The 134,540-nt window shown below is 44.3% G+C and overlaps 21 protein-coding genes across 40 annotated transcripts; 13 read left to right on the top strand and 8 right to left on the bottom strand.

The window, feature by feature from the left end:
- The first annotated feature begins 1,464 nt into the window (after positions 1–1,464).
- Positions 1,465–6,710, top strand: LOC6545407. 2 transcript variants are annotated; one of them, XM_015157485.2, is made up of 6 exons: positions 1,465–1,575; positions 1,711–1,780; positions 3,644–3,755; positions 4,367–4,479; positions 4,829–4,978; positions 5,072–6,710. In XM_015157485.2, the coding sequence occupies exons 2-6, from the start codon at positions 1,729–1,731 to the stop codon at positions 6,220–6,222; spliced, it is 1,578 nt and encodes a 525-aa protein (XP_015012971.1). In that variant the 5' UTR covers positions 1,465–1,575; positions 1,711–1,728; the 3' UTR covers positions 6,223–6,710. The 2 variants fall into 2 exon arrangements, with proteins under 2 accessions (XP_015012971.1, XP_001973376.2); XM_001973340.3 differs by lacking the exon at positions 4,367–4,479 and adding an exon at positions 3,886–4,016 and having other exon boundaries at positions 1,490–1,575.
- A 39-nt stretch (positions 6,711–6,749) lies between these two features.
- Positions 6,750–9,177, bottom strand: LOC6545406 (guanine nucleotide-binding protein subunit beta-2). Its single transcript, XM_001973339.3, has 6 exons — positions 9,004–9,177; positions 7,970–8,415; positions 7,707–7,908; positions 7,518–7,647; positions 7,342–7,428; positions 6,750–7,189 (listed from the first exon to the last, which is right to left on the bottom strand). Exons 1-6 carry the CDS (start codon positions 9,070–9,072, stop codon positions 7,083–7,085), a joined length of 1,041 nt encoding a protein of 346 aa, XP_001973375.1. The 5' UTR covers positions 9,073–9,177; the 3' UTR covers positions 6,750–7,082.
- Positions 9,178–9,401: 224 nt separating this feature from the next.
- LOC6545405 (epidermal growth factor receptor substrate 15 homolog) lies at positions 9,402–12,359 on the top strand. Its single transcript, XM_001973338.3, has 5 exons — positions 9,402–9,802; positions 9,861–10,002; positions 10,155–10,831; positions 10,892–11,045; positions 11,132–12,359. Exons 1-5 carry the CDS (start codon positions 9,562–9,564, stop codon positions 11,952–11,954), a joined length of 2,037 nt encoding a protein of 678 aa, XP_001973374.1. The 5' UTR covers positions 9,402–9,561; the 3' UTR covers positions 11,955–12,359.
- Positions 12,360–31,750: 19,391 nt separating this feature from the next.
- LOC6545528 (protein Teyrha-meyrha) lies at positions 31,751–44,986 on the top strand. Of its 3 annotated transcripts, none has more exons than XM_001973334.3 (9): positions 31,751–32,150; positions 37,881–38,126; positions 38,246–38,399; positions 41,183–41,808; positions 41,885–42,043; positions 42,169–42,478; positions 42,746–43,019; positions 44,062–44,293; positions 44,533–44,986. In XM_001973334.3, exons 1-9 carry the CDS (start codon positions 32,034–32,036, stop codon positions 44,806–44,808), a joined length of 2,394 nt encoding a protein of 797 aa, XP_001973370.1. In that variant the 5' UTR covers positions 31,751–32,033; the 3' UTR covers positions 44,809–44,986. The 3 variants fall into 3 exon arrangements, with proteins under 3 accessions (XP_001973370.1, XP_026833497.1, XP_015012975.1); XM_026977696.1 differs by having other exon boundaries at positions 37,851–38,126; positions 44,537–44,986; XM_015157489.2 differs by having other exon boundaries at positions 37,851–38,126; positions 44,062–44,350.
- Positions 44,987–45,882: 896 nt separating this feature from the next.
- LOC6545527 (ornithine aminotransferase, mitochondrial) lies at positions 45,883–48,929 on the top strand. Its single transcript, XM_026976863.1, has 3 exons — positions 45,883–46,317; positions 47,770–48,584; positions 48,652–48,929. Exons 1-3 carry the CDS (start codon positions 46,001–46,003, stop codon positions 48,810–48,812), a joined length of 1,293 nt encoding a protein of 430 aa, XP_026832664.1. The 5' UTR covers positions 45,883–46,000; the 3' UTR covers positions 48,813–48,929.
- A 3,891-nt stretch (positions 48,930–52,820) lies between these two features.
- Positions 52,821–59,043, top strand: LOC6545526 (E3 ubiquitin-protein ligase rnf146). Of its 5 annotated transcripts, none has more exons than XM_026977376.1 (5): positions 52,821–53,324; positions 53,786–53,916; positions 54,913–55,066; positions 55,805–56,239; positions 58,752–59,043. In XM_026977376.1, exons 1-5 carry the CDS (start codon positions 52,994–52,996, stop codon positions 58,997–58,999), a joined length of 1,299 nt encoding a protein of 432 aa, XP_026833177.1. In that variant the 5' UTR covers positions 52,821–52,993; the 3' UTR covers positions 59,000–59,043. The 5 variants fall into 5 exon arrangements, with proteins under 5 accessions (XP_026833177.1, XP_026833178.1, XP_015012977.1 ...); XM_026977377.1 differs by lacking the exons at positions 55,805–56,239; positions 58,752–59,043 and adding exons at positions 55,148–55,287; positions 55,366–55,762 and having other exon boundaries at positions 52,822–53,324; XM_001973332.3 differs by lacking the exon at positions 58,752–59,043 and adding an exon at positions 57,579–58,315 and having other exon boundaries at positions 52,823–53,324.
- Positions 59,044–60,511: 1,468 nt separating this feature from the next.
- LOC6545525 (mitogen-activated protein kinase kinase kinase 13-A) lies at positions 60,512–70,870 on the top strand. Of its 4 annotated transcripts, none has more exons than XM_026976792.1 (8): positions 60,512–60,696; positions 61,693–61,933; positions 66,081–66,569; positions 66,833–67,024; positions 67,079–67,732; positions 67,790–67,943; positions 68,382–69,280; positions 69,348–70,869. In XM_026976792.1, exons 2-8 carry the CDS (start codon positions 61,776–61,778, stop codon positions 69,742–69,744), a joined length of 2,943 nt encoding a protein of 980 aa, XP_026832593.1. In that variant the 5' UTR covers positions 60,512–60,696; positions 61,693–61,775; the 3' UTR covers positions 69,745–70,869. The 4 variants fall into 4 exon arrangements, with proteins under 4 accessions (XP_026832593.1, XP_026832594.1, XP_015012978.1 ...); XM_026976793.1 differs by having other exon boundaries at positions 60,512–60,708; XM_015157492.2 differs by having other exon boundaries at positions 60,512–60,755.
- Positions 70,871–70,963: 93 nt separating this feature from the next.
- Positions 70,964–74,662, bottom strand: LOC6545524. Its single transcript, XM_001973329.3, has 2 exons — positions 74,577–74,662; positions 70,964–74,514 (listed from the first exon to the last, which is right to left on the bottom strand). Exons 1-2 carry the CDS (start codon positions 74,660–74,662, stop codon positions 71,070–71,072), a joined length of 3,531 nt encoding a protein of 1,176 aa, XP_001973365.1. The 3' UTR covers positions 70,964–71,069.
- Positions 74,663–74,904: 242 nt separating this feature from the next.
- LOC6545523 (histone chaperone asf1) lies at positions 74,905–76,485 on the bottom strand. Its single transcript, XM_001973328.3, has one exon. The coding sequence runs from the start codon at positions 76,141–76,143 to the stop codon at positions 75,487–75,489; it is 657 nt and encodes a 218-aa protein (XP_001973364.1). The 5' UTR covers positions 76,144–76,485; the 3' UTR covers positions 74,905–75,486.
- A 222-nt stretch (positions 76,486–76,707) lies between these two features.
- LOC6545522 (trafficking protein particle complex subunit 8) lies at positions 76,708–82,105 on the top strand. The gene is made up of 8 exons (XM_001973327.3): positions 76,708–77,041; positions 77,479–77,640; positions 77,700–78,624; positions 78,689–78,937; positions 78,991–79,453; positions 79,558–80,470; positions 80,528–80,953; positions 81,103–82,105. The coding sequence occupies exons 1-8, from the start codon at positions 76,876–76,878 to the stop codon at positions 81,756–81,758; spliced, it is 3,960 nt and encodes a 1,319-aa protein (XP_001973363.1). The 5' UTR covers positions 76,708–76,875; the 3' UTR covers positions 81,759–82,105.
- Positions 82,106–82,254: 149 nt separating this feature from the next.
- On the bottom strand, positions 82,255–83,104 carry LOC6545347 (uncharacterized protein C1450.15). Its single transcript, XM_001973326.3, has one exon. The coding sequence runs from the start codon at positions 82,999–83,001 to the stop codon at positions 82,291–82,293; it is 711 nt and encodes a 236-aa protein (XP_001973362.1). The 5' UTR covers positions 83,002–83,104; the 3' UTR covers positions 82,255–82,290.
- Positions 83,105–83,607: 503 nt separating this feature from the next.
- On the top strand, positions 83,608–87,530 carry LOC6545346 (lon protease homolog, mitochondrial). 2 transcript variants are annotated; one of them, XM_001973325.3, is made up of 9 exons: positions 83,608–84,099; positions 84,255–84,510; positions 84,628–85,033; positions 85,091–85,220; positions 85,277–85,581; positions 85,638–86,060; positions 86,117–86,845; positions 86,905–87,094; positions 87,155–87,530. In XM_001973325.3, the coding sequence occupies exons 1-9, from the start codon at positions 83,752–83,754 to the stop codon at positions 87,389–87,391; spliced, it is 3,024 nt and encodes a 1,007-aa protein (XP_001973361.1). In that variant the 5' UTR covers positions 83,608–83,751; the 3' UTR covers positions 87,392–87,530. The 2 variants fall into 2 exon arrangements, with proteins under 2 accessions (XP_001973361.1, XP_015012980.1); XM_015157494.2 differs by having other exon boundaries at positions 84,574–85,033.
- Positions 87,450–89,601, bottom strand: LOC6545345 (trypsin-1). The gene is made up of 5 exons (XM_001973324.3): positions 89,136–89,601; positions 88,870–89,018; positions 88,674–88,810; positions 87,997–88,576; positions 87,450–87,821 (listed from the first exon to the last, which is right to left on the bottom strand). Exons 1-5 carry the CDS (start codon positions 89,221–89,223, stop codon positions 87,549–87,551), a joined length of 1,227 nt encoding a protein of 408 aa, XP_001973360.1. The 5' UTR covers positions 89,224–89,601; the 3' UTR covers positions 87,450–87,548.
- Positions 89,602–90,282: 681 nt separating this feature from the next.
- On the top strand, positions 90,283–91,283 carry LOC6545344 (general odorant-binding protein lush). The gene is made up of 3 exons (XM_001973323.3): positions 90,283–90,701; positions 90,769–90,919; positions 90,978–91,283. The coding sequence occupies exons 1-3, from the start codon at positions 90,444–90,446 to the stop codon at positions 91,064–91,066; spliced, it is 498 nt and encodes a 165-aa protein (XP_001973359.2). The 5' UTR covers positions 90,283–90,443; the 3' UTR covers positions 91,067–91,283.
- On the bottom strand, positions 91,280–94,121 carry LOC6545343 (twist-related protein 1). 2 transcript variants are annotated; one of them, XM_015158599.2, is made up of 3 exons: positions 93,560–94,121; positions 93,477–93,495; positions 91,280–92,763 (listed from the first exon to the last, which is right to left on the bottom strand). In XM_015158599.2, exons 1-3 carry the CDS (start codon positions 93,761–93,763, stop codon positions 92,426–92,428), a joined length of 561 nt encoding a protein of 186 aa, XP_015014085.1. In that variant the 5' UTR covers positions 93,764–94,121; the 3' UTR covers positions 91,280–92,425. The 2 variants fall into 2 exon arrangements, with proteins under 2 accessions (XP_015014085.1, XP_001973358.1); XM_001973322.3 differs by having other exon boundaries at positions 91,280–92,748.
- A 48-nt stretch (positions 94,122–94,169) lies between these two features.
- On the bottom strand, positions 94,170–96,476 carry LOC6545342 (transcription initiation factor TFIID subunit 6). 4 transcript variants are annotated; one of them, XM_015158596.2, is made up of 5 exons: positions 95,501–96,476; positions 95,267–95,436; positions 94,753–95,208; positions 94,392–94,635; positions 94,180–94,335 (listed from the first exon to the last, which is right to left on the bottom strand). In XM_015158596.2, exons 1-5 carry the CDS (start codon positions 96,383–96,385, stop codon positions 94,249–94,251), a joined length of 1,842 nt encoding a protein of 613 aa, XP_015014082.1. In that variant the 5' UTR covers positions 96,386–96,476; the 3' UTR covers positions 94,180–94,248. The 4 variants fall into 4 exon arrangements, with proteins under 4 accessions (XP_015014084.1, XP_015014082.1, XP_001973357.1 ...); XM_001973321.3 differs by having other exon boundaries at positions 94,398–94,635; XM_015158597.2 differs by having other exon boundaries at positions 94,225–94,348; positions 94,398–94,635.
- A 222-nt stretch (positions 96,477–96,698) lies between these two features.
- LOC6545341 (histone-lysine N-methyltransferase ash1) lies at positions 96,699–104,482 on the top strand. The gene is made up of 6 exons (XM_001973320.3): positions 96,699–97,139; positions 97,264–97,364; positions 97,422–102,158; positions 102,233–103,702; positions 103,763–103,969; positions 104,036–104,482. The coding sequence occupies exons 2-6, from the start codon at positions 97,284–97,286 to the stop codon at positions 104,213–104,215; spliced, it is 6,675 nt and encodes a 2,224-aa protein (XP_001973356.2). The 5' UTR covers positions 96,699–97,139; positions 97,264–97,283; the 3' UTR covers positions 104,216–104,482.
- Positions 104,483–106,816: 2,334 nt separating this feature from the next.
- On the top strand, positions 106,817–108,205 carry LOC6545340 (rRNA methyltransferase 3, mitochondrial). Its single transcript, XM_001973319.3, has 2 exons — positions 106,817–107,972; positions 108,029–108,205. The coding sequence occupies exons 1-2, from the start codon at positions 106,897–106,899 to the stop codon at positions 108,168–108,170; spliced, it is 1,218 nt and encodes a 405-aa protein (XP_001973355.3). The 5' UTR covers positions 106,817–106,896; the 3' UTR covers positions 108,171–108,205.
- Positions 108,206–108,334: 129 nt separating this feature from the next.
- LOC6545576 (ATP-binding cassette sub-family F member 3) lies at positions 108,335–111,132 on the bottom strand. Its single transcript, XM_001973318.3, has 8 exons — positions 110,898–111,132; positions 110,571–110,827; positions 110,269–110,492; positions 109,564–110,211; positions 109,337–109,510; positions 108,782–109,272; positions 108,620–108,711; positions 108,335–108,563 (listed from the first exon to the last, which is right to left on the bottom strand). Exons 1-8 carry the CDS (start codon positions 110,983–110,985, stop codon positions 108,411–108,413), a joined length of 2,127 nt encoding a protein of 708 aa, XP_001973354.1. The 5' UTR covers positions 110,986–111,132; the 3' UTR covers positions 108,335–108,410.
- A 187-nt stretch (positions 111,133–111,319) lies between these two features.
- On the top strand, positions 111,320–112,171 carry LOC6545575 (UPF0389 protein CG9231). Its single transcript, XM_001973317.3, has 2 exons — positions 111,320–111,606; positions 111,671–112,171. The coding sequence occupies exons 1-2, from the start codon at positions 111,440–111,442 to the stop codon at positions 111,879–111,881; spliced, it is 378 nt and encodes a 125-aa protein (XP_001973353.1). The 5' UTR covers positions 111,320–111,439; the 3' UTR covers positions 111,882–112,171.
- Positions 112,172–112,840: 669 nt separating this feature from the next.
- LOC6545574 (potassium voltage-gated channel protein Shal) lies at positions 112,841–130,104 on the top strand. 5 transcript variants are annotated; one of them, XM_015157498.2, is made up of 7 exons: positions 112,841–113,194; positions 122,112–122,678; positions 123,100–124,012; positions 124,119–124,281; positions 124,513–124,701; positions 127,184–127,336; positions 128,302–130,104. In XM_015157498.2, the coding sequence occupies exons 2-7, from the start codon at positions 122,477–122,479 to the stop codon at positions 128,395–128,397; spliced, it is 1,716 nt and encodes a 571-aa protein (XP_015012984.1). In that variant the 5' UTR covers positions 112,841–113,194; positions 122,112–122,476; the 3' UTR covers positions 128,398–130,104. The 5 variants fall into 5 exon arrangements, with proteins under 5 accessions (XP_015012984.1, XP_015012983.1, XP_015012985.1 ...); XM_015157499.2 differs by having other exon boundaries at positions 112,843–113,205; positions 128,302–129,248; XM_015157497.2 differs by lacking the exon at positions 127,184–127,336 and having other exon boundaries at positions 112,842–113,194; positions 128,302–129,248.
- The last annotated feature ends 4,436 nt before the right edge of the window (positions 130,105–134,540 follow it).

Genomic DNA, 134,540 nt, shown 5'->3' with positions numbered 1-134,540 from the left:
TGCAAGTTGTTGAAACTTATTTTGAGCTCTTTGTTAGTTGTTAGAATAATATATATCCCCTTTTCCAGCCAAGCGCATTTGGTTCTAGCATGGAACTTAACACATTTCAAGCAAAATCTTTGGAGTGTTGGGGATTCAAGGAGTTGAGCATCTCAAAAGAAGATTAATAGTTTACTGCATACTTCGAGTTCAGATGCTTTAAACTGTTGTAAAAAGCAACATTCCATTTTGTAAGCCCACATTTGCCTTTCCGTTTGTTCGATTCCGTTACAAAGTGATCGCAGATTTGTGCATACCCAACGTCCGCCGCAGAGTCCGCAACTTGTCCCCAACAATTTCATATCCGCAAACATGCTCCGTTTTGTTGCTGCTTTGGTTTTCGTATTTTTGCCGCTCTTACGGGTTTTGGCAGCCACTGTGGATGGCTTATTGAATAACAGGCAGCAGTGGTTCAGCTGCTAGGTTGGCTGGTATGTGGCCCTTAAGCGCCTGCAGCTCCTCCATCTGCTTTACATAACAGCGACTGGGGAGTGCAGAAAACAAAAGCAAACACGAAAATGAAAATAAATAAAGAAGGGATAACAAAACAGTTAACAACGGCATCCACTCGGCCTGGCATAATTAGGCAACTCAAGATCTTCGGCAGGGCGTGCATTCAGCTTAATCCCTGTGACTCAGCGACACTCGCAATAAGCCCTCTTCTCTGGAACCGTCGAGCACTCGACCGCTCGAGTCGGCGGAGGTTTAATAACCTTTGGCGTCTTAGCCACGTTAACAAGAATTTCATGCGGCAGCTGCGATTGGCATACCAATAATCGCTGCACAGGCACTGGGAAGCTTCCAGAGGCAACCGCACCCCCTGTTTGGTATGCACCAGGTGACCCGAAGCTCGAAGCTCCGGCCCATTGGGATTCTCGGCTCGTTTGGGTGAAAATAACAATCAACCGGGCAGTAAACGTGCTGTAGAAAACGGTTTAGAAAGAAAAGAAAGAAATAAGAAACAGTTACGAAATCGAGATTTTCGAGAATAGTTTATGCTTTTGATAGAATCCAAAGATTGCAGATGCTCGAACAGAAGACTGGCAAATTCAGGGTCAGTGGCAGAAAAGATTGATGGGCCCGCTGGTTTGATTTATGTCTAAGCGGATGACTAACTGGCGGAGTAAACAAGCCCATGGGGCGCAGTCGTCTGATCGAAAAAAATCAAATCCCCCGCACAATCGCTCGTAAAATACGGACCGATTCCGCTCCCACCTGCGCCTATAAATGCTAATTAACCTTTCTTCACAGAAGAAACCGAAGAACCGGAGAGACGCCCGCGTACCTTGGCATTTCGGAATGGGATCCACAAGTCTCCCCTCGAAAGCTCTTGCGCCGGCGCAGCGGCCGTGGTGAGTTGGCCCGAGGGTGAGTTGCCCGCTTTCCACCATGGACGCCAAGACACCTCGGCTTGATAAATAGAACTCGTTGCTGGTGGCCAACACCTAGTGTAAGCGTGGCTGTGTATTGGAAGAGTGCCTCCGTTCACTCCACTTCCATTCGATCCAAGCATTCCCACTCAGAGTCTGGGCAAAAGTCAGTTGAGTTTTCCAAAGTTTCACTATTCACTATGCACTATATGATACCTCGTACTTGTGCCCATCGCTATTTGTAATCGCTAATTGTGTTGCTAACTAGTGTTGCTAACCCTTCTACGAATTTCGCCCGCAGAGAGCTCTGGAACCTATCATGGCGCGTTGGTGGCCAATTTTGAGCGTTGTGTGCCTCTGCCTGGCTGTTGGTGAGTACTCCAATCGATTACCCTAGTACGTACCCATTAGTAGTGCCTAGACTTAAGCTGTTGACCTCTGGCGGTGGAAACTTTGCCACTTTTCGCAAGGTTGCCGAAGAAAACATACTCGTACAATGCTGGCAGAAAGAAACCTCGATCGTTGACCAAGGCGAATAAACTTGAAAAAGTGCGGTGATGTGGGCTCAAAAGACATCACAATTGATCGAAGTCATTAGCGGCATGCAATCGATCAAACTTATCCTTCACTCGGTGATGTAAGAGTGGTCGGAAAAAGAGGAAAAGACGAACCACAGTAAAAAAATAAAAAAAACTGTGGCAAGAGGACGAAACTCCGGTTGGCCATAAAACCGAAATTAGCATTGGAAAACGAACAAAACCAGACGACTGCCATCGGTTCCGTTTCAATATACTTGTATACTGGTATATGTATGTATTTTTGGACTCGCCAGCGTTGTTTATGCAATATCATTTTAATGTTAAACCGAAAACGGGTTTCCAATAACCACAAAATCAACAACAACAGCATTGGCCAACACTCAACCCGTTTGAAAAGACACCTTACATGACCAAGCGGTACCATAAGATACCGCATTCGTATGCGATCCGTGATACAATCCGCCAGCATTCCCCAGATCATCCCAGAAATGTGGACCTGTGCCCATAAATGGGATATGCCGCTTTCGTTTACCCTTTCGATTTCAGCCGAAACGAGATGGAGACGGAGACAAGCTGTAATGAACAAAACTGAGAGTTGTTTTGGTCGGCTAGAAGTGGTACTCGTATTTCCACACACTAATGGCCAAAAACCGGTTGAAAGTCGTTCGTGTTGGGAGTAAGCTAACCGTTAACCCATGAGGTGCGGCCAATTATACTGGTTAAAGACGCCGATTAACTGATAGAACGGCTGTGATTAATGGCACCCGTCAAGATAAAGTTGCCAATGAGAAGTGTACCAATGCAACAATTAGAATGTCGGCAAATTATTATCAAGCGGACTTGGGAAAGAACTAGATTGATTTGCAACACTGTTACGTACTATTTTATATACTTATTCAACACTATTTTTATTAAGCTTAAATAGGTTAACGAGTACTTATATTAAATGAAGTGTCTCTAGTGCTTTCTCTTCTGCTTCAAACACCAAACCTTTTCTTAATTCTTATAAAACTCATAGCAATTCCTCTAGAAAATATTTCGCCTTCTTCTTGACTTTCCTAGGACTATATGTCCCCTATTCTATTCCTTTCTAATTCAAAACAAAAATAAAATAGATTGTCTTAAGCAGTGCTCGCCGTAATTAACCAATATATTTCTTGGCACGATAATATGTAAACATTTTTATTCAACCAGATGGCTTGTATGTAAAAAATTCATTTGAACCCGCCATAGATCAGGACCCTTCCAGGAGATACCAAAGAAAACGTAACTATGAGAATGGAGGCACCGAGTGTTATAAATTGAATACTGCATTATTTACTTTTTCGCAAACTTTGGTATTGACTTCCGGAGACCAAGTACACTGGTCTACCAAGTTGATGGTTCAAAATGTGGGGAATGTTCTAGAAAAATCCAAATGAAGTTCTATCAGAAAGCGCCAACTTGAACATTGCTCCGATCAAACATCCAATTCCTGTTTATTCCCATCGAAGTAGATACATTTTGCCTTAAAACACCTTGCCCCCTAAGGCACTAAGATATTTCAGAAGCACTAAAGTCCAGACACTAGCAACACGTTGGTGTGGCTAGAAACTAAAGAAATGCACTTAATCAATGTAGTCAAGTAACCCAAGTGGCCGCCAACGATCTCTGTACTCACATGCCGACCTTTCCCGATCTTTCCCATCCCAACAGCACATGGCCAGGACAAGCTGGAGGGCGTTGATGTGGAGGAGGTGTGCGCCGACCGTCCAGCGGATGAGTACTTCCGCCTGGAGACCGACGGCGACTGCCGCGAGGTGTACAGGTAAGTCCAATTGCGGCCTCATGTGGCCTTGGTTTGTCCGATCGCTCAGCTGAGCAGGCTGATGGCCGATGCCCTGACCAAGCACTACTCCTACAACCAATTCTTGCCACTTCTTGTATCGCCACCGAAGGTGCGACAGTGCCGGCGAAGATGGCACTTGGCGTTTGGCGCCGATTCGCTGTGCCGGCGGCCTGGCATTCGATGTTCTGCGCCAACTTTGCGATTGGAAGTCGAATGTGAAGTCCTGCGATGTGCTCGAGAGTAAGTGACGCCACCCAGATCAAACCGATCAACCAGATCAACCAGATCACCCAGACCACCCAGATCACCCAATCCGCTGCGGATGTCTAAAGCTCAAGATACTTCCCGAGAGCCCAGATCCCCCGCCCACTATCAACCACCCTCCTCTATCGCTGTGTCTCGCTGTCTATCTGTCTCTCACCCCTGTGTGTGTCTGTCTCTATCTCTCTGTGTGTGTCACTAAAACCGGGAATCGATCCCCGAATCGATCGAGTCATTGCATAAACACCTGAATCCACCTCCGAATCGGTGCCAAAGTTCTCTAGCTAGCAACGCCAATACGAAATCAGAACATGAACTTTATTTTGTAGATGTACCAAGTCGGGTTTGAAAGAAATTCAGTGTCCTTCGGGTCTGGCCTTCGATGTGATCAAGCAGACCTGCGACTGGAAGGCCAAGGTGACCAATTGCGACGAGAAAGAGAGTAAGTGTGACGACCAACTAGCCAGACCAACCAGTCCAGCCAAACTTCCAACTTCAAACTTCAAACAAACAACCAAGCCAGCAAATAAACAAACCAACATAAGCCAATTTACATGTAGCCAGCAATGTTAGACTTCCGGAACTTTGGTAGATCCACGAACGAAACAAGCCCTAACCCAGCTCGAAACTAACCGCCACCGTACTAAACCCCATCACACTCACGTAAATACTTCTCATTTCAAAATTTAGACCTTTGTTGTCACTAACACGCCTCCACCAACCGCCCAAAAGTTCAAAAAGTGCCAAAGTGCCAAAAGTAGCGCCCCAGTAACTGAGTGTCCATTCCACAGAGCCCCGCAAGGCCAAGCCCATCCTGAAGACGGACGAGCCCATCTGCCCGGAGGGCAAGCTGTCCTGCGGCGACGGCGAGTGCCTGGACAAGGAGCTCTTCTGCAACGGCAAGTCCGACTGCAAGGACGAGTCCGATGAGAACGCCTGCTGTAAGTGGATCCCAGCACCCGTGGTGCAGTAATTCCCCAGTGCGATTCAGGCTTTAATGCCCAATACCCCCATCTCCCATCTCCCATTTCCAGCTGTCGATGAGGATCCCAACCGCGCGCCCGAATGCGATCCGACGCAGTGCGCCCTGCCCGACTGCTTCTGCTCGGCGGACGGAACCCGCATCCCCGGCGGCATTGAGCCGCAGCAGGTGCCCCAGATGATTACGATCACCTTCAACGGCGCCGTCAACGTGGACAACATCGACCTGTACGAGGACATCTTCAACGGACAGCGCCAGAACCCCAACGGCTGCTCCATCAAGGGCACCTTCTTCGTGTCCCACAAGTACACCAACTACTCGGCGGTGCAGGACCTCCACCGTCGCGGCCACGAGATCTCCGTGTTCTCGCTGACGCACAAGGATGACCCCAACTACTGGACGGGCGGCAGCTACGACGACTGGCTGGCCGAGATGGCCGGCTCCCGACTGATCGTGGAGCGCTTCGCCAACATCACCGACGGCTCCATCATCGGCATGCGGGCGCCCTACCTCCGCGTGGGCGGCAACAAGCAGTTCGAGATGATGGCCGACCAGTTCTTCGTGTACGACGCCTCCATCACCGCCTCCCTGGGCCGCGTGCCCATCTGGCCATACACCCTGTACTTCCGCATGCCGCACAAGTGCAACGGCAACGCCCACAACTGCCCATCGAGGAGCCACCCCGTGTGGGAGATGGTGATGAACGAGCTGGATCGTCGTGACGACCCCACCTTCGACGAGTCCCTGCCCGGTTGCCACATGGTGGACTCGTGCTCCAACGTGGCCAGCGGCGACCAGTTCGCCCGCCTGCTGCGCCACAACTTCAACCGCCACTACAACAGCAACCGTGCTCCACTTGGACTCCACTTCCACGCCTCGTGGCTCAAGTCGAAGAAGGAGTACCGCGACGAGCTCATCAAGTTCATCGAGGAGATGCTCGGCCGCAACGACGTGTTCTTTGTGACCAACCTGCAGGTGATCCAGTGGATGCAGAACCCCACCGAGCTGAACTCGCTGCGCGACTTCCAGGAGTGGAAGGAGAAGTGCGACGTCAAGGGCCAGCCCTACTGCTCCCTGCCGAACGCGTGTCCCCTGACCACCAGGGAGCTGCCCGGCGAGACGCTGCGCCTCTTCACCTGCATGGAGTGCCCCAACAACTACCCCTGGATCCTGGATCCCACCGGCGATGGCTTCTCCGTCTAAGACCGTCGTCGCTGTCTCTGTGCTTCCACCTTCCCAAACAGGAGAACAACTCACAGTAGTTCCACCGAGAGTCTGATAAACTAAACAAGCTGTACCAGCTCATCTATGCTGATCCATCTACAGAATACTCAAATCGTTGCATCCTGCTTCTTGTGTGATCCTAGCCCACTTCCTCTCCGTTATTTATGTGAATTTCACTTTCCCTCTGACAGCTCTGCTCTCCTATCTTCTATCTTATCTGTATCTTCTATCTCATCTGTATCTTCTATCTTATTCTGTATCTGTATCTTTCACCTCTGTGCTTTATCTCTCTGTTGATTTCAAAAGTGATTTGTTTTAATTTACCTAGCTGCCTCTTTGACCAGCTCAAAGACAATTTCCACAAACAAACAAAACCAAGCGCCAAAAATCGCAGCAGCAAAAATATCTTCGTAATTGTATAAGTATTTTTTATAAGAAAAATATAAAAAATATATAAAAAAAATGAACTTCGAATGCAGTTTCAATGATAATGATAAATCATGGTGCTTGGTTGTACTACGTCACACATTTTATTATCGCGCATCCAATTGGCACTTGCTCATTTTTGTAGGCTACTTTCTCTAGGTAATCAAGTATTTAATTGTTATAAATATATTCATACGCACGTCTTGCTTGCGAATAGGCATTTTAAGGGCAAGCTATAGATTAAACCAAAAAAATCGAACTAAATTCTGTAATAATATTGAAGTCCGCTCTGAGAAACTTCCTTGCAACAAGCAGGCGAACCATGCATATTGCGTATACGTTATTCGCAAACAAATCGCGCGCATAAACGTTGCCTTCGCTTTTGGACGAGTCTGCAGCCAGATCAGATCCGATTAGAGCCACAGACGCACCTGCTGATCCCAACTGGTGGACGCCAGGCACATGCCATTGGGGCACAGGCTGATGCAAGTGATGCGGTTCTCGTGACCAGAGAGTGTACCTGTGGAGGAGTGCAAAGTGGAAGGTGGAGAAGAAGGTCAGCAAATCGATGTAAGTCAAGTGCCAGCCTGAGCATTAGCTGCTCCCCCAGCCCCTCCCGTTCACCACCCGTATCAACGAATCCCCCAAGTGCAATGGACACCCAATACCCACCCGTGTGCCGCTGCTTCATCGTGTCCCACGAGTGCACGTTGCCCTCAATGCCGCCGCACATGAGGTAGCGCCCGCTGGTCGATAGAGCTGTAGAGATGGAGGGGACACAAAATCAGATTAAAGCCCGTCAAAAGTCAAGGCGACCGTGTTCCACTAAGATGGAGAACGGAACCCACCGCACGACGTGAAGCCAGTGTTCTTCTGGGGCGGCTCATACTGGGCGATTTGCTGGTCCGCCCGCAGGTCGTACATGCGCGCCGTCTGGTCCTCCGAGCAGGAGGCGAATCCGAAGCCACTGGGATGGTACTGGAATCGAGCACATACAAAATGGGAATTGATTATGCTATATCATACTATATACTCACGCAGACGGATGACACGTCCATGTCGTGGCCGAAGAACATCTGCTTGTGGCCCTCCTCGCGCACATCCCACAACTTGGCAGTCTTGTCCACTGAGCCAGTGATGTAGGTCTTCATGTCGGGCGAAAGCGAGAGGCCAGCAATGTCGCCAGCGTGTCCATTGAAGTCCATTGTCTTGACGCCCTTCTCCAGATCCCAATGGCAGCTGTTGGTCATAAGAAACATTGAGTTTACTGCGAAGAGGTTAGCAATTGCAAATAGCCCACATTTTCATATCTCCCGAGCCGGTGATCAGGTGGCCGTCGTCTAGGAAGCGGCAGGAGCTGAGGAATCCCTCGTAGCCCATCAGCTCCTTGACCATCTTGGCCACACCGGAGGCGTCCCGGTTGTTCACATCGTACACGGTGCACTGGTTGTCCATTCCTCCGCAGGCCACGAAGTTGCCCGACGGCGAGAAGGCCACCGTCATCACCCAGGCGGATCTCAGGGGGATGATCTGCACCTTATTGGCGGTCCAGGTGTCCCAGATGATCAGCTTGCCATCCAGAGATCCCGTGACGCAGTGCCGCGAGTCCCCGGCAAAGTGCACCGAGTTCACCTTGTTGATGTGGCCCTTGAGAATCTTCTTGGATGAGAATCGAATCTTGGTCACGTCGCCCATGTCGCCGCATTTGTCGGCCAACGTGCAGTCAGCCTTGCTTTTTTGGTCATCCTGAAAGCAGAGCACTCCATTTTAATTTATGAATCACACGTTTTTTTCATGATTGACTCCAGACTTTGGTGGACAATCAGTTCCAACTTTAAACGAAGGGAAGACAGGCAATAAGTAAAATTGCTTCTGTTCATCAAAGTATTCTTCTGTTCATTAGTATTTAATGACATAATTTAATGAATTTAATTCAAAAATTTCCAGAATTTAAGTTTGAGATGTACCAAGTGGGTCGCCAAAGTTGGAAAATAGTTGCTTAATACAATTTCGGGCTTAAATATCTGGCAAGATTAGCATTTTTCGAGATAATTTCTAAAATATATATACACTTATATTTTGTAATCTGCATAAATGAGTATGGTAAAATAAGCTTAGAGACAACATTTTTGTATGAGGATTCCTATTTTTCGAATTTAATATTTAAGAATTTTTACATTTTTGTTATTTTATTTCGGTGACAATAATTAATTCATTCATACGTCCTTATTTGTGTAAAATTGGAAGCAGGTTTTGAAGGTTATTGCCGTAATAATTGTGCGACATTTTCAAATGTGATTACGCCACTAGTCGCTGAGTATACATTTTATTCACCTTAAACTTCTGTATCATGCCATTGATTTCGTCGTACAGTTTTTGTGTTTCTGGATCAATTTTCGGCATTATTGAGCATTAATTATATAAGGACGGCTGCAATATTTGCAAGAAGAAAGCTTCTAGTTTTAAACCGCACCGCGTCGCACAATAAACTGAGTGTTAAACAATTTGTTTCGCCTGAATGTTATGATGTTTTCTGTTTTCCGTAGTGGTAATGCAATTAGCTAATTGGATTAGCCGTTAAATACAAATATATACGAAGACATTTTTGGCGCCAAATTTCAAAATTAAACATATGTGCGGGCTGCCAACCTATTAAAATAGACTGCGTCTTTTGCAACACTACTCTGCTCAGGGTGACCAGCTCGCTGACCATCAGGTGCTGCCTTCAATGTAAAAAAGGTGTTTGTATGGCCGAGGCGCATCTGGTCCCTCTAATTACACAACTCTCCAGGATCAGCTGTTTGGTCACCTCATTTTTGTTTTCCCTGCTTTTATTTATAACAATTGCCCATATTAACACATCGCCAGCATGGACGCCAAGTAGGGAGAGCCATGGAGACGCTGCCATGTGCCAACCAGCTGCAGGAGCACCAGCAGCCGCAGCAGCAGCACGTGAATCTCAGCATCGACCCGAGTCTGGGTGAGAATGTGGTCAGCATTCCCAAGGAGCTGATCCTCATCTCGCTGGTCTCCCAGGAGCAGTCGCTCTACAATCCCAAGCACCCCAACTACCGCAGCACCAAGACCAAGGACGAGAAATGGCTGGAGATTGGCAGCAATGTGGGTTGGTCAGGTGAGTGGACGCCTAAGTTTCCCCTCCAAAAAAACGCCACTTAATCCCGTTTGCACAGACGCCCAGTGCAAGTCCAAGTGGAAGGCCATGAGGGATCAGTACTGCCGGGAGTTGAAGCGCGCCAAGGCCTGCGCCAAGGCGGTAAAGTGGAAGTATTTCAAGGAGCTGGACTTCCTGCGTCCATATGCGCTGGCAAGAAAGTAAGTAGTCTGTGAGGCAACTAGAACTGGAAGCTCCATTGCTTACTATACAAAATATGGGAGTTTCACTAGTTCCGAGCTTCAGGTTTCTAGACAATGTTATCTGTACTGGATTGATATGTGCGTACTTAACTAAACCCATTATTCTTCAGTTACAGAGGGAAGTCAGGTCAGACTGCGAACGGCGTCGTGGGCACGGTGACCCCCCTAACGTTGCCCATGACTACTTCCTTTAGCAGCAACAGCAGCAGCCAGAACCTCAACCTCTCCGGCAGCATTAAAATTGAGGATGCCAGTGCATCCACGCTGCTCGACAGCTGTAGTTTTAGCCCAGCTAGTTCAGCCGATAAGAAGCCGGCGGCCACTTTCTTGGCCAGCCATATTGGAGCCGTGTTGCAGCAGCAGCAGCAGCAACAACAAATGCACTCGCAGTCGGAATCCAACTGGAACTATCTGACGGATGCGGGAGGCGGTGCTACTCCATCAATCATAGTGCAGTGTGGAACCGCCAACACAAGCACGGTGGTGGACACTCTTTACAACCAAATAGTCGACTGCGTCAATGCCGTCAATCAGTCGAGCTCAGCAGCAACAATAACTTCTACTGTATCCACCACTTCAGCAGCGCACAATCAATCGACGAACGCCGAGGAGGAGGACGACGACCCCATTCACACATTTCTCAACATGGAGAGCTACTTCGAAAAGGAACTGATCGCGCTGATCCAGCAGGAGGACATGATCTACAACTACGGCAACGAAAACTATCGCAATGCCAAGCTCAAGATGGAGGTGTGGGAGGAGATCGCCAGAAAACTTAAGAAGTCGGGTATGTGGCTGATAAACTCATGATTTCCAAACATGATTTTCCAAACATTACCCATTTTAGTGAAACAGTGTCGACTGAAGTGGAAGGCTTTGAGGGACCAATACGCACGCGAGCACAAGCGCTTGAGGACACTGATGCACATAGATGCCACATCGCGTTGGAAGCACTATGACTCGCTCAGCTTTCTTCAGAAGTACATACAACAGAAGACGCTGTAAGAAAGGCTGATTTCAAACATTTTTATCATAAGCCCAGCCTTGTTTGAAGTAGAAAGTATACTGATAAGTTTTTATCCTTCAGGGAAAGCGATCCGCAACTCAGTATGCTGCTACCCAAAAATGACCCGGTGAGAGAACTGGAGGAGCAGATGGCCCACTCTCACTCACCGCCCACGCAGCAGAGCACCATAGAGTCATCTTCGTCGAGTTCCCAGCTTAACATGCCCACCCTGCCTCATTTGACGGGACCACACAAGGCTGAGCAGCAGCAGCAACAGCAGGATGAGCAGCAGCAGCAGCAGCAGCAGCAACAGCAGCAACAACAGGCCAGTGAACTGTGTGTGGCCACCTACGATGACATGGACATCGAGAATTACATCAACGGGGACGTACCTCATGACGATGATGTGGAAGACGATGAGGATGAGGAGATGGAAGCGACGGCGGAGCAACCTCCTCAGCAGCAGGATCAGCATGTAATGACCTACGATCACGAAGATGGACCCGTGTACATGGCTGTTCCAAGCGTTGGCAGCACCATGTCCAAGCAAGAGCAGCTCAGCGACGGGGCCACCAGCCTGGAAAATCAGCAGCTTCAATCAACTGGCGAGTATCAAAAGATGGAGATACAGACTCCACCCACTTCCAGGTACCTGAATGCTGCCACTACGCCCAGCTCCACTTCCACATCTCGCTACCACTCGGCGCCCATCACGCCCAGCAAGCCCAGCCATATGGAGTTCCCGACCAGCAATGGCCACAACTCCGGAGAGGACGATGAGATAGGAGCGTTCTTTAAGGCAGTGTCCATGAAGATACGCAATGCTCAGCTAGAGCCGGTGGCTTTCACCGAACTGCAAATCGAAATTCTGCGTGTCATTAACGAGGCACTGAGGAACCACTAGCACTGCTGGTGACCTTTGGCTACCTGGAGAGGAGTAGTACGCTTGAGCGGACCATCAACGGTTTCAGGGCGACTCATTCTAGACATTAAGTGTTATTTCAAAGTGTTTTTCTAATTTCTAGCTGAGTTAATATCTTTGTAAATTGCTTTTAAATTTCGGAACTTCTAAAGCGAAAATCAATTGCTTAACCAGCTCGCGGGCGGATCTTAAAATGTTATTTGTACATAGACGAAAATCCAATAATTACGGCAAGAAATAGTGTTTACTAGCTTAGGATGATTCCGGTTCCAGCGGAACCGGAACTAAAATTCAATTAATTATTTAAATACTTGTAACCAAATCGATTGTAACCCATTCGTACAATGTCAAAGAAAAAAGGAAATATATTTTTAAAGCAAATTCCTATAAGCAGTGTGCATTTGTCAGTCGCATCGCATAATAATGGGACAAGAATTTCTTGTTTCTCGCAGTGCATTTCGCATAGAGACCATTCTGTGCCGGATTCAACCCCATGCAGGGCATAGAAATCAATGTATCTGGTAGTTAGAACTGGTAGTTGATGTAGCTCCTCTTGGGCATCCCCTCCCCCCTCGCGAGCCCCTTCTCGACCGGGAATTCCCCGTTCACCCAAGTGCCACCCCCAATCCCGCAGCTCTACGCAAACATTTAGCCAAACGACAAAGCGTAGGAGCAGCTGCCTTCAAGTGGAGCACTTGCCAGTGGCCCATCCCTTGGAGTGGCCCATCCCGCACATAAGAGTGCCTAGCCCCCATGTATCCGTGCTACATAAGCGCGCACACATATGTGCCACTCTGCTCGTGCCACCGAAAGCGGTCTCCCTTTGGCATTGGACAGAAACCGGTTCGCCCGGCGCATCCAATGGGTGGACTGTTCGAGTGAGACAACCGTAGTGCCGCCCGTACATAAGTCGGAAAACGGGGGCGGTTCCCAGTGGGAAGCACTGGGTGTGGCCATCCCCGATGTGTCAGATGGCACCAGCTGCTACCTGCTGCTCCGTCGCTGCTGCTGCTCCTGCTGCTGCTGCTGCAGCCGCTCGGGAAATTTATGTAAAAGTGAAAATTTTTTAATAAACATTTTCATTTTCAGGCGGAAGTTCCGATGACCGGGGCTAATCAGACGTGCCGTACGTCGGACTCGGACGAGGGATCGGGATCGGGATCCGAAAATGGGAAATATTTGCCATGGGCTCCACGCCTGATTGATTCCTTTGCCATGTGGCCATTACCAATTTCCATTGGTTCGGTGGTTCTGGCTTCGACTCGGTTTACTCTGTTTGCGCTCGCAAATTAATTTCCATTCTTTGCTAAATGGTTGACTGCGCGGGCTTTAATTAAAATTATGTGGGTTTGGTTTGTCATCGATTGGGGGACAGGTGGGTTGATTGGAAGGCTCAGCTGTCATACTAGCTTTTTTCTATATATATAATTTTACAAGCATAAGTATGAATCGTTAGTCTGGTTATATTGTGTTCTACGTGCTAAAGTTAATAAGAAGTCATATTTTGGTTTTTCGAAGATTTAGTTGAAATGCAGATCAACGTATTTTTATTAACTTGCATCTATTTGCATATTTATAAATTTATAGGTCACAAGCATTTTGATTTTATAATTTTAAGAGTAAACCACTTGGTTGTTAATTATTCTAATGAGACATTGTTATTAAAGCGTAGAGTAAAATAGTTAGGATCTGTAAGGATATATATATAAAGTATATTATACTATATATACTGTATATATTATATTATTTTATATATAGTATTACATTATATTATATTTTGTATTATTTGATTGCTTATTTTGAATTTGTGTGCCCATTTCTATCGATTTGCCGGGAATATGTAAAAATTTCCTCTAGCTGAGTGAGGGGTATCTGATAGTCGTCTGTAACGTTCCCCCTGATTTTCTATTTGTGCTGCCAGATTATTGCCCAATTTATTATTACTTTCATCTTGCAGCTCATGCCTTATAGGAATACGAATATTATCCATCGATCTAACCATCTTAGCAACTCCTAAAGGCCGTTTTGGGTCCCGAAAGTAAATCCGCAATATTATTTACACCCACTCACCTTCAGCCTGGCACATTACGGAACCTTTTCCTGCAATTTCCAGCACACGGAAACTATTTTCGCGGCTCATTTAACGGGCTCGCCTAGCCGAGGAGTGAAATCATGAAACGCACATAAAAACCCACATTTTTATGGCCTGCGGGCAGCTGGCAAGTATGACACTTTCCAGCCGGAGCTTCAGACGCAGTTAAACCAATTTGCAACTCATTCCATCCTGGGCATCAAGTATATCAAATTTGCCACGATTACTGCGACGCCTCAGCGCATTCACGCCCAAGGAGCAGCGAGCAGGGAAAGGGGAGATGGAAAGGAATACATTCAAGACTCATTTCCTGCCCGAAAAAAGGATGATGAAACTCAAAAAGCTGGAGTCGCCTGCAGCTTTGGGTCAGCAAGATGGCCAGATAGGAGGACAAAATGCTGACAAACTGCTGAGTGAATCTGGATGTGGCTGTGCCTGTGGATGGCGAGGTGGCCCCCACTCCGAGCCGCAAACTGTTATCATAAATAAAGTCAAGCCAAATGTCAGCGAGAGGCCTCATATCATAAAGCAAATGCAAGTGGCGCAGTGAATCGAAATCGAGGCAGCGGCATTCAGTTTGGCCGAAACCATTCACGATTTATTGTCCGATATGCGATGCACTTTCCCGTCCAAGTGCCCAGCTCCAGCTCCAGCTCCAACTCCAGCTCCTTTTGGCCGTCCTGTCTCTCTCTCTTTTAAACTGAATTGTTTCCGGGAACCGCAGCAGCCAGCAGCCTGCAACCAGCAACAACAATGGAGCAGCCAAGCGCTGAAAAGCTTGTAAAACATTTGTAGCAACTGCGACTCGAGTCGCGAGTTCCCGGCAGCCGGAGTGCCGAGTGGCCAGTGGACGTGCCACTGGCGGCTACTGTTGACCACGTTCAACCCGCCGCCGAAATGTTTTATTCATAAAGCTTAGCGACAAGATCGTCGCCCGTTCGATGTTGCTGCTGCTGCTGCGGGGTTGCTGCGGCATGAGGATGCTGCTGCTGCTGGTGTGGATCTGGGATGGGTAAAAAACCTATGCTAATTCCACATGCAACTTATCAGCCGACGCGCATCTTGTCAAGGAGCTTTTGTGTTTGGGCTGTTAGAAATGGCCTCGAAATACAGCTCCAACTGCTGCTCCAACTCCAACTCCAGCTCCAGCTCCAGCTCCATCTCCATAGCCATATCCATCTCCGACTACGAGGGGTGCTAATCGCCAAATTTACAACTTGATGCAAAACTTTGCCCCGCAAATGGGCCAGAAAACAAAACGACCGCACTGCCAAAAGTGGGTGGGGCAGCTGGATTGAATGGGTGGCTCGGACTCGAATTCAGACTCGGGTTCGCCTGGGCGCACTATAAAAATGAAGTGAAGGGGTGGGCAGTGGGATGCCGAGCCGGGAAGTGTCCACACTTTCACTCGCCCGCAAGGCAGCAGCGGAAAATCTAGCATTTGAAAAATGTACTTTTTTCACTCCTCGGGAAGGGGTAAAAAGGATAACGGAAGGTGGGAGGAACTGGTGGCACAGTGGTACGCGGGCATAATGCAATGAGTTCAAAAACATCCAATTATGGTGTATTTATGCAAGACTGATCTACTATCGTAGTTGTGTATTTTTAACAATACTTTCTCAGTCAGTACTACCTTGCTTTAGTTATTAATTAATTAACAATTATTAAAGTTAATCAAGTGTTTAAAAGTGTACATTAAGCATTAATATACGTTATTATTTATTATTATATTATTATTATTATTTTTTAATTATCAAAGTTAATCAAGTGATTAAAATTCTACATTTGGCATTTAACAAATTTAACATATCTCAAGTACTACCTTGCTTCAGTTATTAATTAATTATTAATTTTTAAAGTTAATCAAGTGATTAAAATTGTACATTAGGCATTTAACAAATTTAACATTTCTCAGTACTACCTTGCTTTAGTTATTAATTAGTTAACAATTATTAAAGTTAATCAAGTGATTAAAACTGTACATTAAGCATTTAACAAAAATTTTATTAGGATGCATTTGAATTCATGGCATTAAGATCGGTTCCAAAGACTTGCAGTGCGTTCCACTGTGCCACGCTCCATTTGACTTGTTTGGGGCACGTTTGTTCCAGAGTCCTGGCCACATAGTGTTAGTTACAAGACACATAACACTTTGTTATGTGCGCTTGACAAAGTTGGGCGGCGAGACAAACGGCGGGAAAAGTGCTTAGTGCCTTGGTTTAAAGCGGATCGCATCCTTTTTTCCCCGGGAAAACAGATAAAACGAAAACGCACCCGAGTTCCGTGGGGTGGAAAAGTGTGGACGTACCTAGCGAATTGGGTGCTAATGTGGGCCAAACACAACTTGCCAGTGCCCAACTGGGATTGTATTTTATTTTTAAATTTTCTAGATCTGCACATGCTGATAGCGCGCCAGCGGATGGAACAAATAAATCTCAGACAAAGGAAGCGGATAACGGATATTTGCGGAATTTGCAGACACGTGTGTGGGGAGCGGAAGGCATTTGGAAGCCGTTTGGCGGGGTGACTATGCCGCAGGACAGCCCAAAGCCCACATGTCCTGGGGATGGGGCAGGGGTAGCTGGAGCTGGAGCTGGAGGCGAGCTGCGAAAGTGCCAAAATGCCAGGCGCGACAAGCTGCGACACCTGGAAACCTGCACCCAGCAACCTGAAAGCAGCCAGGCACGCATCGGGCAATCATCGCCACATCCCGAAGCGGGCACCCATGGCCATGATCCATGATCCACTCGCGGCAGACGCACAAAAACCATCAGCGGCGGCTCTGGCGAAATGTCAACTTTATTAAAAGAAATTATAAATTGGTATGCCAGTCCCGAGTCCCAAGTTTCGAGTCCCAAGTCCCGAGTCCCAAGTCCCGAGTCCCAGTGACCACTTCACAGACACCGCGCGCAAAATTCCAGGCTCACACATCATTAAACGAGCAAAAAGCGAGGATCCAAGCCATCCAGCCAGTTCCCGGAGTTTCGGACCAAGTGTCGCCGCCTTTGTCCAGCCCATTACAATTACTGACAAAAAGCATCAAGGTAGCCATAAAAACAAACTACTCGCGTGGGGCGGTCGTACTAGTTCCCAACTTGGAGTACTTATAAGTGAAATGATCCATAAATCCAGCTTGCATACAATGTGCGCCCAAAATCCGGCTGATTCACTATAAGTTACATGTTATGTGTACAGATGGTAACTAGCAACTTCAAGAGATTCGGAACTGCATGCCTTGAGCCTTTGAGCCTGGTCGGGAACTCCACACTCCACCCTCTGACCCCAAAAGTGTCCAAGAATCTTCATCAACAGCGAAGAGACTCGCGCAGAGAAACGAAAAGCTCATGTCAGGCCATTTAGAATTATGATAGAGTTTTGATGTTGTCATAAAAAATTTAATTGAAATACCAAAAATGGCAATGGAAACCGGCCGCGGGAGCTGGAATCCCAGCCGCAGGCGGAGGAAGCGAGGCAGCCAGGCAGCAGATGAAGATGTCAGCGCATTGAAGTCCGATCTTTAATGTGTGTATTTTTGGAAGGCATTAAGTATTTATTGCAGACAAGGCCCGCATGTATCACTCACCGCTATCCGCGATCCGCGATCCGCGATCCTTGCGGCCTGAGAAAGATGTCAAAACGAGGCCACTTAGGCGAGGCATTGCCTCCGCTCCACGGGCACAGCGAAGTCAACGCGCAAGGCGGCAAAAAAACTGGGCTCAGTCACCAGGCCGCTGAAGGGCTGATGAGCCGGGTGAACATAAAAACAAGTAGCGGACCGCTTGCTGGGTCCTTCTGGAGTGCAGCTCCAGTCTTCGAGGTGTTGCCCAGACAAGCAAGTCGGCGGGAGGCGGAGGCGGAGGGGCCACATTTCAATTACCTTTGTGGGCAGCCATTTAAATGAAAATGCCACACATTGCAGGAAGGCACAAGCCACAGCAGCAGGAGCAGGAGCAGGAGCCCGAGCAACCAGGAGCAGCAGCCTCCCAGCGGGCAGCCACACATCGCCACATGTGGGAGGAGCACCTTTGCGGCGCAGGCCGGCAAGTAATCATAATCTTGAGGTAATAACAGGCACATTACATGTCACATTAATAAACGCCGCCGCATTGAAATTAATATCATAATTCATATCGTTATAATTTAGCATGCGACCACCACAGTTCCAACTGCCGCCCACGACCTGGTGGAGCCCACATCCGCCTTCCTGGCCTACTCCTGGCCTACTCCTTGCCTGTTCCTTGCCAGTTCCTTGCGTCCTTATTAATTTTATGCGACTTGCTCGCCGGGGTTGCGATTGGCGAAAAAATTGCGAGTAATCAGAGCGACATTTACATGAAAGTCTTTTAAGCCTGATAAATGTTTGGGCCGAGTATCAGGGTCAACTTCCCGGGAAGCAGGCTTTCACTTTTGCAAAGCGGTCATATGTGTCGTATGCGCAATTTTCAGCGCACGCAATTATTAAAGGGGCAGCCAAATGGTTGGTTTCCATTAGGAAACACCTCGCTTACTAGTTTTCTAGTTTACTAAAAATAAGCATTTGGCTTAATTTACATGGCATTGCCATTCTGAAACCTAGGAAAATCACAGCGCTGACTTGCTGGCCATAAATTTGTCTCGGTTTCGCCATCATTATCATTAATCAACTGCGGCTACGACAACTGGACAACTGGACAACTGGCAGAGAGCAGCAATCGAAGCCTTCGATTCGATTTGGTTTATGATCTTGGCCGGTCGGACAACATCTGCTAATGTCGAGCTGCGGCAATTGCATGTGTCATCGGTGCTATTGAATGCATACTCAAGTTGCTGCAACCGCTGCTGCAACTGCAACTGCAACTTGAGCGACCAAGTGGGTAGGCAAAGTGGGCTGTGGAGACGGCTACCGGGATTGGGCTGTGTGTGCATTTCATTTCATTGACAGCCGCTCTGTGGAAACGTCAGAAGCGATTTAAAACGCCATTTTTACATGACGATTTATTTGTTGACATGCCGGCAGTCAAGTGGCAGTGGCACTGGCAGTCGCGACTTGGCCAAAAGACTTTTACATGGCCAGCAGCTGCGCCTCCAGCTGAAGATGGGAGCTGTAGTATGTAGCTATGTGTCCGGATAACACGGCCAAGCCGAACTATAAATCCTCGAGGGCCTGCAGTCGCGGCATTATTTTTCCGGCGATCGCAGCTTCCTTTAAAACTCAATTTGCGCCAATAAATCGCCGAAAAAGCATTCTGACAGCTTATGATGCGCAATGGCGCGGACATAAATCTCCACGCGTTTTTTCCGCCGAAACCGCGCGCGGCTTTTGCAAAAGCAAGGACGAGGACGAGGACGAGGCGGAGGAGCACTCCTGGCCAGCGCATTCGACGGCATTCGTCATTATTTGTTCATTTTTAGCATTTAACATTCCGCCAAAGTGCGCGCCCGCTGCTTTGGAAACGGCAAAGTCGAAAGGCCATCCAAGCCAAACTGTCTCCAATGGCCAGCAGCCGCGGGGTTCGGGGGGAAATGGGTTGCACAGTGGCCAAGAGGGAAGTTTAAGCTATAGAGTGAATATGGTACTTCAAGGTGAAGCTAGTAGTATATAGTATATAGTATACCCCATTAGCTAGTATACCTTATTTTGAAATTTCAGTGCTATTTCATTATATGTAAGTTGCATACTATTATTTCATTCTAGGCTTACCTTATTTTTATACCTTATTTTGCAATTCCAGTGCTATTTCATTAGTTGCATACTATTATCTCATTCTAGGCTTACCTTATTTTTATACCTTATTTTTAAATTCCAGTGCTATTTCATTAGTTGCATACTATAATCTCATTCTAGGCTTACCTTATTTTTATACCTTATTTTGAAATTTCATTATAAGTTGCATTTCATTTCATTCTAGGCTTACCTTATTCTTATACCTTATTTTGCAATTCCAGTGCTATTTCATTAGTTGCATACTATTATCTCATTCTAGGCTTTGAAGCGACCGCTAACTAACAGACAACTACCAAGTATCTGCCCCAGTTTGTATGTACATGCCCCAATCCTTGGGCATCTCAAACCTGGCACCACCAACCACTTTCGACCCACTGTACTGGCCGCCGTGCGATGGGGACCGTCTGTCTGACCAGCTCGCTGAGGAGCTTGCCCCTCGTATTGTATTCAATTTTTGTCAACAACTTCGTTGCCGTGTTCCCGTTCTCCTTGGGCATCATCATCGTTTTCCCGTCTTGTCGTCAGCGTGTCTGCCCCAAATGCTGTCGAGGGGCAGGGGCAGGAACTCTGGCCGAGATTCAGCGCTTGGAGTGGCCGCCCTGCCCCTCGGACTAATTAATTCCCCATGGGCAACACTTTTCTCTCGCCGGTGGCCGAAAGCTAGCCAATGGCTAGTCCGAAATCAATTTACATGCGCTTGGAGCTCCATTGTATGGAAAAACAGCGACAGGGACAAATATTGTTTTTCCGTTTTCCCTGGAAAAACGCGAATATAATCGCCACAGCCACAGACACACACACACACAGGTGTTCGATAATAATTTTTCAAGTTGACAACAACTATGCCAATTCAATGCCTCCACTTTACCCTTTACACTGCTACAAAATAGGGCGGCATTAAAGGTTGCACGCCTAAAGATCTTAAAGTAGCTCCAAAGTATCTTATTTGCGCGATTCGTATCTCACTTCAAAGCGTCATTTGGCAACCTGACCGCCAATAAATCCTTGCTTACGACGACGTACTTGCAGATAATAAGATATACGTGTATTTAACAGTATATAGCTGAATATCGAACATTTGAAGGATTTTAAACGGTTCCCATTGTATGGCCGCAAATCCAAGTGCCTGCGGCAGTGTAGCTCTGCATCTGCTCCAGTTTTGGCCGCTGTTCTTGTGTCCGGCTGCGCATCGGAGGCGATCCGAGGAATTCCAACTGTGCGCTCAATTGTTGCAGGCCGAACAAGAAGTGAAAAAGTGGAGGCCGGCCGAATCCCGACCAAGCTCAAAGATTCTTTATAAGCGCAGGCACAAAGTCAAAGACAATCAAAATATTTGCATATTACCAATTTTGTATGCAAATATCCCCATGTCAGTCGTGAGCCGACAACGACAACGCAGCGACGTCGCTTTGGCTAGGACTGTCTTGGCCAACTTCGCCCCCCCTTCTTCGCCCTCCTGCGGCACTCTCGTTTTGGGGCCGCTTTGGCGGCTTGCAAACTTACATTTTCGCTTTACACAGCAGCAGCAACACGAGTGGCCGAGCGGCACAAAGCCCTGGCTTTCCAGGGGGGAGGGTGGCCTGCACTGGGAGAAACACCCAGCATGTCTTGAGCCTGGCCTTTAAAAAGGCTTCGGAACTAAGAGCACGCGGGCGGAGTTTCTTGGTCAGCAAGGTTTTAGCCAACGAACAGCGACAAGTAATACCTCGTAATACCTCGTAATACCTCGTAATACCTCGTAATACCTCGTAATACCTCGTAATACCTCGTAATACCCCGTAATACCTCGTATACCCTTTTTCCAGTGCACGGAGTCGGGCATACTGGGCAGCAAGTGGTGTCACCATCGCACGCCGAAGTGCAGCGGTTTCTTTGGGGTTAAGTCAGCCCCAAAAGAAGCAGCCCCAAACGCACGACAACCGAGGAGGCGGGCATTCCGGAGACTCAGAAGTGGGAGTGGGGATTGGCGTGGAGTTCAAAAGTTCGCCGACGATTTCTGGAAGCCAAGCGGCAGGCCGAAGGGCAAGGGCACGAACCACAAGGGGGTGCTGGAAGTAGCGTTAAAGTGATATATTTATGCCCAGCCATATGGGCAATTAGGCAATCCGAGGATATCAGCACCAGTTGGGAAAACAAATGGGAGAGATGCGTTACATGGTCTATTGGGTATTTTAGGATTCAATGCCGCACCGAGTAGGAGTTCGATTTCAATACTTCACATGAGGTTTATTTATTTATTCGTTACTATGCAGCGCCAGTTATTTTAAGGCCATCAATTTCAGGAAGGATTGTTTATAAAACGCATTAACTTCAGGCCATTTTTCTGCGCATATTTTTTATAATAAATTGCAAACATCATAAATCAGCCGATGTCGGCGGCTTTCATTCATGCATTCGTTCATTTACGCATTCATTCGTTTAATAAACACCATTTTCGGTTTGGCCGACCATTTTTTAAGCCATTTTTAAAACGCAGTCAAGCAAGCCATGCAGCCGGCCAATTAAGAATCCGAAACCGAAACCGAAACCGAATCTGAATCCGAATCCGAATCGAAACACATCGAATCGCCCCTCGTCCTGGCAGCTTAATGCGATTTATACGAACTGATGGCTGTCCTCTTAATTGCTCGGCAGGCCGCAGCCAAGAAAATAAAGTACAAAGTTGTACGACACGCGGGCCAGAGTTGGTTTTAATGCCAATTTCATAGACAACTCAAACACGCATTCGTTGGATGCGGGCCATTGCCGTTGACAGAGGCAGGGCAAAAATGGCAAATGATTAATTAAAAATCCCTATGCGCGCCGCTGTTTGCTTAAATTTTTAACATAAATTGCACGTTTTTTACATTTCAAACGCATTACTTCGAGTTCGTTAGGCCCTCGCATACCAAATGGGACAATCCGGCCGTCTGCGTTAGCCGCAATGCAAATAGAATCGAGGAATCAGCTCGACTTTGCAGCCGTATCGGTGGCACTTACCACGTCTCGGACATTTATGCAGATAAGTCAGCGATGACGTCAAATCCGCAAAGTGCTGTGTTGACTTACTTAATTCGCCAGTGGCCAGGGTGAGAAGTACACGGCTACACTGGAAAACACAGGCACCATAGTTGCTGAACTCCGGCTCCGGTAAGAGAAGCTGCGGCGGCTGTCGAATCTTCAAAGATTTCTGGTCTTCCAGTTTCTGGTTTCTCCCACTTAATCAGCATAAAGAAGCTTCCTTCCGGCCAGCGAATTTAATTAAATCATGTTGGAGCTGCAAAAAATGCCGGGAATCCTTGGACAATTAGCTGGCGCTCCGCTAAATGAGCAGCTGAGCGGCAAAGTGGCAGCACCTGTGGCATTTTTTTCCATCCTGCAAATGCACGGGCGTCGCTTACTTTCTACTCAGAAGTTAGGGGGGACGGGTATCTATTTTGCCAAGTTGGAAAATGTACAATATCGCCTATTACCAGATGATAGGATGCTCTTCTAGGATTTTTTACATCGATTTTAAAGTCTGCAACCAGCTTTGTACGAATTAGTTTATATATGTTTTATTTTATTCCTATTTATTTGAGACCTGTGAAGTTCCTCATATCTTGACCCCCTTCGACTGCGCCCCTCGTGCCGCTCACTCATTTATAAAGTGTGAGCTCGCATCGAACTTCAAAAAGAAATCAAATTAAATGTGCAAAGCAGTAAAGATAAAAATAAAAAGAGACTTGCGGATGCCAAAAGAGGGAAAAAGGTCAAAGCGCGTTGAATTTAGGGGATTTTTCCACATTTTTTACTCTTCGTTATCAAGGGCGCGAATTGCCGTCAGGCGTCGCGGGGTGGGAAATCAGCATGGAAAATCGGGGGGTGGTGCTGAAAATTGACACTCGAAAATGAGCTTCGCAGGGGGAATCCTGTTCGGGGGGAAATGGGAACATTTACACTTGCAATCAGACAAAGCTGCCGCTAAATGCAGTCCACCAACGGGGGCAAATAACCATCCAGCCCCTTGCCACAAATCTCGTGCGATGCTAATGACAATATAACAATAACGGGCATCGTTGCAACAATATGACGTCACTGGGGACTGACACATCGCTAATGTCTGCTCCTCGACCAGGTCGACCAGGTCGAGCAGTTGCTGTCTGGTTTGAGGTTGCAACGGTTGGATTGCTGCTGATTGCTGCCGGATGGCCAGCGGATTCACTGGGTTCACTGCAGCCGGCTGCGCCTCGAATGCCTTCATGCCCCATAAACTGACGGCATTTGAGGCATCCTGGCCATCAGACGATATTAACCAAGTGCGCCAGCCAGCAGTGACATAAAGCCAAGGATAATCGATGCAGACGGAATGGTGCCGCCGATGATTAGGTCTGAAAAGGCTGGCTGATGGCGAAAGGGGTAATGGGTAATGGGTAGCAGAACGGAGAAATACCCTACAATAACTACAAATCGTAATTGAGATTTTTACGAATATCTCAGCGCACAAACAAAATGTTCCAGTGAAACCTATGGTAGAGTTTATCATAAACAGCAGATTTTTTTCGTTAAGGAAAACAATCGCCTAGCATATGGAGCAATATTATGATACAAAACTCATTGTAACCCGAAAATAAGCCATTTGTTGGTCGTGGAAAAAAGCGCCACTCATATTTTACTAATTTCAAAGCAAAAACCAAAGCAAACCCAACCCACTTTTCGACGCCCCTTGGCAGCGAAAACAAACAAAGGCGCGGACGTGTGGCCAACCGCATTTTGTTTGCCAGCGAAGCAACAATAAACCAAATCGGAAATCAATTTCAACATTGGAAAGTATAACTCACAATATAGCCCACAACAACAACAGCAACAACAGCAGCGGCCATATGGTGCCACCTTTTTGAGGCAAAGGGAGCAACTCCAGCGGCCGCACGCTTCGAAAAGGGGGAAGTGGCCCCCTACACTGGGAAATAAATCGGAGATTTGTAATGGTTCGCAACAAATTTTATCAAAGGTAATTTTATATTTTCCCTGTAAGTTGAGTGAAAAATGGTAAACCTTATATATATATTAGTTTCCTGAAAGAAAAAAGTTCCTGCAGCATGAGCAGTATATTTATTGGCTGATTTATCCCAGTGCATGTGCGCGCGGTGGCGGGGCTGGGGGGATTAGTGAGTTATATATGGGAATGTCTTAACCCCATCTAAACAAACCCAAATTGGCCAGACGGCGGGGAGGTATGCGAGATATTTAACAAGGCGAAACAATAAAACGACAGTTTAATTTGTCCGTCTGGAGCAATGCCATTGGCATCCCGACTTGCTCGCCGGATTAGCGTCAATTTAATTTTACACTGACACACATTAAGCTGTTACACCCATTCACCCCCCAGCCCCCACCCCCCAGCCCCCACCCCCCAGCCCCCCACCCCCCGCCTAATTGCACTCATTATTATTGGTGTAATATTAATTTCAAGGGTGGCGTGCAGGCACAACCCTTCCAAAGTGGCCCTCATCATGAGCAACATCCTCGGCTGTTTTGCCGGCTGTTTGCATTTGGCTTTTATGTGAGTTCCGGCATCCGGAATACTTTCAATTTGCCGCACCACATAAACTCCACGCAGATCCTCTGCAAACAACTGATGTCGCCTCCTGTTGTTTATCTCTGATGTTTGGCGGCAAATAGTGGGGCAACTTGGTGCCAGGACGTTGGGCGCTCAAAGGTCACTTGTATTTATTAGTTGCTCAGCAACTGTTGAAGTAAACTTTACACTCTAAAATGTTAATTGGGATACTTTATCTGGCATTTTACTTCGACGGATAACAGATGAAAGCCAACTGACTTGGGAATCAAAGAGCTCCAAGTCCACCATCATAAAGTACAGGTTTATATTTGGTTTACCTAAAATCAAATGGCTTTAATAGTGCACTTACCTATGCACTCTTTCCCACTCAATTTAGGGCGTTGAACTTTTGAAAGCGCCTAATCCTGTCAAGAAATCTGGACTGCAGCGCGAACCGTGTGCTTCCTTAACCCTTTTCCGCCAGCTCCACCCCCGATAGTCAGCTGCTGCTGCCGTTGAACTTTTGACCACCAATTAATCAAAGAAATTTGTACAAATTCATTCTGGCAACATATGGAGCCCTCGCAGACTGCTTTTTGTTTGGATACGTGTGGGTGCGGTGCTGCAATGCATCAGTATCCACCCAAAACGGCACAACTGCCCCACAGCCTAGTTTCAACATGAATAATTCGCATTTAATTAGGTTTTTACGCAATTCCCAAATCTGTTTGTTGCGGAGCCACAGCCAACACACACGCACTGCCCACTTTTCACGCCAAGGGATGTGGGCGTGGACGTGGGCGTGGGCGTGGGCGTGGGCGTGGGTGGAAAATCGAAAACCAGGACTGCGGCCAGCTATTATAAATAATTTTGTATAATTAGACACACTTGCCGTCCGGCGATTTGACATATGAGAGCGGGGAAGGTCGCCGTCAACAGCTCCATGTCGAATTGGCCCAAAGGACTTTAAGGACCCCCATCGAGGGGGCTTATCTCGTTGGCGATGGGCAAATCCTTTGGCTGACTTTTGCCATTTTGCCACTTTGGCCACTTGGGCCACTTGGGCTGCTGGGCTTAGGCCGCAGGCAAACACAATGGCCTTTATCTGGAAAATTAGCCACAGAGTGTCGTGCTCGTAAATTTTCCAATGACAGCGAGACATTGTCTCACTTTCCCTCGCTGCACCGCAAAACTATTGGCAAGTTATTTTAATTCACTAAGCCAATTAGTGGCCTTTCTTCCTCGGTTCATTTGCGGTCCTTCGAAGATGGAACGCGGCCCATCCTGCAGCTCCCACTTGGCACTGGAATGTCATCAGGAGCACGTGTGCATAAATAAAAAGTTTCGCTGGAAAAAAGTTCATCATCCCCGACCGACCCGACCCCACCAACACTAAACGTGTCAAAAACTTATATAATATAGTCGCTCCGCGTCACATAAATCCCGCCCAGATTCCTTCGGCCCGCCGGACAAAGGCTGTTGTCATAGGCAAAGTTTAAATTACTTCGCAGGCTGTGGACACATGTGTTTCGCATGAGTAATGCTAGTTGCCAACTAAAATTAAGATGATGCATGTGGCACGCCCATCAGGCAGGGAAGGACTCGTCACCAGGGAGTGCTCAAGACGTGGAGTCTGTTTGATGGGCTCAGTATCTGCGAGGGATCCTTCTTAACGCTAGTAGATAGATACATAGATATATTTTAAATATTAGTCAAACCGAAGGAAGAACAACCAGAAATCCGCATAGATACATAGTATCATTACTACATTTAATTTAATATGGCCAGAAGTGCGATCTTATACAAAACTCCCATCTTGAACTACTTTAATGGCATTTTCCCAACCTTACGGATCCTTCTTAACGCTAGTAGATAGACATAGATATATTTTAAATATTAGTAAATCCGAAGGAAGAACAACCAGAAATCAGCAAAGATGTATATGATACTATATGATACTATATGATACTATATGATACTATATGATACTATATGATACTATATGATACTATATGATACTATATGATACTATATGATACTATATGATACTATATGATACTATATGATACTAAATTAATTTAACATGGCCAGAAGTGCGATCATATACATATCTCCCATCTCGAGCAACTTTAATGGCATTTTCCCATCCCTTCCAGCACCCAGAGTCACCCACAGCGGGCTAACTGCCCATTGTCGCTGGAGTGACCACAACAAATTGAGCTTATCATTGACGGATTAACACTAAACACACCCACATGCACGAGGATTCGGGGAGACGCCAAAGGATGGCCCATGTCCGCTGTGCACTGTCCACTTGTTTTTCCCCTTTTGGCAGGAAAGTCCGCACAGATGAGACATAAATCTGCCACACGTAGCCGGCTCAGAGGTTGACTAAAGCGCAAAATTAGCGACGTCGGGAAGAGCATATTGATGAAGCGTTAAGACCACATCACTGCAGATGACCCGAGCGACAGAGCGGGGTGGGGGAGGGCGGATGGGCGGTGGGTGTGGCTCTGCTGGGTCGCAGGTCGTGGAAAGTGGAAAGTGGAAAATCAATGCCGACGACAAAAACATGACAAGTTGATCCCTTTAAGCCGCAAGTTATGCCAGCCACGCACATCACTCGGGCGCACACTGAGAGAAAACATTGTTGTCACAAAAATTGATTCGTTCGATTCGTAATGGTATTTCTGTAAGCCGCTTGCTAAAAGGATATCTATGGTATTTTCAGCCCACCAGTTTGGGTCTAACACTTTTCTCCCAGTGCAGGCATTTTTATGAGGGTTGTAGGGGTGTGGGGTGGGAAAAGTTGACTTTGTTGCTGCTGCGCTGCGTTTTTCTGTCACTTTGCGCAAATGTGTCCTTGCAAATCCTGTTAAAATTGCATTTGGAACATGTCAACATTGCGACTGTGTGCTGCCGAAACCGCAAAAAACGCCCGGCGCCCAATCCCAAAAAGCCAAACCAAAGGCCACGTTGGCCCCCTGCCCTCCGCACACCCCCCGCTCATCCAGTGGCGATGCTTTTTTACGATTTCGCTTTGTTTCGTGATATTTTTCCGTACATTTATTTCGCTTGTAATTCATTTCCATTCATATTTACATGCGAAAGTACGAAGTATTGCCACATTTTCATGCTCTTTTGCCAGCACATTTGTCTGGGATTTGCGGGGGATTGCTTTTGGGCGCTGTTTTCCCTCCCATAACTTTTTTATGTTAGACGCATCTGTGTTTTTTCTTCCTTTTTTTGTTTTGGTTCTACCGCTACTGGTACTTCTGCGGGGGTTCGTTCGAGGGATTGGTTGTGGCAGATTTGACAGCCGAACGGTTTTGGCACTTGTTCTGCGGTTTCAATTAATTCGGAGGCGTTGCCCGGATTTTCCTGCGGTTCTCCTCGGAGAGCAGGTGTGGAGGACGAGGTGGCGATGGGCGTTATGTGCTTTGGGGATGTTTTCGCGACAGGATTAGCTTCTTGTAAGGTCGATAAATCGCGGAATCGCAACTTATACGAAAGTGTTTCAAAAGCAATTAACATGCAAATCAGTGTTGCACAGAAGGCTTTTACTCACTGTCTTGCAAAGATGTTGTCGAAGAAGTATTGATATGAAAAGTTTACTAACATGATATACATATGTATCTAAGTAATGGTTTTTTAATCTCCTTATTTTTTGTATGACATATTTTTTGGCAACAGTTAATTAATTATATGACAAATTTAATACGCTTCTAAATATTAATTGAAATACTAAAAAGTAATAGTACAAACGCAAAGTAAAACACAAAATATAGCACATCTGCTTTAAATAAATCTGTTATAATAAACAGTTCAATCGCCAATCCTCTCTAATCGGGTGCTATTTAGTATCAAATTGATTCAAATTAAAGATATACGTACATATGCATCCCCTCCAATATTATATCATGTTTTCGGTGCGTCAACTAGGCAAACTGAATTATGAGAAATTGTTTGGCGAAATAAAAAAGCGAGATTATTAAAGAACTGAGCAGCGCCAAAGTTGCGGCAGCTGCCGGCCACTACATAAATTAGTTGTCAGGCCAAGTTGCACAAAGTACATACCCATACCCACACACCCACATAGGAGACGCTGCGGATGAGGAGGTGGATGAGTTGGCCAGGACGGACGACAGTTGGGTATATATAGAGCCGCGCCCACACGCCCGAAAGATAAGGAGAAGGAAATCGGACCAGAGACAAGTATTTAATTTTGTAGCCGGCAAGCTGACAAACTGACAAGCCGAAGAGGAAGAAGAATAAGATATGGTGGGGGCTGAAATAAGTGAAGGCAATCTGCAGAGTGAAGGCAGCACATAAATAAAATGAAAAATCTACTGCCAACCCGAAATGCAGTACAAGTCCTGTACATGGCACTCGCCCTGCGATTTCGCCAGTTACCAGTCACCAGTTCCCAGTTCCCAGTTCCCAGTTGCTAGTTACCAGTCACCAGTCGAAGCAAGACTTAGTTACCTCTGGAGCAGCAGGAGGAGTTGGGGGCAGTGGGAGATGGAGCGGGGCTCCACTCTATGTACAACGAATAGACACATAATGTAGGCTACCTCCAACGTCGGCGCATGCGCCCCGAACTCCCGGGCTTCCCTCCTAGCTGTCTCACTCTGGCACTCCCAATCCCAATGACTCCGCGACTCCGGGACTCCTTCCCTGCTTTCTCACTGCGCCCCACGCAGGAGTCCCTTCCGAGGACTCCCCAAACTGCGAACAATATGGTTTAAGTGATTACATTGCTTGAAATCTGCTTCATCAGAGGATTTGGTTGCAATACTAAATGCAAGTATTTTAAAGGTATTACTGATTTATTACAATTTGACATTTCTATGATATGACATCTTGTGTTTGATACTACGCGTTTATTGAAAGCATCCTTTGTAACATTTTACAGCTACATCACCTGCATGACCACTCATCTGTTTTGCTCAGTGCACTACACATCTCTCGCTCCCACTGAGCACTCCCTCTCACTCCTCCCACTCCTCCCACTCGGCAGTATCGCGCACTCCCTCCCACCGACAGAGATGGCTAATAAACCGGGAGGCAGGCTGATGGAAATTATAAAGTGCAGGCTCCTCTGCTCGCACAGGAATTCTTAAAATGTAAATTTAATGAGCAAAAAATTAGAAGAAATCTTCGCCAGCAGATCCCCGGCCAAAGATGGCCAAGAGAAAATTTACTAGCCACCAATTAAAGGAGCGGGCAGCGAGTGGTGTCAACTGGCTCGATTTGACGGACAGGGCCCCATAAACATGTCAGAAAGGCTTGCGCATTTTTTACCCGGATCTTCAGCACCTCCGCGTGGCCCTGCCCATCCGAGCAAATTGCAGGGAAATACTTTATTTAGTTAGTCCGGCGTATTGGAAATCACAGCGAGCGCAACGAGCTGCCAATAAAAAGTTGCGCGCCGAATGGTTAAGCTTTTTATGTTGTGCCCACTGCTAAACACAGTGGTTGCACAGTGGAGGTTGTCTCCTCTGGCGTTGTGTTAATACTGCTACAGTTGTAGCTTCTTGTTTGCAGTAATATTGTGTGACAACTATTTCTGCTCGTAGCTACTTTGTTGGTCGCTGGACAGTGGAGCAAGTGCAGGAAACCACAGAAAAGCACCATAAGCTTACTTAGTCATTCTGTATCATTCAATAATTTTAAATATTATTGCAAAGAAAGAATATAAAAAGGTTATTATGTTTGCAATGCTTCTATATCTTTAGCACAAGTATGCGTAAGGAGATGCATATTTTTAATAACATTTTGTCGTTGTGCAATTGGTTCAGTTTCTTTAAGCCAGAAGAGCCGTCGTGGCCTATTAAATTCCAATTTCCTCGACACCCTGCTTCTGAAATATTTTCGCCACTTCGCGCCCAATAAATACCACAGTAATGCGCTATATTAAGTGGACGGTGTGCAAAAACCCAGCTGCAGAGGCAAAAAAAGGAAAGAGACTACTTCCAAGATACTTTTGTCCGGGACAGTGTCCGAGAAACAACAACAAAATACCAAAGCCAAAAGTAAAAATGTTTCCCATACGGTTTATTTACACAAAATGTCAGAAGCTAACGGCCGCGGGAGGGGAGCTGATCGAGGGGGAAAATGGAAGAGGGGCAAGGAAATCCGGGGAGTGCCAGTACCAGTGCCAGTACCAGTTCGAGTGCGAGTACCAGGTGCTGGCAGACAAACAGGCGTTCAATGGCCAACGGATGGACAAACGCAACCATTTTGGAATAATAATGCAGCGGCAAAAGCAAAGAGGTGAGAACATAATGTAAGGCCCTGCCGCAGTGGGAGTGGGCGTGCGCCAGAGCGGGACGGCGAGAGCGCACCCGAACCGGTTGTGCTCGCTGGCCAATCAGAGGCCGCGAGGCGTTACGCGGCGACGCTGACGCCGACTGCGCAGCGACGAGGCTGGAGAAGAGGAAGCACACGGGCCGACAAACGGCAACTGGTTTCCATTTGGCCTCAGTTGGATTTCTGCAGCGCGTACGTGCGGGTGTTCTGTGTCGAGCGAGAGAGAGAGTTCAAGAGAGGAGAGCGAACGAGCTGTCAGCTGATCCGAGTTGCCGATTTACCGACGCGCAAATACAATTCCCAACCGATTATTGCCGATACCAAGTGATCTTTGCATGTGCCAACTCAAAACACAAGCGAAAGTGAGGTTATGAGTGCCCCCTAGTGCCAAATTAGTCTAAACCAAAACCAAAACAAAACACAAACGAGCTGCAGATGGAAAGCAACGCATTTGGCAGCAGCCATTTGCCGTCCCAAGCGCTCGTTGTCCTCTCGGAAGCCGCTTCCGGTCTGCACGAGGCTCTACGTGGACAACGTCCGTTTCCATCGAGAGTAAGTAGCGCCCAGAAACAGCCTCAGCCCAAACAATCCGGACAGCCTCTGATTGGAATCACCCAGCCGATCCCGATCGATTCCGATCGGACGGAGAGGGGACATATTTATGACAAATCATAAAGACTGGGGGCCGGTAGCCGAAATGCCGAAAGATGCCATAAATCAGCACACCGCTAGCCAGGCAGAGAATCGCGAAACTGCGGCCAAAAGCCAACAGCAAGCAAAACAATGCTGCATTGTAAAACAACAAGTCCAACCAGAAGTTCCAAGTGGACTCCAGTTGGAGATGCGGCTAGGGATGACAGCGTGATTGCCGATCAGGCACTCAATTAAGGATCCATTATGGAAAGAGAAAGTGGGGAGAAAGCAGTGAGAGCTCGTTTAGGTGCAGTGCATAAAGTGAGCTACCTTTTATGAAGAGGGATGCGCTGTAAATGAAGTTGTAGCAAGAAATTTGTACATACATATCTATAAAGAAAGTCACCCCTACTCCAGTTTATAATCATAACATATTTGTGTCGATTTATAAAATAATTTTTAAAAAATCTCCGTCTATGCCGAACTTGGGAACTGCATCAATATACACATATTTTCATTTTACAAAAATTTGATATTTACTACTCCATGTAGGGAAAATGCAGCTTTGTAAAACAAAGATAGAATTTTAATTAATTAATGAGTTTGCTTTATTATGATAAAATTTGTATAATATTTTGCTTAAAGCTAGCTTAAATTATATTAAATATTACAATTTATTGATTCAACGTTTTAAAGCAAGGAAAAAGAGGTACAAGCAGATGAACTTAGAACTATATTATAACTAATTTATCAACTAAAGAGCCAAAACTTCAGTAAAACTAACTTGGGCTAGTGAGTGAAGGATATGCTCGCACTTGGTTATGTGTAATAGACAAAGATAGAAGCTTCTTAGTGATCGATCGATATTTTTCAAATACAACTTCCGATGTTTTCAATACTTCCCACAAGTAGTGCCCTATCACGGTCGCATTTCCAATGCGGCAGTCAGTCAAGAGGCAGATTCAGAGAGTTCGTCGTCGCATTCCGATCGCGAATGCGTTTGCAAACGCCCCATTGTGTGTAGATTTTTGCGACGAACAGATTTATGATAGCTTCAATTCAGAACTGCGAGTCGGGCCTGATGGAAGTGGAAGTGGAAGCGGGCTGCAGTTAACTACTGGCCGGATCCCGATCCCGATCCCGATCCCTATGCCTAACCCGATCCTACAAGGCGAATCCCGGCCAGCTTCTGCTCATTCTGCTGCCTGTCATCATTGTAAACATGAGCAATGATCTTGACGCTGATGCTACAAATGATGAAGAACTCGGGCGCTGATGATGTTCGAGCAGTCCGCGTGGAGAAACTGGTTATTCCAACCAGAGCTGCAACCGAATAGGAGCATATCTCTACCCTGCATAGCATGGAGTAGCGTTAAGATATGTTAAACATGACAACAATATGTCCTCGGCGATCAGATGCGAGTTGGGTTGCAAGGAACCGCTTTTCGCTTCGGGAGACAGTGGAAACTGTCTGGCTTAGAAGGAGCACGTATTTACTTTGCATTTGAGGAATTCTCATCTTGAAACGGAACTCATATTGATACTTATCCAGTTTTATGCGCCCAAATGTCACTCAAATACTTGTGATACAGCCTGCTTCCAGAGCAAAGAGCCTTCTAAAGCAATATAAGCCTCATGTTTAAGGTTTTGGCCTTCGATGTCAGAACTCATTGCAATTTAAGGGATATCAAAACATTTTGTACTGTGTAATAGGGCTTTTGAAAAGTGCTAAAATGAGATTTAATCTTTCTTAACGGTTTAAACTCCATGACTAAGTATTAGTTTCCTCTGCTTTCTTGGCCATGTCTCTTCTTTCAGTGACTACTGGTTCTAAGGCCACTGCACAAGTCGCTTATGTAGCGTAATTTATGAAACCGATTATAATCGGGCATAGGGCAAACAATAAAAATTAATAAAAACAACCGAGCGAGCATATTAAAAGCCACGTCAAATGGTTTAATATGGGCCTGCTTCAGTGGACCCGCCTCCTCCTTGCCCACGGACCTTCACCTTCAACCACCAACCTGTCCGGGTGGGTGAAAGGCGGCGGATGCCCCATGGCAATTCCGTAACCCCGTCAGCAGCAGCAACAAAAGGTAAACAGAGTGACCCCTTCGAAAAATGGCAGTCAGTTGGCAGTTGGGCAAAGTTATGGGACTGCGGCGGGCCAGCATATGAAAAATAATTCATTTTTTGCCACTTATTACCACAAAGTATGAGTAGTTGGGTTGTGTATGTGCGAGTGTGTGCTGTATCTGTGTGTGTGTGTGACTGAGCCTAATTTAATTTACGGCAATTTATCAGGAAGGCAGCTAGGAACCAAGCAGCAAAATGCGGAGGCAGCGAGGCGTTACTACCAAGGGCAGTATTACGTCCCGATGCTCAGTGATAGTTGGCCAAGAGAATTCCAGCTGAGCGAGGAGCTGGGGAGGTGCTGAAATGGAAGATATCATGTTCCTTGCAACCGGTTTCCTGTTTAAAATGGGCGTATGAACCAACGAATTAAGAAATTATCATTCCATCGTGCTACAAATGCAGAAATGCAGTTAAGGAAGGTGTTGTTTTGAGTTGGCCACAACAACTTCCACTTCTCATAGCTTGTTTTGGGTTAAATCATTTGGACTACATCAAGAAATTGGAATAATCTGATGATGATTCGCATTAATAGGGCTTGATGCCTAGGAACAACCCCAAACTCGTTGCCAACTTAAGATGCTGATCTAATCGAATTCACCAAAAGCGTGCGCATCCTGGCATTTTTATCTATAATATAATATCTATATATTTTACCTTTTGCTGGCAAGGATGCGTTAAAATCTGGAGCACAAATTAGAATATTAACGCAACTTAAAAGACGCCCAAAGCTATGCTACACAATCCACTGGCACAGCAGCTTTCTGCTCCTTGAGTTCGCTCGTTTTGGCCAAGACGAACAGATTGAGGCCAGCAATAAACATTTAGTTTGCGAAAATTGGCAATTGCTAAACGTTTTTAGTGTTGCCAGCCGCTCTGCGGTTCGATTTGAGCCTCGTTTACTCCGTGTTAGTGCCACAAATTGAGATTTATTTGCGGTGTGCCGTGGAGGCCAAGTTGTTTGCTTTGCTCTGGGCCGTCTGCTGTCGCGTTCCGTGTTTTATGGCCAAGTTAAGCGGAATTGCCAATTGTATGTGGACAATTGCTATTTGCCACTCGCCGTCGTGTTGTTGTAATTAAGCTGTTATTGTTGTCGGCTGGTATGTGATGCAGCTGAGCGTTGCACTGGCCACTTTGAGGGTCGTGGCTAGCAGCCATAACTCAAGTGCTAAGGGCAAACAGTACGAATTTATGCAAATCTGGGCGCAGCCATCATCCCCCTCGCCGGATAAGGAATGTTCAAATTTGGGATAACAAATCACCCGCCCGGCGCTAATAGAAACGCAAACAAAGCGGGAGTAGCACCAAACCCCACCCAAACGAAGGGAAGGAGGAGCACCTGCTCCTGCACTGCAAAAAATGACAGTTCCATAGTGTGATCTCTCCAGTTCAGTTTCAGATCTAGACCTCATTAGTTAATTGTTCGAATGCCTTTGAATCCTGCATACTTTTAAGTGCTTTGTGTTTTAAAGTTGGAAACCCCCTGAGGAACCATTTAAACTTTCAGTGCAATATGGAAATTCGTAAATCAGAAGGTTTCCCTGAGTGCGGCATTTATTGCACTGATTAACGGGCATAAATCAGTGGGCGAAATTAAGGCTGAAAATTCTCCAGCTCGCTTTGTATTAAAAAGCCCTTTGGAATGGGAGTGCCAAGCGGCTGACCACTTCTGTTGGGGTTTCCGATTTCATCCCCGGACTGGGGACCACTGTGCAGACTTAGACGAAGTGCAACTCATGCGGTTGCAATACCCCATGCCCCCATCTCCCACTGACTTGCAACATTCGAGCCGATGAGCAGGGGATGCTGTGCCTGGTGATTATTCAGATCCGATGTGGCAACATATGCGGCGCAAGCTCGCCCCCATGAAGGTGCTAATTTCACTTGATAGTCCTTAATTTATTGGACTCGACTTGGGTGCAGCGTGTGACCAGGATTACGCTGGAAGTCAACGCGGCCATGGGACCAGATTAATCAACTGTCGAAGGTGGGATTTTGCGCAGTAATTAATGAGATTGATTTCCTACTATTCGATAGAAACATGTTCGCAAATCTGCAAAAATATTCCCAATTTTATGTTAAGCGATGATGGTTGTTTTGTTTCCCAAGCAGCACATCACCCAGTTATAAATATTCGTCAAGGATAATATTTGGATTAGATTTTAAATGGGATGGCCTAGAGTTTCCGGCAAAAATATTTGCCCCGTCATTTGCCGCACTTTTCGCCGTAAAATACTCCCCGGCAGACAAATTTGTATGTAAATTTTGCTATTCCCAAACTTTGCTGGGCGAGGGGTCGTTGGAGTGACAGGAGCGAGGGTGAGGGTTAATACTTGTCACACATGTCGCCGCCCATGTTCTACTCGTACGAGTATCTTGTCTGCGCCTCAATTTGTTGGGAACGCCGTGTGTCCTGTGGGTTAGCTGCCCCATTCCGCAGAGAACCCGCCCCCACTTCGCCCATGTCATTCAGCAGAGTCCTTGTGTGAGTTTCGGATCGGAGAAAGTCGGGGCATTTTTCTCGTTATTTCACACCCCATTGGAAGTGAGCTATCCGCACTTCCCCTTGGAACTGACACAGTTTATGGCAGTGTTCGATATCGTAATTCTAAAATCTCTCAATTTAACATTTATTTGTCGTAAATTAAACATTTTTCTGCACAACTCCCATCGATGCAAAACGACGACGCCCTTCTGCGCTGCTTCCCCCCCATTTTCTCCTGGGAAATGGGATTACGTATCGCACTTTTGCCGCTTTCCCAAACTTCTCGCCGCCGCATATGTTGCACATCCGAGTTCCAACATATCCACCTTCCATAATTGGCTAATTTTAACGCCGAGTCATGTAGCTACCATAATTTGTTGTGCGTTCCGATGCTTCGAGTCGAGTAATGCGCATATTTAGCGCTTGAATTATACGCTCACTTAACTTTTTAAACTCTCGATTTAGTTGGTTGGCTTTTCTGTCCATCTTTATTTGCGGATATACGAGTATATCTGGTAATTTGAAGATATTTTAGTTCAGCCACTGCGTAGATCATGTTTTAAGGGGCTCTTGAAATAAGAGAAGGTAAAATAGAACATTTACAAGATATATCGCAACGATTTAATGCTCCTCAACTACTTCTAAGTTAGGTAACGAATCCAACATCTTGATATATTGGCGTTTAGAGCCTTGGCTTCACTATGAAAACAGAAAATTACTTTTTGGCTAACAATAATATTAAAAGTACAGATACAGATAGCTAATATACAGATAGCTAAAGATATGAAATAAGTTGAAAATACTTTAAGCCGCAGAATTTAAGTTCTGATATTTTGTTGGATTGCGAAAAATTCCCCGAAAATGATTGCACTCATAAAGAGAAGAATTTCCTGCATACACCGCGCTACCGTACGAAACCCAGAAATATAAAATGATTGAAACTTGCTTTCGCCACGATTCTCAATACTTTCCCCATTTCTCTCCCCAACTGTGCTTCCTAGGTAATCCCTTTCGATTTCCCCCTCTTGCAGCTACCCGACGCCAAAGATCTGCACAACATGTCACTAGTCGGCAACTACTTCAATCCGCACCTGCTGCTCAACCACGGGATGCTGGTGGCCAACGGAGCGGCGGCGGCAGCGGCGGCGGCGGGAGCGGGACCGGCCAGCTACTTCGCCAGCGACCGCTCGCCGCTGGGCAAGCCGTCGGTGCTGACCAACTTCTCGCTGCCGTCGGCCTTCTCGCCGCCCAAGTACATCGGCATATCCCTGGACCAGGTGAGTTGGGTTGGGTTGGGTTGGGTTGGGTTGGGTTGCGGTAATCGGCGGGAGCTGATGATCGGAGCAAGATTGACACTTGTCATAATGGGATTTGCACTTCGATTTCCATCCGGCAGAATCTGTTCAATGGCAGCGAATCATTTCGCACGGATTCGGCCAGCCCCACATGCACATCCCACGAATCCATGGAGGGATCACAGGATTACGACGCCGTTGAAAAGGGTGAAAGTCCGCGCAGCAATAATTCTCAGGATCCCAGGGATTTGAGACGTAAGTAGGGTTGCTTGCACCGCATTTATTTATATAGCAAATTTACAGCCGCACAAAAAATTTGCATGTTTGCGATAAAAGGGAAAACTGAAAGTTCGGGCCCTTCGATCTCCCTTTTTGCTGATAAAAATCGCATCGCCGGGCGTATTTGTTTCAATTTTACTTTTGCCAAGCAATTTTAACGCTTCAGTAGGTTAACTTTGACTGGCAGGCGTAAGGACAGCGACAGGACCTCTCCTCCAACTCCAACTCCAGTGCAATTTGTTTTTTATTAGTTTTCTCGAGTCCAAATTCTCTATTTACCTTTCACCTGGGGGTTGTTCCTGCTTTTCCCTGAATTTCCATCCCAGGCTTTCCCAAATGTAGGCTAAACCGTCTCGTCTGCAAATGCGTTGCTAATTGGTCTAGTAAAGCTGATCGACTTAAGCGCCTTATGACAAAAAGCGGGCGGCAGCATATGAAAATGATAAATATGATGCAAATGAATAAAACAAATTCGGAATAAGCAGGGGCGGAGTTCCGAGAGGGTTTGATAGGGTTTCCTAAGGGTTAACATATATGAGCACTATAAAGTCATGATTACGTTTCATATGTGTTTATTGCTTACAATGTTTGTTTTCTTAACCATTAGTTAGCACGAGAAATAATGCAGGAACTTAGAAAGTTACATTTGTGCAATAAAAATAAATGTTAAATTTGTTTAATTATATCCACATGTCGCCCCCTTTCCCAACACCTCTGCCCAAAGCAGAGACAACTCTGTTTATCTTTAGGCCATTATTTGCCTTTCAGCTTAGGCCGGAAAACCAGTTTTCCCTCGCCACCCATACTCAACATGTGGATTTGTGTTTAACTTTTGGATCAGCGAGTAGTCGTGGATAGACAGGAGCGCCATAAATTAATTTCGATAAATAATGCACTTTTAATTAGCTGAACATCCATCAATGGGTTAAGCTAACTAGAGGTTAGCGGGGAACAGGCCAATTTAAGCCCGCTGCGGGGCAGAAGTCAAAAGGGCTGGCCAGAAATGAGCGGGCAGCGAAGGGTTAAGGCGGGGCTGTATGTCGTAAGTGTTTTAAATGGCACAAGGATACAAGGATGCAAGGATACGAGGACACTCGACTGTAGCGGGCCATTGAAATGTAACAGCAACCCCATTCCCAGCAGCCCGACCACTTGACTACAAAGTCAAACCGACCGCACATCCTTTCGGGCGGCTCGTGCTCGGCACACGAAGACGTCCTCCGGCGGCGGGCTAGCGGGCTAATTACTCATCCAGGACATTGTGGCAACTCTTCCAGCGGCATTGTGAAGCCACCCTCGAGATGCCATAATGTTTGCTCATTTATCGCCGGCTGGGGGACACACTTTTTCGGTTTGCTCTGCGATTCGGTCGCTCAAAGGATGCGCAAGTGTTGCGAATCGCTTTGATTGCATTGTTTGCCATTGTTATGACGAGCGGTATTATTACTAATACTATTACTTCTGCCCCGCGGTTTTTGTTCCCCGATGATGTATTATATCGAATGCACACTTGGAATTTTCATATTAATTTCTGTAATATTAATGGCGTCCGCACTGGCAGAAGTCATATTTCATCCGACGATATATGAAACGCCCATTTCTTGGACGGGGCGGATTATGAAATAGCATCGTCGAGCACGTGTCGCAAGTCGGGGTGGGGTGGGTGGTCATCGAACACGGACATGTTTGGCAGTTTAGTCATACATTTTGCATACTCCGAAAGTTTACCAAGAGATGTGACTCGAAGAAGTGATTATCATCATCAATAAGGAACTCTTGATTAAATCTTATGCAAAAGAGATTTCTTTTCTGTACAGTTTCAGTAAGAGTAACATGTAACAAGAGTAACATATAAAATGCATGCACCAAAAAGTGGAAAGATTCTGCTCATCTGCTGACTTCAAAAGCGAAGTTCAAAACTATCCTTAGTGGTAACCAGAAGTTGGGAGTTGGAGCACCGAACTGCCAGCTAATTTGCACCAAAGTCACGACTCGAATGTGTCTCCATTCAGGTTCAGCATATCCATTCGACTGTTGCTGATGGCAGCGGTTAACCGACATATTTTGTTGGCCAATAATTTAGAAGAATGTAAATAAAACTGTTGGCCGACTGCGCCTGTTCAGAGCATACTGCGATATGTTTATTGTAATATTATTTTAATTGCCGGCCGCCGTCACGTGCAGAACGGCGGACACATTTTGTTTGGTGGGTTTGCAGCAAACAGTTTGTATTTATTGTGGTTGCCGGTGGTTTACTCATTTTTTCGCCAGTGGCTGCCGAAATACGTGGGGTCGCCGTGTGTCTGACATCAGAAGTCCTGCAACGGAGTCCTGGGTTCCCATTGCCCTGATCCCCAATTGGTGGCAGCCAGATTCGCTTTGAGAATTACGAGCTCCAATTAATTTTCACCGATGTGCTGAAAAGAAGCATGCGGCAATTAGAAAATGCCTGGCAGATTTATTGGCTGGGAAAAGTGGGAAAGCTGCACTTGGAAAAATCTAAATCCGCGATTAATCGTGGTTAAATAATAATCACACTTCTACTTCATCATACTTAAAGGAAGCGAAAAATTGAGAAATTGTATAGTTTAGCAAACAAATTTACAATATTTTTAAAATTTAACGACACTGCCTAATATTTCTTTGAGTGCGCGCCAATCCAAGCCAGAATGTATTTCCATTTCTATTGTATCACCTCATGATTAATGATTGCGGACTTGACTGGAATTCAACGATGTCTTCTCTTCCCGCCCACACAGATCTGCATAATGCGGGGAAGAGCCACCCGGCACTGGCCACCTCCTCGTCGGCGTCCAGCTCCTCGTCCTCCTCCTGCTCCACCAGCAATCCGGCCATCAGCACGGCGACCAGCAGCGTTGCCGTTTCGATGGCCAGCCACCTGGCCGCCTCCTCGCCGCACCACCTCCCCCACACGCACGCCCACTCGCATCCGCATCCGCTGGCCCATCCGCACGCCCACAGCCACCACCACGTGGGTCACCATGTGGGCGCACCGCCGGTGTCCACGGCGGTGACGACGCACCACCACATGGCCCACTCCCATCCGCTGTCGCACCACCACGCCGCCCACCACGCGGCCTTGGCCAGTTTGAGCATGGCGGGTCTGCGGGCAGTTCCGGGTGGACTGAGCCTGGTCAGCGGGCTGCAGGCGGCAGCTGCCGGAGGAGCTATTCCCGAGATGTGCCCCGTTTGCGGACTTAAGCTGAGCGCCGAGGAGTGGCACACCCACTTCCTCACCGAACTGGACAGGCTCTACAAGCTGAGTGCGGGATTCGAGAGGGCCAGTCTGCAGGCCACCTACATGTTCGCTCCTCCGTGTCCCGCGCAGGAGAACGCCATTCGCACCAGTCACAACCGCTGGGAGGTGGGTGTTCCCCAGGAGCAACTCTGGTGCGAATCTAACTTGCATCTTCCCGTTTTCCGTTTTCCCGTTTTCCCAGACCTTCCAGAGAATAAGGAACAATCGCCAGAACCGCCTGAGACTCAAAGTTCGCAAGCGCAAGTACGGCGAAATGTACATGATGGAGAGTCTTTACTGTAGCAGTTGTCCGATCTGCAAGAGGAAGTACGCCTTGGAGACGGGGAAGATTCCTCCAGAGGTAAGTGCGAATAACTATCAGCCCTAAAATAAATGCAAAGTAAATGAGATAATAAAGTATCCAAATAAAATGGGAATAACTTCGCAGTATTAAAATAAACTCAATGAAATCCTTCCCATTTGCAGGACGACGCCAAGTCGCAGGAGGAGATCGAAACGGTGGATGTGGAGAGCTGCAACGACGAAGTGCCCGACTCTGGCTCGGAGCTAGCTGCCCCGGGATCGGGGTCATCCGCCACGGTGCTGCCGCCCTCCAGCATGCACAACAGCAACTCGCAGCCGGGCAAGCTGGACGGGATTCTCTACCGCACGGGCTGTGTGCTCGGCCAGAAGGATGCGCATCCCGACGAGCAGGACGTGAGCACCAATGTGGCCACGGCGAGCAGCAGCAGTTGGCCCGGCGAGGTCAACGCCCCAGCCCAGGCACATATCAGTGGTGGGTTTCCAATTTGCAGATTCCCAGGTTGAGAAAAGCTCAATATTGCTTGCATTCTTAGTTTTTGCCTTTTGAAATGTAACCTAAGCAGATAATAACTCTGATAAGAAACTGAAAAGATCCAATCCCAATATTTCAAGCCCCAAATCAGCGCTTAGATTCGGTTCATTTGATGCGTAGACATCCTTATCCTGGGAGCCTTATATTTATGTCCCGCAACTTGCGCCAATTCGTAATTATGAGTTTCCCCGTCCATCTAACCCCCAGTGAAAACCGTGAGCGAGCTGTCATCCACCACACATCACTACTACAACGCGGACTCCTGCGGCGTGGGCGTGAACGACACCAACAGCAGCAGCAGCACCCACAACAACAGCGGCGGCGGCAACAACAAGGATCTGATGATGGACACGGCCTCGTGCCAAAACGACAGTGACGAGGACGTGATTGTGGACGACGACGACCCCGTGAAGATGTCGGGCAAAGTCAACTACGGCAAGATTCAACGTCGCCAGGAGGAGCAGAACGTGGGCAGCAGCAGGTGAGATCCCAGTCCTTTAAGTTTAAGCAGCCACTTCTTAGAAAAACAGCCTAGACAACTTGTTTAAATGCACTGAAAGGCTTAACGATAATTATGGAATCAGGTGTTATTATTTTTATATAACTAAAGCTAAAGGTATTCAGCTTTAAATGCTTTCTTATGTATGTATGTACATACACATACATACATACATACATACACTAGTAGGCACAGTTATTTTGACGACATGTTATTTCGTGTTTCTCAGCACTCTTGGATCAGCAGCGTTGAAAGAGAGCGCAAAAGTTCATAAATAGCGGAATATTAACAGTTATGTGAATGCGAAATTATTCGTGGATTTGCTTTTGCATTCTCTTTCTGCTGATAAAAATGCATGCAGACAATGAATTTCACCACGGCATAATTATTTTGACGAAGCTTTTGTCCAGTTTGCCTCGCCAGTTTGAGCAACTATCGATCAAGTTTTTTGGAATATTGAACTTTGTTAACATATTGCATTATGAAAATACTTTAGTTGAAAGGAAATATATTGCGAAACGATGGTCAAAACGGCCGAATTAAGTTGTGTTGTTAGAGCTTCAATAGCAGCAAAGTTTGAAGCTGGTGTATCCGTGAAAGACATTGCAAATGAGTTAAAACTCTCGCGACAAACAGTGCACTGCCAAATAAATAAGTTTAAAGCATCCTAAATTTGCTGAAATACCCTTACTTTTTGAACAAATGGAGAGGCAAGGCTATATCACTTAAAAGCATAAGATTAACGACACAGAGGGATATTGATATAAATACGTTCGGAAAGTTCTAGTATTAATATAATATAATAATATATAATATAATATATTATATATATAATATTATATAATATAATATATTATATATAAAATATTATATAATATAATATATTATATATATAATATTATATAATATAAATAATGTAGGCCATAAAAGTCGGCTTTTCTTGCTAATATAAGCAAGTTCGACTGAACTTTGGAGTCCATGATGAAATGGGCAGGGTTTGTAATTTTCCCGCGCTCATTTCCAGATCCCTCGAGAACATCTCGCCTGTGGAGGAGCGACCGCGGTCGGAGCCGCAGGTGAGCAGCACCGAACCCGGACCCATGGACATATCGCACAACAACAACAACAACAATAACAACAACAGCAGCAGCAATAACAACAACAATCCGGCATCGAAATACCCGGAGAGCATGGAGAACAGCCTGTCGCAGTTGTCGTCGATGGGCGTGCCGGGATTAACGCAATTGGACACAAAGGTGGGGATTAGTTCGGATTTAAAACCGGACGATGAAAACAAATGTTTCATTTGTAAGGTAATTCCTCAGTTTGCTTCAGTTTTCACTTCACTTCGAGCACGATCTATGTACATTCACACCCGAGTACCCCTAACTCTCGCTTTCCCCTCCAGTAATTTCTACCAGTCCATGCACACTTATGCCGCAGCTCCCAATCTGCAATCTCTATAATTCGCCCCACTGTGCTTGTCTATTTCAAGACAGGCATAAAGGATCTCAACACGGATGCGTTCCTGCGCGGCCGCAACTTTTACTTCCACCAGAGCTGTGCCAACGTCATGAGCAGCTACCGGCTGAACAAGGAGCTGCTCAACCAGGCCCAGAATCAGCAGCGGGCGGCCGCCAACGGAAACGGAAGCGGCAGCGGGAACGGAAGTGGGATCGGGCTGGGGGATTCGATGGGCGCCACGGCAACGCCCCGCAGCCTCTCACCTGCCCAGTCTCCGCAGCAGAGTGTTTCCCAGGCCATGGAGTGAGCGGAGTGGAGGGATCGGAGGGGTCGAGCTGATAGTAGCAATCGGAGCGTGAATTTATTAAACTAATTAACAACATATTGTATTCGAGGTAGCTAATGCAGCGAGACGAGCAAAGCGATGTGGTTTATGGGGCATCCCCAAAGTAGGCAACACTTGCTCGGCTCTGCTGCCACGCCCCCCAAAAAAAGAGTATGGGATCCCAATGTTTTTGACCTGTATAAATTCTACATGTAACATTAATTTGCTTTCGTTCGAAATGGAATTGGTTCTGTGTAAAAGAATATTTTAGTGCAATTTTTGAGTTGCCTTCTCAACGGCCGTATTATATGATATCAGTATGTATGTATTCGTAGTTTCCCTGAACGTGCTATAATTGTTAAATGTTTGATTGATAACGAAGCAAACAATATACGATAAATGAGAAATAATTATCATCTCTAAGCAAACTAGTTGTAAATTCTTAAGCCCATAAATTATTTATGAGAAATCAAATAAATACGTGAAATTATTATGAGACGACTGGGTTGAGTGACGATGGTTTTACTAGCGGTAAGTAGTTAGGTCAGTTGTCAATTTTCAATAATAATAAGGCAACCGTTTTTCTTAACACAAGCAACTATGTAGCCGTTTGAATAAGTTAAATATGCATCGCAATTAATTGGAATTCAAACCAGAGCGAACGAAGATTTCCTCGACTATCAGATACCCGTTACTAGCTGAGTAATGCTAGGGCAGAATTTGGAAATATTTTCAGCATAAAATGTTTGGGAGCACCACTTTCCTCATTGAATCCAATTATAATGATGGGACTGATAAAGCTTTAAGCTCTATCAATTGGGCAGTGGAAATTTTTAATCTGATTACAATTTGCCAACAGAAGCATAAATATGAAGAGAGACCATAGCTCGTGTTCATCAGGTATCAGGTGCAAAAAGGTGTACAAGTGCATCCGAGACGTATGAACTGTGTGTACCTGCGGTGTAATAAGATAGGGCAGGAGTGATGTCAGAGCGTATACCCTATACACCACATTGCTGCAGAGAGAAGCAAGCTTCCATGGGGTTCTCCACAGTTCTCTGCGGCTATAAAAAGCACCCGCCCTCGAGCAGCGGACTTTCAGTTAGCATCAGCGGCGATCCGCGAGTACCAGTGCCACACAAGTGCCCCATCGATCCGAGAAACCATCGCCACAATGTTCTCCAAGCTATCCGCGCGGGGGATCGCCACCCGCATGAGCTTTTTGGCCCAGAAGACAGCTGCCCAGGAGACCACCGCCCCCGGATCCCGATCCGAAGCCGTTTACGCTAGGGAGAACAAGTACGGCGCCCACAACTACCACCCCCTGCCGGTGGCCCTGACCAAGGGCGAGGGCGTCTTCGTCTGGGACGTGGAGGGCAAGCGCTACTTCGACTACCTGAGTGCCTACTCGGCGGTCAACCAGGGCCACTGCCATCCCAAGATCGTCGGCGCCCTCACCGAACAGGCCTCCAAGTTGGCCTTGACCTCGCGGTAAGTGGACGGGCAGTTAGATGTGAATACAATCGGAGAACAAAGACGTGCCCCCTGCAAAATTATCGTGTCCGTGCTTTATCAGTAGTGCTTGTATATGTGCATTTAGGGTGGACCTTGTTCCACACATTTGGTGGTACCTAATGTACATATTGTGCGTCTAAATTAATGATGTCCCACCAGGCGTATGCGCAATTTAATTAGAAGTTAGCTGAATCTAATGATGTGCCGCTTTTCTTTTATATTTTAAAAATCTAAAAGTGATTTGGAGGGATCACTGGATTTGTGTAGAATTCGTTAAAAATGCTAATAAATTGTGTCTTCCTTCTGTTTCCAACTGAACATAAACTCAATTTTGTCAATTATTTAATAACTTTTCGGCAGAATGCTAATAAAACTTGCAGATAGGGAAGCGACTGTCGCCGATGTTATTTTAATACGTCTGGACAAGATTACAGAGGCTATAAATACGGTTTCCGGATTGTTAAAGTACATTTCGAAAGCAACTGCTTATTTGCAAGTTGTCATGCGATGTATTAAGGTTTTTCTAGACCATTTGAAAGCTTACAATTGGAAACACGCAGCATTTGTTTATGTTTTTGCCATATATACATTTCTGACTGTGATAACCCCCCATGAAGTGCCTGCAATCTTATCAGCAGCTAGTAGACACATATGCACTCGTAAACACTCGCTGGTCTGTGTGATTCTACATTTGTCAGAGGAAATTCATTTAATTATTGTAGTGTACTTGAGGCTTTAATCCTGATGCCGGTTTTATTTGGTTTCTTTTGGGTTGCCAGGGCCAGATTGTCAGGTTGAGTGGGGCTATAAAGTCAAAGAGGTTCGCTGATAACTAATCGGGGATCGATGACTTGTTATTGTTTGTTGCGATTTCTAAATTTGGAGCTCGGTGGGCAATGATAAGCAAATAGGGAGTGGAAAAGTATTAGCGGTTTATTTTTGGATGAGATGGTTATTGGCCTACATTGAATGACATATTTTGTAGCCTGAACAAAAGTCAGGCAATTTATCTAGAGTGAAATGATACGCCTTATAAACGAAATAGAAAGTAATAAAGCATCAAAACAGCTAACTAGTTCAAAATCAATAAGATATGTTTCCTATATATACACACACTGATTTCGATTAAAATACAAATATGGAAATAGGATTCAACAATTATATTTAATTTAAGGATTTTATAACAAGTTACATATATTTTATATTAGTCCAAGCTGCACTTGATTTCCTAACACAATTACTATTAAATGAGTATGGGAATCTACTTTATTGCTTGAAATTTCAAACTCAATGTGAAGGATAGTAATTATTTAATTAATTATGATTTTTTGAAATGTTTGCTTGAAATTTGAAACTCAATGTGAAGATTAGTAATTATTCAATTAATTATTATTTTTTGAATATCCTTTTTCGTTTTCCTGTGCGCAGGGCATTCTACTCGGACGTCCTTGGGGAGTACGAGGAGTACGTGACCAAGCTCTTTGGCTTCGACAAAGTGCTGCCCATGAACACGGGCGTCGAGGGCGGAGAAACCGCCTGTAAGTTGGCCCGCAAGTGGGGCTACCTGGAGAAGAAGATACCGGCCAACCAGGCCAAGATCATCTTCGCGCGCAACAACTTCTGGGGCCGCACCCTGTCGGCGGTGTCCGCCTCCAGCGATCCCAGCAGCTTCGAGGGATTCGGACCCTTCATGCCCGGATTCGAGCTGATTGAGTACGACAATGTGTCAGCTCTCGAGGAGTCGCTCAAGGATCCCAATGTGTGCGCCTTCATGGTGGAGCCCATTCAGGGAGAGGCTGGCGTGGTGGTGCCCAGTGATGGCTATCTGAAGAAAGTGCGCGAGCTGTGCTCCAAGTACAATGTCCTCTGGATTGCCGATGAAGTGCAGACAGGACTGGCCAGAACTGGAAAGCTGCTGGCCGTGAACTACGAGCAGGTTCAGCCCGACATTCTGATCCTGGGTAAAGCCCTGTCCGGCGGAATGTATCCAGTGTCGGCGGTTCTCTGCAACGACCAGGTGATGCTGTGCATCAAGCCGGGTGAGCACGGATCCACCTACGGAGGAAACCCCCTGGGCTGCCGAGTGGCCATGGCCGCCTTGGAGGTTCTGCAGGAGGAGAAGCTGGCGGAGAACGCCTTCAAAATGGGCGAGCTCCTGCGCGGCGAGTTGTCCACGCTGCCCCAGGATGTGGTTTCGGTGGTGCGCGGCAAGGGTCTGCTCAACGCCATCGTTATCAACCAGAGTAGGTTCCATTACTTGTGCACGAGTAATCCCCATGTAATCCCCATGTAATCCACGTACTTTTACAGAGTTCGATGCCTGGGAGGTGTGCCTGAAGCTGAAGCAGAATGGACTCCTGGCCAAGCCCACCCATGGCGACATCATTCGATTCGCTCCTCCGCTGATCATCAATGAGACTCAAATGCGCGAGAGCATCGACATTATCAGGAAGACCATTCTGTCCATGTAGACTTTGGGGTTCTTGACCACAGCTCATACGAGTATATAGCGAACAGAATATAGCGTTAACAGAATGTACATTAAGTTTTGTGGAAGTCTGAAATAAAATACACCTTTAATATTTTTATACCAGTAAGAAAAGCAATATTTTGGCAATCGAGTGCCATAGCTGAACGTTCTCCATTAAATGCTTTGCAACTTTTTACATAGAATGCCCAGATATGGGCTTATGCTGCTTGTATTCCTATGAAGAGGCTGCATCTTTTGGGGGAAACATTCCTTATAAAGCTAGAACCCGCTTGCCCCTCCAACCGCCACATCGGCGGCAACTGTGACACGCGCAAATCCGCTTATAAAAGTCAAATGTAATCTAAACCATTTCAATTTGCCCGTCTGTCTGTCGCCCAAAGGCGTCTCCTGCAGACTTCCAGGAGTCAACACCTTTCAAGGATGCTGCCACCTCCACTCGCCCTGCTCTGCGCCAGGACTCCCCTTGTTTACCCAGCAGCTCCATCTGTTTGGCTTGGCTGTTTATGCTGGGCATATTGATTTTAAAGATTTAAACGAGCGCGCGGAACAACAGGTGACAATTCAAATGATGCCCGTAAGTAGGCTAAACATCCCCTCGGGCAATTGATTTGTATTTGATGTTTATTGGGTATTTCTGGTGTCCAATTTGTTCGGCGGCAATTGAAAAGCACTCAGTGTGAAAATGGGAGGAAGCAGGACTTTTTCCAGCTAATTAAAAGTTTGCGCGCCAACAGAATCGAATAAGAAGTAAACGCTTATCTTTAAAGCCATAAAAAGTACGCAACTTTCACAGCAGGACCTTTTATCCTTGGGTCAAGTGTGAACGCTTAAAACTAAATCTCCTGCGTCTGGCCTTTTGTCCAAGCCAGCTTCGAATCTGAATAGAATCTGAATGGCCGAAAAAACTGTGAAACTGTTGCCTGTTTTTGCCTCTGCTTTTTTGGGGTGTCAAAAGCCACACGACACAGGACGCAGGACACAGGACACTTGGACCTTCCCTGATCTTCTTCTTTGTAGTCTGTCCCATAATCTTTGCCTTTTTATCGCCGCCCATCTGTTGATGTCTTTATTAAAAAAAAAAAGAGAGTAAAAGTAGCTGGAAAAATCCATTTTTAGCCCATTTTTTGTGGGTTTTATTGCCAGACGAGATGAGGGAAAGCAGAAAGGACACTTCTTAAGCATTTTATTAGCAAGCTTCAAGTTGTTTCGTCTGCACATAATTAAATAAAGCGTTAAAATTAAAAATCAAGATTTTCCCTCCATTTTTTGGGAACTCTACCTAGGACTCCAAAAAAATATGTTGCCGCGGGTGGGAGGGGCGAAAGGATGTGCCTGTGCACTCCGCAAAAGGACCTTTTCTCCTTTCAGATAAGCATTACAATGTCGTTAATTCGCTTTCCTTTATGCCGCGGCTCGGAATTCCTTGGCCTAAAGTACCGAAGGGCCGCGATAAGGAGCGAAAATGTTGCGACATTTTCCGCCTGGTAATTGTCCTTGCCAGGATGCGCGGTGTCCAAGTTTATTGCCTAACGACCGCGGCACGTTCCCCTCGTTTTTATATTTTAATTAAAAACCAGCAGTCAACTGGCGGTCGACGTGAAAGGAGTGGGATTCTGTGCTGCAGGGAAGGCGAGCTTGGAAAGTAGTTCACTTATAGGTATTGACATATTTACACACTCTGCTGGAAGACTCCTTCCCTAATTAAAAACCTTAAAATTGCTTAAAAAAATTAAACCAATGCATTGTTTTTATAGTAGAAATTAAAAGGTTTACTTGATAACTTAACTAACTTTCATTCTCTGCCATTAAAAGTAAAGTTCCTAACATTATTAAAGGACCAACTTAGCTTTTACCACAACAATAAAATAATGAAAATAATAAAAATAATAAAAAATATGCATTTTAGGTGGGTCATTCATGTATTTATGCTGTAGCATAATTATATAATTTTGCAATTCCTATATGTAGCACAGAGCTATCCACTGATTCGCTTAATCCATTAACCTTAAGGCTCTTGATTGCGCCAATACTTGCCGCAAAAATCAGCATTTTAATAGGAAACTCGTGCGAAATTTCGATCGTAAATTTATTAGAGCTTAGGCTGCACTGCCTGCAAGCCCAATTCACATGTGTCATCAGACAATTTTCGTTTATTAAGGGGATTAGGACCCAAAAAATAGCTATAATAAAATGGTTAAGGGAGAGCAGAACAAGCCAGCAAATGATAAAATAAAGAGCAATAGGCCAGATGCAAAAGTAGCTTATTACAAAATGAGGGTGCGCCAAGCGGCAGCCAGGAAATTTCCTTCTATTCTCCCTTTTTTATGGTAAAAACCAGGGTGACGAAATCTGGCGTGGGGAGGGCAATATTTTTATGCTTATGACGACCCTCTTTTGTGTTAATAATCTTGAGGCGTCCACCGTTGTAAACGGTTGTTCTTCGCCGGCCTGATAATTGCCTTAAGATTTGAGGTTTCTTCTCCTTCACTTCTGCGGGTTACTTTTATGGTTTTCGCTTAGTGACCGCAGGGCCATGAAACAATGAGGCGGCAATCATAATTTAAATTTCTGCTGTTTCTCGATCGTTTGCTGGCAAATAAAATTCAATTGTGCAGAGCATAGAACAATTATGCCAAAAAACCAAGTGCCGAAACGAGCACACAGGATAAAGGGTTGAGTGTCGGGAGTTCAAGGACTCGCCGTGCATATTAAGTAGTTAGTGTGCCTTTCGAATGGTGACGGGTATGCTGGATTGGAGTTGGAGTGCTGCTCGCAAATATAATTGAAATAAATATATAGATATATTTACCTACTGCCGCAAATCAAGCAATCTAGCATGAAAAAGTGCTAGTAATGGGTAGAATAAAAAACAAAGAATGGTAGAAACTAACAACTAATAAATAATAAACGAATATGGGTTAAATAGTGTGCGATTTACATGAGTTTATGCCTTGAAATCGGATGCCCAGGTAAACTTATGGTCTAAATTCTAGATACTAGGGTCTGTCGTTGTTGTTCTTATTTTTTGTTGGCTTTCTGAAAATACACATTCCCCAAGGCAAATCACGTCGAATGAGTGGCATCCCAGGACGGGCAACACATTTTTAAAACGCCCGAAGGGACACGTGCATTAAACAGCCCGGCAGGACATCACATTCGCAGTTGCAGAGTGGCAGAGTCGCAGGATCGTGGCAGAACGAGAGTAATTTACAAAACTCGTCGCCAGTTGACTTCAACGCGTTTGGCCGTCGCGCAATTAGGCAATTGGCCGCGAGTGTGAGGGTGTGGGTGTAATTGGCAAAAAATGACATGCAATTGCAGGGGGCGGCGAGTGCAAAAATAAACCAAAAATTGATTTTTATGTAATGAGTGCGAAGGTCCTGTCCAGGACAACTGCAACTGGCTGTTGTTGTGTCACTTTTTTGGGCTGTCGCATGCCGGCTGCATATTAAAAAGCGCGTGATGCCTTCGCTGGTCAAAAACGCTGGCCGAAGGCCTGTCAATTTTTATGAAGTTAAATTCTCGATGGAGGTGGGCTATAAATATTATGGCAGTTCGCTGCAAGAGGTGTTGCGTGTAATGAAGCGCATAATTTTAATTGGTTTTTGTGAATTTAATAAAGCATTATTAATGTGGCGGCTGCAGGTAGTGAAAGCGGTGGCAAATGCTTTAGAAATAATTACGATATCTCTTTAGAATGTGCACATACTTTATGAAATATGATTTATTGAATAATTTGACTATTTTTTTAATAGTAAAAATAGTCTTAGATCAAAAATTATCTTAATTTTATCTTAAATAAGCTTCAAGCTAGAAAGTTTATTTCCATATCAAGTTCCTTTTAAATAATTGTTAACTTTTATTTTAAATACTAGAAGAACTCAATGAACATTGAATCTTATACATGTTTATCAAATCATATTTAAATAGATTCCTTGGCGCCAATTTAGCACTTAACAACACTGACAACTCAATCAACGGTCACACCAACCCGAATTTAGTATTTGTGCTGACGACAGTATTTCAAAGCCAACCTCAGCTGGTCATACTTAAGCAGCAACAATTTTTTGTTTCATATTTTGTTTGCGAAAATTTTAAAGCAGCACGTCGACGTCAACAGCTCGCTTTCCCCGCTGCTGACGAGATCGACCCAGTCCTACCATGTCGCAACAACGCTCCACGGAGCAGAGCGCAGCCTCCAGCAACACAAGCGACGTGATTACGCTGGACGACGACGACGAGGACACGGATGTGCAATTCGTCGCAGTTCTGCGTCCCACCGCCCCAGTCATCGATCTCTGCCTGTCGCCCTCCACTTCCGCTGCTGCGGCGGCGGCGGCAGCGGCGGCTGCAGCCCACCCCGGAAACGGAAGTGCCGAGGATCCGGCGGCTGGATCCGCATCTGGAGCTGCTGCTGCTGCTGCGGCTTCGGACCCCGATTCACCTGCTTCTACGCCCGAGGAAGCAGCGATAGCCACCAACGTGGATGCAGGTAAGCAAAGTGGCCTTCCACCACCTTGTATTTAATATACATGCACTATACGAGCATAAGTACATATACATGTGTATGGAATATCATTTTGAAGGACTTCCTAAAACCATTTCAAAGCCATTCTAGATGCAATTGTGATTATGTCAACCTAACGCAATAGAATTCATAAAACCGCGAAGGGATACTTAAAATTTTATTAATTTTAAGCTGAACAGCCCTGTGATCGCCGAACAAATATTTATGGGCATTTTAATTGTATTGATTAGGATTATTGTTCTGTAATATTATAAAATGGACTACCTTTATCCCAATCTGCCCTTGAGTATAAATTGAAAAATCAAAAAAGGCGAAACGAACTGTCTCGAGCACAAGAGAAATACTATTGTAATATTATAAGGTTATTATTAATTTTGGTATTCATATGTATTAGATTTCATTTAACTTATTGCCTTCATTTTTAGCGGCAGCAGTTTCTGGCGAAGATTCCCCTTCTACAGCGGCAGCTGCCCTGGAGTGTCCCATCTGTCTGCAAACATGCATCCACCCAGCTCGTCTCCCCTGTGGACACATCTTCTGCTTCTTGTGCGTGAAGGTATGTAGCTTAGTAAGCCCAAGGCGGAAGCCTTTCCCGGTCACTTAGGAATTCAATTCACATTCAAACCCGATTTTTGAATATTATTTCTGACCAGCAAAAGCACCCACAGCACGTAGTCAAGTTCAAGGCTGTTCTTAACCCTTTGGGGCGACAGCTGGTTTCACTGATTAATTAGCATGCCAACCGAAGACGGCATACCAGAAATTATGTCATTAGATTGGCTTCCGGCCGGCGACTTGTCAATTGGTCTCCGTCTCCTGCCAACTTCAACCAGTTTCAGCCTAAGACTGCTACTCCAATTAGCACTCGAGTGCATTTTCCTGTTCAGAAACTTGTTTGGGCGTGAGAAAGTGTTAGTTCAGAGGCGAACCTAACTTCCTTAAAAAAAGTTTAAGCTTCCTGCAGATTATTTTTTTATTTATTTATTTTTTAGTTGAAAGACCACATTTTTTTATTCGAATGTACTAAACATGACTTAAAGGCCTTAGGTTGCTCCCATTTTCGTACTTTTGCGCTAATGAATCAAAAAAATTAATGTTTATTATTTTTCTATGATAAAATACCTTTCTGCATTTTTTTAATTATACCCGTTACTCGTCTTGATTAGGTTCAATAGCCAAGTCGAACTGGCCATGTCCGTATGAACGCCTCGTTCTCAGGAACTTCAAAAGCTAGAATGTTGAGATTAAGCATGCAGCTTCCAGAGACATAGACGCAGCGCACGTTCGTTTCCAAATGCCACACCCACTCCTACGCTTACAAACCCAAAAAAAGTCTCGCCCACACTTTTTTTGTTTACTTTTTTATATATCTTGTAAATTTGCAAAAAACTTTGCTTTACTTTGGTAAAACTTTGGTTTACCGATATTCCAGAAAATGCTGAAATTTCTCGTTTGCTTTTCCACTAGCTGAGTAACGGGTATCTGATAGTCGGGGAACTCGACTCTAGCATTTTATCTTGTTTTATTTATTTTTTTAATTTACGCTTTCCAGGGCGTTGCTTATAAGAACCGCCGCTGTGCTATGTGCCGCCGCGAAATTCCAGCAGAGTTCCTGGATCATCCCCAGCTGGTGAATGGCATTGAGGACATCTGCACCACTCGCGCGACCGAGGATGGCTTCCAGTGGTATTACGAGGGAAGGAATGGTAAGTATAATTAAGCTTCTGGTGTCGGCCATCCCTCATTTCCCATAAACCCCAAATCCTCCACGCACTTAACACATCTAGGGGGCTGGTGGGCCTACGATTCTCGGACCAACGGAGACATCGAGATCGCCTATGCAAGCTATCAGATATACAAGGCACAGAACCCTACTATTGCGGCAATATTCGATCGGGACCATCTAACCCCTGTCAATTACTATTATGTGAGCGAAGAAAATGTAATTTTCTTCAATAGCAATGCAGAGGTTGTATATCCGTCCAATAATCGTCCATTTGATCAGGGCGCTCTAATCTCACCCGATAACGAGGATCGGGACTCTCCAAGCCCATCCCGCGAGGATTACCTGAGCTCAGACTCCGAGGATCAGAACGTTATTAGGCCTCATCCAGGCAGGCTGCACATTCTGATCTGCGGGCGAATGTACATCATCGACTTTTTGCAGAAGATACAGTACCTCCGATCGGCTCCAGAAAAGCGTCGCAATATCATGCGCTGCAAGAGCTCGGATGACGTTCCTGGCGGAAAGAAAGGAGTGGCTGGACTGAGCAATAACTAAAAATACAACAACGCTTTAATAATTAATTACAACACCTAACTCCTTACTCATTCCGCACATCCATTTCCATAAAATCAAACTGTGATAAATGGCCAAATCATCGAAAAGAATTGGACCAATTCCATTCCGAATTTTTCTTTCTCGTCAAACTGTGTAACTTTAGGTTGGTGGCAGTACGATGACCGCACTAGTCAGGACATCGAAGATGCCTTTAAGAAGGGCGAAAAATCCTGTACAATTTTGGTGGCCGGCTACGTCTACATTGTGGACTTGGAGCAGCTTGTCCAGCAGCGGCAGAATGAACCCACTCGCTGCCGAAGGGTTAAGCGAGACCTAGCCACTATACCCAAAAAAGGGGTGGCCGGTCTGCGGATCGAAGGCAACCAGGTGACCAGCGATACTATCTTCAGCAGACCAACCAACACAGCAGATCCAACCACTGTGGCGGCAGCTGCCTCCAGTTTCATATCCACCATAGCAGCCACAGATGCTGCCATTAGGATTGCAAGCGACATAATCGGCTCCACGCTGGCTCATGCAGATGAACTCACTCGGGGACTGACAGCTAGCAATCTCAACGACGATCTCAGCAGCAGCGGTGAGCAATCCAACTCCACAAATTCAAACGATGCAGGGCGCTCGCCTGCCTCCTCACCTGCCTCAAGTTCCATGCAGGATCTGATCACGCGTGACCTGAGGAACACCCAACAGGTGATTGCCCACAACCAGCACACCATCGATCTCTTCGAGCAGGCCTTGAACGACTTTCAGGCGCTAGCCATGCGCAACTATGTTGACTCCAGCGATGAGGAGGACAACGACCAGGATCAGGAGCAAGAGCTGCGGGAACAGGAGCAGCTGGAGGCGGGCGAGCAGCCGCAGTCCAGCGATAATCCCCAGAGATTTTAGAAATTACCTACTTAGCAAAAAGCTTATTTTGTTGCTCGCCTAACCGATACATCTAAAGAAAAGATCAATGTTCCTTTAAGCAGATTTCAATTTACGGAAAGGGGAATGTTAACTAGAGAAATGCAGCGCGTACCTGAGAATATATCAACTAACATATATAACCATAGGCTCAGAGCGTTGGGCGTCAAACAGAAAAAGAAATAGAAATGAATGTCTACAGGGTAAAGAAACATATTCCTTAAAACAAAATCAAATATTGAAACATAGACGTTACAGCAGAAATATAAATAATCTATTTAACATGATACTCAACTTTCCTCAAAAAATGTAACCCAATATAAGCAAAAGAATGATATTCTTAGTATGAAATGAATAGGACAGCAGTAGCATTGTTTGAATCCATTTGTGTGGCCTGTAATGCTCTAAAAAATCTCTGTAACACCTCCGAATAGAATTTCGCAGAATTCCCCTGTACATATTTATTACATAATCAAGAGTTCTACAAGAATCCAGAAAAATAATCCTCCCTAAGGTCTCATTTGCAAGCAAGCAAAAGTAAATGCAACCTCCACCAAGGAAGAGTAGTGTGAAAAAGACAATATTTGTGAATTGAGATTAACTTGACATGGGTGGGATTCCTGGGAGGTCAATTCTGAGGAGATTCCCACTCACACAATTGATATTCAGTGCGTTTCTCAAATTGGAAGCGTTTAAAGCCTTTTAACTTATTTCACACAGTATCTATGTTTCAACACACAAATGTTTTGAGGTTTAAATTAATTCAACGTCTTTTTGAGGCGCACTGTGGTCAGGGGAATCAGAACCAGTATTAATTATTAAGTCGCCTTAAGTGCGTTAAACAAAAAACCGTTCTGTGACAGTTGAATATATTGATATTTTGTATACTCTAAGTTGCTTTAAATAAAGTATTTAAAGGAAAATTGTTAGTCAGATTAGGACCTATATATACTATGTGCTGCGATGGACACCCGATTTATTAATCTCAATTTTGTGACTACTATTTATAGATTCGTTTTCGATATGTACTCCGCCATTACTTCTAACAGCGAAATGCGTATTCGTTGCTTCCCTAATATCTACGATATACCTAAAGCTCTACTGAACCCGACTCCCGACTTCGAAAACCCCTCCTGGTAATATCAACAGCAGTTTTAAAATTATACCTCATAATGATCCCACTTGGAGATTTCTCCATCCGCTCACCGCAACTCATTGTGAACCTCATCCTTTCTGGCATTTCGTATATCGCATTGCCTTGATCTTTGACAACATTCGCTATCGCATAACTGACAATGAATGAAATGGTCTTAATTACAATCATTTGCATGGCGCATCTGGAATACAGAGTCTTTTCGGTATAGTTTTCTTATCCTATGGTGGCAGTTTCTAAACAACCGATTCGTACTTAATAATCATTTAGCTTTTTAACAATTAAATCAAAACCAAATGTGCCAAGAAACATTTTTTGAACAGCACTCGCTCCGGTATTTTTGACAGCACTGATAAGGCAACTCTAATTAACAGCACGTAGCATTTTCTGTCTGCTAATATAATTACATTTAATTATTGAATTAAGCATTTACAACTTAGTTTATACAAGATGTTAAGAAATAGATTTTGCTGAATCCGATATAAGCCGATTAGAGATCTGGCTTCTGTGCAAGATCACATTTGTAAGAATAGCTTCTAAGACATGTATTTAAGTTTGGCAATAAACAAACCACAAGACCTGTGTGAAATATTATTTAAATGCTCGCCTGCGAATGGAAGTAATAAAATCTTACATGTTTCATTTCAAGAAACTCGTCGTTATAAGTTCTTCACTTAATTTCCAGATCCATAACGGCGTATATTAACTATTTAAGTATATTACGTATTTGTGATGAGAATATTAAAGAATACATTAATATTAAAAAGGTATTTCATGATGGCAGTAGCTTAACTTTAAATCAAGTGTACCGTATTGCAAGGGAATCATGGGACTCTAGATTTTCTAGGAAATTAAAAAAAAAATTTTTTTTAAAGGGAATAAAAAACAGAACAATCCATAATTTTGAAGCACAAAAGGAAGAAATATCATTCCAATCTTCCACAGATACACTATTAGGGTGAGAACAACAATACCCACAAGATCCTTATCTCAATGATCCTCAACCACCCTTAACTTGGACTCGTTAAAGGCAATTATTGTGTTGGGACCCCATCTCATGTGGCACTGATTGACGGGAAGGGAACCTGCACCCTGGACATGGAACTGGACCCCGGACACTGTCCCTCTGTGTCCCTCAAATACCTGAAAACCTATGACTCATGCGCAATGGACCAAAAGAAAACGCCTGAGCAGCACGCAGGCAGCATAACAATTTATTGGTCAGAACAAACAAGAGAATGGGGACTAACTCTTAGAAGGGAAAAGCGGAATGTGTGATTGGGAAGATACACCGCGACAAAAACTATTAAAAGGTAACCAATAGTTGATAGTCACACCAGCAAACTGATTATCTGTTTATATAATCTGAATCCCAATTATTGTTAGTATTTAGTCTTTCATATTTAAATATTATTTCATATTTAGAATAAGGGTTTCCCAATTGTGAATATTAAATGCTATGATAACTATAACCCCATTTTATAGGTAAACATTTAAATGGTCAATGAATAACAAGTTTTTTCCACTATGTAAGGATGACCCCACCCACTAACATGGTCTCCAAAGAGATCCGTCCTCCTCTTTTCCCCGGTGGGTATGAGTCATCTTTGTTTACATAGAAATTATGCTACCTGCTGCACTATGTTATTTTCATTTTCTGGATCTACCTGTTGTGCAAACGTGGAGGAGCAGGGGAGTGGGATTCGACACAAATCCAGAGTCACTGTTTTCACAGCTCTGGTCTTGTATAACAATTCTTTGATGACGTGCCGAGTTCTACTGCATACCCGACTTATGACGTGCCGACTCTTATCAGCTTTAGTTAGGTTGTTTATGTGTTGCATTTAAGAACAATTTAATGTTTAATCTTCATATGTATTTATGTTTGTGTGTTGAGCGAAGCATATAATCAGGAAAAGCATCGTATTCTTAGTAGTTAATCTCATGCTTTAATAACATTTTTCCATAAAATTAGGCAACCAAAATTCTTGTTTAGAGTTTCACTAACTATTTGACTTACTTTAGAGCCGACAGACATATATATTATGTATGTATGTAGTACAATTTAATAACATTTTTCCATAAAATTAGGCAACCAAAATTCTTGTTTAGAGTATCACTAACTATTTGACTTACTTTAGAGCCGACAGACATATATGTACATATGTACATATGTATGTATGTAGTACAATTAGAAATACTGAAATCTTGCATAAACTCAAGATAAACATTTATGAAGAAGCTGACTTTAAATCACATTAAATGCGAAATATACCCACTATATAATAACAGATTATTCTAAAGTTCCAAAATATTCCAAAAGCGGCTAATAGTATTGTTAAAATCAGTACTTAATAGTTAAAAGGGATATAACTACGTTTGAAAATCAAAAATAGGTGAAAATGGAATTTATTTTTAATTCTATTATCATTTCCAGCATTTTATGTCAAAAGCTGAGAGGCTGCTGACATGAGCGCTTTTAGCCACTGAACACGATCGTGCACGTCGCGGACAAGAGCTTTACTTAGCTTTTAAGCCAGATCCAGTTTCATTGGCAACAACAAGTAGAATGGGGAGAGCAGAAAAAAAGAGGAGAGAATCGGAGTAGCAACAACAACAACAACGGTACAGTGCCTTGCCAGTGGATGCCTTTTTGTGGTTGGCCCTCCCGCGCAATCGCTCTCCCGCACACTTGCGCAGTGCAACGCAACCTGCGCTCGAAACTGGTTTAAGGGGAGGAAATCCGCAGGAGAGAGCGCGAGAGAGCGGATTGGAACTCGGTTTCGGCCAAAGCCAAAGCAGAGCCAGCAGCCAGTTTTTGCTTTTTAGTCGATTTGTATCTACCTTTGGTGCGGACGGTTGGTCGGAATAAACGCGTTTCGCAGCGGAGCTCCAAGAAGAGCAGAAAACCAGTCTTTAATTGTTCCATTTCAAGCTGAAATCAAATAATAGTTACTCGCCAATGGCCGAATAAAGTACGAATCAATGTAAACACCTCGATTTGCTGTGGAAAATTGCTGGAAAAGTGTGCAAAGTGTGTGAAAAATGTGCAAATACAAGAATTTTTATATTGATTTTCTTGGCCAAAAGAGCGAAAGAGCGAGCAAAAGGCAGCAGCGGAGGAAGAAGAAGCAGCAACAGCTCAAAGCTGCGCTGTAAGGCTTCCGCCATTGGTGCGAGCGAGAGAGAAGGGTCCCACTGGGTGGGTGTGAACGAGACAGCAAAAGCGAGAAATGTACACTGGTGTGTGTGTGGGAACATTTGTGTTTGTAGTTTTTGTTATGTTCTAGCTTTGGCCAAGTTAAATACAAAAAAAAAGTCCAACGAAGAAGTGGAGTTGCACACAGGAAAAATATGATATCTTATATTTGTCGTTCTTTTGAAACAACTGATAGCCTTTTAAAAATATAAAATTGCATATTATTCTAGTAAAAACAAAAGAAAATAACTATAATAATGAAATAATTGTATTACATCTCAAATAATTGGAAATCCATTTAACTTATAAAACCTGGATACAATTCTAAATAAATAGTTGATATCTACTTGTTTTTTTCTGTGTACAAATAAGAAAGAATACCTGAACGTGAGCTTGTGTGTGCGCCTATTCTTTTGTGCGATTCGCCTTTTAAAGGCATCATAAAAATAGCTCGGCCTGCAGTTTGAAAGTGAAAGAAAAACAACATTTAGCCGGAATGCAAAGTGAATAAATGGCAAGTGCAATTATCGACCCTTCTTCGCCGCTTGCTTGTGTGTGTAACTGTGCTTCCTTTGCGTGGGTGCTATTGCTGTCTCGCTCCCCCTCCTGCGCGCATATCCTTTTGCCCTTTGGCGTTTGACGTCGTTTGCTTCTTATTGATTTTCGTCGTTCATTGATAAGAGATTGCGCGTGAATGTGCGCGTGTGTGTGTGCGTGTGAAATGGGAATCCCCAGCCAAAAATGTATTAATGTTCGTGGTATCTCCATATAGCAACCCCTTTATTGACCAGAATGTCGTAAGGTTCGAACATAGAGCCACCAATACAAATACCCATACCATACCAATCCTGGACAATGCAACCGTTCAGCGACAGTCTGAGCAAAAGTCGCGATGATCTGGTCAATGTCGCCACCGCCGCCTCCCGGCAGCAGCAGCAACTCCACGGACGGAGGCGACACCACGGCAGCAGCCCCAATCTGTCGCTCGACCAGACCGACAATCTGCGAAGAAGGTGAGCATTATTATAAGGCATTAGGTTCTGACTATAAGTCGTCGAGGTTACTGTACTTGATGGGAAAGACAAAAACGGATTTTTCCCTAAAGACCATAACCTTTTTATATTCATCATAAAAAATAATCGTAATAGCTTCACGGTTAAAAGTTTTAGGGAGATTATTCTATGATTTGTTTTAAGTAAAGTTGTTTCATCTTTAGAAAATTTATTTAAAGAGCCATCGTTTTTTCACACAGTTGCCCAAATCTTAAAAAAAAAACAAAAGCAAGTTCCAACAAAAAAAAAAATCCAAAATAAATATTATTGACCATTAAAAACTTTAAGACAAAATCAACTTGAAATTTTAATTTATATTTCAAGAATATGACGCCAAATCGTGCTTAATTAAGCGGGGTAATCGACCTTCAAGGCACGCTGTATACAAGTTTTTATGTAATTCTCAAGCAACTGAAATACTTGAGCAGCCATAAAAATCATGAACTGGGTAACATAAAAACCCAAACTATCCGATAGATTAGTTTTGGATTATTTTTCCCAATTGGGAGCAGTCAGTTTCAGTTTCCTAGTTGGGAGTGTTTCGGCCAATAAGTAAATAGAAATCGGTGCACAAAATCCCCAACTCGATTTAAAAACATTAACAAACACGTGCAAAGCAAATACGCTTGTGGTGAAATAATAAAAAGTTATCACAGTAGATATTCATAGAGAAAAACCCTGGCAAAAAAGGTTCTTACGCCTACTAGCACACACAAAGCTGCAACAGATAAGCAGATAGATTTTCAATAGATTATAAAAAAGATTACTAGGAAAGAACCTTAAAAACGAGTAGGGATTACATGCACATGGAACTGTTTCCTTAGAGAGTACCCACTGTAAAAGAAGTTGGCAGATAACATTTGCGGGGGGGCGCAGACAAAAACTTCCTATTCGCGCACTCACACCCACAGCACGACCACCTGTATCTGTATCTGTGTGGATGTGTGTGAGTGTTGATCATGTGGTCCCCGCCATGGAAACTGGTTTCGAGTGTGACCAGATGGCTACCTGGCCTGGGGAGACCTCGAGATGGCTGGCCAGTCGATACAGGCGCTGTGGAATTTGGTCAGTCTGACAACAACAACGCCGAGTGATAACAGCAGATGGGAGTCGGAGCGGAGAGGGAGAGAGAGGAGCCGAGAGAGGCCATCCGAACTGATAATGCGGAGCTAGACCGTTATGCTCCCGCATGAGTTGCGATTTAGTTGGCGAAAATCAATCGCTTCTGACGGTCGCTCTCTGCGCGTGAAATTCGCAAGCCTGCCTTAAATTTCGTCAGTGTGTTTGTGCGACAACAAAAACAAAAGCGGGCTTATCGTCAAATCAGTTTGCAGCCGTTGTCTGTGTGTTGGTGTGACGCAGTTGTGCGAAATACGTGAAATTATTACATTTTTTTCCCCCAAACCCAACCAATAAGCAACAGTCTTGAAAAACCACCAACGAAAGTGTTACGCGCCGCATTCGTCTCTTTTTTCTTGTAATTAATAGCAACAAAAAGCGATACCAACTTACCTTGACGTCACTTTTTTTATTATTATACATCGGACGACAAAAAGTGATTGTTGTTGTTTTTACGGTGGCTGCTGGTGCTTGGCACGAACTCGCAATCAAAAGCTAGCAAACTTTTGTTGTTGGCCCAGTGCGTAAAAACAAAAAAGCAGAACTGCTGGCGAAAAGGGAGCGTAAAATTTTGCATTAATGCAGTCGCAGTCTCGTCGCATGAATGAATGAAATTCTTAGTGCGCGACAACTAATTACGAAAGCAAGCCAAAAAGTGCAAAAACAAATAAACCATGGTCTACACCATACCATTCTTTAGCCACAATGACCCGCCCGACATGATCATCACCAAAGAAAAAAGGTAAAATACACGCACCCGAAAGAATCTCAAGATGCACTGAGTCACAGAATCTCACAGATTCACCGCTGACCCATGCAGAAAAAAAAGAAAAGAAATGGGGAGACACCGCCAAATATCCGCGTTCTATGAACCGCACGCCAAAGGTCAAAACGTGCTTGGCCGCCAGCTCGCAAGTGAATATGTGGGGACGAAAATTAATGCTTTTTCACAAATTCATAAATAAACGAAAGGTTTTTGACATTTGCACGGCGGGTGCCGCAAACCGCGGGCGAGCAGGACGGCTATATTGTTTAAAAAACAGCAACGGTAAACTAATGCGTGTGTGATTTTTCTTACCAATGGTCAACAGGTAGGGCTGAATTGTCCATGTATGGAGTAAATCTTTGTATTCGAAAAGCGAAGATCAAAGCTCAGCGGTTAAAACTCTGATATATATTTAAATAAGCGATCCACATTTCACCTGAGAGCCACCCGGAATTATCAGTGTTGGAAAACTTACTCAGATAGCGAAGTAGCGCCTTCGATATATGTACATACATACATATGCTAAATAAGCGTTCTTCTTATTCAGGGGAAGCAGACTTTAGCATCTCAAGATTTTAATAAGCTTGTAATCCGTAAAGGGCACATGATAAAGATGATACCTATGTATGTATGCAGATTTGTAAATGTTAAAATCTATTTTCGGTTGGAAATGCGTTACAATCTCGTAACCAAAATTATAAGTCTCAGCTTAAATAGAGAGATATACATATGTATGTGTAAATATATGTATACTTTTGATATGATTCGACTTAAGAACAGTAACATTTTTCGACATTTTAGTACATTTGGGACCTCATAATGATTTACAAGTAAATTTTAAAACATAAAGCTATACATAAGAGCAAGGAAAAGACCTTATGGCTATAAATTCTAAATACACATTTATGTACTTTAAAGTATACAAAAATGGTATTTGACTTTCAATGTCAGAAATGTATAGAATTTCGTTCATTGTTTAGTCACATATTCAACAATTCACAATCGAAAAAGATATACATATATTTATGTATACGTGTATTTGCATAATAATTTCAACTAAAACAAGTCTAGTGTTAATACGAATTCCGAATACGTTCCCAGAAGAACAGTATATGACCCTAAATGCGTACACATGTGTAAGTGTGTGCATGAGTGTAGGTGTGACGCAGCTGCTATACCTAAAACATACATATGTACATAGGTGATTTCGCCTATCATACTTTCTACTCAGATTTGTTGTGCTCTTTATTGCCATTCTGGCAGTGAAAAATGATAAATGTTTTTTCACCTGCTGCCGCATTTGCACTTCACCCCTCCCCTCCCCCATCGTCCTGTGTTCGTTTATCTTATCGGAAAAAAAGCAAACACGAATTCCAAAAGGAAGGCTTTTTACATACGTACATACATATGTATGCGCAGAACTGAAATTCGAGCGATCACTTTTCTAATATTTATTTGCTCGGGCTTGTTTTTATCAAATTGGGTTTTTTTTGGCCATTCACTGTGTCAGCACAAAAAGTGATTATTATGGCGTGTGTAAACATAGAAATCGCGAAAGCACTTTGATTATCTTACGAACGATTTACTAGCAGTAAACTATGGCTTTTGTAACGTTCTTTTCAGGTCAACTGATGCTGAGCGACTTTTATATCACCAATGTTACGATAAGAAAATACTATTTAAAGACTATGCGTAATCGCCACATTTTTAGCAAGCTTTTGATTGATAGATAACCTGCGAATGTGAAATTACTTACTGAAAATCAAACTCTCCCAAACAAAATGCGTGATTTTCTTAGGTACACATGATGTTTGCTTAAAGATGTCTATCAATCAGAAAATTATTATAATTAAGGAATTCACATAGGTTGTAAACTATCCAACTATCGACCTACCAATATTCCGCGGATCGGGAAGTTTTTGATTTTTGTTACTTGTGTAGTAGTTTGAGCTAAATGTAACTTGTATTTTCAACGTAATTTGTTAATATTTAATTATTTGACATTATTTCTATAGAAAGATAAACTCGACTTTGCAAACCCTTTTATTTAGTAAGATGTTTTAAATGTTATGAATCTAGATTAATTGTTATACGTATTTCAGATTTAGGACAGATGATAGATCTTTCACCTTGTATGTTCAGTATCCATACCTTCTATTTATATATATTATTGCGTACGGATTTTGTATATTAATCCCTGTACATATCTTGATTTCTCCACAGCATGGCTTGCCTGCAAGATGAGTTCAGTCATCTAGGCATCGCCGCCACAGACCTGCCATTCAAGTCATCCGACCTGGACTCTCCACCCCGCCTGCAGCACCACGACAACTATGCGGAGATCACGGACAGCAGTGCGGAAAACACGTGCCAACAGCGCTGGCCACCTCACGTGGGAGGAGCAGCGGCGGCCTTTGGACATCCGGACAAGCCTATTGGCTGGATGTACGGACTGCTGGGGTGCATGAAGCCCGTGCTCTCGTTCATCGGGAAGACGGGGGTCATCGAGGTGAAGAGTCAGCGGAGCGAGGACTGGCAGATTCCATTCGAGTCCATTACCGAGTTGGAATGGCTGGGAAGTGGAGCACAGGGAGCCGTCTTTAGTGGCAGACTAAAGAACGAGACTGTGGCTGTCAAGAAGGTGAAGGAACTGAAGGAAACGGACATTAAGCATCTCAGGAAGCTCGATCATGAGAACATTATTAAGTTCAAGTGAGTACGGGAGTAATATATATTCATTGACAAAAATAAAAAAATGTTTAAAAATAAATTTCACCCTTTACTACGAAAAATAAAAAATCCATTATCGCATTTTTGGTTGCAAATGAAAAACAGTTATTTTTCCCATTTAATTATCTTTGTTTTGTTATAAATAACTCAATTTAGTAGCAAACAAAAATTATTTTGAACAAAATATGTATTATATGTATTTAGATGTATTTACTTATGATGATTAATATTTGTAATCTTTGCAGAGGAGTTTGCACGCAGTCACCGGTATTCTGCATCATCATGGAGTTCTGTCCGTATGGGCCACTGCAGAATATACTGAAGGAGGAGCAAGTCATGTTACCGTCCCGCTTGGTCTCTTGGTCCAAGCAAATTGCCCTGGGCATGCAGTACCTGCATTCCCACAAGATCATACACAGAGATCTAAAGAGTCCAAAGTAAGTTAAAGAAACATCATCAAAAAGCAAATTATTAACTCTGCTTATTTTTAGCATACTGATTAGTACAAATGAGGTGGTGAAGATCAGCGACTTTGGCACCAGTCGCGAGTGGAACGAGATCAGCACCAAGATGAGCTTTGCTGGCACAGTGGCCTGGATGGCTCCGGAAGTGATCAGGAATGAGCCGTGCTCCGAGAAGGTTGATATCTGGTCGTATGGTGTGGTGCTCTGGGAAATGCTCACCTGCGAGATACCTTACAAGGATGTGGACTCATCAGCAATAATCTGGGGTGTGGGCAACAACTCGCTCAAGCTGCTGGTCCCGAGCACGTGTCCGGAGGGATTTAAGCTGCTGGTCAAGCTCTGTTGGAAGAGTAAGCCCCGCAATCGGCCATCGTTCCGGCAGATACTCTCGCACTTGGATATCGCCGGACCGGAACTCCTAAGAAAAACCGAGAAGCAATATTTTGAGTCGCAAAAGTCGTGGAAGGAGGAGGTGCGATCTCACCTGAAGGAAATTACCCAAAATGGCACTAACATACACAAGTATGAGCAAGATCTGATTAAGCGGCGCACGGCAGAGTGGCGACATGCCCAGGATATCAGAATGGTGTACGAGGATAAGTTGCAGAAGACCAACCAGCTTTTCTTCGAACTCAGCGAGTGCATGTCCCAGTTGCAGGAAAAGGAGAAGGAAATCGCAGAGTAAGTTCATAAGTTATTTAAGTAAGTTTCATTTATTTAAACCCCTGCGTTTTTCAGACGAGAACGGAAACTGCCAGGTAGTGGCTATAAACCCACTCGACGTTTGGGCAACACACTCCGAAAAATGCAGCACTATCGCCGACGCCTGAACGCTGCTCCTGCGGCCATTCAGCAACAATCAACCACGCCAGATCCAGAGACTACTCCGGAGGTATACAATTTTGAGTATTTATATATCTTTGCCGAATCGCTAATTGGACTTGATTTCGCAATTACCTTATGACCACTAAGGGAATATGAACACACATTTCTTTTTTTGTATATTAACAACAGAGAAGTTTGTGCTTGTTTTATAAATAGGCATTTTTAGCTTCTTTGAAATATAAGCTAGCTTATTATAGCACTCGTATTTTTTTAATTTGCGTGGTTACTTTGTAGAAAGAAAAAGCGATAGATAGATAAAGAAAGAAAGCGATAGAACAGCCAATTTTAAAAGTTTGATATTTTAATGTATCGCTTATCGCATTTGTTCCTTTCGTTAAAAATGAGATTAAATGATTAATTATGGCCGATGACGCATAATTTTGAAATGTATACTTAATATCCATTGGTGAACATACAAATTATACAAAATCTCTCTACTTTGCAGTCCCCTGTGAAGTGTATGTTATATGCCCAGCTGGATAGCAATTACCAACCCAAATCGTATCTGGCCAATATCATCCCGGGAAGTGGCGTTGGCACCACAATGCCCAATAAAAACAAGAAGAACTTCCGGCATCGGCGCAACGGCTCTGGATCCTTTGGTCCACCACCGAAGTACAGCCCGACGCGGGATCGTCGCTACCAAAGCGAACCGGAGAACCGAAAGGTGCAGCTGGTGGAGAGGCAAACCCAAACGGATGCCATGGACGTGAGTGAAACGGATGTTAGTCCGAGCGCAGAGGCCCCTCGATCTCAGCCCATCGATGTGCCAGTTCCGAGTCATCGCCAACTGCCGCTGCAACTGCAAAGAGTACAGAAAATTGCCCAAGCTCAAGCGAGGGCCCGAAGTGGAAGCACCTCATCCGCGTCTGGCGCCGTGAAACCCGCTTGTCCGTCGAATGGCAACTCGTTGAGCACCAGCGAGCTGACCTACCAAGATGCCTGCTCTAGTCCCGATCAGCTCATCGACGATGTGATGAACAGTAACGAACGATTGGACATGACTGAATGCTGCAGTGACAACGAAAACCTTGAACGTCTAGGCCGCAAAGTCATCGAATTCATTAACGAAAATCGCCTGTCCATTCAGTCAAACACGAACTCCATCACCAATACCGATAATGGAAACGGAGGAGCCTCACCTCTGGAATTGCGGGAGAGCGGTAACAGTCCGTGTTTAAGTCGTTGCAGCAGCACACATAGCAAACGGCGGAAGCAACCACTAGGGGACAATGCAAACCGCAGTTCGATAGGCAATGCCAACGGGGAGTCCCATGAGCAGGACAGCTGGTCGGATGAGGAGGGCGAAACCACGGACTACAAGTACGCTCTGCGGAGAAGAAGGTGAGTTTGCTCGATTTGTGCCTCGAATTTGAGCTGTAGGGTTAATGCGAATTGTCTCCCATTTCAGCATTGGCCGCCAGCCCATAGCTCGTGGCATGCGACCCCGCCGCAGTTACAAGGCTCCACTCTCCCAGAAGATTGCCATCCACAAGCGCAATGTGGTCATCGTCTCAGACGAGGAGGAAAACACCTCCGAGTACAGCCACTCACCCTCCAGTCAGCACTCGACACTAGAGAGCAATACCGACATTGCGGAATTAAAAAAAACTCAGGCCACATCCACCTCAACCAACAGCTCTAGTGAGCCAGAAGACGATTCGAGTGATTCCAGCGATGAGGAGCTGGGTAATCGGCCGACGGAAGCCAAGGCTGAGGGCCCAGCTTTGCCCATGGGCGCCGTGCGCAGCAGCGATATTATATCTATACCTACTTTCGAGGCTGATGGCGCCGTTAATATGGTCTAACCTGGTACGATATCTAGTCTAGGTGAGGGCCCCTAAGTTAAGCCCAAAGTTCGAGTTGTCCAAGTTAAGCAGCAAAAACTATCTCCTATATACTCAACGAGAAATCGACCTAAACTGTATGGTATTATCTATGTTCATGTCCAGATGTCTAGCTCCTCAACTTTATATGAACCAGAGTAAGCGGAAGATTCTCTCCAAGCGTTGATCGCCTCGGAGCAGTTTTATTCCAGCACACAAAGACCTTTGGGTTGGAGCGATCTTTGCTCGTGTCGTACTCGTATCACATGCATTTCCTATTTTGCTAAATATAATTTCGCATTAGGTTTAGTTAAAATTACCCTTATTCTTGTCCTTAGAGAACTGCCTTTGTAATATATTTAAAAAATGTCATAATTGTACATCTAATTTAAGCCATTAGGTATAGTTTCCGTTTTGATAATAAGAGCTTGAACCACAACTCAAAGAAAAACCCAACAAAAGCCCAACTACAAAGCAACAAAAAATAGAATTGGCCTCAGGCATTAATCAGTAATGAAAGGGAATAGGACGAAATAGTCAGGGATATTTTTTATAAACAAAATTTGCTAAGAACTAAGGAAAGTGTTTTTAAGAAGCGCATTGTACGTATAATTTTGACGCTTTCGAGTGCAAGTATTCCACTTATGTGGGTATCTAGCCCTTCGATCAACCGAGAAGTGTTACTTTCTATATGCACAAAATTCCAAGCTTCAGTGCCTTAATGCAAACACAAACAGAGAATATGTTTTGGATAAATTAAATAATAAACTGGTAGATCTAACCTCGGCTATGATGTGGCCATGAGCGCTTTCTAGAGCTAATAGACAACTTACGGAGCAGATAAGTATATATTTGGTCAAATACGTTTCGCCCCTCTGGAAATCGTTCAACTGCTGCAAACGAATTACAAATTTAATATTATTCTATATACACTGAATATATATATTCTATATATTTACACACTAGTTGGATGTTTAGCTTCGTAAGATATGTCGTTTCTTCGTGGGCGACGCTTCTCTACTTTATGTATATGTATTTCATATTAAGTTTAATTTTAACGACTCATACGAATTAGCAATAATAATAAAATGAAAACTTGCAAGAACGCTTATGCCCTTGAACTTTTATTGAGGCTAGATCCTGGTGAAATATAAACGTTTAAATATAGTCTCCTTGATAGGGTATATAAAATTATGAAGTTTTTACAACCCAAAAAAGGATTTCAATTTGTATTTGCTATTATTTGCCTCTAAATTTGTTTAGTTCACTACAAATTTGATTCTGTCTAAAGGCGATCATTTCGAGTGTCAGCAAGCCAACAGTTTTTGCATCCTCTTGTGGGGAGGATCGTCCTGCCCCGAGCGAAGCATCTTGAGCGCCTTCTCCTCGCGCGAATCGATAATGTGGCACACAACTTCGGACTGCTTGCGGAATGCGATCAAACCAGCGGTGCCCGTAGAGAGATCGAGGTGGCGAAAGCGATCGATGTCGCAAGTGCAGCCATCGAAAATGTAGAACCACGTGGCCGCCGACTCCGACGTCTTGGTTGGGCGATGCCTGAAGACCACATAGTTGCCCCACGGCGTCATCGTGAGCACCCGGTTGGCCACTTTGAAGGCGGAGCTCAAGACCCGGTTCAGGCTCTCCACGGTTCCACTCTCGGATCCAGCGACGGCCAGGAGCTGGGGTACTTGACTAAAGCCCGGAAATCTGACCGGGGTTCGGGACGCGCTTTCCTCCATGGGATCCTCATCGGGACCACAACAGCAACAGTTTTTGGGGTGTTCGTTACATTGCCCTGCACTCTGGCCATTCTTCTGTGGGGAAGGTGGTTTTTCTTTTTGGTCTAGTTCATGGACAAACTTGGAGACAGCCGGTGTATTAAAGTGGGCTGAGACCAAAGGAGCCACTCCCAGACTATTCGACATACACACGGATTGCTGGAGTATGTGAGTTTCTTTCCTTGTCTCAATGGGCGTGGTCATATTCATGTGTGCTTTTCGTAGGAGCATTACTCCCCTGTTGGCAGTTACTTCTTTTCTGTCGCTCGATTCCTTATTGACCACCTGTGATCGTTTACCAATGGTTTCCTTTGGCATTAATAATTCTGGGGCAGTGCCTGTAATGGGTGTTCCCAAGGGATCACCTACGTTGGCACCCATCTTCTTTGAGGGTGTTTCCCGCAGGTAACTCTTACCAGGTGACCTGTTTCTAGACTTGGAACGTAAATGGGACTTTTCGGGAGAACCAATTTGCTTAGTGTTTACGGATTTTTTCATAATCTTTCGAGAAGTATCCTCTTCCTTGGATCTGTATCTTACTGGAGATACTTCCGGAGAAGGACTGGAAGCCGTACCCCCAGTTTGTCTGGAGGACTTTATATTTTTTTGTACAATTCTACTTGAAGACCCGTCTCTAGATTTGGAACGCTCGGGCGATGTGGCTGGCGGTTCTCTAGTTGACATGCCTCCAGCTTGCCTTTTGAATTGTATATTGTTCTTCGTAGTCCTCTCAGGAGATGCCTCTTCTTTTGATATGGAACGTAGAAGAGTATTGTTTGGGGAACGGTTGGACGATCTGCCGCCAACTGCCCTAGACTTCATAGTTCTTTTAAGAATCCTGCCAGGAGGTGGTCCTGCGTTAGGTGTGGATTTTACAGGAGCCCTTGATGGAGGAGAATCGGTACCGAGGTCAGCTTGCTTTAAGGAGCTCCTGCTTCTTTTTATAACCTTATTTGATAAGTTTTCTCTAGATGTGCCACGTCCAGGTGACTTTGGAGAAGAGTATCTGCCACCCGCTTGCCTAGAAGAACTAGCGAATCCCGTGCTCTTTTTACCCAATCCAGGAGTATCATTTTCATTTGTCGCCCTATTGGCCCCCTTTTTGGGGAGGCCCATTCTGGTTTTGGAATACGTATTTTTGCTGGGCGTCATGCGACGTGCACATCTCCTATTTGTTTCCTTTAAGGATTCTGTGCGCATTTCCAGCTCTTCCTCGCAAAGTTCGCACTCTGCGCATGGCTCCTGTTGCTCATCAAGGATTTTGAAATTATCAATGTCGAATTTATCTGCAGTGAGACTGACCACATCCTCCTCATAGTCGCTAATCTCCGCCAGGGCTTTATTACACACCCGGACGCCTTGCTGTTCATTGAACAAGATGGGTTCGTTCAGAGACTTCACCTCCCAGTTGTCCTTATCATCGGGCAGAGGAGCCAAGGCGTATCCGTTTGGACACTCGGCGAGATTGCGTATACGCACCACGTGGACATAGTAGGCAGACTGCCGGTTGGACTCCTTCAGCAGCTGGTGGAACACGCTGAGCATGGTCAACTGGTCACGAAACATGCGCACCGTGGCCCACTTGGCGCCCTCAGCCTTGTCCTCCGCCACATGGGTGCCCACGATGGTGTGGCGATAGGGATCAAGGAGGTAGTAAAACCCATCCTTAAGCCAAATGGCGTACATCTGATTATTGATCTGAAACACAACGTTACAAAATTCCTTGAGAGCCTCCGACACGTGAGCTTCGAATTCGGTACCGATGATGCGGACGCCACACTTCCAGTGACCCGTTCTGACAGTCGGGATCAGCTTGAGTTCCAACACAAACTGTCCCATTCTAAGTTGGGTGGGAAAGGTGTCCAAATCAATGGGTCGTCGATCCCTCAAGCAATCCGACCAGCAACTTTTGCACAATTCCACTCCATAGCTGATTAAACGATCCAGCATATTAGTGTCCCAGTTGGCCGGGTGATCGATTTTGCTAGCCAGGACGGAGGCCACGGCCACCATCAGGCTACTGCGATTCCTCACCGGATCGTCTTCGTTTAACGATAGGTGCAGAGTGCCCTTCAGATAGGCATAACTCTTGTTTACCACCTTGAATTCGATGGATCGGTGGCTGGTGTCGCGCATGTAGATGCGTCCATCCGGGGTCTCTAGGCGCACAACCACCAGTTCCCGGATACTGAACTCATCTTCCGGAGAGATTCCGCTCAAGTTGCTGGCCAGATGGACAACATTATCAATGGACTTAAGGCACACTAGCATTGCCACTCCGTTGTCCTTCACGGTTGCCAGGTCGTCCTTGCCTCTGCCCTTTACGTCCAGGACGAAAAAAACCTTTTTACGCCGCCAGATTAGCAGGTGCCCCACTCGGGTGAGAAGAAGACAATAGCGTCTGGACTTGAAGAAATTCTGTAAAATGGTCCTTAGATTGTTGATGGTATGCTCGGGCTGCTGCTCCAGCGGCTTTGTTCCTACCCCTAAATAGCGGGGTTCCAAAGCCAAAGTAAAGGTGTGTCCTTCGAGATTGAAATTTCTCTTGATCCGCTTCTCTTCGTTGGTATAGATCTCTGGCTCGAGCAGTTTGTTTTCATTTGGGTCGTCCTGCCCTTGATTTACATCCGAGCTGGCTCGAAATAAATCCGTGCCCTCCTCCAGCAACATGTCGATCTTCTCTGCCGTCCAGTCCACTTCTGGCAGGACATAAATCAAGGCAAATGCCTTCAGATAGGTGGCGAAGTTAAGAACATTTACCTCCTGCTGCTTCGGAGAACTTCCGCAGGGATTGTTTACGGTGGCATTTGAGCAGACGAGTCCCACAGGACTACCCAAGGAGTCGGCCTCCACGTCTGAACGATTGGGCACCTTCTCGCAGAACTTCCAGTGATCGCAGCTAGGTTCCGCCTTAAGAAACCCTCCGCCGCAGAACTTGCCGCCCAGATCAAGATCCGAATAGCTGAGATACCTAAGGACGATCAGGAGGACGGTTCAGTTTAAACATTAGCTAAATTCCGGAGTACTCTCCACGTATTGCTCGAGTTGCCCTTAGTACTGCGAGGACAACAGCTCGGGGCGCTGGCCAAACGGCCAAGATCCTGTTGGCTGATCGACATCCTCAGAAATCTGTTACTTTAATTTTGTACAGCAAAAATTTTCCGAGTTTTTTTAGTTTTTGTTCTACTGGAATTTTTGCTGAAAATTGCAGAAAGGAAGAATTGATCCAATATTATTTGTTTTAAAAAAATTTCCAGAAAATGTGGAGTCCAAATTTTAAAAAACTACAAGTTGACAAAAATACAGGTTTTCAAATATTTTTCGAAATTTTTAAAATAAATAATTAAGACATTTTGTCTAATACTGTTCTGATAATCTTATATTTCCCTCCTAATGTGGTTTAATTTCCCATTTTTTACATAACTTTTTTAAACAATATTCAAATCATTCAGGCAATAAATCAATTCTCTACAAAATGCAATTATTGAAAACAACGTTTCTTTCAAGAACATGACTAATTGTTATAAGGTCCTTTGCCACATTTTCTACTCAGTCATTAAATCAATGCTGTACAAAAAAAAGTGCAATTATTGAAAACGGAGTTTCTGTCAAGATATGGTTAATTGTTATTAAACAGGGTTAACTTAACTTTGACAAAAAGGTAATAGTCATCTTCAAATGCAAATATGTGCGCACTCATATGCATTCAGAAAAAAGTTATACATACATAGCTAAGAAAATTGATAGTTTAAGAAATAATTTAATGTATACATATATTTTTGCATTAGTTATTAATTACTTAGAAGTAAATAGGGGGACGAGGATGAGAACTGCTAAGAGCGTCCGAATCGGGATACCCCGCAAGTTATCCATTGTAGCCCACGTTGGTTTGAGGGGAGAGACAGTGTGTTGGTGTGGTCATTGTTTGGACTGCCGGCAGCTCTCAACATTCCATGGCCAGTGAGTTGGAGTTCTCGTTCAAGGCCTTAATCCCGTTCTCGATGGGCATGGCCAGACTGTTGTCGTCTTCGGGATGGACAACAACTGAAGCCACCTCCGATGTGGACGGTCCATCGGTGACCATTTCATCTTCATGGCCGTTCTCCACGCCGTTTCCATTTCCGTTGATGTGCCCGTAATCCCAATTGATCTTGAAGCGGGTGACGCGCGGCTTGCTGGCCAGGATGTTGCGCGTCAGCTTGTCGAAGAGAGGCTTCGTTGGCGGGTTCTCGCGCATCTCCGGGTCCGCGTAGTCGTTGTTCACATAGTAGCCCACACGGACAAATTCCTGGCCGCGGTAGGAGCAGGTTAGCAGGACAATGGTGACGCCCACCGCATCTGGTTCCGGGATTTTGCTGACGTCTGGCGGATCCGCCTGGAAAACAAAGATGTGTCGCCCCTCGGGCACAGGTCCCACGTATATGGTGTCCAGCACTTGGTCGTGCTCCTCGGACTCTGCCGAGCCTACGTAGATCATCTTCCACTCTAGATCCTCCTTCAGCTCCTCAATGCACTCGAACGTCAGCTCGAACTGAAAGGGGTTGAAGAAGCTGCTCGGGTTGTCCAGCACTACCACATTGGTGATGTGCACCTTGGCCATGACTGTACCTCGAGGATTGCAGAGCGTAGACCGAGTTTTTCAAGATTCCTTCTTCGGCGCGCTTTTTTGTCAGCGGTTCTGCTTTTGCCCGCCTGGGGAATTGCGTGTCTTTGCAAAATCCACCTGTTAAACGCTCGGCAAACACTTGATATTTGTAGTGGAATGCTAGTAATTTGTTTTGGTTATAACATAAATCAGGTTTGTGCAATTGTCTGTCGCTATTTTGAGTTTATTTATCACAATTATTCCGCTTCTTTTCTCACAAATTTCGTGGTGACAGCTGACTTCTTTCCCGCGCTTCAAAGTGACCGTTTTGTGGCGCAAGTGGTGGCGGAAAACTCACCACGACAAGTGGCGGAATGTCAAAATACAACGATAGTTGGTTGGTGATCGAGCTTTAATATTTTTAAGAGTACTAATAATAATTTCGTTTCGTTGCAACTCGCCTTTACACGAAATAGAGCGAGAAATAAATGCTAATTTCTGCGGCGTTAGGAAATGGTTACCGACATAACAAAAAATCGCCCCGAAAGAACCAAGCCATATTTGTTTTCATAGCAATATTTTTGTATTTTCTGGAAGAAGAAGCGCTCGATTTTTGCGCAGAAAACAGCTGTCGGCTTTCTGCATGTAGCGATAGTATCGATAAACATTTGCATTGAGTGCCATCTATAGCTGCTCCCCCCAATTGTTGTGTGGTGTTCTGTATTTTCTTTGTAAATAATTGGAGTAATGCTGCACCTGACGGGCCAGAGCTACAATGCCCGCGACATCATCCGGAACATCTTCTCGCCGCTGATCGGCGTGCTGTCCAGTCCGCAGGCGGACGAGATCTGCCACCGGAACAACCTCTCCTTCGTGGAGCTCCTGCAGCCGTTCGCAAAGTTGCCAAATGATGGTGAGTGAATGGGATGTGGATGTGTTGGATTGTGAGGGGTGCACGGGTGAGGTAAACAAGGTATAGACGGGGCCAAGCAAATAGGTATTTGAAGGAACTTCCAACCACTTCGTCTTGGTTATTTAACATTTTTCATACAAAGTTGATTTTTTAAGGTTGTCATCTTGCGGATGACATGTTTAAGCTCAGAAGGTGGTAAACTTTAATGCTATCAATCAATGAAATCAATGATTTCCGCTAAACTATAACAAATGAAATAAAATATATATGTATCACATATATTTTGGGCAGTTTGGAAAATATATTTTTTTAAAGTTGTTTGCTTAAACTAAAAACCATGTAATTTAATTAATATTTAAACTACCCTTGTATTAACTCAAATTTAGCAACACAATCTAAGCTGCAAAAAGTTAAATGATTTTGAACACCATTTTTAGCACACTTTCGCGACGTTTCCGGGACTAGTGTATCGGTTCGTGGACTCCGCCTCAACTTCTGTGACGTGGACTGGCGGCCGCCTCAAACAATTTTGGCCAGGAAGATGCTCAACGAGTCAGTGACCAATGCCCACAATGACAAAACCAGACTGGCCACCATAGGTAAGCGTATTACTAATGCAAATATATCTGTTGGTAACTTATTTACCATTATTCTACAGCTGATATAGACCTTGAGTTGCCCACATCGGAACCATGGTTCGAGCAGTGGCGTGAGACCTTTTTAACTGTGCAGTTCCCGGCGGATCATGAGTTCACCCGACATTTATTAAGCTGTTTGCTAGTGCTTTCTAGCGCAGATCCCCAGATCGTGGAGACCGCCCACAAACTGGGACAACGTGTGCAGCAGATGCAAAGCATTACGCCCCAAAAGCTGCCCAAGTGGTTCCATCCTACCGAGGTCCTAAATAGTTACGTGGTGCTGCACGAAGCCAGCCAGGGAGACTTGTCCAAGGCACAGCAGGGATTCGAGCTGCTCAAATCCACCTTCGGAGACAGCAAGTGTTTTCTGGTGTCGATTAACTCGCTGGACTCTCAAAGCGCAGCCGAAGTTCCAGATCACTGGGCAACGTTTATAAAAAGACAACCCAAAGGTGATGCAAATCTACCCTCGACGGATCTTAGTGCACCGAAATCGCCACAGGAAGCGGTTTCTGTCATATCTATGCCTGCTATGCAAATGTCCCAACTCCTGGAAGGAGCCAGTGCTCAGGATAGCGATCTGGCCATGCTTCATCCGCTCAGTCCCATGCAGGAAAGCGCCACAGAGGCCATTAATTCAAAATTTAGCATCAGCAGCGAGAGTATTGCCTCTCAAACGATTAATCCCAACGTTTGGGGAAATGAATTAGAAGCGGATGCTCCGCACGGCGGGTGTCTTACCAGTCGGGACATTGACAACCTGAGACACTTTGTCCAGGACTATGCTGTTCGAGCATTGATTCCCTATATTGAGCATCTGGTGGCTATTCTCGCCGAGGGAGTGACCAACAAAAAGGGCGTCAGCAAGTCCCTCTTAAGCGCTACGAAACGATGGTTTGTCACTAGCAAGCCGGGAGCAGGAGCAAACAATCAAAACGCAGTTATGTAAGATTTATTATGTTGAAATTAAGATTTATTACATTTTAATGGTTAACCGTCATGTTCACAGCTACACCAAGGAATCTGCGGAGCTCCAAACACGAAAGTTAGGCGATCTCTACTTTATGTTTGGTCATTATAATTTGGCTTTCCAAGCCTACCACCAAGCCAAACGAGATTTCAATGCGGACTCAGCATGGCAATACTATGCAGGAGCCTTGGAAATGGCTGCCCTATCGGCCTTTATGTTGGGTACTGCCCAAAGAAAGACATATGACTACATGGAAGATGCAATTGTGTGTTATCTCACAGTGTGCAAGTAAGTTAATTGTGGGATTTGTTCAACCACATTTTATTATTTTGTTATTGCAGATTGCAGCAATTTGCGACCAGAGCTACGCTCCTAAGCATGGAATGTTTAAAAACTGCGCGACTATATAGTGAAGTGGCCAAGCAATTGATTCGCATGACCAATGAGGAATCAGATCTTCGCTCAGCCCTCTTGCTGGAGCAGGCATCGTACTGTTTTCTAGTAACGCAACCGCCAATGCACAGGAAGTATGCCTTCCATATTGTGCTGGCCGGGAATCGTTATTCCCGAGCTGGACAAAGAAAGCATGCATACCGTTGTTATCGCCAGGCCTACCAGGTCTTTCAAAAGCGCGAATGGAGTTTGGCTGAGGATCATATTCAATATACGGTGGCCAAGCAGGCCTATATGCTAAAACAACTTGAGGAGGCTAGTCGATCTTTTGCCCATTTACTGAGACCTGGAAGCCTTCAAAGTGCCCAACAGCAGACCAGTTTCTTAAAGGAGTACATTCAGACTCAAAATGTAAGTTTGTAAAATGCATAATTTTAATAAATTTACCAAATGTTTATCTGCAAACCATATTTTATAAAACTATCAATATAAAACTACTAATTTATTTTTTTCAGGAACTTGTTAAGCGAAGTCCTGAGCTGGGATTACTACCACATGCCTTACCACAAGTAGTGCAATCTTCCGTTCGTGTTCTTACTTTAGTGCAATCCCCGTCGGCTGTGGCACCTCATGTGCCGGCCACCAACATAGATATCAACTCGAATCTAAATGCAGATGAGCCCATTTGGAACAAGATTGAAGAGATGCTTGTGATCACGGCTGCCAATAATAAACCCTTTGTCTTTAAGCCCTCGAGATACTTGTACACTAAGCAGCAGCCTGCATTGGAAACTCCAGTTGCCGTGCAAGGTGAACCCATTGAGCTAGCTGTTACCCTCTCAAATAGCGTTCGATGTGGAATAACCCTATCCGAGATTGATCTACTGTGGAAACTCACTCTGGACAATGATGAAGTGCTCTCCAACGCCTGTACTTATGAGGAATCATCGGATAGTGCTAATAAAATAGCAGTAGGAGCAGCAATCAAAACGAGCTGTGTGGCTTCCATCAATTTGGCTGAACAGGCCGAAGAAACTTTGCACTTTAAGCTGACTCCCAAGTTGACCGGACGTCTGAATGTTTTGGGAGTCGTTTGCCGTGTAGCAGCCAGTGCGGAACCTGCAGCCAGCCTCCTGGGTACCTTACAGTTCGAAACGCAAAAGATTAGGCCTCACAATGCTAAGCAATCTTCGCAGACTGTTTTGGACAACAGATTAACCATCAAACTGGTTCCCCAACTACCCGCCATGAATGTAAGCTTTACTCCCGTCCCCAGTCGACTGTTGGCTGGTGAAATTGTTCCCGTTCATGTAACTCTTCGGAATCTGGGAATTTCTCCGATTGAGGAGATCTATTTGGGATGCGACAACCCGCGCTGTGTATCCCTTTTGGATCAGCACAGCCAAATGCCACTGGCTATGATGAGTTGTAAGTAACTAATACATTTTATTTATGCATTTTTTTACATTTTACATTTTTTTTTAGCTCTTCGCAATCTTTCCAATGACAAACTAGTTAAGGATAAGGAAATCCGTGCACAGCGCGTTTACCGATTACTAAACCGACCTGGGTTGGCTGCCCTAGACGCCCAGCAAGTTCAAACCATTTCTTTGTGGGTGCAGGCTCCACACCAGGCGGGACCCTTTACCTTACGCCTACTATTTTACTACTCCTTGCCAACGGTAGCCAATTCACCCATTAAATATCGATTGGTTCGCCATATTTGGCAGCTGCAGGTAGAAAGCTGCCTGCAGGCAGACTCCACTTGTGTGGTCAGCAATACGGTGACCAATGAACTGGGACTGGATGTGAACGTTAGGAACCAGCATGCAGTGGAAGGAACGGAAGTGTACATCAACTCTATTTCATTGTACTCCAAGGAATTTAAGTTGAATCCCGAAAAGTTATACAGTAAGTTAACGAATTGATAATACTGAGATCTTTAAGTTGCAACATCAATGAACTTTTAATTTATATATCATTTATATTTTGCTATGTGTATGTAATGTACCTTAAATCTAATACAGGGGATTTTAAACTAATGTATTTTTTGTTTACAGTAATGAACAGTATGGGAGTCAGCCCGGGACAGGCGGGAGCACAGTGCCTCAAGTCTTCCATATGCTGCAATTTCCAGTGCCGCCTTATCGGGAAAGACACACAAGAAGAATTCCAAGACATTCCATCGATTAAAACATTGCTTCATTCGCGACTATCCCATTTGAAGATCTTGCCTGGCCAGCACGCTCAGCAGGTGGAGCAGCACATGCCCTCGATACACGACCCGCACAGCTTCCTCACTAACGAAGAGACGGTGTATTTCAATACCAACATCTCCACGGAAGAGTTCAACGCAAGCGTAGCTGACTATGTTCCACACGCCACATTGGTCCTAAGTTGGAGCGCCTTGGTAGCTAGGGAGGAGGGCCAGCGCTTGGCCTATGGCTTGCACTTTATTAAGCTTTACAAACTTTTTGAGACTGGACACTGTCCAGCTGCGCCAACAGCGTCTTTTCTCCGAAGAAGACATTCTTTTGACGACACCATAGACAATCGACGGGAGTTTCCACTACCCGAGGGAGCGGTTAATAATGAGGATGCTTGGCAGCCCTTGGCTGATGCTGATGAAGAAGACTACTGGGAGCCCAATGATAACTATGTTGCCCAACGGTGTCTACTGGAAGATGAGAGCTTTGTAATGGCTGTAAAAGCTTAAGATATTCGTCAAATGGTGTTATTAAATCATTATATGTTATCTGTCTATCAGTTATATGCTAAAAAATGGTATTGTCATTTGATTGAGATCAAGGTTTTAAAATTAGTAAGCTTTTTGGCCCTCAGCATGTGAAAATTTATATATTTTGTATCGAACGTCACAGTATAAACTAGATCTCACGGTAAAAAGTACCTTCTTCTTTGACCGAGACTCTTAAGCTGCGCATAAAACAGAAAACAAGTTTTAATTGGGAAAGGAATTATGGGATATGGTTAATGGGTTGCCGTTACCGCTTTTGGTTAAATTCATAATTTGTTAGTTTATTAATTGATTGATTTAAAAAAGAATTCATTAATAATACACGCTAGTAATATGCCTTAACATGTAACATTAAAGTTTTAATTGCTTTTTGGTAGTTCCTAAGCTGCTGACTAGACGAGATGATGACGTGGTTCTTAGTGGATGAGTTGATTTCAGTGGCAGCGCAACGTAATAATCTTTGTGGCAGAATTAAAAGCATTTATTATTAGATTTAAGTGCGTTTCTTGCTCATGTAAACTCGGGCTGTGGCGTAGAGGACATGCGTACAAGCGTATATATTGCCCAGAGCGCTACCCAAGAGTGCTCCGATCACGTTCGGTATGGGATAAGCCTGCCAGTCACGTCCCCAGTCCAGTGGGGCCACTACGCTACCGGCCCAAGCGCCCAGAATACCGCCCAGTGCATTGTACTTGAACAGGTTCAGAGCGGTGTCCTCGCACTTGGTCACAAAGTCCGGCTTCTCGCAGAAGCACACTTGAAGGGCTCCACCGCCTCCAAGGAGGAAAACCGTAGGTGACACTGTCAGCAAGGTCATCAGTAAGGCCAAAACGAAAGTCTGCTCATAGTTGCCCAGCACCGGGGCTCCCAAAATGATGCAAATGAAGGCGTAGAGGAGTGTGCACAGGAACTGCAAGGTGAATCCTCCGAGGAGCTCCCGCGGCGTAAAGTACGAGTTCTTTTTTTGGCGCTGTTTAGCGGTCAGGACGCCATCCTCAACCTTCCCATAGAAGCGAGCCAATACAACTTTTAGCAGCTCTCCGAGGAAAACAATAGGGACGACCAGAGAATCCCAGAAGCTGCCGAGATGTGCCCAATTGCGGCGATACTGCATGTATGCCATGCAGATCAGGATGGTGGCAAGGCTGAGGGACACGTGGAAGAGCTGGTGCTTGGTCTTTTGTTGGTCAAATCGGGAAACCATGGTTAAATGCAGATAAATACAATTTTGTTAAATCTTAGACTTGGTTGATATTTTCCTGTCTTCCGTTTATATTTCGCCGGTTATCAACACTGTTTGTACTGTGGGCTTAATACAGAAAACTTCGAAAAGTATAATTTACCAATTTTACATTTAAAAAAACAAAATTCAGATTTGTTTTACAAATGGGTGCTTACTTACAAAATTCAAAAGAATAAAATCAAAATATAAAAAAAAATTAGAAATCCTAACATAAGGGACAACATTCTCAAATTGATTTCAGGTGCTGTAGCACAAAAACAAAGTCATAGGTATTTTTGAACTTGTTAACGCCTAGAAGTATTTCACTTAAAAAAAATATATATACATATATATATATTTTTAAATTTATAAATCAAAAAGATATAAAAATACGCGATTTGCATAAAACATTTTATTCACCTTAAGTATAATCTAAGAGCCGATTGTTCAAAATATATATAACAAAATATGTTGCGTATTTGGGTAATGATATCCATGACGGTAATAATGCTACTGATACTGGTTATATTTCTATTGCCTATTGCAATTCATTTTTTTTTAATTTCACTGGTACCACTGTGCAAGAATAAACGAAATCGTTTTGCAGCACTGTCTGCCGCTGTCATTTCACCAGCCGTCACATAATCACTCACCACACATTTGGACTGCAAATTGTTTTTCTACCATTTCTAGTTATTTCTAAGTAAATTGCGAGTGGATACTGCTTTCAATATGTTAGCCCGCGCTATCCGAGTGCGCCCCATGATGCGGGGCATCGCCTCGGCGTCAGTGTGGACACGGAATCGTCCCGTACAGAGTTCCCTGATGCAATACTGCCGCGATCGCTCGCTGCGCCTCCAGGGATTCCACGGATCCAATTTGATAGTGCAGCGCTTCTATAGCCGCAAGCGGGATGATTCTGACGAGGATCTTATGTCGGAGAGTCAGGGACCCGAACTTATATCCGAACGGGATTCCCAGCTTCCGGCAACCGTGGCGGTGCCGGACGTGTGGCCACATGTCCCACTGTTGGCCATGCGCAAGAATCCTCTCTTTCCCCGCTTTATGAAGATTGTTGAGGTAAGGTTTCATGCCACTAGAGGACCATGTGTATTATTAATTGATCCAATCAATAAGCTAGGCTTTTAATCAGTTTTTAGATAATTAAAAAGCACGCCCTAATAATAAAGTAATATTAAATTCTTTCGTTTCCGAAAAATCCGATGTGTAATCAGGTATCCAATCCCATAATCATGGACCTGCTGCGTCGCAAAGTCAAGCTGAATCAACCTTATGTGGGTGTCTTCCTTAAAAAAACTGATGGCGAAGAGGAGCTTATTACCAATTTGGATGATGTCTACAATCTCGGGTCATTTGCGCAAATCCAAGAGCTCCAGGATCTGGGTGATAAGCTCCGCATGGTTGTGGTGGCCCACCGTCGTATTCGAATCACAGGCCACGTGGTAGAGGACGTACCACCTCCTAAGCCCGGTAAGCATATTTTCCGCAAACCCACTAAGCGCCCAGATATGTGACGTATGTTTCTGCCCTTAGTGAAAATGACAACTTTGCATTATCCTCTATTTAATATAAAATTACAAATCCCAGCTGAAGATCAAAGCACTGATCAAGCGGATGCGACGCCTATAAAATCAAGGCCCGACACAGCCCGAAAGCCTCGTGGCCGAATACCCAGGAATCGGTCCGGAAAATCACGTGAATCGGCGGCCGCTGAAGAACTTGCACAGAACCAGACTCTAGAGCCGCCACTGAAATCAGGCAAAGTAGAGTCATCGAGTTCGCCAAAGCCTCCAACACAAGGAGAGAAAGTGGATCCTGAGACTGCAGCGGAAGGAAATGCCAATCAATCTGCGCCCAGCGCCCAACCTGTTCTAATTGTAGAAGTGGAGAACGTGAAGCAACCGATTTATAAACAAACCGAAGAGGTAAAGGCATTAACTCAGGAGATAATTAAGACTCTTCGGGACATAATCACAATGAATCCCTTGTACAGGTATGTCCAAATATTATTTAAATACCAAGTTTATCTATAATTTATTGTACTTCCCAGGGAGAGTCTACAGCAGATGCTGCATCAAAATCAACGAGTTGTCGACAACCCCATTTATCTGTGTGATTTGGGAGCTTCCCTTTCCGCTGGAGAACCAGCTGAGCTGCAAAAAATTCTTGAGGAAACCGATGTAAATTATATAAACTTTTATTGAATGTATATATTATATATATATCATTATTCCAGATCCCAGAACGTCTACAGTTAGCCTTAACTCTACTCAAGAAAGAGTTGGAACTCTCTAGACTGCAACAAAAAATTGGACGCGAAGTAGAGGAAAAAGTCAAGCAGCAACATCGCAAATATATTCTCCAGGAGCAGTTGAAAGTTATCAAAAAAGAACTTGGCATCGAAAAAGACGACAAGGATGCCATTGGTGAAAAGTACCGCGAAAAGCTTAAGGATAAAGTGGTTCCCGAAGCCATTATGACAGTTATTGACGAAGAGCTTACCAAGCTGAACTTCCTGGAGAGTCACAGCTCCGAGTTTAAGTGAGTACTTCTAAATACTTTGAAAATAGCTTAATTAATTGTTCCTTTATTTTTAGTGTAACACGTAATTACCTCGACTGGCTTACTTCCCTACCTTGGGGCGTTATCAGCACCGAAAATCTCTGCCTGGAAAAGGCAACTGAAATACTAAACGACGATCACTACGGAATGGAGGATATCAAGAAGCGTATATTGGAATTCATTGCGGTCAGTTCTCTAAAGGGCTCGACGCAGGGCAAGATCTTATGCTTTCATGGACCACCTGGTGTGGGAAAGACAAGCATAGCGAAGTCCATTGCGCGCGCTTTGAACCGCGAGTACTTCCGCTTCAGTGTGGGCGGAATGACAGACGTGGCCGAGATCAAGGGTCATCGTCGCACCTATGTGGGCGCTATGCCTGGTAAACTGATTCAGTGCCTGAAGAAGACTAAGATAGAAAATCCACTGGTACTAATCGACGAGGTGGACAAGATCGGCAAGTAAGTAAACAACTAACACCAAGATATACCATAATCTAAAATATAACTTATTTCAGGGGCTACCAGGGAGATCCTAGCTCAGCATTGTTAGAGCTACTAGATCCCGAGCAGAATGCGAATTTCCTGGACCACTACCTCGATGTGCCAGTGGATCTTTCGCGAGTGCTGTTTATTTGTACAGCTAATGTGATCGACACTATTCCCGAGCCGTTAAGAGATCGCATGGAATTGATTGAGATGTCTGGGTATGTTGCCGAAGAAAAGATCGCCATCGCTCGTCAGTATCTCATGCCACAGGCAATGAAGGACTGTGGATTGACGGATAAGCAGATCAACATTTCCGAGGATGCCTTAAACATGCTGATCCGCAGTTATTGTCGGGAATCCGGGGTGCGAAACCTGCAGAAGCATATCGAGAAAGTTATTCGCAAGGTGGCCTTCCGACTGGTCAAGAAGGAAGGCGAGCACTTTCCGGTTAACGCTGATAATCTGACCACATTCCTGGGTAAACAAATCTTCAGCTCAGATCGCATGTATGCGACAACACCGGTGGGTGTAGTCATGGGTCTGGCCTGGACGGCCATGGGCGGGTCATCGCTTTACATCGAAACCTCGAGGCGTCACATACGCCAGGGGACGAAAGCAGATCCGAATGCTGTTGGTGGATCGCTGCACATCACCGGAAATTTGGGAGATGTTATGAAGGAGTCGGCTCAAATAGCCTTAACGGTAGCGCGCAACTTTTTGTATTCGCTTGAACCCAATAACTTGTTCTTAGAGCAAGAGTAAGTTTTTATTTTTGCTTTGTATTTTATTATTGTTATTCTGAATATTTATCTTACAGACACATTCACCTCCATGTTCCTGAAGGGGCCACACCGAAAGACGGTCCCAGTGCTGGCATCACCATTATTACAGCTCTCGTTTCCTTGGCCACTGGAAAGCCGGTGCGCCAAGACGTCGCTATGACGGGCGAAGTATCCCTGAAGGGAAAAGTGCTACCCGTTGGTGGTATTAAGGAAAAGACGATTGCAGTAAGTAAAAAATAATTAATTGGGCTATTTATGTGTACATCCTAAATATCTTTCAATCAGGCCCGTCGTAGTGGAGTGAATTGCCTTATTCTGCCTGTGGATAACAAGAAAGACTTCGAGGAGTTGCCCACGTACATTACAGAAGGTCTGGAGGTTCACTTTGCTACAACCTACGAGGACGTCTACAAGATAGCGTTTACTGATGTAACCAAAACGACAACCAACGATGTTGTGGAGCAGGAGCCACTGCAGAAAGTTTCCAGTGCGGCCGCTGCCCAGTCGGGGACATGGCCTTAGTCTTAGCTTTAGCTTGGGGGTTGAAACGGGTGTTGATAGTTTTTATAAATAACGATCGTTTTCAGGTTAATTAGTGTATTTAGACCATAGCATTTGTTAATCCTAATGCCAAGTAAATTGAATGTACCATCGAACTGAAGACGTTAGTGCGTATATTCTAGACATCTGCATTAGCCAAAATCCAGTCCAGGTAGCGATCCACTCGTGTGTAAATACCCGGGCGACCCCGCTCTCCGCAGCCGACGCCCCAGGACACGATGCCGATTGTGACCCAACGCTGGTTGGGTAGTTGTAGCAACAGTGGACCTCCGCTATCGCCTTGACAGGAGTCCTGACCCCCTTCCGGAAATCCAGCGCACATGGCGGTGTCCGGAACGTGCTGTACAAATGACGACCGGCATTCAGACTGCTTCCAAACCGGCAGGTTAACCTGAAATATTTCTTATTTTAAGCAAGCGTTCTATGCAAAGATGAAATTGTTATGTTCAGCTTGAGTAACAAAAATCCTTATGACCAATTTGTTTCAAATTTTGTTTGGATCAAGCTTAAGAACATAGTAAGAAACGCGTATAAAAATTGAATTTAAACTTTAAGATTTGACCCACCTCCATGAGAATGTTAGAATGAGGTCCGCCAAATTTTTGGGTGCCCCAACCGGTGACAATGGCGTTTCTGTCTGACCAATCCTCATTCACGGGCGGCATGCAAACTGGCCAGATGTAGGTGTTGAATATAGTCGCTCTGTCGATCCTGACAATGGCAATATCATTGTCGTAGTTCTGAGGGTTATAATCGATGTGGGACACCATGTTGGCAATCCGGAAATCCCTCGCCCTCGTCTCATTAAGCATATGAGTGTTGTACTCGCCCAGACGCACAAAGATGTCCTCCTTGTTCTTCTTGTAGATACAGTGCGCTGCAGTAAGCACATGGCGGTCGGTGATCAAGACTCCACCGCACCAAACGAAGGGCAGGCCCTCCTGCAACAGGGCCGCCATCCAGGGCCACTCGTCTGGCTCGGCTGGCCGTCCCCCGGTGAGTCGCGGAAACTGCCTCGAGGTGACTCCACAGCCTCGCTGCTCCGGTCTATTAACGATACGCGGCTCATCACTGGCCGTATTGGTCACGACTTGCGGACTAAATCGGTTGCTCGTCGACTGGTCGGTGCAGCAAATGCCAATGGAGCTAAGGTAAACATATCAATTTTTGCTTTTAAGACAAGGTGTACATCAAAAAATCTGAATATATGTACAATAGTCCACTTAACTAAGCGGCCACCTACCTTTTCTCAATTATGCACAGCTGAGAGACCAGACGCCAGACATCATTCTTCAGTTCTGGCATGCGACAGTAGATAATGTGGCGACATCGTCCGGACTCACCCAAAGGAGTGCTACATGATCCGTAATCCTTGTTCTCCTGCGGTTATTAGTTGAAGAAACCATACCTATATGTAAGTAGGAGAAAAGCGCACTCACCAGCAATTGCGAGGTGGGAGCCTGCCGCTTGTTTAGGCGATGACGGGACAGGAAATTCACGACTTGGTTGTCCCCAGTGCGATTTTCATATAACTGATTTTCGGACTCTCCCCACTGAAACTCAGCATTATCGCTGAAGTCCAGAAGATCTAAGTGGTATAAGTAAGCATTTTAAATTTTTTGTGATAAAAATAAGAATTATTCGGGTGAACTCCGATATAGAGAGGTAATAGAGATATATAATATATATGTTATAAAAACCTCACCTATGAAATCACTGGATAGAGTCTTGGCGACTGTACAATGCGGGACGTAGCCCAGTAAAGTCACGAATGCCCAAAAAAAGGCCTTCATTTTGAGGTATTTCCGCGACTGCCCTGGGACTTTTAATCGCGTGTCGCTTTCGTTGCCCGCTGAATCAGTTCTGTTTTGTGCAGTTCTCTAGCAGCGAAAGCTACTGTTCCGATATGGCAGCCGGGCTCAGATCGGTTGACTTGCCTTGGATACAGCTGTTGAACTCGTTCGATGCGTTGACACTATTGGGTTTTCCTGGCTAATGAAGTGGCTCTCAGGCAGCTCGAGTCACTCTATGTATGCTCAGTTCCCAGGCAAAAGCTTTCTGGGATGGGAACCGCCACTTATTCAGTAAGTATTTTATAATATTTCGAGTTCATCCGAGTACTTGGCTTATCTACAGGGCGGAAAGCGAGCCACTGAGATGCGGTCCCCTTTAATGCTTATGAGCTTAGGCCCAATTTTTTTCCGTATTATCTCAATAGCTTGGCAACATGTTGCCAGGGGCGAAGTATTGCCCATGACGATCAGTTTGGATTCTCCGAGGAGAACGTGATGTGCATCGCAAATGATCCGGTTCGGTGGGTTTTGATTCCATAGAAGTATCATCTCCGAAATACTAAGGAAGATTTTATAAGTGCTCAAGCTATATTCTCTATTTAATTGCCTTTTGACGCTTGCAAATCAAAGCAGTAATAATAAATCAATTGCATGGCAGAACCGGAATCGGAGAAAATATTTGCGATGTAAGGTTTGTTTGTTTGTGTCTCTGCAGAAATTTACAAGTCCAGGGTCATGATTTTAGCACTTAACGTTTAAAATTTTAATTTGAAGGTAGTATAAATAATATAATTGGTTTATTAGACGGCGAAGACATGGAATGGGGTGACATTCGCTGGGAGATAAGTTCATTGTAATATAAGACGAATAACCTATAGATGTACTAAGGAATATGTATAAAATAGAAGGCGGCAAAAAAATAGCCAAAAATATCCTTGAAAAATATTATATCGAAGACGAAACTTTTCTTCCTCGAAACTTTTCCGGCGCAGTAAACACATCGCTTAACCACTTTCCCCTGCATATAGGTTTAAAATTGATTTAATATTTATTTAACGGGTATCTTAAAATTCGAGTATTATTAAGTCATAAAAATGTTACAAATACAATTTCCTAGTAAAGTAAAATGGCGTGCAAGTGCGTTAGTTAATTGCCAAACCCTCAGACTTAATTACCACCTTTCCCTGCCACTATGACCACCTATAAAACTCTCCCACGACATGGCTACTCGACTATTACTTTTGTTATCGGTCACCATGAAGCATTGGAAACGACGCTCTTCCGCTGTTTTGACTATCGTCCTGCAAGTGCTGATACTCCTGCTTCCCGATCCTGGAGTTGCCATGACGATGGACCAGTTTTTGACCTCGCTAGACATGATCCGTAGTGGCTGTGCGCCAAAGTTTAAGCTCAAAACAGAAGATCTCGATCGACTTCGCGTGGGTGACTTCAACTTTCCGCCATCACAGGATCTTATGGTGAGTGCGGCTCGCGTTTTTAGGCAACAGTGACAGCTGCCTTTAATTGAATCCTTTTTCCCGTTAGTGCTACACAAAGTGTGTGTCCTTGATGGCGGGCACTGTGAATAAAAAGGGGGAGTTCAACGCGGCCAAGGCCCTGGCCCAGCTTCCGCATCTGGTACCCCCGGAAATGATGGAGATGTCCAGGAAATCCGTTGAAGCTTGCAGGGATACGCGTAACTACACTTACATCTATCTTCCAATGCTCCACGTATAAATATATATACTTCGTAGATAAACTATTCAAGGAATCGTGCGAGAGAGTCTACCAAACGGCCAAGTGCTTCTCTGAAAACGCCGATGGGAAGTTCATGTGGCCCTAAAAAAGTTTTTGGGTACTAAACTCATTCGGGCTTATTCATAGATGACCAGTTTTTAGATAGTTTCTGGAAAATGTATGTCTGAATCATCAAATTAAATTGGGAAATCCTTGAAATCTTAACCTGAATTAGTACAGGAAAGAAAGCTAGCTTCGGCAAGCCGAAGATTATATACCCTTGCAGTAATATGTTGTTGATTAAATGAAAAACAAAACGTTGATTTGAAACATGTTATAGTTTATTGCTGATATTATTAACTAAATACAACGGTTTTATGTTCGCAGAACGCACATTTATACATTTGGTAATTTATAAATACCCAATTGGCTTAGCAACGCATTCAAACTTAGGGGATCTTTGCATTCCAGAGGTTACAAAATAAATGCAAAATCTTATACAAAATGGTTGCCTTGCAAATCTGTGTACAAAGTTCTCTCGTTAGCTATGTATTCATCGTATTCGATATCTTAAATTTCGGGTTCGGTATAGAGTAGTGTCTTCATAGATCTCTCCAAAAGGGGCTCACAAAAATATATCCGATTAGAGCGTGTGTGCGGATTTAGTTGATGACGTTGATGAGGATGGTGAGGAAACCTGTGCGGCGTTTAGACGGTGGTTTGTGTAAACAACTAAGAGTCTAATAGCGTTCACACGTATATATAGTAGTTAGTACATTGTATATAAAATCAGTACACATTAATGCTTGTATATTGAACCGTTTCTTAGCTGGCTTGGAAATGTTTTTAACTGCTACACACACATCTAAATAGGTTGGTGGTTCCGTACACACCTAGTCATACACAAATAGGTATATAATTTGATATATCGTAGTTATTATTAGGTGGAGATCGACATGCCCGTTGATTCCACTGGGATTGTGTAATGCCGTTGATTGTGTTGTGCGTGGGATCGAATGATGTCTGAGAGGTGGAGAGTGTATACATATGTCGTATAGGGTTTTTCTCCTTTCATAACTAACCTAGAGGTTGCTTGTGCTTCGAGTTGAGTTTTCGTTAACATTACCATCTGGGATCACATTTAGGTATATCAAATAATAAAGTAGAGCGCTAAAGCTTTTCCATCAGCCCTGTTTCAGTTTTCCGCAGAAAATTGTTTGATATTTTAAGATTCCTTGCAGGGCTTATAATCCTATACCTTATACTTGGTCTTCAGAGGAAGACATGGAATTCGGTTTGTGCTTAAAACGTTTGAGCGTAGAAAATTCTTCTGGACAAGACCCATTAAAGTGGTAGGATGACAGGAAACGATTGCTGAGTAAAAGTTGTGTCCGGGGAGGGCTCGTGGTAATTTTGATTATGTTTTCCCACTGCATGGGCAACCATTATTGCCATTATTGCTGGCTTAGTCCATCAGTCGAACGCCGGCTTGAACGTCATCGGCGATGCTGACTCCTTTCTTTTTCTTCCCCTCGCCAGCGGGCTTCTTCTTGGTCAGGACTAGGGTTTCCGGCTCATCCTGGGACTGCTGTCGCTTGCCATTTCCGCTGGCTCCACCTCCACCTCCTCCTCCTCCTCCGCCTCCGCCGCCGCCACCGCCGCTGTTGCTTCTCAGTTTGAATCGCGTCGTGGCCGCCGCTGCATTGTTGTTGGCACAATTGCATATAGCATCGAAGATCCGCACCACGAATCCTCGGGCGCGATTCACCACCTTGCCGTTCTTAAAATCTGGTATGGCGAAACCTGAGAGATTAGTGCATGCGAGGCGCAGAAAGTACAAAAATACGGAAATAAAGATCAGTGATACGCAAAATACAAGTTAAGTGCAACAAAATATGGTCATGCAATCGAGCTGGCTGGGGTTGGAAAATGGGTGAAAATGGCGTGCGAGTGCATTTGTTAATTATTAATTATTTGCTTTCATCCGTTTTAATTGCCACCTGTTAACAACCATTGAGGAGGCCTAAAACTGTTGCCCTGTCATCAGTAGGATCATTTTGTTTCCGCGACCGGTAAAAGCAGCCCATTTTTATCTAGCACGTTCAGAGCTCCTTTTTCAAACTTAAAAAGTTCGGTATAACATTACGCGGAGTTTCCCTTAATCAGCAAAAATGTTTGTAATATTGATTTTAGCGCGAATATTGACTATTTCACTTTTCCTTCTTTTCTGTGGTACTAATATTATATTTCTAATTTTTCAGATTTAAATCGCATCCACCAACTTTGAGCCTAGGCACTCTTAAGTGACTTATGCCTGCTCTTTACTCAAGGCAAATTTGTAGAACCCTTATCTCTGCTTCGATTTTCGCAGACAAAGAAAAGGGGTTTTGTGCACAAGAGTCTATTCAGCAGGCAGCACTTGGTGAGGGGTTGCTGAAGTGCTCAAAAAGGAAAAGCCATACACTATCCAAATAGCCAAGAAGCGAAAGGTACTGGACCACACTGCGTATACTTACTCGGTCGTTTTTCCTTGCCCTGCAAAGGAATTTACAAGTGTTTCAGTTAGTTCGAAGACGAATATCAAATATATGTGGTCAACCTGTTGCGATTTCTGGCTCTCTACTGCTCGCCTGTTGGCCTCGGTCTCAGCCCGCAGGAGCACATCGTCGAGCGCCTCCCGCAACGCTGCCATGTTGTGGGGATTTTGCTTGAAGGTCTCAATCCTTGCCTCCAGTGACTCCGTTTTGATTCCATCTACGCTGTCCGGAGACGCTGGCTCGGGATCCGCAAACCTGGCATGCATCTTTCCTGTGTTTTTTTGAGAATTACTCGAAATTACTTGAAAATCCTGACAGAACCGCTCCGAGCTTTGCTGTCCTGCGATGGGTATCTACAAGGAGTGTTGAGCAGAGCTCTTTGTGCGTTCACCCAGGAATGCGCTGGAGAAATCAATAGCAAGCCACTTGGTGCCCATACCCGCACATGCGTGCTGACTGCGTGGGCAAGCTTTCGATTTTGGGTGGGAGAGCAGTGCCTTTGCACACAAAAAAAGAGGTGATTTTAACAGTTTGTATAGTACAGAACTGTAACTTAATATTCCGATGAGGATTCCTTGAATGTTTCTGTTCACTAGCCGGTGTTAAGGTAATTAAAAATCTAATGAGGACTAAAACAATTTTTCACAAAACTTGTGAAAATAATGATTTAATATTCTTTCTCTGTGTGTGGTTACATATTTTTGGGGTAGGATCCCGCATTTTTTGTCTTATTGCATACGAACTGAGCTGGCTACTCCAGGTGCGAGAGATCGTCCAGCTCGGGCGGTGCGCGCACAATCTCCGTCTCAATGATCAGCGAGTTGGCGTCTAGGGTGCTCTGAAAGATTCAACTGTTATACCATCAACTGCTGGCGCTTCGCTACCGGCACTAACACACACATTCTCGTTGCTCCGCTGTGCAGCTGCTAGTAGACTGCCGCTCGAGCTTGAGTTCGAGTTGGAGGCATTGGCCGCGTTAGAGGCCGCGGAGAGCACCACGCTGTGCGGGGAACTGCCACGCCGCACCACCTTTGCTTGGCCCTGCTGCGGCGAGTTCTGGGTGACTATCACAAACTTTTGCGGCGGCTGGTTGGCCTGAATGGCTCTTATTTGGGGCAGGGATGAGACTCCGGGACTTCTAAAAAGAAAGAAGATTCAGCAGCTTAGTATAGTCATAAAAAGACATGTTAACATGGTAAAAGTCTAGGGTAACAAAGTTAACATTAATATAAAAAGTAAAGGGGTAAATATTTACCCCTGTCTCTGTGTGGTGGGCATGGAGACTCGTCCGATGGTTGTTGCTGTTTGGGCTGCACTCGTGATGGGTGCCGTGTTGATCGTGTTAGATGACAGGGTTACAATGCTTGAGGCGGGCGCATTTCGAACTTTGACTACTGCCTGACACAGCGACGGCCCCAGGAAGCCAAAGTCGTTTTTGTAGTCCTCTGCTGTATCTGGGGCTGAGCGCATTTGCTTGAGGATCGGGGGACAGCACTTTTGAAGCATGGCGCGAATGTGACCTGCTGCTGTCTTGTCAGTGTTGCTAATGGAGGTGCCGAGCAGGTGAGGTTCAATGCGCTCCGATATGAACTTAAGGCGGGGTATGATGAAAACTTTTATTACTTCACCTCCCAGCTCCGAGAGTCCCGCAATAGAGCCGTACAGTGAGGATAGGTGCGTCTTATCGTTTTGAAGGGCCTTGCTGAAGATGCTGGAGGGTTGGAAAATGCTTGTTAAAGAGTTATTAACTATGAGTGGGTGCGATTTACCGGGTGACACGGGTTTGCAGATTGTTGGTTAGGGTGTTGAAGTTCTTGCAGATTTGAGCCATCAGTCGGGAGGCAAAGTCTCGCAGGGCCCAGTGATTATCCAGCTCCGGGCGCATACACAGCTGCTTGGACACAATGCAGGTCATCACCGAGGGTATCAGTTCGTGCAGCTATGTGGAGACAACATCGTTTGTATGAGAAACAAGAACAAAAATGAAATAAAAAATGTCCTACGTATTTCTCCAGAAACAGCGATGGGTTATCCAGAAGCGCACGAACCATGCGCATGAGGTATATAAGCAGCGCCAAGTTGTTCTGAACCACATTGACCTTAACTCCCTCGGCAATGAAGGTGCACATGCGGGGAAGCATTTCGTGCAGGCCTGGATCGGATCCCAGCGACTGCAGCGCCTCACCGCGCCGAGGCTCATCCGATCCCACGCAGGCCTCGGTGATCTCCTTGTAGTACAACTGTTGCTCCACAGACAACTCGTGCGTGGCCAGTTGCTTGACGTGAATGGTCTCGACGTTCTTTAGCTTGTGGATCTTGCCGGTAGTAGGTTTGCCAGCAGCATCTTTGTTTAGGCCTTGATCCAGCTTAATAACCGGATTAACAGAGTCCAAGAATTGGGAATCCTTCGAGAGCGGCGGTGGGTTTTCAGGCACAGTGGGTTGTACTCCCTCCACAACAAACCAATGGGAACGCAGGGTGAGATCCAGAGGAATTTTTACAGAGTTGCTGGAAGTGATCTCTCCAAGGTCGATTTCCTTGTCCTCGGTGAAGTGCAGCTCCCTTCCTCCGCCAGACGCGAAGCGGAATGGAATGAAGTCCTTCGCTACGAAGCCGTACTGCGGTTCCACATTTCGGACTTTAAGGGCCATGTCGATGTCCCGCACTGAGAGCTTCTGCCGCTTGGCGTGGTGCATGAACTTGGCCGCATCCTGCACAATCCTTTTCAGCTTGATGGACACATCCTCCGCTAGCTCCTTGGCGGCGTCATCCGACAGGGAGCCCACTCCTATGCTTTCCGCGATCACTTTCATGGACTCCGAAGAGATGCTGGAGCCGTACAGCATGCTGCTGGAGGCGCTGCTTGATTTCGACGCTTTTCCACTCATTTTCTACGTTTTTACAAATAAACAAATAATATTCGCCGAGGTGCTCGGCCAGTGTGTACACACCGCGATTTAAAAACCTAGCTATTCTGGCTTTTTTTGTCGTTTAATTGCTATTGACATTTTGACTTTTTTCGATTTCATGTAAATATGTAAATATTTAAGCAATAGCTTAAAAACTAATGGTATCTTTGTACAAAATTATATTTTTAATAATTTTATATACTTCAGTACTGATTTCGCATAATATTTCGTGAGTATTTTCTAGCTAGTTTTAACCAGAACTCACTGTTGGCAAACGATAGATTTCGATAGTTGCCTGCGAAATTCCACCGCACGGTCACACTGTAGCGCAGACATCACGTACACCCCAGCTGGCCACATTAAAACGCAGTCTTTTTCTTTATTTATGTTCGTAAATTTTTGGTTGCCTGGCTTTTTGTTGTTGCGCCACATTAACAATAACAATTGAAGCGCCCCACCGCCGCCCACGAGTCGAGAAAAAAGTGAAATATCGGGACCGCGGATTAATGTGCCACATGCGAGAGGCGTTGCAACGTTGCGTCGTCGTCGGGCGTCGAACAAAGCAGTTTTTGGGAAAGTGAAAACGGCGCCATTTTAGAAGCTGGCAAGCCACGACCAAAGGCTCAAGAAAAGTGCAAATGCAATGTGTGCAGCAATAGATTCTCCTTTCGGCACAAACAAAACCGACTACTAAGGTCGCGAGTGCAGGTGCTAGCCCAGAAAACAATCAAGCGTAAGTGTGGTGTGGGATAGGTTTTTTTTTTGGACTATGTCGCCGCGGATGACCTACTTTAAATGCGATTAAGAGAGCCACCAAATCGAAAACACACTTGGCTAACAAAAGTGAACCTTTGCAGCTCCCCAGCGACTCCAAAATATGAGCTGTGGCCAAAATGAGACGGCAGCAGCAAAGGTTCTGGAAACGCAACGCGCACAAGAATCCGGCAGTGAAAATGAGGCAAGTGTTTCAAATGGCCCCTATCAAGCGGTATTTAAAGTGTATTGTTCTCCTCAGGAAACCGATTCCATTACGGATCAATCGAGCCAGTCGAAGTCGATTAAGTCAGCCACACAGTTCAGCGTGCAGCGTTCGGACACCGATGGCCTGCGAATGAGAATCTCGGCCATCCGCCCCCCATCAGGAGTCCTAGCAACCAAGAAACCCCCAAAGCCCAGAAAAATGTCCACACAGGACACCGAGTCCGGCTGCTCGGAGGTCAGAAATAGAGCAGGCAGCAAGAAAATCAAGGTCAAGCGCAAGAAGCTGGCGAGTGCAAGTGGGATTAGTAAATCGGACAAAGTGTCCAAGTCCAAAAAGTCACAGATCTCGGCATTTTCCTCGGACTCAGAGGACGACCTGCCCTTGAAGGTCCATCAGCAGAGAGCTCCGCGATTGCTGCTCACTGCTATCTCCCAGGCGGCTCAGTCTGCCAGCAAACCCACTTTGGATATCGGAATCTCCTCCAGCGACAACGAGTTACCTAACCTTGTGCAGGCGGCAATCAAGCGAGTGGAGAGCGATACGGAGGACACAACTGTGGAAGGGAGTTTCCGCAAGGCGGCGAAGGACAAGAACCTACCCCAGTACCAGTCAACATTGCTGCAGGACTTCATGGAGAAGACTCAGATGCTGGGGCAGACCGCCAATGCGAAGCTTTCCGAGGAGAAAGTGGCTAAAGCTAAGGAGGAGCCTCTAGCGCAAACCGCTAATCCTCGGAAGCGCAGAGGTAGACCCAAAAAAGTGGTTTCCACAGTTCCTGCGCCTGGAAACTCTGGTCCTGCTATAAACGAATCTGCCGATTCGGGTGTGATAAGCACCACTAGCACGACGCAGAGCACCACTCCCTCCCCAAAAATGCAAAATGAGAATATTGTTCCCACGGGAGCGCTGCCAATTGCCTCCAGCAGCAAGCCTAAGATCGACATGGCGTACCTAGACAAGCGAATGTATGCCACCGAGCGGGTGCTATATCCACCGCCCAGGAGTAAGCGGCGGCAGAACAATAAAAAGGCACCCTCCAGCTCATCCAACAAAGAGGAACTTCAGCTGGATCCTCTGTGGCGGGAGATCGATGTGAACAAGAAGTTCCGGCTAAGGAGCATGAGTGTGGGTGCGGCTAGTGGCACTGGGGCGAGTACCACCATTTGCAGCAAAGTCCTGGCCGCCAAGAGCGGTTACGTCTCGGATTACGGAAGCGTACGACATCAGCGAAGCAGCCACAACCACAACTCCGGTTACAAGTCCGATGCCAGCTGCAAAAGTCGATACAGCACCAAGAGTTGTATGAGTCGCAGGAGCAGGGCAAAGAGTTGCGGCTACCGGAGTGATTGCAAGGAATCTGGAAAGGCAGGTCTACGGATGAGACGGAAGCGCCGTGCTTCCATGCTCCTGAAAAGCTCTGCAGACGATCCTGTCGAGGATCAGGACATCCTTCAGCTAGCTGGATTATCTCTGGGCCAGAGCAGTGAGGAGAGTAATGAGTACATTAGCAAGCCGAGCCTTAAAAGTCTGCCCACGACAAGTGCTAGCAAGAAGTACGGCGAAATAAACCGCTATGTGACCACCGGGCAGTATTTCGGTCGTGGCGGCAGTTTGACTGCCACCAACCCGGATAACTTCATTAGTAAAATGATGAACCAGCGGAAAGAAACTCCGGCTCCCAGCAAATTGTCCTGCAAGATTAAGTCCCGCCGCTCCTCGGCAGCCAGTATGTGCAGCAGCTATGTGTCTGGGGTGTCTAGAATGCGTCGCAGACATCGCCGAAAGAGTTTTAGTCACAACAAGTCATTGAACATTGATTCCAAGCTGCTCACCGAAATTGAGATTATTACTAGCACCTTCAACTCAAGGTGCCGAATCCAGGACGATCGTTTGACCGGGAGCAGTGGCAAAGAGAAGCTGTTGGCCGATGCCAACAAGCTGCAGGCCACTCTAGCCGCTCCGAGTCCTGCCCAGCAGTTGACTTTGAATGGAGGAGGATCAGCGTCCACTCTTTCCAAACCATTAAAACGGGGCTTAAAGAAGAGAAAGCTCAGTGAGCCCCTAGTGGACTTCGCTATGCTATCGGCTAGCGCTAGTGGAACTCCCAATGGCAGCGGAAGCAGTAATGGGAATACCAAACGACGACACAAGAAATCTCAAAGCAATGACAGTTCCAGTCCCGATGATCATAAGTTGCCGTTAAAAAAGCGCCACTATCTATTGACTCCAGGAGAGCGTCCGCCTGCGGAAGTAGCATTCGCCAATGGGAAATTGAACGCAGAGGCCTGGGCTGCAGCGGCGGCGACTGCTAAGACCACTGCGTCCACCAAATCCCAAGCACAGTTTAATGCGAGGAGCGTAAAATCGGCACTAACGCCCAAAAAAAGACATCTTCTTGAGCAACCTACGGCTGTGAGCGGCTCATCGGCAAGTAATTCTCCTCTGAGGATTGTTGTTGATAATAATTCCATAAGCGGTGGAAAGTTACTGGATATAAGTCCTAGTTCCTTGTGCTCACTTAAACAGCAGAGGAGAGGAGGAGCAGCTAAACAGAAGGTGTCTGCAGCGAAGGACTTGGTTCAGCTTCAATCCCCAGCTGGTAGCTTTCCTCCCCCTGGTGTGTTCGAGCCATCTGTGGAGCTGGAAATCCAAATTCCTCTTGGTAAACTGAATGAATCCGTCATAACCAAAGCAGAGGTTGAATCTCCACTGCTCTCAGCATTAGATATTAAGGAGGATACGAAAAAGGAGGTTGGCCAGCGCGTTGTCGAAACCTTGCTTCACAAAACGGGAGGCAATCTTCTTCTGAAACGCAAGCGGAAAAAGATAAATCGAACGGGATTTCCCACTGTTCGCAGGAAGAAGCGTAAGGTTAGCGTGGAACAGCAAACGACAGCCGTAATGGATGAGCCCGAGCCGGAGTTTGATCCCGATGATGAGCCACTGCAATCCTTAAGAGAAACGAGAAGTAGCAACAGTGCCAATGTGCAGGTACCACCCAATCCTCCACTGGATTGTGAACGAGTTCCCCAAGCAGGCGAGGCCAGAGAAACCTTTGTGGCCAGGACCAATCAAAGAGCTCCTCGCCTATCAGTCGTGGCTCTGGAACGCCTACAGCGTCCTCAAACACCAGCTAGAGGAAGACCGCGAGGTAGAAAACCTAAGAATAGGGAACAAGCTGAAGTTGCACTTTTACCGCCGCCCAAATCGGAACCTGAGATAAAACCAGCCAAGAAGCGTGGTCGGCAACCCAAGCAGCCGGTACTGGAAGAGCCACCTCCCACACCACCTCCCCAACAGAAGAAAAGCAAACTGGAACCAAATATTAGATTACCAGATGGCATCGATCCCAATACAAATTTCAGCTGCAAGATTCGCTTGAAGCGGCGAAAGAACCTAGAAGCTGGAGCCATACAAAAAAAGGAGAAACCAGTCCAGCCAGCTGCGGTGGAAGAGATTCCTCCAGAAATTCCCGTCAGTCAAGAGGAAATAGATGCAGAAGCAGAGGCTAAACGGCTAGACAGTATTCCTACCGAACACGATCCTTTGCCTGCCTGTGAGTCCCACAACCCCGGCCCACAGGACTATGCCAGCTGCAGTGAATCCAGCGAGGACAAGGCATCAACCACTTCCTTGCGGAAGCTATCTAAGGTTAAAAAGACCTATCTTGTAGCAGGACTTTTCTCCAATCACTACAAACAATCCCTGATGCCGCCACCAGCAAAAGTGAATAAAAAACCAGGCTTGGAGGAGCAAGTGGCTCCTGCGAGCCTTCTACCACCTCCTTCCTATTGCGAAAAGTACCTCCGAAGGACTGAAATGGACTTTGAGCTACCCTACGACATATGGTGGGCTTACACTAATTCCAAATTACCCACTCGAAACGTTGTGCCATCCTGGAATTACCGAAAGATTCGCACCAATGTATACGCCGAGTCAGTGCGTCCGAATTTGGCAGGATTCGATCATCCCACCTGTAACTGTAAGAACCAGGGCGAGAAATCTTGTTTGGACAACTGTCTAAACCGTATGGTATATACAGAGTGCTCGCCCAGCAATTGCCCGGCTGGAGAGAAATGCCGAAATCAGAAGATCCAGCGACACGCCGTCGCACCCGGAGTGGAGCGCTTTATGACGGCAGATAAGGGATGGGGAGTGAGAACCAAACTACCCATTGCGAAGGGAACCTACATTCTGGAGTACGTGGGAGAGGTAGTCACAGAAAAGGAATTTAAGCAGAGGATGGCCAGCATATATCTAAATGACACCCATCACTATTGTTTACATTTGGATGGAGGACTGGTTATCGATGGTCAGCGGATGGGCAGCGATTGTAGGTTTGTCAACCATTCTTGCGAACCCAATTGCGAGATGCAAAAATGGAGTGTTAACGGCTTATCTAGAATGGTTTTATTCGCCAAAAGAGCCATCGAGGAGGGAGAGGAGCTGACATACGATTACAACTTTTCGCTATTCAATCCCTCAGAGGGCCAACCCTGCAGGTGCAACACGCCCCAGTGTCGTGGTGTCATAGGAGGCAAGTCGCAAAGAGTAAAACCCCTTCCTGCTGTGGAAGCCAAGCCAGCTGGAGACGGACCTTTGGGCCGAAACGGTCGCCAACGGAAGCAGAAGGCAAAAAAGAACGCTCAACGGCAGGCGGGTAAGGATATTTCATCAGCGGTGACGGTGGCAAAGCTTCAACCATTGTCCGAAAAAGAAAAGAAACTGGTCAAACAATTCAACACATTTCTAGTCAGGAACTTCGAAAAGGTTGGTTTACTTTTTTTTGTAATACAACATTATATTCATTTCATATAAAATACTATTAATTTTTCTTTCATTAGATACGCAGATGCAAGGCCAAGCGGGCGACTGCAGCAGCGGCCACTGCATCTTCGCCAGCACTCAGCGTGACCAATGGGGACATCCCTGGTAGACGACCCTCTACACCATCTTCTCCCTCCTTGGCAGCGCAGATTTCCGCGCTTTGCTCACCTCGCAACATAAAAACTCGTGGACTGACCCAGGCAGTACATGATCCCGAACTAGAGAAAATGGCCAAAATGGCAGTAGTTCTAAGGGATATTTGCAGTGCCCTGGAGTCCCTAAAAATGTCCGATTTGTTGACGACAGTGTCCAGCAAAAAAAAGAAGGCTATAAAGAACTCTTTGAGTGGAAAATTGGGCGCTACAGCTGCAACTTCAAAAGTGGAATTCAGATCGATACAAGCCCAAGTGGAACAGGGGCATTACAAAACGCCGCAGGAATTCGATGACCACATGCAGCTGCTCTTCGTAGAGGCCAAGCAGCAGCACGGCGATGATGAGGGCAAGGCAAAAGCACTCCAATCCCTGAAGGATAGCTATGAACAACAGAAGGTTGCCAGCTATGTTCAGCTAGTGGAGATTCTTGGTGATTCAGAATCATTGCAGAGCTTTAAACCAAAGGAAGTGCTTTCGCCAGAAGAGGAAGCTGGAAAGATGGCATTGAAAAAGTCACCAGGAGCAAAGGAAAGGGATTCCCCAATTGTGCCACCGAAAGTAACTCCGCCACCACTGCTTCCTATTGAGGCCTCTCCTGAGGAGGATGTAATCAGATGTATTTGTGGATTGTACAAAGATGAGGGTCTGATGATTCAGTGCGCCAAGTGCATGGTGTGGCAGCATACTGAATGCACCAAAGCTGACATCGATGCTGATAATTATCAATGCGAGCGGTGCGAGCCGAGGGAAGTGGATCGAGAGATTCCACTAGAGGAATTCACCGAAGAGGGCCACCGTTACTATCTCTCCCTAATGCGTGGGGATCTTCAGGTACGTCAGGGCGATGCCGTCTATGTCCTGCGGGACATCCCCATCAAAGATGAGGCCGGCAAGGTGTTACCAACAAAGAAGCACACTTATGAAACGATCGGAGCCATTGATTACCAAGAGTGCGATATCTTTCGGGTGGAACACTTGTGGAAAAACGAACTGGGAAAGCGTTTCATATTCGGCCACCATTTCTTGCGCCCCCATGAAACTTTCCATGAACCTTCGCGCCGGTTTTACCCCAATGAGGTGGTAAGAGTATCACTTTATGAAGTGGTTCCAATTGAGTTAGTCATTGGACGCTGCTGGGTTTTGGATCGAACTACTTTCTGTAAAGGACGCCCCATGGAATGCAACGACGAGGATCATTGCTACATCTGCGAGCTGCGTGTGGACAAGACGGCAAGGTTCTTCTCAAAAGCCAAGGCCAATCATCCGGCCTGCACCAAGAGCTATGCCTTCCGAAAATTTCCCGAGAAGATAAAGATTTCCAAGAGCTATGCGGTAAGCTTAAAATTTAAAATAATAATTTATCGAGTTTAACCAATGATTTTCAATTTATAGCCCCATGATGTGGATCCGTCGCTGCTGAAGACAAGGAAGCAAAAGACTGAATTAGATGTAGGAGCCGGTGCAACAACGATGCACAAGGCACCTGGCAGGCAGGACCAGCATCAGCCCAAGATGGTTGGGAGAAAGCCCCGTGGGTTTAGTGCCCCAGTGGATGCAACAGCTGTCCATGTCGTAACACCCATGGCGCCCAATAAACAGGTGTGTGGACTAACCAGTTTTGAAATTATTTTATTACAATTAACTTTCCTTTTCCCCCTCTAAAAGATGCTTAAGAAGAGGCGATCGCGTTTAGAGAACGTTCTGATAACTATGAAGCTAAAGTGTCTGGATGCACAAACAGCACAGGAGCAGCCCATTGACTTGTCATACCTGCTGTCCGGACGCGGCGCCCGTCAGCGGAAGACCCAGCACTCCAGTAGCAGTTCCACGGCCACTTCGACATAACAGATGTAACCAGCGAGTAGATTAAGCCGTGTATATACGCCTAAATTTAGAGGCATTGATTAATATTTATGGAACTTCAATTAACAATTAGCATTTAGCCATGTAAGATGTAACGGTGATAGTAGTAATCCTAGAGTGTACATTGTTATGAACAAATTTCGTGAAAAGGCCTCCGGTCTCGGCTAAGATGGAACAGATTATGAATTATGGTTAATATAAGAATTTATTTAAATACTAGTGTTTACGCCACCACACGAAGCCCCCCATTTAGATGAATTTCTTTTGTTTTTAATTGTTTATTGCATCTCCATATTGATTTTGTTTTACGAAACTAATCCCCGCTCGTCCTTTCGATTGAAGGCGTTTGACTTTTGCATTGTTATTTTAAATTATTGTATTATGTTATAGCTGCTTAATTATGTAACACCCAAGTAGGACGACTTATTGCGCTATTAGTTTTTAGTTATTTTCAAATTGTTATTAACTGCTAACACAAATTTTAAAAGTGAAATAAAAAATATATTTTTATTAATCAATACAGAATTTTTAAATGAACCGCCCATTGCACACAATGTTGGATTGTTTCACTGCTACGTTATTCAACACTGATTTCATGGGCGTAGTGAATTTCCGAAATTTGGTAACTTGGTCTTACCAAAGACACTAAAATAATAAGATGCGTAACGGCCATACATTGATTTTGCACTATGCAGCCACTTTTTTCGGTGGCTGCAGTAATTGATCTCTTCCCGCTCGCATAAAATTGAGAGCATAAAAATTTAATAATAGAATTCACTTGCTTGTGTGAGTGAAAACAGTAAACAAAAAAGTTGTGCTAGAACACGATTTCCGAAATCAATTTTGATTTAAGAAACGAATTTGATTAATGTTTTGGTCAATTTCGTTGTAATATGAGCTAAATATTATTTAAAAATTGATGCCGTGAATATTATTTTTTTTTAAGAAGTTGTTTTAATATTCTTTAGTTAAAATCGCCGCTCGAATTAGCTACCGTTTACATATAAATATTTTTATTCTTAATTATCTGTAATATATCTATTTTTTGGTACCCAGGGAACACCACGGGGAGGACATTACAATTGTAATGAAGTCGTATATTTATATGACCTTCGAGTCGACTTGAAATAATAAATGTTAAACATAAAATATTTCCATGGGTATGTATGTATGTATGTATTTATGTATGCATGTATGTATGTATGTATGTATTTAGTGTATGTGTTACTTGCACAAAGTAGTAAAAATTGGCTTTAATTAACCTGAAGAATGTTTAACTTACTGTCGGAACACATAGTTATTGCCGCTTTTAATATTTGCTGAGGAAAAATATTTTCTTGTAGCCCTATAATTCCCAACTAGTTCTAGCGAAGACTGTAAGGCATGTCTTCTAATTTAGAGTCACAAAATAGTAACCTCTCTTACCGGTCGAGCAGTGAGTGTAGTGTATGTACCGGTGTATGTACCGGTGTATGTAGGTATGTATGTATGTATTTATGTATGAATCTATGTATGAATCTATGTGTGTTTGTATGTATGTATGTATGTATGTATGTATGTATGTATGTATGTATGTATGTATGTATGTATGTATGCATGTATGTATTAATGTATGTATGTATGTATGTATGTATGTATGTATGTATGTATGTATGTATGTATGTATGTATGTATGTATGTATGTATGTATGTATGTATGTATGTATGTATGTATGTATGTATGTATGTATGTATGTATGTATGTATGTACGTATGTATATATGTATGTAGCCCTATAATTCCCAGCTAGTTCTAGTGAAGACTGTAAGGCATGTCTTCTAATTTAGAGTCCCCAAATAGTTCAAAGTAATTACTTGCAAGATCAAATTGGCATCCCTCTTGAACAAATAACCGGGCAAACGTTATTCATACAAGTGTTTGAAATGTTATAATATTTATTTTAAAATATTTATTCATAAAAAATATTTAAAAAACAATATAAAATTATTGTAAAGAAATTGATTACCCTACACTGAAAGGGATATATATTTTTATGTTTATTCGTATACAAAGTGCTACTAAATTAATCTTGAGCTGTAAGTAATTAAATAATAAACTATTATTTTGTCATAATTATATTAGTGAGTGAAATAGTGAGGTCTTTAAAGTGAGTAGAAAAAATTGTCTTAAATAAAGACTATAAAATGCCCGAAACGTATTTGAAACGCATTGGCATAATGGCAACGTATGAATCAAACGTATGAATCAAAATCTGTCCTGTTTTTTCATCCTTTTTTGAAATTTTCAGCCTATTTTTTCCGTTTTTTTTTTCTCAATCTGTCCTTTTTTTTTCAGAAAAATATTGGCATCACTAATGCGTACAAGAGAGCGGCTGGCTCTAGAGCGCTCTCTCTCTCTGGCTCTTGAACAAAAATTCGAGATAGCTGGAGCCAGCCCGAAAAAATGGTGTGCAAAAAAATCGTATGGCGTTACGCATCTTATTATTCTAGTGTCTTTGGTCTTACAGATTAAGAATCCCTTTTTATATCACTAACTTCATTTACTAATAATTTGTTTTACATTTTGTATTATTATTACTATTAGTACCCCCCTTAAATGTGTTCGGCTACGCCCATGACTATGCGAACATATGTTCGGTGAAGTTGAATTGGATTGAATTGACCATGCTGTGTAATATATTTAAACGCTCGTTTCAAGCGAATATAAATAAAGTGAATAACTTAAATGTGCTGCGGTTGAGCAGTTCCAGTGGACAACGAGGAGAGATCCAGGACGCACTGGACATAGAAGCCAATCTCTTTGGAAATTCAGAGTTGAAGCATGAACCGATAAACACGAGGGAAGCTTTACGCAAGAATCGGTTTGCGGGTAGAAAACCCAAGGTACCCATTGCTTCAGTAGCATCTCGCAAACTTCCAGCTCCAGCGCCTCCTGCTCCACGAAGTGCTCCAACTGCCGCTCCAATAATCAAGGACAGTGAGCTGAATCTGAACTTTGTGCGCCTCACCCTGCAGGATCCCCTTACCAGCACCCTACTAACCACAGTGCGTTCCCGCAAGCGCCGTGATAAGAACCGGCAGATCATCGTCGAGGGCCGCCGTCTCATCCAGGAAGCCCTGCAATGTGGCCTCAAAATGGAAGCCCTACTTTTCTCCCAGAAAGATCAACTGGCTCTGGTGAAGGAGGAAGTAGGTATGGCGCAGCTAGGGACAGGCACCAAGATTTACAAAGTGCCGCAACATGACCTAAAGACGTGGTCTTCACTGGTAACTCCTCCCGGTCTGATGGGTATATTCGACAGGCCTTCGGACAAAGGCTTGGAGAAGAACCTAGCGGAGCAACAGCGTCTGGGCTCTCAGCCTTTCCCCATTACAGTTGTGTGCGACAACATTAGGGAGCCCAACAATCTGGGCAGCATCATTAGGACCTGTGGCGCTCTGCCCTGCAGTCAGGTGGTGGTCACCCACGGCTGCTGTGATCCATGGGAATCAAAGGCCCTGAGAGGAGGCTGTGGCGGTCAGTTTAGAGTTCCCATTCGGGATGATGTCACTTGGGAGGAGCTCGCGTTAACCATTCCCCCAGAGGCGGCAGACGACTGCCATGTTTTTATTGCTGAGAGTAACCAAAGGAAGCGGGAAAACAACCAGACCATTGATTATGCGGATATCCAGAGTCTCGGAGCCCATAACTTGCTCATTATCGGCGGAGAGAGTCACGGAGTCAGTGAGGAAGCTTACCGGTAAGGGTTGAAACAAATGAGTTATAAAAAGCAAAACTAATTATTTATTTTGTCAGTTTCTTAAACATGGTTGGAGGTAAAGGAAAGTGCATCTATATTCCCCTGGCAGCTGGAATCGATAGCCTGAATGTGGCATCCGCCCTGACGCTGTTGCTGTTCGAGCTGCGCCGAAAACTCAGACAGCAGGCCTCAGCTTAAGATTAAGTTTTGAAAAACAAGGGTTAAAAATAAATGTATTATTTTCCTGAAAAGTTAATTTTCATGGCTACAGATATATAAACCATAGCTGACATTTAGCCATTGTAAATCCCATCTAGAAAGTTGGTATTCTGTTATGACCCTTTCGAAAAAACAATTTTCACTCTCCTTGTGTCAGGCATAATATAAATTTATTGCTAGGCTGTTTCACAAATAGAGTAATTAATAATTACATTAAATTCAACTATTAGCTTCGATTTCCTTGTAAACCTCCCGCTTATACTCGTCCAGTCCACCTTCAATTGCTCTGACTGTGCGATTGCCACACACCCAGAGTTCCTTGCAGACGACCTTGATGAGACGTTCGTCGTGGGAAACAAGGATTACGCCGCCCTAAAAAAGATATTACATATGTATTTCATGCTGCAGACTACCACAGGCCATTTTACCTTAAAGGCATTTATAGCCCGGCCTAAAGCATCAATGGTTTCAATATCCAAGTGATTAGTCGGCTCATCAAGCACCAGGAAATTGGGTTCCGCTATTAAGTAAATGTATTGTGTTATATTGTAAACGGAAGATAGGAAGCAAATGGATAACCACTATCTTACCCATGCACATCTTCGCTAAGGCCACTCGTGATTTTTGTCCTCCAGATAAACTAGCAATGCTCTGCAGTGCCAGTGGTCCCGATATGCCGAAGCTGCCCAACTGCCGGCGATATTCTTCGTCCGGGCGACCAGGAAACAGTTCTGCTAAAACACCCACACACGTCACATTCATATTCAGGTGATCCACATGGTGCTGGGCAAAGTATCCGATTCGAAGACCGCGATGCAGGACAATGTTTCCATAAATAGTGCTCAGTTGGCCGACAATAATCTTCAGCAGCGTCGATTTTCCCGCTCCGTTTTCTCCGACAATGCAAATCCGAGAGTCCGATGTGGCTGAGAGGTTGACACCCTTGAAGATGGGAAGTGGATCCTCTGGATTGTAACGGAACGTAACCTCCGAAATGGCCAGCACGGGAGGATTGAGGGGCTCCACTTCGGGGAATTTGAGCGTAACCACAGTCTCCTTTTCCACTGGCTTCAGTTCGGGCCTGCAAAGAAACCGTAGACATTTAATTTATTCAAGTTATTAGGTATTTTGATTTTTAGACTTACAGTTTTTCAAGCATTTTAATTTTGGATTGCACAGACGAGGCACGATTTGCGTTGTATCGGAAGCGATCGATGAAGTCCTGGACATGAGCTCTGTGAGCCATTTGGGCCTCGTACTCACGTCTTTGGGACTTCAACTTCTCCGTCTTGGTCTTCTCGAACTGCTCATAGTTTCCCCTTGAAAATTAATTAATTAATATTTTAATTAGGCTAATTTTTAATGTAGTTACTTGTATGCCTCCAGTTCCTGGGAATGTAGGTGAATAATGTCTGTCGGCACCGTGTCGAGGAAGTTGCGATCGTGAGAAACGACCAGAATGGTTGTGGCCCACGTCTGCAGATAGTTTTCCAGCCAAATAATGGCTTTGATGTCCAACATGTTCGTCGGCTCATCGAGCAGTAGCAGATCGGGTTTTGAGAAGAGTGCCCTGGCCAAAGCCAGACGCATGCGCCAGCCGCCTGAGAAGGATTTGGTTGGACGCAGCTGCATGTCTGCGTCGAACCCCAAGCCCTTAAGTATCACAGATGCACGGGCCACGGCCTTGTCCGCCTCGATGTTCTGCAGAGAGGCGTAGGTCTCGCTCAGCTCATTAGATAGCGCCGCATCCTGAACTCCATTGTTAAGGGCAGCCAAAATCTCCTTCTCCCGGTTCAGAAGTCTCGTTCGCTCCGTATCGCACTCCAGCACGCTCTCCACGGCTGGTGTGTCATCGCCCACCACCTCCTGCTCGACGTGTAGCACCGATATGTGCGAAGGGATTTGTAGCTGTCGCTCGGCAATCATCCGGAGCAAAGTAGTCTTGCCCAGGCCATTGCGTCCCACCAGACCATAGCGGCGTCCGTAAGAGAGCAGCAGATTCGCATTCTGCAGAAGAACTCTGGAGGGGATTAACAATAATTTCCTGTTGGCCAATTGCTCAGTTAGGTTGTCTTACTTTTCGCCAAAAGCCAGGTCAAAGTTTTCGATCTTGATGTCCATGGATCGGTTGAGGCCTTTCTGGTCAAGCTTGGTGTTCTTCTTGTTGGTCACCTGGGAGGCTGTTGCCGTTTGTAGCTTCACCGCAACGGGAATCATTCCATGTTTGTTCACCTCCTGCCGTTTCTCCTGCTTCTGCTGCAGTTTGGCCTCTGCCTTTCCCAGTTTCTTAGAGTCTACTTTCTGGAAGAATACGAATGATTCAGTTGATTGCCCCGTACATCCAGTTTCTAGAAGTGGTTTGGCAAGGGGGACACTTACATTGGCGCCGTCTTTGTTGGCCACCCAGATGCTTTGCATGTCCTTGTCCAGTCGTTCCATGTTCTTGGCCATCTCCTCGATGTTGACTGGCGCATTGAGAACCTTCCGCTCCACGTTGACCTCATTGTTTTTCATTATGTTGAGGAACTGCTCGCACAGCGTTCGGACACTTTCCTCCGACCTGTCGCAGTCAACGCTCTGCAGGATGTCGCCCACCGCATCGAAGATGTCATCGCCGCTGTCGAAGTCCTCCTCGCCTGGCAATTTGAATTTTGGTGCGGGGTTAAGTATAAAAGATCACAGGCTAGGCGACCAGAAGGCACTTACTTCCGGTGAGAACGCCCACGACATAGGTGAGCAGCTCGTGGTCGATTTTGGGAAACTCGCGCTGCAGAATGCTGGTGTACTCGCTCATCTTGGCCTTGATCGCAAATTCGGGTTCTGAACGTGTGGCAGTCGGATATTAATTGACTTTTCCGACTTTTACTCCACCGCAAACGAAAACTAAAGGGGAGAGCAGAGTGACCGTCTCTGGGTCGGCGAAGCAAATTTCAGAGATGGTCACACTGATTTACCTAAAATTTGTTTCCTAACAACATATTTTTTTTTAATATAGGTCTTTTCTTTTATATCTTACATATAAAATTTCAAGTGTTTAAACAAGAGATTCCAAAGTTATTTGCTAATTTTTCCAATCACTTCAAGGTGTAGTGTGAACGTCTCTCAGGGTGACCATAGAAATACCAGCTGTTCCATATGTTATTGGCGGAGTGACAACCCTGTTATGTTAGCACCCACTGTTAAGCGAATTGCATAAAATTCCTATTATCTTTCAAAAAACTACTTCTTAAACGACTAAATAAAGCAATATGCTAAGCAAAACAGGACACATTGGAGCCATGGTGCGTAGATTCTTCGGGACCAGCCAGGTGATGCGAGAGACGATCAAAAACCACGAACCCAACAATCTGGAGCGCCGTATGTTGGTCTGGACCGGTAAATACAAGACGCAGGCCGAGGTTCCCAATTTCGTTAGGTAGGTGCGGATTCATTTGGAGTAAATGCAACAGGTGTCTCATACTGGGTATCCCAATTTGCAGTCAGGACGTCATGGAGCGCTGCCGCAACAAAATGCGCATCCGACTGGCCAACATAATGATTGCACTCACCGCCGTTGGATGCGCTATTATGGTGTACAGTGGCAAGCAGGCTGCCAAGCGAGGAGAATCCGTCACCAAGATGAATCTGGAGTGGCACAAGCAGTTTAAGGATCCTCAGCAGAGCGAAGGATCCGCCCCGGCCGCCAAGTAGAAAACCACACCAAGTCCCTCTGCTCGCCCTAAAAATTTCATTTGGCCAAGCTGTCGTTTTCAGTTCCGATAAAGATCGGCTAAAATCGCCATAAAAGATTTTGTATAGGTTTATGTCACTACAAATTGATTTACTATAGAAAGTCCACATTTATAGTTGATGTTAAGATTGGTGCAAATTTCCCTTTTTAAAAATTAATTAATTGTCCATGTTTTCATACGTTTAACTAAAAATCCATATTGTACACTCTTTAAAAAGTCATTATTAAAACCGAATTGGCCAATAATCTATGGAATGGAAAATGGTAGCAGGGCCAAATCTAGTAATTGTTCGGCTTAGAAAATTCTTTGCCATAGGCCGTATCTTTGATACTTTTCAGTGATATTTGCAACTCAAAGTTAGTTATATTATCAAAAATATAAAATATTTTATGAAAATCGTGTTTGGTTGCTTGTTAAAATTAAAAACCACATACATTGTCATTTAAACCAATTTCATTTTTAAAGATACTAAATATTATGGATAGCATACAAGTTTTTATTAGGTAAATTCTTAAAAATGATCGTAAGAGTTTTGATCCGTGTTCATTTAAATTAAGAATAAACTATGCATTTCGTAGATACAAGCCGGTTTTAACGGATATTTGGAATCTTCTGTTACAAAAGTGGTAAATAACTTGTATTTTGTTTTATATTCGATATAAAATAGGCTGTAAGTTGCTAAAGGTAACAGGTTAGAGGGTAATAAACTTTTTAGATCCTGTGAAAAATGCATAGTTATCGACTGCGACTCAATTGTTATATCCTTCATAGGAATCCATTGATATGTATATTTGCCATAAATATTTGATCATAGTTCACTCGGAAGGCAACATGAACATCTGTTTCGATTCTGCATCGCCTTTCGGAGGCCAGTGGCCACCACTTGCTCTTCAAAGTGCGCCGACGCCGTGAGTATCTCGCTGCTGTCCCGGATTCTGGTTCGGATTTGGGTTCGGACTCGCATGCTCCGAGGGAAACTACCGACTGTCGGAGGCGCTGGCGCTTTTGCATTTACTTTTCACTTTCAGTTTGTCGAGAACTGTTTGTCTGAACGCCCCCAAGAAAAAGCCGAGCGGAGCAAAAAAGCGGGACGCAGTTTGGGCCAAGTTTTTTGTGGCCCCCGTGCGTGCAGAAAAGGCTGAGAAAAGTGTCAGAAAATTCGTTTTTCCAAAAACAGAAGAGGGCCAGCATCGAATTTCCCGGATCGAAAGCGTGGAAAATGTACACGCAGTAGTGCGGAAAATGTGCGGCTAACGGAAGGAGGCGGCGGAGGTGGGAAAAGTGTAAGAGGCGACAAGTGTAAAATGCAATAAACCGAAAGGCGTGCGTATGTATGTGTAAACAGTTTTCCTGAATTTCCCAGCGAAATGCGGGACAGATGATGGGCAGATGAAAGTCAACAGGAGTATTAAAACACCATGAAGCAATTGTTTAATCAAACATCAGCGAAGGCAGATTGCCTGCCCAGAAAATCTATAAAAAATGAGAGATTTTCCTGTCTGTCTCTCTTGACCATGTGTGTGTGCTTGTGTGTGTGTGGGAGTGTTTCTCTGTGTGCGTGTTTGGGTGGCAATATTCGTTTGCTTTTTTGATTTGTGAAAATGTGTGTATCCGCGAATGTTGTTGTTGCTGCTGCTGCTGTTGTTGTTGTTGTTGCTCTCGTTCTCTCTGCAACAACAACAGCCGTAAAAAATAACAGAAAAACGAGAGGGAAAATAAGCGTGGAAATTCACATCCAGTTCTAACCGCCCATGTCCTTGCCATGTGGTTAGCTCATTTTAAAATACGCTCTTTAATTGCACCTTATGGCGTGCCTGCAGCCCAACAACAAGTTGTTGTTCCTACATAGTTGGCCTATTTAAATCGACCATGCCCCCTCGCCCCCACAAACACACAAGCACATGCACCACCCACTCAGGATATTAATTTGACCAGCAGGCCAGTGAAAATGGAGAAACAACATAACACGTTAAAAAGCGTTAGGCACACAAAATATATAACGGTCGGTCCCACAAAAGTGAAGGTCGTCTGTAGGAGAGAAAGAGAGAGCGAGGCAGCCAGGAGCAAAGAGGACACTGGGAAAAAGCAGGCGGTACTTACCGATATCTGTAATTCTTCAGGATGATAAAATCAAGGAGCTTTCACCATAAAGCAGAAATACTGACAAAATGTCACTCCATAAGTGGCTTGTTCGCTTATTTGATTATTCTTATTTTAATAAAAATAGTTACATATCTGCGCTAAGCTTTATAACCAATTTAATTTTTAATCTACATAGCCAGGTTCAAGTACTCCCCTTTAAACTTTATTTATAATAATTTTGTGTGCAAACTTTTAATGTATTTATTTAATGTTATGATAAAGTTCGTTGAAAATATTTCATTCGCATAATCTTGTTATCTCTCAATGTTAAAGGATTTATTTTCCCCATTTTAATGAATATAACAATCAATAGATCAAATATGTATTATTTTGACCAGTGCAGCAGCTGCAGTCCATTTGTTGGCGTAAATGTGCGAAAAATCCTTGGCTTGGTTTTTGGCGCAACAACAAAGCTGCACTCATACCAGCATCACCGATGCAGGCACACACACACAACGGCTTTATCTCTGTGTGTGTGCGTGTGTGTTTGATGACGCGCTTAATGCAGCAGAGGCAGCGCTGTTGCAGCGCAGTTGCAGCGCAGCGAATCCAGTAGTTTTGTTATCATTGCATTAAAATTACACTTTCATCATAGCTTAATGCACGTGGGCACTTTATTGCAGTTCTGTTATCACTTTTGAATATTTCCTTAAGAAATCCCTTGAGATCTCAGTAATATGTATCAGTATTGTCATATTTTTTGGCTCATCAAACTAGCGAGCCTTTATGTTGCTACCCCTTGATGTATCTCTAAATATGTATCTCTTACACTTCAATGAGCACATATAGTACACAATCCCGTACGTGGTCGCAGTTGTACTCGTATTTATACGCAGATATAATCACATTTTACGCATGGAAAGGCTTAGCGGGCCTACATAAATTACGCCATTGGCCTCATACAGCCACCCACCCACCGCAGTTACCCGAACCACCCACCCAGTGCGACCCAGGATTTGGCTCTCTGGGCCACTTGCACGTCCACTGGGCGCCCCGCATCGCCGCATCCCCTGAACCGCTCCTGGTGTTCTGCTTGCCATGGCCATCAGGAGAAAAGTTTTTCGGAGCTGGTGGTGGTTTCGGTACATTGCAGCCCTTCCAGCTGACGATGTTGGCCAACTGATAAGCACGAATCTATAAAGTTTTTATGTCTTTTGCAATTAATGCGAACAGCGGAAACTCCCAAGTTTGATCCTGCAACATCCCACTTCGTAACATTTCTTTTTATTACGTAAGCCATGCATTTGACAATATTGCAAGAACTTGGAAAGTTGAGAAAACTAGCTGTAACCATTAAAAATATTCATTTAAAACTGCAGTACAACGATTAGCAACAGATCCTAGCTTACATAATACTAAATACAGAGTACTAAGTGTAAGAAGTTAATAAATATTGATATTATAATTCATATGCAACAAGATTAAAGGCGGTTCAAAAAATATATTAAATAGTTGAATATGGATTACATTTTATTTCAAAGTATGAATAGTTGCTTTTGGCTGAGTTTTTCCAAGTGCACTTGCCATAAAGCTCCCCAATTTCCAGAAACCCTTTCTTCTTCTTGTTACTCCCCATATTTGTTTCCGAACATGCAATTTAAATAATAAATCATGTAATCGAATTGTTGTCGACGCATTCGCCCTTTTCTTGTATTGTCCTCTGGTACAACATGACGTATGGGCAATGCTTAAATTAATAATAAGCATACGCAGTGTGTTGCGGCTCCATAAAAATTAATATGCTAGGGATGCTGAAAGGTGGTCAATATTTTTCTTGCCATCGCAAACAAATATTGTTTAAATATTTTTATTTCGATTCCAGATTGAGATGATTTTAATTGGCCATGAATCAGTTGCCGGATAATTTAATGCATTTTATGCAAGCCTTTGTTTGAATTTATGGCCAACATCGCAATGTTTACGATTCAATTAAAAATGAATTTCTTTGCTTAATATTTTTTATTTTAGCCTTTTTTGTTTTATTAAAGGAAACGCCAAACAGATTTTAAATACATTTTAGCAACCACCTATGGAGATATCTAAAAGATTTTCTGCACATATTTTTCTATATATATATATATATATATATATATTGCACATATATATTTAAGATTCGATGCATAAATATAAAAATGAACCTTTGGAGTGAATATAACATAATTAGCTTCCCCGAGGCAAAGTTCAATCTTTTGACCCAAAATGCAGTGCAGTGTGTGTAGGATCAGTATTGCAGCAGAGATATTTATAGAGCTCTGATGATTGAAAATAAATCGTGTATAAAACCGATTTAATTTCCATGGGGGAGAAAGGCGCCACTAAATCGAATTAGTTTCTTTGAAATGCTTGCCAAATAGACACCTTATTCGAGGAGACACCTTCCATTGGGTGCTTGGTGGGAGGATACATAAGACCCTACTTAAGCGTGGCGACACACTCACGGGCAAAAGTGAAAAGTACAAGGAAAATTATAAAATCTTCACAGGGCCCAGAGACAAATGGCGAAATGTTTTTTGATGTTGGGCCGACGGCGAGGGCAAGGGCGCACTCAAACCCGCACTCAAATCCGAACCAATCCCAGACCGGATCCCAAGTCCTAAGCCGAAACCCGTATCCAAAACCCAAGGGTCCTATGAGCAGGCGCAGAGAAAGTGAGACTCTCACCCACTCTCCCACTCTCCCTCTCTTCTCTCGCGCTTCTCTGCTCAATAGTACACATTTCTCATTTTTCATTAAGCCGCTGAAACAAATTTAAAAAGAACAAAAAACTACTTGTAAACAAAGAAAAAGCAACGCGGGGAAATGTGGAAAATTTGAAGCAGTTGGGAAAACGCCGCGTATTTTTGGTCTGGTCAGGAGGTTGTTGTGATGGCTCAAAAATAGCCCAAACAACACACAGCTAAACGTAAACATTGTTAACTTATTGTCAATAAAAATACAAAACTGAAATGCCCACCAGGCTATAAAATTGTTTTTATGATCTGGAAACGCTTCCATTTCTTTTTGATTCGCATTTTGCCTCAAAGTTGCAGTTGTGTTCAACCTGCCCGTGGATTTCCTTCCCCCTGATTTTCGCAAAAATGACTTCCGCTTCGAGAGGGCTAAAAAGAGAAAGTCAAAGTCGAGCAACCATAATAACGCAGGCCCACGCAATGGCCGCGATGGAAAATTCACAGGATTTCCGTAGATTTCTCGTGTGCTCCGTACATTAATGCCTAACTAGCATTTGGGGCCCCCAAATTGAATGGAACGGTCTCGAGGGCCGAGTGGGTGGTCTGGTCCGCCTGCCCGTTTGTACTTTATAATAAACAAGAAACAAATAATAAACATTAAAAAAACGGGCAGTCAGGAAACACAAACAAGGGCGGAAAAACGAATGCGATGGCGGCGAGGCTGATATGCCCTGAAAGCAACATTAATAGATAATGATTATGCAGGCTCCGAGGTGTAAATTGATATGGTTATTCCCATGCTGAAGGTCGCAAAAGTATGCTATGTTTATGCTGAGCACTGTGTCTTGATGTCGGTTTCTACTACCTTTTAAATAAAGTATTATTACTTAAATAGGTAAAAGCAATCTTAAATTATTACAAAACTATTTACTTTTCTATGCTGGTTTCGTTCCTAAATATTTTCGGATTATTATTATTAAATTATAATTATTTTTAGCAAGGAAATCATATATACCATATACCACTGTTTTCAATAGAAAATCTGATTCAATATATTGCTAAAAAATATATCATTAATTATGTAAGCTGACCTTTCGGACAAAGAAGTTCGTAGACCGAAGTTGATTGATGGGTGAATTTCTGCTGGGAGTTCATTTCGCTCACCTTCCCATCCAGTGCAAATCCGAATCCAAATTTTCTGATTGAAATGTTTATAATGCCTGTCCAGTTGCAAGACCAAGTCCGAATACTCCCACTCAAATGAAAACTGAAAACAGTCTAACATTGTTGTTTGTAGGGAACATGGTATGGATGGATGGATGAATGGTTGGACAGCTGGGTGAATGGATGGATGGATACACATCATTATGACGAGAGATGAGAGGTGCTTTGTTGTCGCTGCTGTTGTTCTGTTTTTGGGGCATTTGCGTCCCCAGAAAAGTGAAACCTTGAGACGAAATGTAACTAAAAGCAGCCAACTAACTGGCAAATAATTAGGCAGCCCCTCGCCACGCAAAACTAAAATAAACTATGCAAATAATTAATGGAAGCACAGGCTAGGGCGAATAAATATAACAGGGACATGTGGCGCCTTTGTTTCGGCAGCAGGCGGAAGTCGCATTCAGCAGGCCCGTTTGGCGCCAAGGTGTTTTCCACTGGACAGCAGGAGGGGTCACCACCACCCCCACCGACCTTGCCACCTCGCTGGCTGTTTGACAATTTATTTTGATGGCACACCCCACCCACCGAATACGCTGATCCTGCCGCTGGATTGCCTGATGGCGATGTTGAAGTTATCCTTGAATTGCCCAGCGACACCCAGACATCATTATCCACGTCAGCAAGAGGCGGTGGGTGGTTGGTGGTGGGCGGTGGTTGTGGAACGGATCGGAAGAGCAAAGCAAACAGCATTGATTAATTTCCATTTCGCACAATGCGAGCTACAAAAGCAAGGTCAGCGACAACAGCCACACTAAGAAAAGAGAAAATAAAATTTTGAGATATAACAACTTTTTCCATTTCAAATTTCAAACAAACATTTCAAACAATTCAAGCAAATTCAATAATTAAATAATAAAATAATTAAAAAATAGGTGAAAGTTGCTTGAATGATTTTCAAGTAATTTCATTTAAAATGTATGTGACAATTAAAAACAATTTTTCGATTTGATGGACCCATTTCTTTGTATAGTTTAAAATTCAATATTATTATTTTAAAACTATTGCTATTAACTCCAAAAATTTATACTCAGACTTGCTTAACTTAAATCTGAAATTTAAAAGATTATTATTATACAACCTTGTTAAACTATTTTAATGCACAGTAATACACAAAATTTAGCAAACTATTTTTTTTGTATTAAAATTGTCTTTGGATAATTTTTTATTTTTGCCGTGTATGTCTTTGAACAAGAATAACGTCAATATATAGAGGAAAATTGTTGATAGGATAATGCGGCATTAAAACATTAAGGCCTGACACTCAGCTGGGTTTTGAAAGGTGCTGGTGTGTGTGGGTGGTGGGTGCCTCCGATGGGCGTGGGTGGTGTGGGTGTGCCAAGCAAGGTTGAATCTGTCGGTTTGTTTGACTCTTCAACGTTTAATGGACGGAAAATTTGTTTGCGTATTGTGTGATATGATGCACTGGGTGAACTGAGCTTTCTTGGTTTTGGGACACTAGATTATAGCTCAGTGCTTATTTATTAATTAATTACATTTTATAACCTTTTTACAAATAATGATAGGCAATAGGCAGCTCAAACAACGCATCGCAGCCATCAATATAACTGAAACCCTAATATCTATTTTGCATGTACTGCTTGCAAATACTCATGATCTAAGTCAAACCCAACCCATTCTCATCTATCACTTGAGCTAACCTTGTCTAACCTTAGCTTTCTAATATCGACAACCTTTTTGTGACCGAGTCGTGTCTCACTGGTTTCCAGTCAGCAAACTAATAACTCCTAATGGCTATTGTTATGGCAACGCCGAATGACAAACGCCACATCCACTTTAACCTGAAACACCTTCACCTTTTGCTTCTCGACGAGTCATATGGCTACTGCAAGGAAATGGTTGGGAAATCATATAGTTCAGTATACACTACAAGTGGGAACTACGGCATTTTCTTTAATTTAGTAACAACTTATGGCATATTTTTAAAATCTCCTATTTATTTTGGCTGAATTAAAATACAATTGGGAAATTGAATAAATATGATAGCATATAGTTTTTGGATATTTTGGAACAAAGTATTGCCAAAGTGGCATACCCTATATCCACACATAATTGGACCCAAAGGAAATATATTCTTGATCAGTATCAACAGCCGACTAGCCTCTCAATTGTCAAATAAATATACCTGTTGTAGTTCTTGATCACTAAAAGTTTTAATTTGGCATACAGCAGCATTTCGACAATATATAATTAGCTGTTAGGGAAACTGCCAACAAATAATTGAAAATATTAGTAAAGAAATCATAGTTTCATCATTTTATAAGCATCGAGATGAGGAGGCTAGCTTCCCTAGCTTGTTAAGCAATTTTTATAGTAAATCAAACATCTCACAGTTGATAGGTGCTCATAAACATACAACCACTTTTGTTGGGGGCGTGAAACAAACGAAACCGCATTTTCTGGCAGTGCAATCGATGTGCTCTTGGCCGGAATTACGAAGCAATGGAGTAACACAACTAAGCACAGAGCCATAAATATTGTATAAATCAAAGAAACACATTATATAGACTTCAAGAGTCATGCCAAGCCATGACATTTATGGAAACAGATGACTTTTTGTCACAGTTCCCAGCTGGGCGGTTAGTTGGGTGGGTGGTTGGTAGCCACCAAGTGGGCACACGGCCAAAGGACAGACACAAAACTTTTTGCGTTCTAATTGTTGTTTGGAAGGAAGATTTGCAGGGTGTTTACTGTCCATTGAAATGCACATAAATTTGTTCTGCGACTGGCAAGAATTAGATAGAAAGGCGTGCAAGACTCCCACGCATCCCCCAATTTCGCGAACACTCAAAACGGAATGCAATGGAAATTTGTAAAACAGATTAAAATTTCAGCATGTATATCAGCATGAAAACAAACAATACACAATGAAACGCCTTAGTATGTCTAGTGTGAATTCATTGACTTATTAAAAGTGTTTGATAGGATATTCGTTTTTAAATGTAACTACTGCACTAATTGATTCACTTTTAATAGAGGCCGTTCCTTATTTCAATCAAAATTGGCAACTGCAGTTCGCATAGCGAACTTTTTTTACCTCGTTTGTTTGAATGTAATTTTCATTGAAAGATGAACCTTTTCCCAACCTGTTGATCGTTAAATTCTTCGTTACAGTAACAATATCATTATATAGCATACAGAAGAAGTGGGTTGAATGTAGATTTTCCATTCCCATCCCAGCAAGAAGTACCATCCAGAAGCCAGAAGCATCCGACGTGGACAGCTGGAAGACCATCCGATGGTCGTTCACTCCTCTGGCTCTGGCCATTATACTGGTCCCAGCTGACGAACCCACGGACCCTCCCTGCGCTCGATTCCCTGATGGTTCGATTCTGTTTGGCTTGTTTAAATATTTAGACAGAGCGCTGCTCGAAAACGCGTTGAATGGCGTTGTCTGTCGATTGCTGTGAATCATTATATATGCGCAGAGGGTGAGGGGGGTGGAGGGGATAAATTGATAATGTAAACAAGTGAAGCGAGAAATTGAGGAGTGGGCAGATGTGTGAGTGTAGTTTGTGCTCGCGGGCTGTTCGCCCAGATTTATGATAATATTTATGCTTTGAGAAAGTCGGAAAATCCACCGGACGCGGAGGGAAGGCAATACTACGAGCATTTGGGATTCCCCATAAACTTTAGAATTCGATTGAAGTGAATTTCAAACAATTAGTTGCATCTAATTTAAATGTGGGCGGTTTTAATTCGATTCAGCGAACCCTGACCGATTGCTATACACATGGTCTCTGGGAATTTGCGGGGGATTTAAGGGTAATCTCGGGTTTTTGTTTACAACAATTTGAAATATTTCTGGCTATGCAGACTCGGCCTTAAAAAAATATTTTCAAAAACATTGGTATTATTTTACTGTTAATAGCATTGTTTCGTCTTTCTTGGAATTTGTATTTAAAAACCATTGTAAAACTTACTCTTTTAAGATGGTCATTCTCTTTTCTACTAACAACAATTAAAGATCCTCAGATATTAGTGGGACTTAAGTCTAGCAATTAGTGTGCTCAACATACAGCAAAAATTTCGCTTCTCAGTAAAATGTGTGCGTGCTAAAAACTTTTCGTAGAATTAAAACTCGCATTCCGACCGCAAACTTTGGCTAAAGTACGGCGAACTTTTTCACTTTCTTGCAGTGCTGCACATCAACACAACTGGAGAACACAAGAAACTTTTCATATCCCCGCAGTGAACGATAAAAGCAAAAGTAGCAGCAGCCACAGCAAAATGACAGCAATAAGTTCAAGCAATAAAACACAGCTAGCCAGAAGTTGCAAACATGCACTCGCAGCACAATAAGGACGGGCGGCGGACGAAAGCTTTAAATAGGAGTTAATCACCGGACTCCCCATCCCGCAGAGCACCCGGCACCTCTCGGGACTCCCCACTAAACTGCCAAATAATATAGGAAATCAGCCAGCCGAAGGACGGAACCCAGCGAGGAGCGCAGGAAAGAAGGCCCTACTGTCAGCCGGGACACTGAAACATTCCACCCCACAGCATGGCCTCGGTCGCCGCTTGGCTGCCCTTCGCCCGGGCGGCGGCCATCGGGTGGGTGCCGATAGCCACCCACCCACTGCCACCGCCCCCGATGCCCAAGGATCGCCGCAAAACGGACGACGAGAAGCTCCTGATCAACGTCTCCGGGCGGCGCTTCGAGACGTGGCGGAACACCTTGGAGAAGTATCCGGACACCCTTTTAGGTGCGTATACGTAATATAGTGCTCAAGTTGCGGAAGGGGTTCAGACCCCAACAAATTCCAGCTTTGATTTGGCTCTTGATTGCCAGCAAAACTAATTTTCACTTTTTTAAGTCAACTTAATCCTACAATCCTTTCCTTGATGCCAGCATCATTTTGTTTAATGGTTTATACAGCTTACAACAGTATACCATAAAACGATTGGATATTAAATTATTCATTTTGAACAATAAAAAACCCTTAAGTAAATTCTGAAAAATCGAATAAGAAATGTTTGTGAAAATGCTAATATATTGTTTAAAAAGAAGAACATTTTTAGTTTGTTACACACTTCAATAGTGTTTCCCCTATATTACCAACTGCAAACTATCTTTATTAGTAACATTACTACCTTATTATAAACATATATGATTATTATATGCAGGTTCTAACGAAAGGGAGTTCTTCTACGATGAGGACTGCAAAGAGTACTTCTTCGATCGGGACCCGGACATCTTCCGGCACATACTGAACTACTACCGGACGGGCAAGCTGCATTACCCGAAGCACGAATGCCTCACCAGCTACGACGAGGAGCTGGCCTTCTTTGGCATAATGCCGGATGTCATAGGCGACTGCTGCTACGAGGACTACCGGGACCGGAAGCGGGAGAACGCGGAGCGGCTGATGGACGACAAGCTGTCGGAGAACGGGGATCAGAATCTGCAGCAGCTGACCAACATGCGCCAGAAGATGTGGCGGGCCTTCGAGAATCCGCACACGTCGACGAGCGCCCTGGTGTTCTACTATGTTACGGGTTTCTTCATCGCCGTCTCCGTGATGGCCAACGTGGTGGAGACGGTGCCGTGTGGCCACCGGCCGGGCAGAGCGGGAACTCTGCCCTGCGGCGAGCGCTACAAGATCGTCTTCTTCTGCCTGGACACCGCCTGCGTGATGATCTTCACGGCGGAGTACCTACTCCGGCTGTTCGCCGCCCCCGATCGCTGCAAGTTCGTGCGCTCGGTGATGAGCATCATCGACGTGGTGGCCATTATGCCGTACTACATTGGCCTCGGGATCACCGACAACGACGACGTGAGCGGAGCCTTCGTGACGCTGCGCGTGTTCCGCGTCTTCCGCATCTTCAAGTTCTCGCGTCACTCGCAAGGACTCCGGATCCTCGGCTACACGCTCAAGTCCTGCGCCAGCGAGCTGGGCTTCCTCGTCTTCTCGCTGGCCATGGCCATCATCATCTTTGCCACCGTCATGTTCTACGCCGAGAAGAACGTCAACGGCACCAACTTCACATCGATTCCGGCGGCCTTCTGGTACACCATCGTCACAATGACGACGCTGGGGTGAGTTCACATGTGTACCTTACCTTATTTCCAATTGAAAGGCATAGACTTCCCATTACCTTGTTCTTACCCCACTCTTATTCTGAAATCCTTCCTTCCATCGCAGATATGGCGACATGGTGCCAGAGACAATAGCTGGCAAAATTGTGGGCGGCGTCTGCTCGCTCAGCGGAGTGCTGGTCATCGCCTTACCTGTACCTGTTATCGTATCGAACTTTAGTAGAATCTATCACCAGAACCAGCGAGCGGACAAGCGCAAGGCGCAGCGGGTGAGTGATTGTGATACTTAACAGGGGAAAAGGCTAACTGGGAATCGCAAGAAATCCGTCGGTAACTTTAGTTACACTTTCTGTGGCACTGATATTAAATCGGTGGAAATTTAGCTGGAAGCCAGTGAAACTAACGAGTTTTTCCATGTGAATCCCAACTAAACGCCACACACCACACACCACCCACCACCCACCACCCACAAATACTCATTATGTGCTATGGCCTTGCAGAAAGCTCGCCTGGCGCGCATCCGCATTGCCAAGGCCTCGTCCGGAGCCGCCTTTGTTAGCAAGAAGAAGGCCGCCGAGGCCCGGTGGGCTGCCCAGGAGTCGGGCATCGAGCTGGATGACAACTATCGGGACGAGGACATCTTCGAGCTGCAGCACCATCACTTGCTGCGATGTCTGGAGAAGACAACGGTGCGTATACGCGATGTGCGGGGCAGCTTTGTCCTTCGCTGTGCAGCTTCTCTATCTCTCTCTATACATATGTACATGTGATATACGTATTATTGTCACTCGATTGCGCGCTCAGTGTTCGAACTTATGATTTGAACTTTTCATTTACTACCTTTCGAATCACACTCTGTCTCTATACATTTTTCGTTTTTACTCCGTGACAGATGTAGCCACATTTGAACATCTCAGTTGTAGTCAGAAATTGTAAGGTTTGCCACAAGCTCATTAGGAAAGCAATGACAACGGCAGCAACGAGAGCGACATCCACAGCCAAAAAAACATCAACGGTGGCGACAGCAAAATCAGCAAGTGGCAGGACGAAGGATATGTTGTTGGGCGTTTTAGAACTGACGCGTCTTCTCATAAATCAAAATAGGCGTCAAAAATCGCAGCGAGTCAAGAGAAAAAGAAACTGAACTAAATGCGAATATTCAGCATCTTTTGTATGTGCATTTTTGTTAAACGTTTTAATTTAATCGTTTTTATTTCAATATGTTTTATGTACATTATTATGGTATTTCTCGTTTGTGTGGGATCTGTTGTATTTCGCCCTAAGTTGTATGTTCTAAGTTCACCATTTGTGTCATGTTTTTCACACGATATGAGCCCGAACTGGCTTCGAAAAAAAGCAAATATAAAACATAGAAATAAAAAGCAATGAATATCAATGTCTATGCTCTGAAAAACGAATATAAATTCGCCAACGTAAGTGCTTTCGGTTTGTATTTAAGTTTCGTTCTTTCTTCAATCTTTCTCTATCCCTCTCTCTATCTACCTTTCTATCTATCTCGTTCATGTTTACGCGTTGCACTTAATTTTTATGATTTCCAATTTTCGATTTTCGATTTTAATTTCTTCTTTGTTGATTGTCGGTTGTTTTTTGTTGATTTTAAATACCCTCTGGTATCAGAAACGATTCGTGTTGAATGCTATGCGCTCTATTCTGTTTTAAGTTCCTCGAACAGGTCATTACCGAATAGAATCGGTTCGAACGATATGCGAATGCTCCCCCACATGCTATCAAGAAATTTTCAAAACGCCCATTTAGCCATATGCAATCGATTGCTGTCAACATAAGGCCAGAAACCATCTCAAAATCTAAACAATTAAAATGCCCGAGGGGCTCATCAAGTGAGGAGAAGTCTCGGCACAAACAATGCAGAGTCACTTAGTGGATATGAAAAGCCCATTAAGCCACACAATTTGTAAGGCCTAATTTATCGAGAGCAAATTCCCATTTCATTTAATGGCACAGCACTAACCATTTTTTTATGAGCCATATTTTTATTTCATTAAAAATAGTTCATGGCCAGCAACAATTTGTTTAAAAGTAAGGAAAACAATGCAATTGCTTAAGAATAATAAAAATGGCCAGAAAATGATTTCGATGCTAATAGAGTTTTATAAAGGTTTCCGGTAGGAAAATGTTTAAATTTGGTATGCCATTATACATACTGCAGTTCATCTGAACTGTGAAGAGGTTCTTAAACAAAGCTAAATGAATTCCTAAGCTTCAGAATTGTTTTCGCTGTAAAAACACAATTTCATTCCCATAAATGAATAACACCTGTTACTAATATGAAGTAAAATGTTGGCTTTGACATATATGTACATACATAGTTAACAAAACAGTGATTCCCACTCTGCTTTTATGCACCATTACCAATTTTATTTTTTATGTGTTCTAACCATAGCAGCAACCAATTTCACTTGATGAGCTCTTAGAATCTCTATTAAATGCAGAAAATCAATAAAATAGCGTTTTGTCATAAATCGAGAATCGGGTATAAGCGGTCATAAACGCGGCCGCGTTTTGAGCCAAAGTCGCACTCGAATGTCGCTCGCTGGCGCTTGCTTCCCATTCGTACCGCTCTGCCACGCCCCCGCCCCCGCCTAGGCCATGCCCATGCCCTCCGATCCGCCCCGCATTTACCGCTCTCGTTCCGCTAAGTGATTGCCCGCCCGCTGCCCCGCCCCCTGGCTGTTTCGATAAAAAGTTTGTTCTCATAGTGTTTTTGTACAATTGTCATTGCTTAGGAGCCGCAAAAAATGAAAAAAAAAAAGAAAAACCCAAGAAAACCAAGAAAGAAAATCACCCAATTTCCCATTAACCAATTGTAGCGTTCAAATGTTTATAACTTGTCGCCCCAGACCAGCTTAATGTTTTAATTGTTGTTTAAACTCGAAGGAGCCAAGAACGCTCGCTCTTCCCCTCCCCCTATCCCCTTTCCCCCTCGCTCCAAGTATTTGTTTATGCGTATGTATGTACTTGAACCTAATTCGTAAGTCCTGTGTTTTGTGTGTATCAACCCGCCCCCTCCCAAGATTTCCAAATTGTAAAATTGTTGAAAAAGAAAAGAAAAAACATTGTACTCTATGTATTCTTCGTTTCTCTTTGTAAAATTCTTCTCTGGCTGTACCTCTCAATGCTCAAAAACCGCAGGATCGAGAATTTGTCGAGTTAGAAATTCCGTTTAACGGCCAGCCCAAGAGGCCGGGCTCCCCGTCCCCGATGGCCAGTCCCGCCCACTCGACAAACAGCGCCGCCGGCCTGCTGCAGTCCTGCTGCGGCCGCTGCTGCTCCCAGCGCTACCAGGTAAGCTATACGCCCGGACATACCCTGTATGGGGAGAGAAGTGTGGGAGTTACCGCTGTCCGGCACTCGAGGGGTTGAGTGCCCCAACAGGTGGGTCCAAAAACGCTTTCCGCAACCCTCTCTCTTTAAAAGTACTATATACCGTTTGTGTGTGTTGACTTTGTTACCTCTGTTGGTAATTGTAAATGTTGTAAATTTCCTCATCTCACCTTCAGAAGAAATACCACATCCTCGCGGCTTTCCTTTAAGAGCATCTCGGGAGTATGAACATATTTTGGTGCTCCTAATCATTAAACCTTCATTTAAAGAAACTCATTTTGATGTACCATAAATACTTGAGTCAACTAAATGCAAATGCATAAAATCATTCTGATTTTCATTTTCCTTTGTCGAATATATAGTTTTTACATGTCAACCATCAAAAAGTATGCTATGGGTTTTGCACTTTCAAATGTAGTGAGGGTGTAGATACAACGTAGAATTTACTTTGTAAATAGCAGTCTAAAATTTTATATTTAGCTAAAATATTACAATAAAATTGTGTAAATACAAATTCCTGAATTTCAGTCTAATGGATGGGGTATTAAAATGTATATAGTAACGTAATGAAATTCAAATGTAGTGAACACGATGTATACAGAGTGTATTTATCAAATGTATTTTACAAATATATTTCTTTAAGATCTTTGAATAACGTTTTAGGAAAGGGGTTGACCAACCTTAGTTGCAATTTTTATACAATTACGAAGTCATATAGCTAAAGCCATATATAGTAAAATATCTGAGTAAAGTATTCAAAGCAAAGCTAATGATATTCCAGAAGGATGGAATCTGGATCCAGCTTCTGTGTAGCTGTAGGCACATCAGGCTGCTTCGGGAGCCATCATTAATCATGTGCAGTCTGACCCCGATCGGTAAAAGCCCTAATGCGTTTTCTATTCTGTTCTCTTTCTGTTTCTGTTTAGGCCTGCGGCAAGTACATGCCGGCTGCCAGCAATGCTCAGAATAGCCAAAACAATCAGCCCATGGACGGCACCTACCTGGTGGAGGCCTCGTTCTGAGCCGGCAGCAGCTGGTTGGCGTCGGGATCCACGTCCTCGGCCTGGGACGCAGCCACATCCCAATCCAGATCGAGATGATTTACGTTTACGTTTAGTCTAACTTGAAAAGTTTTTAAACTAAATTGAATTCGTTTGTAGACATGTCGTGTGTGTTTAGTCGCCAAATATAAAATTGATGGACCCGAGGAATAACTAAAGCCGAATACAACTGTAATCTCTAAAATCTGATTTTCGAGTTTAACGAGCAAAATGTTTAATTAAATGCAAGCCATTGCGGACTCAAATGAAAGCATCTCCGTATGTGAAAAGTATAAAGGGCACATTAAAATAAAACAAGTAACAAATGAAATAAAAGTGCCCAACCCAGATTCTGCGGCGGCAATGTCGGATTTGATTAGCGCAGACCCGTTAATGAAAAAAACAAATATTAATTATAATAATATGCAACACTATTTACTTTATTTAGGTGACAAGACAACAACAGCAAACAACAGAAACCGAAGCATTTTAGAGGAATTTACTGTGTATGTTTTAACAATGTGAGCATAAAGTAGCATAGCAGGCGAAATAGTTTGAAGAAAGTACTAGAAAGTTCTAGATAATAGGATCTATAACTGACGAAGGGCAGAGTCCAAAAACCAAAAGAACAAGACATTTTAAACAGCAAACGATTTGTGTAGCCAGGAAACGAGCAAGGAATGGAAGTTTACGAGAAAATTATGAAGATATTAATACGAATTCGTGTATTTTTTAAGTGGTCCGTAGTTTAGTAGGTATGATCTTCATCGACTACTCCAATATTCTTTCGCATCAACAATGATCTCTCAGTCAGGATTACCTCATTTCCCCCCCAACAAATTATGTGTACAGCAAAGAGGTTTCAGTTCGTCATTCAACCTTTTCTCCGATGTACTCCAAAATGAACTAATCAAAATCTATTGAAAAACAAAAATTACAACTTTCTTCCAAGAACTAAGTTAGCAAGAAAACTATTTAAATGTATATGTGTGTGTAGGAAAGGCTTTAACGAATTGGAACATTAACTAACTAAATGAACTCTTAGCAAATTCTAACATCAACTTAAAGTATATTAATTAATTCTAAATTAAAATCAAACATTTGAAATTAGTTCAAGTAAACAACTTAAAAAACAACATAAATATGGAGCTTGTATGTATGTATGATAAATTTATTATGATTACTCTAATTATTATTATTAGTCGGCGATGAATACGATAATAGTGTTGCCTATTTGTTTCTAACTCTCTAAGTTGCCTAATAATTTCTCAAAAAAAGAACAAGCTAAACTAACAAAAATCACAGCTTTCGTTAACCAAACGGAGATGTGAGTGAAACGCTTAAGAGGCGATATGATTAGATCGGAAATTTACAAAAACCACATCAAGAAGACAAACAAAAATTTGGTTACTAAAACCAACTCTTGTAGCGATATTCTAAAAGAAAACCAAACTATCAGATAACCGAAAGTCGGGGTCGAAACCCATATCCGATGGAGGAAGACGACATTTCTCTTTTGATTTTTAGTGATATGTAATTCGAATTGAGTAACAGCAAAAACAAATACTCTGCCACGGGTCTCTGAGAATGAAAAAGCTAAAGATTAATAATGAATAAAATAAAGAAATCTGTTTACTTCCACCATACATGCGATACTCCCAACGATTCATCTAGGTTCTAGAACGAGGGTACTAGGGTGAACCGTGTTGGTAAGTTCCTAACTTGGGTAGAAAGCAAACAACACCATTTTGGGGGAAAAGACAAATATAACTGCATTCAATTTTTATTTAATCCAAAAATAAATACAATTTAATATAAAAGTATCTCAACTTAAATATTTAATATCTTAGCATCACCTTTATAATATTATAATTCACCTGGGCCCCTAAACTGAAACCAAACGTGATATAATTTGATATCCAAAATAATATTCCAGGGCCACCCTAGTGCCAACACATCAATGGGGGGTCTTACTATATTCAAAAACGCTCTCTCGGAGACAACGCCTATATTAACTTGTAGGAGAGATCGGAAAGCGACCAATCGAGTGGCAAAAGTCACGGAAATTCCCACCATACATCATCGGCTGCTATATATGAATCCGAGGCTCAGCACCAGGCCAGAGATCGCCCCTATATCTTTTGGAACAGGCGCTACGGGAGTGTAAGTGGATGCTCAGCCGGTATAATGCCACACGATTCGATACTAAACGATCGTCTGAGCCGCCGTAGCAATTTGCTTTTACTCAACAGATGTTGAGTTGTGCTTTTGCTTTTTGTGGCTGCGATAACCGGGCATATGGCCCAAACTAATTTGCATAGTCGTCGTTAGTCATATACCTCTGAGTTGTCGAGATCTGTGAACTTCAACTTGGCAGTGAAAGCAAGACCGCCACGTTCTTGCCGAATAGAAACATTTAAATACATTCGGATGATCTTAGTTTGGACTTTGAATTTAACTTCATGCGTTTATTGTTCCCGAAATGTTTGGTAAACTTATGTGGATTTATAACAGTTTATTCCCACTGTATCCATTTAAAATCCACCCCTTTTATTTCATGTTATGTGTGTGGCTTAAATCTAAAATTGATAAATGTATACTGTATGAACCTTATTATCAAGCTATCCAATTGCGGTGTAAAAATATAACTTGCAACTCAAACTATTTAAGCGAATTGCCACCTTTAAAATTGCATTACAAAGTTGCATATATTTATTTTGTTTATTTTGCCAGATTATTGTTGCCAATCCGACTATCGAATATCACTTTTCCACACACTATCATAGTCCGACGGCCTTAAGAGTGCTTTTGCTTTTAGTTACCTCACAATTTTTACTTTTTATGTTGCTATCCGAGCTCATCAGCCTGCCACCATTATCATGAGTGCCTGCAAATGATAGTTCATATCGATTTCAATGAATCAGTGTTCACCAGCTGCTCATTAGCAACGTCTTTGAATGCCGTTTGTGGGGTCAGTCCTCCGCCTCTGTATTTCCACATCTTTCCTGTTCACAGCTCCAAGCAAAGGTCGTGTCTATAAGTCAAGGCGAAACAAAAGAGCAGAGGAGAGATACGATGCGAAACTTAAATACTAAAACTTACTTGTTTGTACGCGGTGGTTTTTGCTTGGCAGAGCGTTGGCCGTAAAACCAAACTGCAAAATAATAAACATGCATATGGGTTTATACTAATAGTACGCTTATTTTGATGTGTTCCTCCAGTGTTAAGTATACGCAACGTGGGCTTTGTTTTTGGCTGTTTCGCTGGTCAGACGCTAATATTAACTTCGGTAAGCTAGCTTTATGACGTTATTTATCACTCATACAGCTAGATAACCAAAGACAACATAGCACCCTGTATAGAGTCGGTTATGTAACACTGCAGATGGTTGAAAGGGAAGGGAAAGTGGTCTCCTCTTTTGTACATCTGACGAACGCCTATTTCGGCCCACTTTTTTGGCCATTGAATTAGTCGCGCGGCCAGGGTTTATTTTGTGTATTATTTATTTAAAGTGCTCGCAAGCCCCATGGACATTCACTCGATTTCTCGTTTCACCGACTGGTCGCCCACTCACGCAGACAATCCAATTTCACACAAAAACATACGAGTATGTCGTCATTGTCGGCTTTGGTTTTATTTCTTATGCGAGTGTGTTTTTGCGCAGGCGTCGCCGCTGCGAATGCATTGAGAAATGCTACGTGGAATTTTTATGCATTTTGCATAGACAGCGCAACGAGATAATGGTCGGAAAAAGGTCAAAGTTGGACGAGCGCGCGTTCGTCCAGAACCAGAAACGGAATTGAAACCTCGATGCCATGGGAAGAAGCGAGGAGCTGCAATGATTTTCCCTCGCTCCAAGAAATATTCCCATAAATATGCACGCTACGACGATCAACAATTATGCCCACCAAAACGAGACCCGTCTTATTCTTACTCTGCTCTTACTCCCATCGCATTCTCGATGTTTCGGTTGGTCAAGTGACTGTAACTGGAACGACGGAAGACATGGTCGCAGTCCAAGACGGTGACGGCGACGAAGACGAAGACGAAGACGGAGGCATTGGGTGGTGGTAGGTTTAGTTTGGGTTGGTTTTGGGTTTGGGCTCGGACCTGCATTGGCATTATAGCGCCGGGTGAAGTCAGTAAGTGAGTAAGCCAAGTGAACGGCTGAGTGGCCTTAGCCAGGTCCACAAGTCTACAAGTCTACGGCCTGCTAGACGAGCGTTCCGTAACGCAAGTTCCCACAATTATGCGCCTCGCTCGACTCCACAACTCCTCGAGTCACACACATACACCATACACCACTCTCTGCTGGTAATAATCGCTGGAACATAAAGTGGCGGAAAATGTTGAAAAGCACCCAACCAGCCAGGCGAATTTTCTGAATGTCTTACTTCACTTTACTCCACTTCACTTCACCTCACCTCACCATTTTGTTCGCCTGCCTCGAATTGTGCAATGGATATTGTGTGACGACAGTAGCCAGCCACTTACGCTCTGCGCTCTGCGCTCCATTCAATGGGCTAAAGTACGAGCAACTTTTAGGAAACATTCAAAGTCTGGGGCCGCAGTTCCAGATCCAGATGAAATGCTAACTGGCTTAATGAAGGGTTCTTAAAGGTGGTTACACAATGCCAAGCCAAAGTAATATTAGCTAGCGAAGGTCTACGGTTCGGGAGGAAGTTAGCCAATGTATTTGCCTCGATTCAAGTAATATATTCAATAGGCATAATATCTGCAAAGGCTTATTGAATATTCTCTCTTTATCACACCTCAGAAATATTATAAATCAGTGAGTAATACAAAGTTCCCAGATTTTCGCTCTCCAAGCAAGCCTTGAGTTAATAGCCATCTGTAATGTACTCAGCTAGTGACTGTTTCTATATAGACTTCTATTGAATTTTCTTCTTTGCACTGGCAGGCAGTACACCTGGAGATAGATCTCCCCATATAAGCCCCAGTCGCAACGAATCTCTCGACTCGAGCCGGTGACGTAAATTACAGAATCAACATAATATCCATACCAAATATAGATGCGAGTTGACGCCTAGTCGCTGACCGCAAGTCGTAGTCGTAGTCAAATAGTTCCAAGAACAAATCACACATCACGAGAAATGGAGGGGCATGTACTATACATCAGCATATTCAAATGGATTGGGCGAGATCCGCCGCTGATTGGGGCCACAAAAGTGCCTAGGCCTAGATCGCAGATCTGCGCATATATAGGAAGCCGATTACCAAATCGATTTCGAAGAGCCGCGGAACACGTTTTTCTGCGGCCAAGCCACAAAATCAAGAGTTTACCGTGCATATGAGATGAGGTAGATGACGATAGTGCTATTGAAAATTCTGCAAGCGTGTGTCGCTCCTACAGAGCCGGATGTATAAGGAATTTGCTCACGATCTACAATACGTACCTTCTATTATATATACTCGTATGAACGCTGCGAGTGAGTGTGTGCCTGTGGGGTTATATCAAACAGCTGCGAATGCAAATGACATACCCAGATATCTTGAGGCTGGAAGAAACGACGAACTGAAACTTGGATATGGAGTTGCGTTGGACGGTGGCGCGATCTCCGAGCATTTCACACCGAATCGGGCACTAAACTGCACTGCTTTTTGATCTCAATCTCTGAATCGGCCAAGTGCGACTCTGGTCTCCAAAGATTTGAGATTTTTCAAGATTTTGGCTCTGGCACCGGATTGCTTTAGCACACACCTTCAACGCCGCCAAACGCTTCTAAACTAAATTCAGTTTTGGTAAAAATGCGACAAACGAGCTCCAGATCAGCTTCTTGAGACGTCCGACGTCGACGTCGGCGCAGCCATACTGTACATAAGGCCGCTGCCAGGTATCTCGTCGGTGTGAGCCGCTTCTGCATTGGTGTGCCGATGATCCGATCGCTTACCTGTAGCGCCGACTGCGACGCCGGCAGCGTTGTTACCTGATTTTCGGGTTTTTGTTTTTGCCCTGCGAGCGGCGAGCGACCCATGATTTCCCGCCAAATGAGAGGCACACAGGTAAGACAGGTAAGGGTAGGAGACAAGTACAAAGCCTACTTGCCCGGTGCCACTGTGTGTGTGAGTGGGCCTCTCTTCGCGTCGATGTGTGGGTGCGGCAA

This window comes from Drosophila erecta, unplaced genomic scaffold (assembly GCF_003286155.1).
Source record: "Drosophila erecta strain 14021-0224.00,06,07 unplaced genomic scaffold, DereRS2 tig00000021-arrow-pilon, whole genome shotgun sequence".
Classification (NCBI taxonomy): domain Eukaryota; kingdom Metazoa; phylum Arthropoda; class Insecta; order Diptera; family Drosophilidae; genus Drosophila; species Drosophila erecta.
This window is presented reverse-complemented; position numbering and strand designations above follow the sequence as displayed.

Bases quoted from the DNA above. Each gene is read 5' to 3' on its own strand.
- LOC6545407 (XM_001973340.3), top strand. From the start codon at position 1,729: ATGGCGCGTTGGTGGCCAATTTTGAGCGTTGTGTGCCTCTGCCTGGCT. The intron at 1,781-3,643 runs GTGAGTACTCCA...CCATCCCAACAG, and splicing joins GTGCCTCTGCCTGGCTGTTG to CACATGGCCAGGACAAGCTG. The intron at 4,979-5,071 runs GTAAGTGGATCC...TCCCATTTCCAG, and splicing joins GTCCGATGAGAACGCCTGCT to CTGTCGATGAGGATCCCAAC.
- LOC6545406 (XM_001973339.3), bottom strand. From the start codon at position 9,072: ATGCCGAAAATTGATCCAGAAACACAAAAACTGTACGACGAAATCAAT. The intron at 7,429-7,517 runs GTGGGTTCCGTT...CCATCTCTACAG, and splicing joins CACTGGCTTCACGTCGTGCG to CTCTATCGACCAGCGGGCGC. The intron at 7,190-7,341 runs GTGGGTATTGGG...ACTCCTCCACAG, and splicing joins GATGAAGCAGCGGCACACGG to GTACACTCTCTGGTCACGAG.
- LOC6545405 (XM_001973338.3), top strand. From the start codon at position 9,562: ATGGAGACGCTGCCATGTGCCAACCAGCTGCAGGAGCACCAGCAGCCG. The intron at 9,803-9,860 runs GTGAGTGGACGC...CCGTTTGCACAG, and splicing joins CAGCAATGTGGGTTGGTCAG to ACGCCCAGTGCAAGTCCAAG. The intron at 10,832-10,891 runs GTATGTGGCTGA...TACCCATTTTAG, and splicing joins CAGAAAACTTAAGAAGTCGG to TGAAACAGTGTCGACTGAAG.
- LOC6545528 (XM_015157489.2), top strand. From the start codon at position 32,034: ATGGAAAGCAACGCATTTGGCAGCAGCCATTTGCCGTCCCAAGCGCTC. The intron at 32,151-37,850 runs GTAAGTAGCGCC...TGTGCTTCCTAG, and splicing joins AACGTCCGTTTCCATCGAGA to GTAATCCCTTTCGATTTCCC. The intron at 42,479-42,745 runs GTGGGTTTCCAA...TCTAACCCCCAG, and splicing joins AGCCCAGGCACATATCAGTG to TGAAAACCGTGAGCGAGCTG.
- LOC6545527 (XM_026976863.1), top strand. From the start codon at position 46,001: ATGTTCTCCAAGCTATCCGCGCGGGGGATCGCCACCCGCATGAGCTTT. The intron at 46,318-47,769 runs GTAAGTGGACGG...TCCTGTGCGCAG, and splicing joins AAGTTGGCCTTGACCTCGCG to GGCATTCTACTCGGACGTCC. The intron at 48,585-48,651 runs GTAGGTTCCATT...GTACTTTTACAG, and splicing joins CGCCATCGTTATCAACCAGA to AGTTCGATGCCTGGGAGGTG.
- LOC6545526 (XM_015157491.2), top strand. From the start codon at position 52,994: ATGTCGCAACAACGCTCCACGGAGCAGAGCGCAGCCTCCAGCAACACA. The intron at 53,917-54,912 runs GTATGTAGCTTA...TACGCTTTCCAG, and splicing joins TCTGCTTCTTGTGCGTGAAG to GGCGTTGCTTATAAGAACCG. The intron at 55,067-55,804 runs GTAAGTATAATT...GTGTAACTTTAG, and splicing joins GTATTACGAGGGAAGGAATG to GTTGGTGGCAGTACGATGAC.
- LOC6545525 (XM_026976792.1), top strand. From the start codon at position 61,776: ATGCAACCGTTCAGCGACAGTCTGAGCAAAAGTCGCGATGATCTGGTC. The intron at 67,025-67,078 runs GTAAGTTAAAGA...GCTTATTTTTAG, and splicing joins AGAGATCTAAAGAGTCCAAA to CATACTGATTAGTACAAATG. The intron at 69,281-69,347 runs GTGAGTTTGCTC...CTCCCATTTCAG, and splicing joins TACGCTCTGCGGAGAAGAAG to CATTGGCCGCCAGCCCATAG.
- LOC6545524 (XM_001973329.3), bottom strand. From the start codon at position 74,662: ATGTCGATCAGCCAACAGGATCTTGGCCGTTTGGCCAGCGCCCCGAGC. The intron at 74,515-74,576 runs GTGGAGAGTACT...GATCGTCCTTAG, and splicing joins AAGGGCAACTCGAGCAATAC to GTATCTCAGCTATTCGGATC.
- LOC6545523 (XM_001973328.3), bottom strand. From the start codon at position 76,143: ATGGCCAAGGTGCACATCACCAATGTGGTAGTGCTGGACAACCCGAGC.
- LOC6545522 (XM_001973327.3), top strand. From the start codon at position 76,876: ATGCTGCACCTGACGGGCCAGAGCTACAATGCCCGCGACATCATCCGG. The intron at 77,042-77,478 runs GTGAGTGAATGG...CACCATTTTTAG, and splicing joins CGCAAAGTTGCCAAATGATG to CACACTTTCGCGACGTTTCC. The intron at 79,454-79,557 runs GTAAGTTTGTAA...TATTTTTTTCAG, and splicing joins AGTACATTCAGACTCAAAAT to GAACTTGTTAAGCGAAGTCC.
- LOC6545347 (XM_001973326.3), bottom strand. From the start codon at position 83,001: ATGGTTTCCCGATTTGACCAACAAAAGACCAAGCACCAGCTCTTCCAC.
- LOC6545346 (XM_015157494.2), top strand. From the start codon at position 83,752: ATGTTAGCCCGCGCTATCCGAGTGCGCCCCATGATGCGGGGCATCGCC. The intron at 84,511-84,573 runs GTAAGCATATTT...TTCTGCCCTTAG, and splicing joins CGTACCACCTCCTAAGCCCG to TGAAAATGACAACTTTGCAT. The intron at 85,582-85,637 runs GTGAGTACTTCT...CTTTATTTTTAG, and splicing joins AGTCACAGCTCCGAGTTTAA to TGTAACACGTAATTACCTCG.
- LOC6545345 (XM_001973324.3), bottom strand. From the start codon at position 89,223: ATGAAGGCCTTTTTTTGGGCATTCGTGACTTTACTGGGCTACGTCCCG. The intron at 89,019-89,135 runs GTGAGGTTTTTA...TATACCACTTAG, and splicing joins TCTATCCAGTGATTTCATAG to ATCTTCTGGACTTCAGCGAT. The intron at 87,822-87,996 runs GTGGGTCAAATC...GAAATATTTCAG, and splicing joins ATTCTAACATTCTCATGGAG to GTTAACCTGCCGGTTTGGAA.
- LOC6545344 (XM_001973323.3), top strand. From the start codon at position 90,444: ATGGCTACTCGACTATTACTTTTGTTATCGGTCACCATGAAGCATTGG. The intron at 90,702-90,768 runs GTGAGTGCGGCT...TTTTCCCGTTAG, and splicing joins CGCCATCACAGGATCTTATG to TGCTACACAAAGTGTGTGTC. The intron at 90,920-90,977 runs GTAACTACACTT...TATACTTCGTAG, and splicing joins TGAAGCTTGCAGGGATACGC to ATAAACTATTCAAGGAATCG.
- LOC6545343 (XM_015158599.2), bottom strand. From the start codon at position 93,763: ATGCATGCCAGGTTTGCGGATCCCGAGCCAGCGTCTCCGGACAGCGTA.
- LOC6545342 (XM_015158596.2), bottom strand. From the start codon at position 96,385: ATGAGTGGAAAAGCGTCGAAATCAAGCAGCGCCTCCAGCAGCATGCTG. The intron at 95,437-95,500 runs GTAGGACATTTT...GTCTCCACATAG, and splicing joins CGCTGTTTCTGGAGAAATAC to CTGCACGAACTGATACCCTC. The intron at 95,209-95,266 runs GTAAATCGCACC...CCAACCCTCCAG, and splicing joins CTGCAAACCCGTGTCACCCG to CATCTTCAGCAAGGCCCTTC.
- LOC6545341 (XM_001973320.3), top strand. From the start codon at position 97,284: ATGAGCTGTGGCCAAAATGAGACGGCAGCAGCAAAGGTTCTGGAAACG. The intron at 97,365-97,421 runs GCAAGTGTTTCA...TGTTCTCCTCAG, and splicing joins AATCCGGCAGTGAAAATGAG to GAAACCGATTCCATTACGGA. The intron at 103,970-104,035 runs GTGTGTGGACTA...CCCCTCTAAAAG, and splicing joins CCATGGCGCCCAATAAACAG to ATGCTTAAGAAGAGGCGATC.
- LOC6545340 (XM_001973319.3), top strand. From the start codon at position 106,897: ATGCTGTGTAATATATTTAAACGCTCGTTTCAAGCGAATATAAATAAA. The intron at 107,973-108,028 runs GTAAGGGTTGAA...TTATTTTGTCAG, and splicing joins GTCAGTGAGGAAGCTTACCG to TTTCTTAAACATGGTTGGAG.
- LOC6545576 (XM_001973318.3), bottom strand. From the start codon at position 110,985: ATGAGCGAGTACACCAGCATTCTGCAGCGCGAGTTTCCCAAAATCGAC. The intron at 110,493-110,570 runs GTAAGTGTCCCC...GTATTCTTCCAG, and splicing joins CCAACAAAGACGGCGCCAAT to AAAGTAGACTCTAAGAAACT. The intron at 110,212-110,268 runs GTAAGACAACCT...AATCCCCTCCAG, and splicing joins GACCTGGCTTTTGGCGAAAA to AGTTCTTCTGCAGAATGCGA.
- LOC6545575 (XM_001973317.3), top strand. From the start codon at position 111,440: ATGCTAAGCAAAACAGGACACATTGGAGCCATGGTGCGTAGATTCTTC. The intron at 111,607-111,670 runs GTAGGTGCGGAT...CCCAATTTGCAG, and splicing joins GAGGTTCCCAATTTCGTTAG to TCAGGACGTCATGGAGCGCT.
- LOC6545574 (XM_015157498.2), top strand. From the start codon at position 122,477: ATGGCCTCGGTCGCCGCTTGGCTGCCCTTCGCCCGGGCGGCGGCCATC. The intron at 124,013-124,118 runs GTGAGTTCACAT...CTTCCATCGCAG, and splicing joins GTCACAATGACGACGCTGGG to ATATGGCGACATGGTGCCAG. The intron at 124,702-127,183 runs GTGCGTATACGC...CAAAAACCGCAG, and splicing joins GATGTCTGGAGAAGACAACG to GATCGAGAATTTGTCGAGTT.